At 37.8% G+C, this 114,010-nt stretch overlaps 5 protein-coding genes and 1 long non-coding RNA gene across 8 annotated transcripts; 4 read left to right on the plus strand and 2 right to left on the minus strand.

The window, feature by feature from the left end:
* Positions 1 to 24,220: 24,220 nt before the first annotated feature.
* LOC127634485 (uncharacterized) lies at positions 24,221 to 25,088 on the minus strand. The gene is made up of 4 exons (XR_007969349.1): positions 24,943 to 25,088; positions 24,573 to 24,755; positions 24,404 to 24,489; positions 24,221 to 24,328 (listed from the first exon to the last, which is right to left on the minus strand). It is a non-coding gene; the product is annotated as an uncharacterized LOC127634485 (long non-coding RNA).
* A 6,621-nt stretch (positions 25,089 to 31,709) lies between these two features.
* Positions 31,710 to 55,474, plus strand: mthfd2 (methylenetetrahydrofolate dehydrogenase (NADP+ dependent) 2, methenyltetrahydrofolate cyclohydrolase). The gene is made up of 8 exons (XM_052119130.1): positions 31,710 to 31,892; positions 38,160 to 38,344; positions 46,018 to 46,140; positions 46,550 to 46,702; positions 47,262 to 47,369; positions 47,605 to 47,697; positions 55,019 to 55,144; positions 55,290 to 55,474. The coding sequence occupies exons 1-8, from the start codon at positions 31,813 to 31,815 to the stop codon at positions 55,436 to 55,438; spliced, it is 1,017 nt and encodes a 338-aa protein (XP_051975090.1). The 5' UTR covers positions 31,710 to 31,812; the 3' UTR covers positions 55,439 to 55,474.
* A 4,437-nt stretch (positions 55,475 to 59,911) lies between these two features.
* Positions 59,912 to 85,344, plus strand: arl6ip4 (ADP-ribosylation factor-like 6 interacting protein 4). 2 transcript variants are annotated; one of them, XM_052119138.1, is made up of 6 exons: positions 59,912 to 60,033; positions 74,498 to 74,646; positions 79,624 to 79,914; positions 84,084 to 84,201; positions 84,329 to 84,419; positions 84,507 to 85,344. In XM_052119138.1, exons 2-6 carry the CDS (start codon positions 74,508 to 74,510, stop codon positions 84,561 to 84,563), a joined length of 696 nt encoding a protein of 231 aa, XP_051975098.1. In that variant the 5' UTR covers positions 59,912 to 60,033; positions 74,498 to 74,507; the 3' UTR covers positions 84,564 to 85,344. The 2 variants fall into 2 exon arrangements, with proteins under 2 accessions (XP_051975098.1, XP_051975102.1); XM_052119142.1 differs by having other exon boundaries at positions 84,329 to 84,398.
* Positions 85,345 to 92,776: 7,432 nt separating this feature from the next.
* On the plus strand, positions 92,777 to 97,354 carry mtrfr (mitochondrial translation release factor in rescue). Its single transcript, XM_052119152.1, has 2 exons — positions 92,777 to 93,292; positions 95,876 to 97,354. Exons 1-2 carry the CDS (start codon positions 93,002 to 93,004, stop codon positions 96,098 to 96,100), a joined length of 516 nt encoding a protein of 171 aa, XP_051975112.1. The 5' UTR covers positions 92,777 to 93,001; the 3' UTR covers positions 96,101 to 97,354.
* A 229-nt stretch (positions 97,355 to 97,583) lies between these two features.
* LOC127637912 (cyclin-dependent kinase 2-associated protein 1-like) lies at positions 97,584 to 101,420 on the minus strand. 2 transcript variants are annotated; one of them, XM_052119173.1, is made up of 5 exons: positions 101,234 to 101,420; positions 100,492 to 100,690; positions 99,013 to 99,107; positions 98,789 to 98,915; positions 97,584 to 98,493 (listed from the first exon to the last, which is right to left on the minus strand). In XM_052119173.1, exons 2-5 carry the CDS (start codon positions 100,556 to 100,558, stop codon positions 98,426 to 98,428), a joined length of 357 nt encoding a protein of 118 aa, XP_051975133.1. In that variant the 5' UTR covers positions 100,559 to 100,690; positions 101,234 to 101,420; the 3' UTR covers positions 97,584 to 98,425. The 2 variants fall into 2 exon arrangements, with proteins under 2 accessions (XP_051975133.1, XP_051975124.1); XM_052119164.1 differs by having other exon boundaries at positions 97,589 to 98,493; positions 98,789 to 98,918.
* Positions 101,421 to 101,536: 116 nt separating this feature from the next.
* kmt5ab (lysine methyltransferase 5Ab) lies at positions 101,537 to 105,047 on the plus strand. Its single transcript, XM_052119131.1, has 8 exons — positions 101,537 to 101,642; positions 101,894 to 101,997; positions 102,196 to 102,340; positions 102,699 to 102,873; positions 103,036 to 103,126; positions 103,351 to 103,410; positions 103,492 to 103,682; positions 103,988 to 105,047. Exons 1-8 carry the CDS (start codon positions 101,633 to 101,635, stop codon positions 104,196 to 104,198), a joined length of 987 nt encoding a protein of 328 aa, XP_051975091.1. The 5' UTR covers positions 101,537 to 101,632; the 3' UTR covers positions 104,199 to 105,047.
* The last annotated feature ends 8,963 nt before the right edge of the window (positions 105,048 to 114,010 follow it).

The raw sequence follows: 114,010 nt of genomic DNA on the forward strand, positions 1-114,010 counted from the left end.
TTAAATATTTTATGTTAAAAAAATATAATTAAGACAACTGTCTTGTGATAAATAAAATGTAGTAATTCATTATTAAAGACAATTTATCCCAACATCTGTATTACGAACAAACCATTGGTGTAATAGTGACTGTCACTGAACAGGTGGGCATACTGTGATTTTATCGAGGATCCCTCCCCAATTTATGGTTCGTTGTAATCATAGTCTCATTTGAACTTACAAAATGTAAGGTGTCAGGGTAAGACAGTTTCTTGCTGGCAAGGTGTACAGTATACAAAAGCTTGATATTAAATATATATTTAAATAAACTGTTTGATTAACTGTTCTTTTAAGTAACAGTAACACTGGCTTTATACTTACTCTAATTAATAATCTTATACATAGCCTTATACATAATGAACTTGAATACCGAGTGTAATGTTCAAGTTAACGCGTTATCTTATATTACGATATGCAGTACATAAGTGTTAATGATCAGGCTATTTGTTTTAAATATGTACAAAAACGTTAATTTCTGCATATAGTGAAATAGCTTTCCTATTAAGAAATATAAATTAAGATGATCTGATATCTCGAGGAAAAAAGGCACAACTGACAGCAGTAAAATACAGAACAAAGTAATGACATTTGATACAACTCTTCTTATGCGAAAAGCAATAAAAAACTAGCACGGGTGCATTGACACTCAGTATTTTCCCAAAGTTGAATAGCAGAACACTTTATTTAAATGCTTTCATATTTTCACTTTTAACCGCGAGGAAAATATATTCCGCTGCAGGCGCATCTCACTGGTGTAACCGCTAGAAATGTCCTGCCTCTCACTGAAACTGAAAATATGATTGGTTAGAAAATGTCCAATCGCATCTACTATTGTTTTGATTGGCAAATCTGCTCAATCTGCTGTATGTGCTGGTGTGCCTTTAGCTGCGGTCCCGCCTCCCGCTGCTCCGGGAAGAGAATCTCTGTACACTTATTAAATAATAATAATAATAATCACAATTCACTTAATTATCACCTCAGTATAATTTAAACTTTTATAATTAAAAAGTTATGGGTCAAAAGCCTCGCTGTTCTGGCGGCCATAAGTCATTTTAGGTGGGCATACGCAATCCTTTGAAAGAAAAAAAAAAGCGTACAGGTCCTTCTCAAAAAATTAGCATATTGTGATAAAGGTCATTATTTTCCATAATGTAATGATAAAAATTAAACTTTCATATATTTCAGATTCATTGCACACCAACTGAAATATTTCAGGTCTTTTATTGTTTTAATACTGATGATTTTGGCATACAGCTCATGAAAACCCAAAATTCCTATCTCAAAAAATTAGCATATTTCATCCGACCAATAAAAGAAGTGTTTTTAATATCCAAAAAAAGTCAACCTTCAAATAATTATGTTCAGTTATGCACTCAATACTTGGTCGGAATCCTTTTGCAAATGACTGCTTCAATGCGGCGTGGCATGGAGGCAATCAGCCTGTGGCACTGCTGAGGTGTTATGGAGGCCCAGGTTGCTTCGATAGCGGCCTTAAGCTCATCCAGAGTGTTGGGTCTTAGCGTCTCTCAACTTTCTCTTCACAATATCCCACAGATTCTCTATGGGGTTCAGGTCAGGAGAGTTGGCAGGCCAATTGAGCACAGTAATACCATGGTCAGTAAACCATTTACCAGTGGTTTTGGCACTGTGAGCAGGTGCCAGGTCGTGCTGAAAATGAAATCTTCATCTCCATAAAGCTTTTCAGCAGATGGAAGCATGAAGTGCTCCAAAATCTCCTGATAGCTAGCTGCATTGACCCTGCCCTTGATAAAACACAGTGGACCAACACCAGCAGCTGACATGGCACCCCAGACCATCACTGACTGTGGGTACTTGACACTGGACTTCAGGCATTTTGGCATTTCCTTCTCCCCAGTCTTCCTCCAGACTCTGGCACCTTGATTTCGAATGACATGCAAAATTTGCTTTCATCCGAAAAAAGTACTTTGGACCACTGAGCAACAGTCCAGTGCTGCTTCTCTGTAGCCCAGGTCAGGCGCTTCTGCCGCTGTTTCTGGTTCAAAAGTGGCTTGACCTGGGGAATGCGGGGATGTTTCTACTCCAGACTCAGTCTACTGCTTCCGCAGGTCCCCCAAGGTCTGGAATCGGTCTTTCTCCACAATCTTCCTCAGGGTCAGGTCACCTCTTCTCGTTGTGCAGCGTTTTTTGCCACATTTTTTCCTTCCCACAGACTTCGCACTGAGGTGCCTTGATACAGCACTCTGGGAACAGCCTATTTGTTAAGAAATTTCTTTCTGTGTCTTACCCTCTTGCTTGAGGGTGTCAATGATGGCCTTCTGGACAGCAGTCAGGTCGGCAGTCTTACCCATGATTGCGGTTTTGAGTAATGAAACAGGCTGGGAGTTTTTAAAAGCCTCAGGAATCTTTTGCAGGTGTTTAGAGTTAATTAGTTGATTCAGATGATTAGGTTAATAACTCGTTTAGAGACCCTTTTCATGATATGCTAATTTTTTGAGATAGGAATTTTGGGTTTTCATGAGCTGTATGCCAAAATCATCAGTATTAAAACAATAAAAGACCTGAAATATTTCAGTTGGTGTGCAATGAATCTAAAATATATGAAAGTTACATTTTTATCATTACATTATGGAAAATAATGACCTTTATCACAATATGCTAATTTTTTGAGAAGGACCTGTATGTCTGCGTATGCCCTAGTCTACACTACTGGAACAAATCCTACTTTTAAATAATTTACGTAAAGGACTGCTTGGTCATACAGCTTGTTTAGATTTTTTTATAATAATAATAATAAATATAGCTGCAAGCAGCGATGGCGGGCCCAAGCCTGTGGCACCGCCACCCCCGTGCATTTAGGGTTACTGTGCACGATGGGCAATAACGTAACCTCGCTTTGACCGTCGAGAAGATGTGTGCTGTAGAGCTTGCATCAGTGTGAGCTCTTCAAAAGTGCGCATCGAGGGCACATATCAACCACAAAGTATGCATAAGCACCCTTCTGATATCTAAAATGAAAAATGACACACCCTACGGTCTCATGGAGTTAATGGACACATGAAATATGTACACAAGACTGAAAATTCATATGAAGTGTGCCATTTGGGACAGGGCCTAGGACCGTGAACCACAATAGTCACATCTATGAGGTAATTCAAATGTAGAATAATTTTTAATGTCATAGGATGTCATAGGCCAATATCTTTTGCAGCACTTAAACGTGTTAATCCAGAAGGCCAGTATTTATACGGAGGTCTCTGTACAGGTTTATTAATGTAATTATAATTTACGCACTGCTGAAGTTTCATCGAGATCAGTTAATGTATGCAGAAGTTATAACACACTTCCTTGCTCTCATGCTACCTTTATGTGCTTTTTGGATCTTCAAAGTTCATTTGCTATGTGTTCCACATTCAAACCAAAATATCTGACTGTCTGGTGGTCGGAGCTAATGACTGTAAATTAGAAAGTTGTTCGGCTTGACGAGAACAATATACACGCAGAGTTTTGTAACTGTAGATAGAACTAAGTTATAACACACTTCATGTGTCCTTTTTTAGTCATAAATTAATTTCCTCGCCACGGCCAAAACGTTAGAGATATCAAAAATCCATCGGCAATGTAGCATCCTCAATGTCTTGACTTCATGCTGACCGAGTTTGGTGGCGATTGGATTAATTCTCTAGGAGGAATATATATAATTCCAGAGCATGTGTTTCCAAACAACCCATAATAGCCGACTTCCTGTTGGGCTGGCGTAAAACTTAGAGCACGAAAGTTGTTCGGCCCGATGAGGTATAGAAGTGTACCGAGTTTCATATTATTACATGCAAGCATGTTGATATATGGACAAGTGTTCAGACCCTGTTCAAGGGGGCGCTGTCGAGCCCCCCTGCCACGCCCGGGTACCAGATTCAGCCCGGCCCTTATGGCCGTGGGTTCTGACCTGTGTGCAAAGTTTCAAGAGTTTTTGAGTACGTTAAGGGCCCCAAAAGTCCCGGAAACCTTGAAAAACAATATCTTAATGCAAATCTCACCCAACAGAGAAATCCCCTCTCCCTCCCCCTCCCCTCCACTCCCCACACACAGAGAATTGGCAGGGGGCACGTTGTCAGAGAGAGACAGAGAGAGAGAAAAAAACATAGAATGGGAGCGGTCACTCTCTCAGTCAGAGAGAGAAAAATTCCAAGAAATCCACATTCAAACCACAATATCTGACTTTCTGTTGGTCGGAGCTAAAGACTGTAAATTAGAAAGTTGTTCGGCTCGACGAGAACAATATACATGCCGAGTTTTGTAACTGTAGATAGAACTAACTAAGTTATAACACACTTCATGTGTCCTTTTTTAGTACTAAATGAATTTCCTTGCCACGGCCAAACCGTTCGAGATATCAAAAATCCGTCCGGAATGTAGCATCCTCAATGTCTTGACTTCATGCCGACCGAGTTTGGTTGCGATTGGATTCATTCTCTAGGAGGAATATATATAATTCCAGAGCACGTGTTTCCAAACAACCCATAATAGCCGACTTCCTGTTGGGCTGGCGTAAAACTTAGAGCACGAAAGTTGTTCGGCCCGATGAGATCTACAAGTGTACCGAGTTTCATATTATTACATGCAAGCATGTTTGATATACAGACAAGTGTTCGAATCCCATTCCAGGGGGCGCTGTCGAGCCCCCCTGCCACGCCCTGGTACCATCTTCGGACCGGCCCTGATGGCCGCGGGTTCTGACCTGTGTGCAAAGTTTCAAGAGTTTTCAAGCACGTTAAGGGCCCCAAAACCTTGAAAAACTAAAATAAAAGCATTTTCACTCATCAGCAAAATCAGCACCCTCCCCACAGACACAGAGACACGTAGGGTCAGTGAGAGAGGGAGAGAAAATTCTCCAAAACATCCACATTAAAACCAAAATATTTGACTTTCTGTTGGTCTGAGCTAATGACTGTAAATTAGAAAGTTGTCCGGCTCGATGAGAACAATATAATTGCTGAGTTTTGTGACTGTGGGTCAAAGTGTAAAGCAACCCCCCCACTTTTGTCAAAAGGTGGCGCTACTGAGCCCCTGCACCACGCCCGTTTCTGAAACTTTGCACATGTCTACTGGCTAATAAATGTGATGTGTCTGTCGAGTTTCATGCAATTTCAAGTATGCTAAGAGTCTCAAAAGCATCAAAAAATAATATTCAAGTTTGAAGCGTTGCCGCGGCAACAGTATCGAAGATATCAATAATCCTTTCACATGTCAACATCTGCCGTGTGTTTACATTACACACCTAAAGTTTTAAGTAAATCGGGTAAAAATAAGAGGGTGATTTCAAAGCATTTTGAAAGTGACACACTTCATTCTGCCAGTTGGTGGCGCTATAACTTTGACTCACAATACTCACATCCATGCGATCGGCCTCTTACAGCGAACACACTGCTGAAGTTTCATCGAGCTCAATTAATGTATGCAGAAGTTATAACACACTTCCTGTTTCTCTTTTCGCGCCATCATTTCGTTTCCTCGCCACGGCCAAACCGTTCGAGATATCAAAAATCTGCTGTCAATTTTTCATCCTCAATGTCTTGACTTCATGCTGACCGAGTTTCGTGGCGATTGGTGGAATTCTCTAGCAGGAGTATTTCACATTCCATTGCATGCGTTTTCCAAAAAACCCTAAATAGACGATTTCCTGTTGGGCTGGGGTAAAAAGTAAAAGTATAAAAGATATATGAAACGATGAGATCTATATGTGTACCGAGTTTCATATTATTACATGCAAGCGTGTTTGATTTATGGACCAAGTTTTCGGACCCTGTTCCAGGGGGCGCTGTCGAGCCCCCCTGCCACGCCCGGGTACCATCTTCGGCCCGGCGCTGATGGCCGCGGGTTCCGACCCTTGTGCAAAGTTTCAAGAGTTTTCGAGCACGTTAAGAGCCCCAAAAGTGCCCCAATAGTCGTAAAAAAAATAATAATATTAATCCTAACGAAAACAATAGGACCTTGCCTTTTCAAGGCTTGGGCCCTAATAATTCTAACGAAAACAATAGGGCCTTGCCTTTTCAAGGCTTGGGCCCTAATAATAATAATAATAACTAAAAAATTTTTTAGTTATTATTAAATAACTAAAAAATTTTTTAGTTATTATTTTTTTAGTTATTATTAAAAAAAAAACAACAAAGCTCAACAATAACATTAATATAGGCTTAGCAGTCTGATTTTGAGCACTTTGTAATCTAATGCATCCTCAAAGAGTTTGTAACAAAACAAATACATCCAAAATCACCATGTCACTTTTTTTCCCTCATTAGGCCTATATTAATGTTCCATCTTCCAAACCATGTCTTTACCCAAATGCACTTTGATAAACCTATAATAATGATTTATATGTTAGAGCTGTAGGGATGGTTTTCTCAGGAAATTGCATAGGTCATTCGCCTGTGCGTGTTGATGTTAGGGTTAGGGTTAGGAGAAAATAAGCTCAGGTTACTGTAGCACGTAGCCTATATGGCGTGGGAGTTGCCAGGCTGAAAGTTTACATAAAAAATGCAATTCACACAAACCATTTGAATACGCCTTTTCTATGATGAGCATATTTTCAATTTCTGACTTTAAAATATATATATATATATATATAGATCAGTGATTATAATCGCTTTTATTTGATGGTTCAACACATGACATACCAAATTGGAAACAAAGTTACCATTTCTGAGAACAAGTGTTTTAAACGATTTTAAAAGATTTCTAATTTTAACACCTTGGACAACCGTATTTGTCAATGACTCATAAGTATAGTATTGTCACACCATGTCTCCTGAGATACCTTCATCTGATCAATTTTGAAGGTAGCACAAATGCATGCGTGAATCAATGATGGTTGAGCTGAAGAAAAAGGCAGGTATCCTAGCAACGATGTGACGTATTCACTGAAATATCTGGATTGCTCTTTTTCTTTTTCATGCCAAATGTCTTACATGAAATTGTGTCAACAAGTACAGAACAACAAGAATAGTAAAAAAAAAACATACATAATAAATATAATAATAATAAAAAAAAAACAGAGGAAAATAAAACATCTTTACAAGGTTAAACATTGAAAGTATTTTTTTTTTTTACTTTTCAAATATTTTTTTTTATACTGTATGCCCATCAAAGACAAAACATAGGAGTCTACAAGAAAAATATGAAAAATTACAATAGCGGATTCTTACCCAAAAATTTGCATTTGTATATAAAACATTTACCAAGTACAATAAAAAGATTAACAATGTACTGGACCCGATAATTTGAGTTATAAAGAAAAATAATATTAAAAGTATTTATACATATTTTGGCATTTGTTTTTATGAGAGATAGGTTCTCGTTTCAAAAAGATTTAACACAAAAACATTCACTAAAAAGATGAACAATCGTCTCGGCTATGTCTCTTTTGGAAGGCTGCGTCCTACGGAGGTCGCATTTCTCAGCTGCATAAGTTATCGTGGCTGTCTCGTTTCATAAAAGTGAGTAGGACACTTCGAATGCAGCCTTCGAATGCGACCTTCTTTCGCGGGAATTCGGAGGATGAGGTGTATCCTTCGTGGACACTCACAACCCACAATTCTTTGCTTCAATGGAAATTTAAAAAATTCATAAAAAATATGCCAATTTGTACGTAAATATGATGTTCAAATGCAAGTTGATAATTCCCAAGTTGAAGTACCTCAGTAGATGTTTGCTGAGTATATAATATATATTATTAGATTAATATATAATTAAAATAAAGTAATAGACTAAAGGTACACCTGTAAAATCTATTTTCTTTTCTCTTTAGCTTGGGATGAGTGCGGCTCGCCTTGTGGCCAGCCGGCATTCTCCCTTGAGCCCACGGAATTGGATGACGACATCGCCGCTGCATCAGAGAGTGTCACATCAGCATCTGATGCTGATGACTCGTCTGGGGTCTGGGCTGCCACCTTCGGGTCTGCTCGCCCAGTCTGAGGCTGACGTGCAGATGTCCACTATGCTTTCCCGGGCCGCTGTGAGAAACCTGTGTCCCCCCCTCACGGCTACTTGATCGGTTACTCGGCTAAACAATAGGTAGCTCCGCCTCAACCCGGGCCCAGCTCTCAGCCCTAGCGTCGAGCACCTCGCAGGCGGCATATGCCCCCCCGTCTCCGGGACCCCTTCCAGGACCAGGAAAGCTCAGAAGCGCTCCTGAGATGGGCGACCCAGGCAGTCAGAAGTTTACTCAGGAGCTGGTACCAAGACCACTCTGGGAGGAGAATCCTTGTTTCATTTTCCATACCACCTTCGGGTTATGGCACCCACATTCTCAATCAAGAGCCATTTCCTCACTCCCTGGGTCATCCAGCCAGTGCGCATCGTTCTCACGGCACCCCGGCCCCAAAACTCTACAGTCCCGGCTCCCCAGACGCAGTTCCCTCGCCTCCGGCCCCACGACTGCTCAGATCCGGCAGGCCAGCACTGACGAGTTCTGAAGACGCCGCTCTAGGACCTCTTCCTCAGTCTCTAACCCGCCCCCTGCTGGGTGCGCGGAGCAAGGTAAGTGCTTTGAGTCTTTTCCCAGCACCCAAGCCTCGGGACGCTCTTCTGCCTCCCGATGCACTATTACCTGCTCCCCACTGCCGCGAAGCCCTGCCCGGTACGTCAAAAGCGATCGTCCTGTTAGTGCCCCTTGCGCGGAGTTTGGATGCGTTGCTTTCACTTCCCAATCATTGCGCTCGGCTACGCGATTCAGTTCGCACGTCTCTTTTACAATTATTCAAACAAGGAATATAATATGGCATTTGGTATACGTGTGTTACGAAGGTAGACGAGGGCAGAAGAGGAGTGGGGATCTAGATGCGGTTTTATTGAAAATAATAAGACAAACAAGACTGGAACAAAAAAAACATCCACAAGGGGAAACAAAAGATATAAACAAGGGAAAACATCCACAATGGGCTCAGGCAGGAACTCAGACCAGAATATACAAGGACATTAACATTTACCTTTAAAAATTTACATTCAAACACTCAACGACCGACAAAGACTGACCAAACAACCAGGGTTTAAATACACAAGGATAATGATGATTAAATTAACCACAGGTGAGAACAATGAAGTGCAAAGGCAGTGATGAGGGCAGGGAATTATGGGAAGTGTAGTTTAAGACAGGTGACAAGTGAAAACACGGGGCAGACAACAGGGGATCGTGACAACGTGTTAAGATAATAGTTTACGACCAAGGTATAGTGTTATGTTTTTCATGATAATTTGGGTACGAATCCCCAACCACAACTCCACCTCATTTAAAATAGAAAGTGGTTTGAATTTTGGGTGTAGTGTCGCTGTCACAGCTGAGCAATTCACGCATGTGCGCAAGAAGACTGCTGTGTATTTAAGGCGTAACGTTACTCTTTTAAAATGGCGTTTATTTTCAAATGTTTGTATTGTATGCACGGTTGATTTATAAAATATTTGAAATTTACAAGAAAAAACATTTGGAAAGAGTCCTTGGAAAGAGGTGTTGTTTGTGTTTTAAGAATGTTTCGCTTATGAGTTATTGATCCGGGAAGTTCGAATCTGTGAATATATATGTCCAACTTTACCGAACTGAATTGCACACAATATTTTTTAAAAGCTTGTTAAACATCAAGATACAAACTGTAATTTTGAATTCACCTTCTTGAATTCATATGTGAAGGGAGATCTGCCAACAATTGTGTGGGCATTTGCTCTTTCTTCATAATCTTCTTCCTGAGCTAAGGGGCTGTCCTTAAATTTTTCTGTCTCTTCCATGTTGGGAATGTTTTATTAAGTCCTGCGTGGCCTTCAGATTAATCAGGACAGTATTGGTGTTGGGTTTGACAATTAAAACAGTGCACAGTGAGTGAAAGATTTTGAGTGCTGTGGTCATTGAGGTTGTGTTTTGCAACCTGGCAAATGCAAATGTTGCAAAATCCTTCAAACCTTTGTCTGCAGTTTTTCTCCCAATTGACTGAGCGACAGCTTTGAGCACATGTGCAGAACATATGTGTAGCACTGTTAATGTTATAATATCCTTCCATGTCTCCATGAACAAATAGCAAAAGCCCTGTCCATGTAGCTGACAATGTTCTCCCTATTGAATGACAGAAGAACACATTGGAGTAGTGACCAGCTGTAGTCTGTTTCTACCTGATGTACACTTAGTTTTGTGTACTGTGACAGTTTTTGGAGGAACTGCATTAGCCAGAATGTGATTGGTGGTATAGTGTGTTCATTTGTCAGCATTGCACAGACTGGGAGGGGAGGTGCATTCTGACCACATCCAGGAAGAATGAGAGAGTAGTAAAGGAGTCTTTTGTTCTGACCAGGAACTTTGGAGGCAACATTACCTGTAGCATCTAAGTATAAGGTCAGTGGAGTCTTCTTTCTTAGGTGTTGCACAACAATGCTTATTCCTGTTTCAGTATACATATGTACACCAAAGGGGTCAACTTGAAAGTGCTGTATGTACTCAGGCATTTTGTGAAATCTGAAGTCACATTCCTTCATAATATTTTGTGTGAGGTACATCTCCATGAAAACATCATCATGAATTATTTTACTTTTTCTAACCTCTGAACTAATCACTTTAAGAAAATGTTTATTCAGACTTCAGGTTATGTGACATCAGAGAAGGCTTTGCTGGCCCTGAGAATTTACTGCTGGTGTTATCATTTAAAAATATTTTCAGACATTATTTGAAAGGATTTTTTTTTTCAGGTTAATTGATTCAAGGCCATTTTTTGCTTTTCAAATTATTGAAATTGCTTGACGAGGTAATTAAATCCCTGTCTACAGGCAAGGCTCCGAGGCCAGATGGTTTTGCCACAGAATTTTTTAGATCTTATGCTACAGAACTGGCTTCACTTTTTTTAAGTTACATTTTACACAAAATCATTAAAAAATTGAAAGCTTCCACCAACCATGAAACAAGCTGGATCTGTCTGATTCTTAAAAAGGATAAAGATCCAAGCGAGTGTAAGAGTTAACGTCCAATTTTCCTGATCCAGCTAGACGTTCAAATTTTGTCAAACATTCTGGCTAATCGATTAAATAAAGTTATGATATCTCTTATAAATATCAGGGCTCTACACTAAGGATTTTTTCTACTGGCCCGGTTGGGCCAGTGCTTCAGATTTTTACTGGCCCTGCCAAAATTTTCAATGGGCCCAACACAAAAATTAGAAATAGCTGTTTTTACCATCATGGCTTTAAAAATGTGTCTGAAGATAATAATTTATTACATATATTATGGTTTTAAGACAATGTCCCCCCAAACTTAATCACACTTATAATTTGCAGGATATGATTTATGACTTATGTAATCCCATATAATCACTTAACGGATATAAATTCATAAATACATCATACTAACCTATTTACACATGTGTTTATAAAAGAGTTCTGTTGTGGTTCTCTGGGTTTTTTTGGTCACCCATTTAGTCATGCTGTCATGCTACTTTTGGCCAAGTGTAATGTATTCACACACAGAATCAAAGATTTAATCACTGACTTAAAGATGTGATTATTGGGTAAATGTAATAAACATATGAATCCCTGAGAAGAGACTTGCTACCAAATCGGTTGTGATGTGTAATATAAATTAGGGAGATTTTAGGCCTAATCTGTGAATTAAGAATGTGTATTTAATATGAAATCAGACAACTTAAAGACCAACACAGCTTGATGCACCAAAACAAAAATACCTGTATGGTCCAGAAATTATAAATATAACTGGTGTTTCATGAGGATGATATGAAGTAGACTATTTTAAATACTCATCTTCAATATGCAGCTGAACAGCTCTGATAATAATAGCCTAATAGCCATAGTGATCTTTCTTCTTTTCATATCAAATGCCATTAAGTAAGAGCGCACGTGTTCGCCTCAAAGGAGGGGAAAGGCACTATGCGCAAGCAGTACACCTGGTCAGCTGTTCCATATAACCAAGTTCTCGGACCTGACAAAACATGGGACAAGACTGACTCAACCCGGAGATTATAGAATCTTGCAAATGTATTGGGTGTTGCCCAGATGCTCTACAGATGTTGGCCAGTGCCCACGAGGATGCCATACTCCTCGTAGAGTGTGCTCGATCCTACAAGGGGGCGGGCACGGCCTTGGTCTGATAGGCCAATGCAATGGTGTTGATGATCCAGTGGGCAAGCCTCTGTTTAGAGACAGCGTTCCCTTTCCGCTGTCCGCCAAAGCAAACAAAGAGCATCTAAAGATATGTGTGCAGTCCAAATAGGTGTGTAAAGCACACACCAGACACAGCAATGATAAGGCTGGGTCTGCCTCCTCTCCACTACCTGATCCCTTAAGGGTGTCGTAGGAACCTTGGGCACGTAGCCCGGTCAGGGTCTTAGGATGACATGAGCATTTGCCGGACTGAACCCAAGGCAAGTGTCGCTGACAGAGAACGCTTGCAGGTCCCCAACCCTCTTGATGAGCACAATCAGGAGGGCTGTCTTCAGGGAGAGGGCTTTTAGCTCAACTGTCTCTAGCGGCTCGAAGGGGGCTCTCTGAAGGCTCGAAAGGACCATGGAGCGATCCCATGAGGGGAACAGGCATAGCCTGGGAGGATTCAATCTCTGGGCACCTCTAAGGAACCTGACGATTAGGTCATGCTTCCCAAGGACTTACCGTCCACTGCGTTGTGGTGAGCCGATATAGCGGCTACATAAACCTTCAAGGTGGAGGGGGACAGCCGCCCCTCCAGCCTCTCCTGCAGGAATGAGAGCACTGACCCGACAGCACACCTATGTGGGTCTTCAGATCGGGAAGAACACCAATTTGCAAACAAACGCCACTTTAGGGCATAAAGCTGCCTGGTAGAGGGAGCTCTGGCTTGGGTGATCATGTCAAGTCAAGTCAATTTTATTTGTATAGCGCCTTTCACAATACACATAATTTCAAAGCAGTTTTACAGAAGATCAGGCATTAACCAATGATAAAACTAATGTCTATAATGTCAATGATTAGACAATATTAGATAAAATACGATTGTTTATCGTGTTTCAAAAAATAAGTCAAAGGACAGTTTGGTTTCAAATATAACACCTAAGTTCTTTGCTGTTGAAGATGATGTAACAGTACATCAATCAAGAGTCAAATTATATTGTAGTGGCATTTCTGGCCAGCCAATCTTTTATTTCACTGATACACATTGCTAATTTCGAGAATTGTTAAATTTCATCAGGTTTTGAAGAAATATAAAGTTGTGTATCGTCGGCATAGCAGTGGAAACTTATTCCATGATTCCTGATAATATCTCCCAGGGGAAGCATATACATGGAGAAACGCAGAGGCCCTAAAACTGATCCCTGTGGCACTCCATATTTTACTTTTGTTTGGTTTGACAATTCTTCATTTACATAGACAAAATGGTAGCGGTCTGCTATATATGACCTAAACCATGCTAATGCAACTCCACAGTGCCAACATAATTCTCCAGCCTATTCAAGAGAATGTAGTGATCTATCGTGACGAATGCAGCACTAAGATCTAAAAGCACTAGAAGAGAAATGCAGCCGCGATCAGTTGATAAGAGCAAGTCATTTGTAACTCTGATAAGTGCAGTCTCTGTACTGTGATGAGGCTTAAATCCTGACTGAAATTCTTTGTATATACTATTTCTCTGTAGAAATGTACATATTTGGGAGGATACTACTTTTTCTAGTATTTTTTTTACATAAATGGGAGATTTGAAATCGGTCTATAATTAGCTAATTCTCCAGGATCAAGTTGTGGCTTCTTAATAAGTGGTTTGATAACTGCCATTTTAAAGTTTCTTGGGAAATGTCCTAAGCATAGCGAGGAGTTAATAATATTAAGAAGAGGTTCTGAGATTACAGGGGATACCTCTTTTAAGAGCTTAGTTGGTATAGGATCTAACAAACATGTTGTGGCATGTTGTTTCGATACATTTTGTTAGCTCTTCATGACCTATGTGTCATGTATTACCCTGTCGTGTTTCACCTTGCGCCTTAGTTTTCACTTTTGTCCATTATTTAACTCCATAGTCTCCTTGTTAGCGTTTGTGTTCACTGTCATTGTTCTCACCTGTGTCTTGTTTGTAATCATCCTGCCTTGTGTGTATATAACCCTGCCCGTTCCTCCATTACCTTGTCGTTTGTTGAATGTTGTTGATGTTTGCTTCCATGCCTGTGTTCCTAGTTCCAGTGTTTTTTGTGTTTTGCTTTCATTTTACCCATTGTGGTTGTTTTGTTTGCTCCTGTTTTGCCTGTTTATCAATAAACCTGCTTTTGGATCCTCAACCTTTGTCAGCCCCCGTCCTCAATCGTAACACTATGACAGAGAAGGATTGAAGTTGCACGTCAGGAAAATTATTAGACATTGTTTTCTGAGGTGCTATGACAGATGATTGCATAATTCCAATTTTATTTCTGATTATTTAAATTTCATCTGTAAAGAAATTCATGAAGTCATTACTCTTTGTGCTGCGACGGAATATCTGGTTCTGTTGAGGCTATATTCCTAACCAATTTAGCCACAGTACTGAATAAACATCTAGGATTGTTGTGGTTATTTTCTATGAGTTTACTAAAATATGCTGACCTGGCAGCTTTTAGTGCCTGTCTGTAGCTACATACACTATACCTCCATGCACCACGAAATACTTCTAATTTTGTATTTTTCCACATGCGCTCCATTTTCCGAGCTGCTCTCTTGAGAGCATGAGTGTGATCATTGTACCATGGTGCAGGGCTTATTTCTTTAATTTTCTTTAATCGAAGTGGGGCGACAATATCAAGAGTGCTAGAGAAGACTGCATTTATATTTTTTGTTATTTCATCAAGTTCTTCTGGGCTTTGGGGATTATTGAGTGTATGAGATAGATCTGGAAGATTATTAGTGAAGCTATCTTTAGTTTTCGAAAGAATAGTCCTACCTGAATAATAACGTGGCATAGATTGAGTAACATTAGCTGATTGCAGCATACAAGAGACGAGGTAATGATCCGAGATGTCATAGCTCTGCTGCAGAATTTCTATATTATCAACATCAACTCCATATGACAGAATTAAATCTAACGTATGATTATGGCGATGAGTTGGTACCATTACATTTTGTCTGACTCCATGAGAGTTGACAAGATCGATAAATGCTAATCCCAATGTATCATTTTCATTATCTATATGAATGTTGAAGTCACTAACAATTAAAGCTCTATCTACAGTAACTACAAGATCTGATAAAAAATTAGCAAATTCACCAAGGAAATCAGAATAAGGCCGGGTGATCTATACATTGTAGCAAGGACAAAAGATGACAGAGATTTTTTATTTATATCTGACGGTGTCACATTAAGCATTATTAGTTCAAAAGACTTAAACTTATATCCTGTCCTCTGAGTAACACCAAAAACTTCACTGTAAATTGTATCAACACCTCCTACTCGACCCTTCAGACGTGGCTCATGTTTATAACAATATCCTGGGGGAGTAGATTCATTTAAACTAATATATTCATCCAGTTTAAGCCAGGTTTCAGTCAAACGGAGTGCATCAAATCTATGATCTGTAATAATTTCATTAACAATTAGTGCTTTGGTAGAAAGAGATCTAATGTTATATCTTTAAATGCTGTTTATCTTTAATTTGTTTGTTTTGTTCAAGTTTGACCTTAATCAAATTTTTTCTAAATGATTTAGTGAGGGTATTGTTTGGTAGTTCGGGGAACAGACACAGAGATATCTAGGTGATACAGTCTCTATGTGTTGTAGTTTATGTGACCTGTGTGACGTCTCAAGGCAGCTAGCAGACGTTCAAATTAACCAGTTTGTCTCCTTCTTGACCTGGGCCCCAGTTAGTCAAATACTATCATTAAGACTATGAGCCAAATTACTAGAGAGGAGAGCGGCACCTTCCCTGGAGGGATGGAGTCCGTCTCTCCTTAGCAGGTCAGGTCTACCCCAAAAGCTCTTCCAATAGCCTATAAATCCTGTTTTATTCTTCAGACAGCCATTCAGTGACACTAATCTACTATAAACCTTGTCACCACAACGAGCAGGGAGGGGACCAGACCATATTACAGTGTCTGACATCGTTTTTGCAAATTCGCACACCTCTTTAACATTATCTTTAGTGCTCTCCGACTGGCGAAGCCGGACGTCGTTAGTGCTGACATGGATATTGAAAATCAATTTTTGAATTTTTGAAAATCTACGTTTAGCATTAGCCAGCACTTGTAAATTTGATTTGATGTCAGACGCTCTGGCCCCCGAAATGCAATTAACAATAGTGGCTGGAGTCTCTATTTTCACATTCCTTACAATAGAATCGGCGATAACAAGGGCTCTTTCAACATGATTCTCAGTGGGTGCGTCACTGAGTGGAGAGAATCGATTGCAAACCCTAACAGGAACGGGAGAGTGGTGTCTCTTTGCTGAGCGAGTATGCCGCCGAGACTTCTCCCAAATGCCCTGCTGCAGGGGCTCTACAGCCAGAACCAAAGTGTTTATGTTGCTCTCTGTACTACTACTCGCATCCGAAACAGTATCTACTGGCTTCTCTTTCTCACTGACCTCCACTAGCGTTTGGATGCGAGTTTCTAACTCATTAACCTTCTCCGTCAGCCTGACTAATTCCTTACATTTATCACATGTGTATCCCTCACTGCTGATGGAGGAGGCTATTGTAAACATGTGACATGCAATGCAGGAAGAACTAACATGAGCAGATGCCATGACTCACCGCAAATTGTTTGTTGTTACTTGTTCCTGAGCGGTGAGGGTTTGAGATTGATGCGAATCCCTCAAAAATTGTTTGTTGTTGGTGGTGGTTGTTCTTGGTAAGTGGTGCTTTGAGAACGATGCAATAATCTGTGTACCGCAGAGGAGAAAAAACGGGTGCGCGCTGAAAAAACGCACGCAGATTAATCGCGATAAGAGAATAATACGAGGGAAACCCGATGCACGTTTAAAAATGGAAGATGTTAAGGATTAAAGGCTGAAAACAGATATATAAGTGATGCTAAAAAAACTAGCAGGCTACAAACACAGACTCTAGCTAGATGCCAGCAGCAACAGGTAAAATACACGCAGATAAAACAGTAGAAAAGAGGAAAAACCTGAAACGTGGTAAAATGACAAAGCATATAACGATGAACGATGAATATAACGATGCACGTGTGAATAAGCAATGCTAAGCAGCCTACAAACAAACTCTAGTGCAGCGTGCCGTTGGCAACAGTAAGTCCAGTCATCATGTCTACAATACGGTAGACTACTTAGATCTTCCGCATCCCATCCAAAGGCCAGACATGGAGGTTCCAGAGGTCTGGGCGCGGATGCTAGAGGGTGCCCCATCCCTGAGGAAGAAGGTCCTTACTCAGGGGAATTCGCCAGGGAGGTGCTGCCGCGAGGAGCGTAAGATCCAAGGACCAAGTCTGAGTGGGCCAACAAAGGGCGGTTGTCAGGCCTGACTCGGGCGGTGAGGATATGTGAGGATGGGGGCGTGGTCATGTGTCTGTCTGCGGGAGAGCGTTAAGGCACCTCACCTGGGCTGTCATTAACATTAACGTGTCTCGTTATAGTGATGTCCAACAAGGGCATCAGTCGGCAGAAAGAGGAAGCAGAGGGAGTATGTGTGTGACTACAAATATTGATGTGAACTCTCATTTGACTTGCTTGGGTGTTTATTTGGCCACAAAGAGACCGTTTTATTAAAAAAAGTCTTCTCTACACTTTTTCACACTCTTAGACCCAACCATTTTTTTTTTTTTTTTGCATAAAATTTGCAAACACAAAATATGGCTTTCTAGTGTCTATACTAAAGCCATGTGGACACTGAGGACTGATTGACATAAAATGTCTTTATTTGCAATTAATAAAATACTTTTATCTATAATTTAGGAAATAGTGTTGAAATTTTACAAATACCTCCTATTTAAAGGTCACAATATCACTGAAAACATGTCAAGACATTTTTATTTGTATAGCACTTTTTACAATACACGTCATTTCAAAGCAGCTTTAAGGTAAATCATGTATTAACAGAAAATGAAATCTGTAAAGTTTTAGAGTCATCGTTGTGTAGTTTGATTAAATATGATTGTACATTTTTTATTTTAATTAAATCATAATTGTATTTAGAACAGCAGTGAGTAAGCCGAAAGAAACTGTGGCAAGGAACACAAAACGCGGTTGTTGGTTAATGGAGAAAAATAATCTTGGGAGAAACCTGGCTCACTGTGGAGGCCAGTTCCCTAAGGGAACTGAATTAGTGTTAGTAAGTGTAAACAAAGTAAGGGTCAGTGTTTATTTAAAGATTTTGTATGAACTGTAAGATTTATGACTAATGACTCTGAAGTTCATCCTGGATTAATGGCAGAAGTTTACATAGATGCATTGTCCTTTATTAGTTGGCCAATAAAGGCTTTTGTTGGCAAATAATTGAAAGTCTATGTATTCCATTTCAAGAGTGAAGTTCATAATTAGGACAAGGTGATGCAGGCAGAGATCAGTGAGGTGCATCTAAGTTCAACCAGCAGGTAATTTCGGTGAGGTCTATCCCACGTCCAATGTTCAGGCAGTGGCATATGAAATATCCCATGTCTTATGGTTGGAGTTGGCATCAATTCATCCACTGAAGTCCATCGTAATAGACTGAAGTGATGTTTATTCGTCATCACTCTGAGAAACATAGCAGTGGAGTCCGACACCAAGCATGAACGGAGGTGGATCTGGCTGGCTCTGGTAACCTCGGGCTATGAATCCCTAGGGCGAGACAGGAAACACAGAAAAAAGAATGAGAAAACATTTAATCTTCCCATGGTATTCAGGAAATTAAGATGATGTCACTTCCTGTTGAACGTGATTTGTGGAATATTTAGAATATTTAATGGGGTGAATGTGTTCAGGTGACAGGGTTGAGTCAATTTTATGCGACACCTAAAAAAAAAGGTTTCTCATTGCCAAGTGTGTTTTAAGCATAATACAGACAATGTTTGTACAATGCAAAATAATAATAATAATACTTTTTTAATGTACATTTAATTCTAATTTTTCAATTAAAGTGTAGTCCTGGAGCAGAGGGACATGAGAATTTTAGTTTTTTTCAGCTTTGAAAATGTTATGTTTAAACTTATTTTATTTTAAATTACATGTAAGTGATCATGAAGGTAATTTACCTTTTAAAGGAATAGTTCACCTAATGTCATCACAAAGAAGATTTTTTTTCTTCTGCTGAATGCAAATTAAGATTTGTAGAAGAATTTCTCAGCTCTGTAGGTCCTCACAATGCAAGTAAATGGGTACAAAATGTTCATCTTAAAAAAGCACACTGAGACAATACAAAGGTAATCCATAAGCCTCCAGTGGTTAAATCCATATCTTCAGAAACTATATGATAGATGTGGGTGAGAAGCAGATCAATATTATTGATCTATATTAATGTAATTTTTCCCTATATGTAACCCTTGTTCGGTCGATGTCTGAACCATTGGCCCCCTCTTCTTCACTAGTTTAGTTTCTGCGTTGTGTTAGGGTAAGCTACAGTCCCGCATTCTCAGACCCCTCGTTTTTCGAGACAGCGCCTCCTGCTGTTCGGAAGATCGTATAACACCCGCACACAGAGTCCCGCGTTCTCAGACCCCTTGTTTTTCGAGACAGCACCTCCTGCTAAATGCCATTGAAAACGAATCGGTTACTAACGTAACCTCGGTTCTCTCTAGATGAGGGAACGAGTATTGCGTAAGCTAGCTTACGCTACGGGAAAGATTCATCTTTTCTGAGATATTGAAAAAATTATCCTTAATTTTGTATCCATTGTCAACGCAGTGCGGCAGCTGCAGACCTTGAGCGGGCTAGCTAGCGAGCTCATTGGTTGCTCTGCGGCAACTGCTGCAGCCTATAGACGAGCTTGGGCGAACTCGCATCCAATGAGTGGCGTCCGCGCGCTCACTGCATCAAAGCCCGCCAAAAAGGGCGTGACTAGAGTGCATATAAGCGTAGTTCGTAGGCTGGAACCCTGGTTTTCATTGAATGAAGCGAAAAATCGCTGCGTGGCGCGAAGCACGGCCGGTTACGCAATACTCGTTCCCTCATCTAGAGAGAACCGAGGTTACGTTAGTAACCGATTCGTTCTCTTACGAGAGGTTCTCTCATACTGCGTAAGCTAGCTTACGCTACGGGAACCCTTTGTCAACGCCGTGCGTGCCAAGCATCCACTGCATGAGCCCCAGGGAATTAAGGGGGACCCGGGGGAGCCCTTGTGAGTGGGGAATTAATATTTGGCCGGCAAGAGTGCGGGCCAGTGTGTGTGTAGTACATAAGCACATAGACAGAGCGGCGGTGCCGGTCTGTGTGGACTGTGTCCCATTAATGAAGCTCACCAGGGGAGCTGTAGCGTATTAAACCGCTAGCAGTTTAGCCTGCAGAGCGGGTACTTCCAGATTGTAAAATCTGACAAAGGTGGAGGGGGAAGCCCAGCCCGCTGCCACACATATGTCGTGAATGGAAATCCCGCTGGACCATGCCCACGAGGAGGCCATGCCTCTAGTGGAGTGAGCCTTAATGCCTAGCGGGCATGGTAGGTCTTTTGACGCGTACGCGGCAGCAATAGCGTCCACTATCCATCTGGACAGTGTCTGTTTCGAGGCGGCGAGACTTTTGGTGCGCCCTCCGAACGAAACGAAAAGCTGCTTGGAGCTTCTGAAAGATGCGGAGCGCGCAGTATACAATCTCAGTGCTCTGACTGGGCAAAGGAGATTGGCGTCGCGTTCGCTATCAGATGCTGGTAGCGCTGACAAGGAAATGATCTGTGCTCTGAAAGGAGTACCGACCACCTTGGGGACGTAGCCGTGTCTAGGCTTTAAAATGACCTTGGAGTTACTTGGTCCAAACTCAAGACACGCAGCACTGACAGATAGCGCGTGAAGGTCTCCCACCCGTTTAACTGATGATAGGGCAGTTAGAAAAACGGTTTTATGTGAGAGGTGTTTCACATCCACGGATTGAAGCGGTTCGAAAGGGGGGGCTTTCATAGCTTCGAGAACTATAGAAAGTTCCAGATAGGAACCGATGGGGGGCGCGGAGGGTTCATCCTTCTAGCTCCCCTGAGGAAGCGGATGACCAGCTCGTTTTTACCCTGTGACTGTCCGTGCAGGGGTTCAGCGAACGCCGCGACGGCCGCCACGTACACTTTGAGCGTGGATGGGGATCTGCCCTTATCCAGCAGCTCTTGTAAAAACACGAGCAGCGGTGACACCCCACGTCCGTGGGTCCAGGTCTCTGTCGGTGCACCATTTTGAAAACACAGACCATTTTGACGCATAGAGTCTTCTCGTGGAGGGGGCTCTAGCGTGTATGATGGTGTTTATTACTCCTTCTGGCAAAGCGACGGGTAGTCGTTGATCACCCACGCGTGTAGCGCCCAGCGCTCTGGGTGGGGATGCCAGATCGTTCCGCGAGCTTGCGAGAGGAGATCTGCTCTCACTGGGATGGGCCACGGCGCTGTCAGTGACAGCTGCGTAAGCTCCGGGAACCATGTTTGATTCTCCCAGCACGGGGCTATGAGGAGCACCGAGTGGCGCGTTCCCTGATCCTCTGCATTACCTGTGGCAATAGCGAGGCGGGAGGGAAGGCGTAAAGCAGGCGGTTGGGCCAGTCCTGGGCCAGCGCGTCCTCGCTTCGAGAAAAATATTGGGCAGTGAGAGTTCTCTTCTGACGCAAAGAGGTCTAGCTCTGCTCTGCCGAATATGCGCCATAACGTCTGGACTGTTTGAGCGTGCAGGGACCATTCCCCTGGGGGAATATTGTCTCTGGACAGTCTGTCTGGGCCGTCGTTCAGGTGGCCTGGCACGTGCGTCGCCCTCAGCGAGCACAGGTGGCGCTGGGACCAACTCAGTATGCGTTTCGTCAGATGGAAGAGGTTCCTGGATCTGACACCGCCCTGACGGTTTAGATAGGATACCACAGACCCGTTGTCCGAGCGGACCAGGACGTGGTGACCCTGAATGATCGGGAGGAAGCGCACGAGCGCGTACTCGACCGCTATCATTTCCAGACAATTTATGTGAAGGAGCTTTTCCTGAACTGACCATAGGCCAAAAACCGGAGAGCCCTCGCAGACCGCGCCCCAACCCGTGTTGGACGCGTCTGTCGAGATGACTTTTGAGCTGAGCGAGATACAGCTCCCATCATCACTCCCCGCTGATACCACTCGGCCACTGTCCAGGGCTGCAGAGCTGAAATACAGGTCTGAGTCACTCTGATTGGCTGGCGGCCTGTGGCCCAAGCCCGGCGAGACGCGCGGGTGTTTAGCCAATGCTGAAGCGGGCGCATGCGCAGTAAACCCAGTTGAAGTACTGCTGCGGCTGAGGCCATGTAACCTAGCACTCTCTGAAACTTCTTCAGAGATGTGACGCTGTTCATCTGAAATGACGCGGCTAGTCGCTGCACACGGCGCGCGCGCTGTGTAGATAAGCGAGCCGTCATTGCCACTGAGTCTAGTTCTATTCCAAGGAAGGAAATTGTCTGACTGGGCTGTAGTGAGCTCTTGGTCCAATTGACTGCAAGGCCCAAACTGTTCAGATGACTGAGGAGAACTGTCCTGTGAGACAGAAGCTCTGTATGTGATTGTGCCAATCATCCAAATAGTTCAGAATTCGCAAACCCTGACTCCGCAGGGGTTAGTTCCCCTTCGACTCCGGCGCGGGTCCTGCTGGATTCCTGGGCCGAGGAGGCGGCGTGTGAGCCTGACCACTCCTCGCTGTCCGAAGCCATGATGGAACAGCCCTTATCCTCCGCTTCTTCGTCCGAGATGGCAGCAGAGCAGCCGCTCGGCGGCAACTGCACGTCCCGGGTGGGCGGGGAGGGTGAAGGCGATGCTCGAGGGATGGGCTCCGGCGAGGCAATCGCTTCTACCACTGTTTCCGGCAGCCTTTGAGAGCGGCTCTTTTTTCTGCGCGGCTGAACGGAAGGCGGCGCTGCGGCTTCGGTCCTGAGCGCTTCGAGTCGAGCCCGCAGGGTCGACATCGGCAGCTCCTCGCAGAGATCGCATCCGCCTTCGGCAAGGGCGAGCTCTGCATGCCCCAGTCTCAGGCAGAGAGCGCAGATGATGTGGCGGTCTCCGGTGCTGAGAGGAGCGCGGCATGAGGCGCAAGTGGAGCGAGGCATCTTAAAAAGACGCTCGTACTCTTTTGTGAAGTTCTTTAAGAACTAGCTTGCTTTTAAAAAGGATACGTCGCCGGATGGCGTAGCTCGCAGGTGGCGAAGACGGCCGGCTTCTTCGAGCGCTGTCCACACTTGCTTGATGCCCCTCGAACGGCGACGCGGCTTCCGGTTCAGTGATGCGAAGAGCTTCGCTGAAGAGATGAAAATCAGGGTTCCAGCCTACGAACTACGCTTATATGCACTCTAGTCACGCCCTTTTTTGGCGGGCTTTGGTGCAGTGAGCGCGCGGACGCCTCTCATTGGATGCGAGTTCCCCAAGCTCGTCTATAGGCTGCAGCAGTTGCCGCAGAGCAACCAATGAGCTCGCTAGCTAGCCCGCTCAAGGTCTGCAGCTGCCGCACTGCGTTGACAATGGATACAAAATTAAGGATAATTTTTTGGCTTCAATATCTCAGAAAAGATGAATCTTTCCCGTAGCGTAAGCTAGCTTACGCAATACGAGAGAACCTCTCGTATGAGAACAATAGGATGCAATAGGATGTTTTATTTAAAGTTATCCAAATAAATATTTGCATTCCCTGCGTAATGCATGTGCCAAAAAAACTCATTGTATTCTCTGACTAACAAATTTCCCAGTAGTTATTTTTTGAGCGTGGGTGTAATTGAAAGAAAATTACTGATGGAAGGGATACAATTACAGATTGAACTATCTTCTGAAAAATATTATGTGATATTATATTGCTGCAATGTTTTATTTATTAAAATTCCAATTTTTCTTTCAGTTAAACCTATAATGGTCTAATTAACATTATACCATGCTAACATTACAAAACCTGTTTTTTGATATTTTTAATGCGAAGCAAAACTCAAATAAGAATAGACAAAACACCAATAATAAACAATTCTGTACTTTATTTAACAATCACCTAAACATCATCTTGCTGTAAACAGGACAAAGCAAAGAAAAAAGGAAGAAAGAATTGTATTAGTGACTTTACTTTTCGTCTTCAATTGCATTAAAAAAAAACTTTTATAAGTCGCTTTGGATAAAAGCGTCATGTAAAATGTAAAGTAAATGCATAAGGTAAAATAATTATTTTCTGGTAGGCGAATGTTCCTTCTTTTTTCATTCTTTTTGCAATCGCTCTGTCAAATTCCTCGACTTCACTAAAATAAAAGATGAATGCCATTGTCAAAAATATTGTGTAATAATAATTTTGCAAATGCAAATTACAAGCATACCTAGGGTGATAAGTAGGGCCATGGAGGAAAACCTCAGCTTCCTGCCAGGATAATGCCTGCATCTCAAATAGGCCATGAATGATGGCCTGTCCATATAAATAAATATATAAAACATTGCATATATGGCAATAATAGAAACAATCCAATTGACAAACATGTTCGGACCTACCTCAGGAAAAAGAAAACTACAAATGAACTCCACTTCATCTGTGAAGTTCAGTTGAGTTTTAGAATTATCCAGCAGAGCTTTGAGGTGTTGAAAAAGAATGGCACACTGCTGCTCACTGTCCATGTAGACTGGCACACGTGGCTTTAGGGGGAACCACTTTGATGGTTTCCCATTGAGAACATCCTGCGGGGCAAACAAAAAGTGTTGTTTTATATATACACAAGCCATCAATGGATAATTGGCATAACCTTTAAAAATATAGCATATTGGATAATCAATTGACAATGTTGAAGTTGACATTGATCACAGCCCTGGGTGAGTCATTTAGGAATGCTAATCTTTAAATGGTGAAAAAGGACCATTTCAGTACCACTAAATGCTGCTCTGTTCCCTTTGAAGTCACAATGCAGTCCACCAGTGTTTCTTCGGTTCTTGTCCGATCTTGGACTGCTTGGACGTGCTGTGGGACATCATGTGTGGCGCTTCATTTTAGCCTATACAGAGGTTGTGTTTTTGCCTCTAATAAGCATTTTGCCTCATCTGTCCAGAAGGCAAACCTGCGCCCATAGCTTGCAAACAATAATAAAAAAAGTTATAGGAGCAATTAAAGGAACAAAAATGAAAAAAAATGAAATGGTCTCTTAAGAGAGTTATTAAGGGTGTTTTGTTACTCATGCTAAATAAAATGTTGTATTGACAAAATATTCAAGTAATATGACCCAGCAGTGGGTGGCATAGTGCTGGTTGGTACTGAGGTGGCAGCAGTGGGTGGCATAGTGCTGGTTGGCACAGAGGTGGCAGCAGTGGGTGGCACAGAGGTGGCAGCAGTGGGTGGCATAGTGCTGGTTGGTACTGAGGTGGCAGCAGTGGGTGGCATAGTGCTGGTTGGCACAGAGGTGGCAGCAGTGGGTGGCATAGTGCTGGTTGGCACAGAGGTGGCAGCAGTGGGTGGCATAGTGCTGGTTGGCACAGAGGTGGCAGCAGTGGGTGGCACAGAGGTGGCATAGTGCTGGTTGTCACAGAGGTGGCAGCAGTGGGTGGCATAGTGCTGGTTGGCACAGAGGTGGCAGCAGTGGGTGGCATAGTGCTGGTTGGCACAGAGGTGGCAGCAGTGGCTGTGGTAGAAGGCGCAGCAGTGGGCGGCACAGAGATGGCAGAAAAGGGCGGCATAACAGTCGGTGGCACAATGATAGATGGCACAGAGGTGGCAGCGATGGCTGTGGTAGCTGGAACAGCAATGGCAGTAGCTTGTGCAACAGCAGTTGCCACAGCAGTGGGTGTGATGTTACAGGCATCAGTGGCACTTGCTCTCTTAACGCTCTTACATTTGCAGGAACCTAAATGTGTAATGAAATCTGGCTTTCTTAAAATTGTTGACTGACAGAATAAGCAATGATAATGTTGCTGGGTTCGGCAGGGGCGACCACATCGATGTATGGTGTACCCTGGAAAACAACAGCAAAGGATTGCACTGTCACACACAGTCTTATGACCTTTCAAAAAGCAAACAAAAAAAAAGATGTTTACAAATGTTACCTTCATGTTGCACTGCTCTGTTGAAGTGTCCCTTGAGATGTTTTTGAACTCTGGACAACTTTGTGGGTTTCAAATATATGGGGTCACAGAATGGGCATTGAAAATCACTGCAGCATTTATGACATTTCTGGATTTCTGGAAGTGAATTCCCCCTTTGAATTGTAATAACCATCTTTAAAAAAAAAGAGAGAGTCAAACTCAAATTCAAATTTTAAGACCAGCCCACAGAGCCCATACAGTCAAATTTCAGTCAATACAAATTAAAACAAGGAACCCAAACAAAAGGCCAAATGACATATTCTAGCTCACATGTTAATACCATAGACTGGTTAATACATAGTGAAGGCATAGTAAATTTGATTTTTAGGCAATTGTATAAGTTGTAAATGGCTGGCAACAACTTCACAGTTAAATTAATATTGATTCATTTTAATACTTACGTTTTATAAGAACTAATCTAAGTAGTCTACATAAATTATATAAAGTAAAATAATTACTCAGGCATTAATTAATTCAATTTATAGTTTTAGGAGAAACGGTCTGGTAATTAAAAAAAGGTCAAACGGCAAATCTGATTAAATAATTAATGATGACATTCTTTGATATTAACACACTTAATGTATTTAATTGGTCTACTTTAAAGTCAACTAATTTTAATCAATAATAATTTTTACAATGGCTTGTCTACAAAAAGTCCAAGGTTAAAGGCTAACGTATTAGCTGTCAAAATATTTTCGGGGGAAAAAGGCAATAGTATCCAGCTGCAGACCCGCAGCACCACCAGTTTCAGAACCCCAGCGCCAGAACCTGAAGTGAGGGGCGGAGCTTACGTTCGAAACCGAGTCGCGCCACCTAACGTTTTGGAGAATACTTTGCTTTTATTACAAACGAAACATCATACTTTATACGTATGTTATAATGATACATTAAGGTACAGTACAATAAGCATTTTAAAACATTGATCTTGTGTAATATAATTGTATATAGTTATCCGTTTCATTGTATTATGAGAGTTTCTTCCCGATCATGATGGTGAAAAAAAAAGCTTGAAACTTATGGGCATTTTACCCAGGCAATAGTATCCAGCTGTAGACCCGCAGCACCACCAGTTTCAGAACCCCAGCGCCAGAACCTGAAGTGAGGGGCGGAGCTTACGTTCTAAAATGAGTAGCGCCACCTAACGTTTTGGAGAGTAGGCTACACCACACTGATCTATATATATAGATCAGTGCTACACCACCAGTTTCAGAACCCCAGCGCCAGAACCTGAAGTGAGGGGCGGAGCTTACGTTCGAAACAGAGTAGCGCCACCTAACGTTTTGGAGAGTACTTTGCTTTTATTACAAACGAAACATCATACTTTATACTTATGTTATAATGATACATTAAGGTACAGTACAATAAGCATTTTAAAACATTGATCTTGTGTAATATAATTGTATATAGTTATCCGTTTCGTTGTATTATGGGAATTTCTTCCTGATCATGATGGTGAAAAAAAATGCTTGAAACTTATGGGCATTTTATATAAAATATACTTTATTTCACAAGAACATGTGCAGCATGCATTTTTCTTTATGTAAAATAAAACATGTCAAAAAACTAAAAAAGAGAGAAAATTCAGCATAATTTTAAAAGAAACAATAAAAATATATACAACAAATGACCAATTCACCCCTAGGCCCATTTTATCATGACAATCCTGTATAAATTAAACTTAAAATGTATCAAATGAGGAATTCACTCTCAGGCCCATTTTGTCCTTACATTCTTGCTAAAATAACTCCATGTCATCCCTGAACACAAAATGAAATAGAAAGGGCTCTCTGGAAGCTTCTGACTGTTCCAGGAGATTGTTGCAGGCCTTTTCCTTGTGGTCTTCATTCATTCGAAATGTCTCTACAAGAGATGAAAGCACCACACAATAATCTCAACGTAAAAAAAAAAAACTCAACTATAAGGTAACATTAACTCACAAACAATGCATATAACAGAGGAACGTGGAACAAACACTTTAACACCTTCACAAGATGTCTTCAAAACGTCACCGCAAGGCTCATTTACAACACGCAAAAATGTATCGAACATTTTTTTTTTTAATACAATAAAGTATGACAACATATTCAAGCTTCATTAAGATGATAAAGTTATGCACAAATTAAATATTTAGCAGATAAACGCTGAACTTAATATATGCGATAATTTTTCACAACATGATGTCAAAAACGTTAGACAACGTTACACAACTCACCATGCTCTCCGCCATGCTTGTCTCATTGTCAATAACTCCGCCCCTCACTTCAGGTTCTGGCGCTGGGGTTCTGAAACTGGTGGTGCTGCGGGTCTGCAGCTGGATATGTCTCGAAAAAGGCGAAAAAACATACATTAACGGCTCAAATTTTGTTACAAACTATCTTTATAAATATTAAATGGACTATGTTGGTGTATCGATGAGCTATAAAGTAGTTTGATTAAAAAAGAAATCGAATGATTCGCTAAATAAAATTGACGATACTCACGTTTCAGCTTAAGTTCTTCACATGTTTATCCGATCCGATTTGATAGGAGGCGCTGTCTCGAAAAACGAGGGGTCTGAGAATGCGGGACTCTGGGTGCGGGACTGTAGATGCAGGCTCCGAGTCTGCAGCTTCATACTACTCGGGACACCAGGCATTGCTGTGTTTGAAGCAGGGCAGCTCTCTTTTATTATTTTCCCTCTCTCTACATCAGGCATAAGGGGAACAGCAGGCTTCCCAGAGGGAACACAAATCTGCTTAGTTAATTGTAACAGCAGAAATAAAAAAAAATCCCCCCATAAAACAATTTAAATAAAAGTGTAATTTGGATATGATATACAATTAAATATGGTTCACAAAACTATTAAAACACATAAAAGTAAACCAAACAAAGATAAATAGTCTGACATACAAAAATAAAGACAGATGTAATTGTTAAATGAGTCTCAGAAACAGGATTAGATATACTGAAATGCAATCAGCCACATGGAATTACTCAAAGTACAATTTTTTTTATTTTATTTGGACACCCATCTGCCACAAATAACAACATCTACCTTTCTACATAAATGTTAACCTGTGAACAATTGTACTGTAGAACATGGATGGGCAATATTGATAAAGAAATTAATTAGATTAGCACTCAGATAAAGAGCACACAAATATGTTGCATACCAACAGCTTCATCACTCTAATGAAAGGCTCAGTAACACAATTTGGAACAAAAGAAATTACAGCTCCACCTAGAGGGTGGAAGCCTTATAACATCCTCCCTACATATACATTCTCCTGCTTTCCCAGTCATAGACGTCATCATTCTGCCTACTGGCGCGGACGAGCCGCGGCGCCGCCATCTTAGACCGGTCACCCGCTCCACATTGTAATCTGTATGGCAGGTGCAATGAACTGTCAGCGCATTTAATTAATCATACCTCACTGAATACCGAACTGATTTTCACGCGGAGTTTTTTTGCTGCAAAGGTCATTCATGTAGCTATGATACAGGACACATGGTTCGGCGTATTTTAATATTCATAGTAGGCTTAACAGTAATATAATATTCTGATATAAGATACACTGCAAAAAATGATTTTCTAGACAAGTATTTTTGTCTTGTATTCCTGTCAAATTATCTAAACTTTCTTAAAACACGATTTATTTACTTGTCAAGCAAAATGGGATAAGATATTAAGTCTTGTTTTAAGATAACTCTAACTAAATTTAGTGAACTTTAGACTCAAAACAAGAAAAAAAATCTGCCAATGGGATAAGCAAAATAAACTTGTTTTCCTTTTAAATTAAGTTTATTTTGCTTACCACATTGGCAGATTTTTTTTCTTGTTTTGAGTCTAAAGTTCACTAAATTTAGTCAGATTTATCTTAAAACAAGACTTAATATCTTATCCCATTTTGCTTGACAAGTAAATAAATCGTGTTTTAAGAAAGTTTAGATAATTTGACAGGAATACAAGACAAAAATACTTGTCAAGAAAATCATTTTTTGCAGTGTATAAAGTGACCAGACGTCCAAAATCAAAATATGTGATGTAGGATATAAGGTATTTTATAAATCACACACTATAAATATCATAAAGAATCAGAAACAGATAGTTGCAGTAAAGTAAGATATTTTAATAAGTTGAAGAAACTATTTATAATGATTTGTGACACTCACTCTCTCTCTCTCTCTCTCTCTCTCTCTCTCACACACACACACACACACACTCACAAACAAACAAGCGCACACACACAAACACGAACAGTCACAAACACACTGTCTCTCTCTCACACACACAATCTCTCTCACACACACACACACACACTCTCACACATGTAGTGTTTCCATGTTTTATGGGGACTTTCCATAGACATAATGTTTTTTATACTGTACAAACTTTATATTCTATCCCCTAAACCTACCCCTACCCCTAAACCTAACCCTCACAGAAAACTTTCTGCATTTTTACATTTTCAAAAAACATAATTTAGTATGATTTATAAGCTGTTTTCCTCATTGGGACAAAAATGTCCCCACAAGGTCAAAAATTTCGGGTTTTACTATCCTTATGGGGACATTTGGTCCCCACAAAGTGATAAATACATGCTCACACACTCTCTCTCACACACACACACACACACACACACACACACTCACACACACTCTCACACGCACACACACTCTCTCTCACACACACACACTCACACACACTCTCACTCTCTCACACACACACCTAGCTAACGTTAGCTGGCTACGATTTCAGTATCAAAGATCCTTGCTCCTTCTCAATTATCTGGTAATATTCTATTCACAAAATACAACCAATAGTACGGTAATGTTAAAACTTACTTGTGAAAAGTAATCCCCCTGGCCCTATTTGTGATGGTCCGCCGATTAGAACAGAAAAATGTTCCACAGTGCTCTGGCATCTTAACTGTTGCCGCGCAACGAAACTAGGAGTACGACCGGTTTAAGATGGCGGCCGTATTTCTCAGTGGCATCTAGTCTCTATATAATATCTATGTTCCCAGTAGGTGGTGATTACACAACTAATGTGAATCGCCAGAAACACAAGAACAAGAATGTGAAACTAAAAGTAGACATTTATAGTAAAAAAGGTCTTCGATGTTGATATGTTTCTCAGCCACACCTATCAGATCGCTTCTCAAGATATGGATTTAACCAATGGAGTCGTATGGATAACTTTTTGGCTGCCTTTATGTGCTTTTGGAGCTTCAAAGTGTTGGTCACCATTCACTTGCATTGTATCAACCTATAGAGCTGAGATTTTCTTCTTCTTCTAAAAAAAAAAAAAGCCATACACATCTGGGATGGCATGTGGGTGGGTAAATGATGGGTTTTAAGATGCATCTTGACAAATGTTAAATTAGTGGGAGGCAAATGGCGCCGAAATCGTGAAATCGCCATTTTCTCTCTGCTTGTGCCTGTTTGCCAGTTAAACTTACGGAGCATGCGTGGCATGCGTGCACAATTTTCGAGTCAAGAGGCGGTAGTTTATCATCTGAGACCATCCCATGACGTGACGCAAGTGACGCATTGGGGCATGAGGTTATAAACTCTCCGCCAAATGTTGAAGCGAACACTTTTCAGTCTCGTTGCAGCTTGCCCAGTTTTAATTTAGCTGTATTTATCGTTTTTAAAATATTGGTTTTATTTATTCTACGCACAAATGGCTACACTCCGAGCATTGCAAAAACTATGTCGGCATTCTCACCATCAGGCATACAGCTTTCATTTGTCGTCTTCAAGGTATGTGTAATTTTCCTGTACTGACTTCTCTCGTTTGTAAGGATTAACCACGGGTAATTAATTCCGTTTATTAATGCACTGTATAATACTCTATTGAATGTCACTGCGTTACACCGCTTTCGTTAAACTGCTTGTCATTTGCTACGGAATAAGTCTGTGTAAAGCCTTTGTCAGGAATACCTCGATTGTTGTTGTGATCTCAGTATTACACTTTGTTTCGGTATAAAACCGTAGTAATTACCATGTCGACTGCAAGGTCCTCTCTATGTTTTAGTTATTATGTAACCTACAAACGCCGGTTTAAATACTCCATTCAGCTGTATGCCCGCACCGTGGCTTGCCGACTGTTGAAGCTGATGTAATCGCGCAGTCTGCTTGCACGGCATTAAGTTTCTACAAGAGATTTCGGACAATGCTGCTTCTAATTACTAGGTTCATGAGCTGGGCTTCTTCTAAGGAATTTGCCCAATTGATCAAATTCAGTACCGGTTTTGTTCATAGCATGTTACTAATGCTCCACGTCGCAATTGATTTAGTTAGTGTAATGTATTTAAGCTCTGGGCGAAATTGTCAACACATGACTTATGCATGACCGAGACATCTTAATTAAGCTACTTTTACATTAAAAATACAAATCTGAAAATAATAAAAGTACGCCGCATTAAATCAAGACCCACACTACACGATTAGGATTACTAGATGCTCTGGATAAGCTCTAAACGGTCAGAATAAGTCATCATGAGCTACTAATTGATGGATGAGTTTGGGAGAAAATGTAAATCAATAAAGGTAGTGTCAGGGAGCGAGATAAATGTTTTGTGCATAAGGCTTTAAAAATATTAATTACTTCATAAATGTAAGGGGTCCAAATGTAGGGTGGACTGAGTACAGGTTTAAGACTTTTAGCTTTTTGACCACAGAAATACTATCTAGAAAACCATTCCATTTCATTCATGTGATGCCTGTATCTGTCAACCATCAAAATAAATGTAAAAACCTACATGCTGTACCCAATTTCCACAATTAGTGTCACAAAGAGCACATGTTAAAAGTGTCCTCATGCCAGGTACTGTTGTAACAGTCATTTGTAATGTGCCAAAAAACTAAGACTAAGCCTTCCTCAGCCTTACACACAGAGCTGGCCCTAGGGTTTTGGGGGCCCTAAACAAAAATAGTGTTTGGGGCCCTACAGGTTTCTGAACCAGCCAAAAAGAAGAGAAATTAGATATATTCTAAATAAAAAAGCTCATTTCAGAGAGAGAATTTTACCAATAAGTTAGAACAGTTAGTAAGGGCCATTAAGTGTCATCGGTGGAGGTGGTTTGTGGTCCTGTCCCGAAATGTTTTAATAGTGCTCCTGAGGAGAAGGAAATTATACATACAAAAAATGGATGGAAGGAGCATTACAATTAACCCTCTGGGGTCTGAGGGTGTTTTGGGCCCTGGAGAAGTTTTGAGATGCCTTGATATTTGTGCTTTTTTTCAGTTGCTTAAAAACATATTAATGGCTAAAGTCTGATAACACTGTATTCAGCACAAACTGGGCTACAATTATATGTGAGCAACATGTATGAACATTTTTGTATTTTTGAGAAAATAAAGTTTATGCTTGGTTTTTGAAAAAACAAAAAATTTAAGTCATTGAAATAAGGTCATATAACACAACATTTGTCCACAAGACTTTTTAGGACTGGATCTTGTAGCCTAGAGTTGTTGCAACAAAATTATGTGAAAACCATCCTGATCACTCATTCATACAAAACAATATAGTCCTTTAACTTGTATAAGACCCATAGTGTTAGAAAGGCCATATGCGAGGAGGCGTGGATAATCATGAATATTAATATGATTTACAGCTGAGATGACGAAGACCCCTCCCCTGGGCCTATCAATGAGGAATGTGACAGAGAGAATGAATGTGAGGAGACTTAATGATCAAAATCAAGTTTTAAGTTAAAACAAGTAATCTGACTATACATTTTCTTTACATAAAGACTTTACTTAAAAACTTAAGACCTACACTACCGTTTAAAATGTTTAGATTAGTCCGATTGTTTTTTTTTTTTTTTAAATAAATCTCTTCTGCTCACCAAGGCAAAATATTTTTACAATTTAAAACAATTGTTTTCTATTTGAATATTGTAAAATACAATTTGTGATCAAAGCTGAATTTTCAGCATCATTACTGCAGTCTTCAGTGTCACATGATAATATGGGCATATTTACAGCACATTTTACACATTTACACCCGAACAAATATTTGCAAGCACAAGCTTTGTTGATGATAATGAACTTGCATAAACACAAGTTAAAATATAATCTAAAAATTCACATTATTTTTATATCATATTACATATTATATTTATATCACACAGCATACCATTTAAATACCTGCTTTAGCCAAAACAACATTTTAAATGTAACTATAACTTGTTTATTAGGACATATTTCAAATTTCAGTACTCTGAATCTTGGCTGGCAATTCTGGAAACAGTCCCAATAGTAAAATATGTACATGTTTATATAAAATAGCATGTCAACTAACATAACTTTGTTTCATACAGATTACATTGCAGGATAATATTTTAAATTACATATTTTAAATTGTTTTAAATTTGAATTGTTTTATTTAAAAGTAGACATTTTAAGCTTTATTTTGACATATGTTTCATGTTTGTGTTATAATTTGTGTGTATTTGACGTGTTTCAGAAATATTCTTGCGGAGACAGAGACTGATGTATTTTCTTTATTTTACAAAAGCACACATTTTGTTGTTCTTGTGAGTTTACACAAATAAAAGTAGACCCTTTATAGACTCCAATGATGTCTTACAGTTCTGTATGCCCAAGAGTATTTTAAGTTGTTTCCGCTTTAATGACGACAAAACACACAAAAAGTAGCAAACGATATTAAAAGAGCTTCTGAAATGCACTATCGTCTGATTCGGGAAAACAGCATTTCTCTGATCCAGGTGGGTACGTTCGCTTCATGATGGCTAGATGTCTGTTACCTAGCTAATGCTGCTGGCAGTTGACAAACGGAAACAGCAGAGTGCTGCGCGCATCATCCTCTCGGCACCCACACAATTTAAAATCCTCCATCCTAGTTCCAAAATTAGGTTTAAGATATCTCGAAAAATATACGAAACGAAACATTATATGTTTCATTGATACGGTTGTGTGTTTTGTTGATTAGAGTAATTGATTTTCAAAAAATAAAATAATTGGGGGTGGTGGGGGGCCCGAACCAATCCCTAAACAAATGTTTAGTTTGTTTATTGGGTCGGGCCGACCCTGCTTACACATGCTTAGATGATGTCTTGATTTATGTTATTAAAGGAAGTATTCAATATAGTGACAGTGAAATCACTTCATGGCATTTTGAACTCGGGACCTTAGAGGACAAAAATGTCCATGTCAAAAACTGACATAAAATATATATATGAATATTATTTTCCACTTTCACAGACTTAGATTTTTAACCAACACCATTCCTGATCATAATTACCAAATATTAATTCATTTTCAGGATTGGCCTGCAGTGCTCTATAATACAGCAAGCAGAAAATAGGCAAAAGCATGTATTTGCTGTATAGGCTAAACATGAGAAAAATGGCACCTTTGGTGGAAAATGTTTAAAAAAATATCTTTGAAGCCAGGGCTTCGGAATGAAATCATAATATTATAGAATGCATGATTTATTCTTTAATGGCACTGGGATCAAATATTGCAGTTTTAATGGGGACATTTTTGTCCTGAATGTCCTGAGTGTAACTATTTTGTTTACACAGAGCATTATAGATATATTATAGGAACTGAGGTTGAAATATCAAAATTCCCCCAAAGATACACACCTTTGGCAAAATGGTTAATGAAATTAATTTAACTTAAAACTTTTAATTGGATCTTACCTAGTTGATCTGACAAAATTAATTTAAGTTTGTACAAATTGAACTAGAATAAGTCAGTTCAAACCAGTTCTTTTTTGTTGGAAAATTGTAATTTTAATTGTGGAAAAGTTTTCCTCAATATAATTAAGTTCAGTGATTTATTTTTATTTTGAGTGAGGGATGCTCGTCTTGACTGAAGTGAAGTGTCCTCTAAAGTCATAGCCATTTGCTCTATTTTGCACCTATAAACCTAAAGGAAATTGGCACTGATGTTGGGAGTGAACAATGTACTCATGTACTGTATTAAGAGTAGTTAAAAGTAAAAAAATTAAAAATAAATTTAAAAAGTCAAGGTCACAGTGAGGCACTTACGATGGAAGTGAATGGGGCAATATTTAAACGTTACAATACTCACTTTTTCAAAAGTAGAGCCACAAGACATATGTGTGTAAACATGATTTTATTATGATAAAATCACTTACTAACCTTTTCTGTGTAAAGTCATAGAAATTTTACAGCTTAGTTGTCATGATGATGTAATGTCCATAAACCCTGAAACGACTGTAACAATTGTGACAATTCAAACTAATTTACAGCTCAAATAATTTAGATAAACAATAAACAATAGTTTATGTAAGTGCTTTTATAAAATTATGTGCTTTGCCTTTAAACCCTCAAAATTGGTCAGGTTGACTTCCATTTGTAAGTGTCTCTCTGTAACCTTGATTTTTGCTTAAATAAAAGGAGGGTCGAGTCTAAATTCATTTTTGTGCTAATCAACATTATGCCACAAATGCTGCTGTTTGCTTAACTCCTATTGAACCTGGAATACTCCTTTCAAATATCCTTTAAAATGTTTTGTCCAAAACAACATAAATGAGTAAAAACACAAGGATGCTCTTACATTGTTCAATGCACCATTTTATTATAGTTTAATTTACATGACAGTTCAAATCCAGTATCTGTAATCTTTAGTTACTCTTGGATACATTTATTTTCCAGATTTCTTCATAGGCTGTCCAATGGTGTGATAGAAAATAGTCTATCTTTAGATAAGGTTACCCATGAACTATCACTTGTCATTGTGGGTGTCAGTGGATTGTTGGAGGATGCTTGCACAGCACCTTTTAAAGGGGTCATATAATGGTACATGCACTTTTTCAAGTTGATTGTACTGAAATGTGTGTTGCTGTGCCTGTACACAACCATCCTATTATGATAAAAATCCATCCAGTGTTTTTGTTTTAATCTCCTTATATATTTTCCCCTGCCTCAAATCGAGCCGTTCGACCGTGTGACGTCACACGGTCGGACGCCTCCCAGGATTGTTGATTGACAGCAGTGTTTCAACACAGACCGCCCTCGCTCGTGAGCGAGCTGTCAATCATAGTCCGTCATCATTGTTGATACACTGGAGCAGAATGGCGCCTAAGCGATTGTGGTGTTCTGTTCTTCGATGTAATAACGAACACAGCAGTCATTTTGATGTTCCTAAATCTGAACCGCTGAAGACGCAGTGGCTGAGTTTTGTTTACTGATGGGAATATTCCCCACGAGCAACGCCAGTGCGTTCATGTTTGCTGTGAATCATTTTTCACCAGACTGCTTTATAAACGAGGGTCAGTATAAAGCTGGTTTTGCTAAGAAGATGCTGCTGAAAAAAGTTTCGGTACCAACTATTTATATTCCCTCTGCACCTCCAGAAGTAAGTGTAACGTTTTATTAACCTTTATATTAATCTTTGCAAATCGCTTGCACGCTTCACAATGAATGTGGCTAATGTTTACACTCAGGGTACATTACGGCATGTTTTCCATAACGTTACGACGTTCTCAATATAATTCTTAATCCCACGTTTATAATGAACAACGCGTTATGGTTATTGTGTTATTAAAAACTGTGTACGCAGGTGTTACAGTTAACATGGTAACACTAAGTTACACCTGGTTTACTTGTATGTTACTGATTAAGAAGTAATGTCAAAAAAACAGTTTTACGGAGAATAACTCCAGAACGGAGGGGCGGGGTGACCAAAGCTCATTATCATTTAAAGTCATATGCTCTGAAATGGCGTGCTGAAAACAGAGCTGTTTTTGAGCAGGTAAAATTAGTGTTTTCTTAAAATACTAATGAGAATTTTTAATAAAAGTATATTACAAAGTTTTCATTTAGACCCTAAAGATTCATATTAACTTGTACAAAAATGGCATTATATGACCCCTTTAATTATTATTAGAAATTATCGTAATGTTTTGTGGATTAATTCCAGGGACTTGTGTGAAGTGAACATACAGTATTTGTGTGATTGTGTTCTGAGCAGAACCAGCTGTTGTTTTGTGAGAAATTTTATCCCCAAACCTTGACATTTACTTTCCAGACAAGAGGCTGTTGTCATCTCAGGCAGGAGGCTAGCACGTCAGATTCGTGAGGAGGCACGTGCTGATGTGGAGGAGTGGGTTGCTGCTGGAAACCGACGGCCTCACTTAAGTGTAGTATTAGTTGGGGACAATCCAGCCAGTCACTCTTATGTTCTCAACAAGACCCGTGCAGCAGCTGATGTGGGTAAGAGCATGAATACATTCTCACCTAGTGCCAGATAGGAGTAATTCTCTATTGATTATTTAATCAGTGCAAACATTTCTTACCATTTTAAACTTTTTGATCTAAAATTGTTTATGCTTAAATGCTTGAAATCAGTTTTAAAGTGACTATGTGTTCATTTTTCTACATATTACAGCGCGATTCATTTACAAAATGTTTGAAATTTTGTCACTACATATTTACCATGCTTAATTGTTAATTTTTTTGTTTTAATGACTAATATTATTATAAAATGTGGAAATAAATGTACTAATAAATAATGAGTAGATGTGTCCAAACTTTTCACTTGTAGTGAAGTGATCCTTAAAATGAGTACACTACACTACCTAAAACTTGTAACTGTAGGTCTGGTTGACTTCAGTGTTGCTTTAGTTGACCATACGTCCTCTTTTTCCCTGACATGTGCTCTTCCCATGTCCTCTTTCCTATCCTATGCCGGAAGAAAGCATCCGGTTGGGATTACAAAACTGGCTAAAAATGTCCCAAGATTTGGTTTTGCCTTCATAATAATGTGCTCTCTACAGTTAGGACTATCATAATCTATCTATCATCGTTGTATTTGATACTGCTCATCTTTTTTTTTCCATTTCATTCTTTTTTTTTTTACGCTCTATCACTCACTCTACCGCTCACTCACTCTCTGCATGTGTGCTGTATGTGTGAGACCTTATTCTCACTAGCTCCATCTTTTATTTTTAATGGGAATGACAATAAGGCTGTCTTCAATGGCACAAATGGTATAAAGCTGTAAAAAGTTCCAAGATCACATCTGATTTTCCACAACTCATGTTGTCTGGAGTTCTTTGCATACTGAATATTCTTGGACCGATATTATATCAATGTTTTGTCAGTGGAAGGATCCAAAAACACTTTAAACTGTAGTACAGCCCATTGAAGAGACTGTACATCTATCCCACACAGCCTTGTTGTCATTCCTATTAAAAATCAAAGATGGTGCTAGCGTGAATAAGGTCTATTGCTGAGTGTTCTGCTGCTGTCAGCCAGAACATTAATAATGTAAGTACACTTATAAAAGTAATTTCCCCAACTCTGCAAAAAATTAACATCTGTTTCATTAGACTCATTTGCACACTACTTTGCATTGTCATTTGTAACTGAAAATGTTGACTAGACAACATCAAATATACTACGTATCAGGTAAACAAGCCCTGGATGGGGGTGGAGGTGTAGTATATCTATTCACATACTATCCATACTAAATATTATGTGACAAGCTTGAAATGTCAGCCAAAGGAGAATTTGTCATAAAACATTTTTTTGGGGGGAAGAAGGCTACACCTGGGCACATCAGGAGGACTGAAAAGCTTGAAGTGCAGAAGTACAAAAAATGGAATCAGATTTTCTGTATCTTAATTTTATGTGGTTGTAATTTATTTTATGGCCATTATTACATTTATTAATGTTGCTATTCATTTAACGTATTACATACATTTAATGGAAGATGTGGACTCCCCCCGGTCCACAGTGTCCTCTTTGGAGAACCACAATATGGTCACCCTACTCTTGTGTGTACTGTATGCAACCACAAGGATAAGTGAGTGTAGCTTTCCACTTCTTGGCTGTTTATGTAAATCTATTTTTACACAGGGCTCCTCTCACAGGTTCTCTCACTCAGACAAGCAAATTTGATCAGACAGAGCCTTACGGAGCGCTGTGAAGAAAACTGACTCGCTGTTTTGTTTTCTTTTTTATACAATTTGTCTAGAGCATTTGATAATGTTTCCGAAATAGCTGCTGCATATTCCTGCACATTTGTGCTGCTAATCTACCAGTAAAAAAACTGAAATGGCTGCAATAGACATGCTGATGAGTTTGCGAACCCCTGAAAAATGACATACTTTTTTGGGTGGGGTTCACCAATTTGGCATGCCCAATTACAAATGCGCTCTAGGTCCTCGTGGTGGCGTAGTGACTTGCCTCAATATGGGTGGTGGAGAATGAATCTCAGTTGTCTCCACGTCTGAGGCTGTCAATTCGTGCATCTTATCATGTGGCTTGTTGAGTGCGTTACCGCAGATACCTAGCACATGTGGAGGCTTCATGCTACTCAATTCGCCACATGCTCCACCTAGAACGAGAACCACATTATAACGACCACAAGGAGGTTTACCCAACGTGACTCTACCCACCCAAGGCAACCAATTAGTTGCTTAGGAAGCCTGACTGGAGTCACTCAGCATGCCCTGGATTCGAACTTGCGACTCCAGGTGTGGTAGTCAGTGTCTTGCTGAGCTTCTTTGACAGACATAAACCTGGTCTTATTTTGAAAGTCCGCTAATAATATGTGTGCGTGTATTATAAATGTGCATAAATATAAAGACACCTGTTTATTCCTGTGCTCTTTTATGCATATTAAGTTAATATGTAGTTTAACATTAAGTACATTAAGGAAGTACATTAGTTAAAATGATCTAACAATTATCAATACTTAATCATGGTAAATGTTAATTTCTCCACACAAAAATGCATTTTTAAAGTTGTTTATATTAAGTTAACATTAATGCAATATGAACTAAAAATGAACAATTGTATTTTTATAAATTAATATTAACCAAGATTAATAAATGTTGTAAAATGCATTTACTAATCTTAACAAATAGAAGGTTATTGTAAAGTGTTACCCTGTAATTAGCTGCTCTTTTTAAAGACGTCTATCTATGTAAGCAAATATCATTTGGGAATTACCCGTCTTTCGAATATCTGGGTAGTGTGTTAAAAGGTGCTCCACGCATTTTACTTATCGTTATTTACAGGCCTCCAAAATGCTCTCCAGCCTTTGCTGAGGACTTTACAGAACTGTTATCAACAATTACCTCAGAGTTTGACTGTTTTGCCATTGCTGGAGACTTTAACATTCACATAGATAATGCAGAAACCAATATGACAAAAGAAATCAAAACTGTTTTAAAAACTTTTGATCTGACTCCGCATGTACATGGACCCACACACAATCATGGACACACTCTAGATTTACTTATCAGTAAGGGTCTAAACATTTCATCGATTGTTATTAAGGATGTAGCACTGTCTGATCATTTCTGTGTTTTCTTTGATATATTGATCTCTCCTGCCATTGAAGCTAGATCTGTGTCTGTCAAGAAGAGATGCTTAAATGAGAACACTAGTGTACTATTTATGAAGGCTATTTCTTAAACACCAACTATATCTGCTGACTCTGTTGATTTTCTCCTTGATTCTTTTAACTCAAAAGTTAAAAGTGTTATTGATGATATTGCTCCTGTGAAAGTCAGGAAGAAGAGTGGCAGACAAAAAGCACCTTGGAGAAACTCAACAGCAGTGCAAAATATGAAAAGACAATGCAGAAAAGCAGAGTGCATGTGGCGGAAGACAAAACTTGTAGTCCATTATAACGTCTACAAAGACAGCATCCATGCTTTTAATATGGAACTAGGCAAAGCTAGACAGACTTTCTTCTCGAATATTATAAACAGCAACTTAAACAACACACGCACTCTTTTTGCGACTGTAGAGAGACTGACAAACCCCAGAAGCCAGATTCCCAGTGAAATGCTCTCAGACTGCAAGTGCAGTGAGTTTGCTTCTTTCTTCTCTGAAAAAATCAATAACATCAGAAAGGTGACTCAACCTTGAGTTGTGCTGGGGTCAGACAAATTAAACCACAACCTGAGAGAGTAGCTACTATGTCTGATTTCAAAGAAATTGATGGCAAAATTTTGGAAGAAACTGTACAGCACCTTAAAACATCAACCTGCGCCCTTGATGCACTTCCCACATCTTTTTTCAAAAGTGTGTTCAACTTCTCCTAGAAGTGATAAACTCCTCACTTATGTCTGGGAGTTTTCCAAACTCCCTGAAAACTGCAGTTGTCAAGCCCCTCTTGAAAAAGAGCAATCTGGATAAGACCATATTAAGCAACTATAGACCGATCTCAAATCTTCCTTTCATAGGCAAGATCATTGAAAAAGTTGTCTTCAATCAGCTGACAATTTTCAATCTGGTTTCCGATCGCATCACAGCACAGAGACAGCGCTCATAAAGATAATAAACGATATTCGCTTAAATACTGATACAGGCAAATTATCAGTACTGGTACTACTCGACCTCAGTGCTGCACTTGTCTTTGACACTGTCGATCACAACATACTTCTTGACAGGCTGGAAAACTGGGTGGGGCTTTATGGGATGGTCCTAAAATGGTTCAAGTCATACTTAGAAGGGAGAGGTTATTATGTGAGTATAGGAGACCATAAGTCTGAGTGGACGTCCATGACATGCGGAGTCCCTCAAGGCTCAATTCTTGCACCACTCTTGTTCAACCTGTATATGCTCCCAATGAGCCAAATAATGAAAAATAACCAAATTGCTTACCACAGCTATGCAGATGACACACAGATCTACTTAGCCCTATCACCTAACGATTACAGCCCCATTGACTCCCTGTGCCAATACATTGATGAAGTTAACAGTTGGATGTGGAGTGGTGGTGGGGTAGTGGTCTAAAGCACATAACTGGTAGTCTGGTAATCAGAAGGACCCTGGTTCAAGCCCCACAGTCACCACCATTGTGTCCTTGAGTAAGACACTTAACTCCAGGTTGCTCCGGGGGGATTGTCCCTGTAATAAGTGCTCTGTAAGTCGCTTTGGATAAAAGCGTCTGCCAAATGCATAAATGTAAATGTAAATAAATGGATGTGCCAAAACTTTCTTCAGTTAAACAAAGACAAAACTGAAGTCATTGTGTTTGTAAACAAAGATGAAGTTCTCAAGGTGAATGCATACCTTGACGCTAGGGGTCAAACAACTAAAAATCAAGTCAGGAATCTTCGTGTGTCTCTAGAGTCAGACCTTAGTTTCAGTAGTCATGTCAAAGCAATAACTAAATCAGCATACTATCATCTGAAAAATATTGCAAGAATTAGATACTTTGTTTCCAGTCAAGACCTGGAGAAACTTGTGCATGCTTTCATCACCAGCAGGGTGGATTATTGTAATGGACTCCTCACTGGCCTTCCCAAAAAGATCATAAGACTGTTGCAGCTCATACAGAACGCTGCTGCCAGGATTCTGAGCAGAACCAGAAAATATGAACATCACACCAGTCCTCAGGTCTTTACACTGGCTACCAGTTACATTTAGGATTGATTTTAAAGTATTATTACTGGTATATAAATCACTCAATGGGCTAGGACCTCAATATATTGCAGATTTGCTCACTGAATATAAACCCAACAGATCACTCAGATCATTAGGATCACATCAGCTAGAAATACCAAGGGTTCACTCTAAGCAAGGAGAGTCTGCTTTTAGCTATTTTTATGCCAGCCGCAGCTGGAACCAGCTTCCAGAAGAGATCAGATGTGCTCCTACAGTAGTCACATTCAAATCCAGACTCAAAAAACATCTGTTTAGCTGTGCATTTACTGAATGAGCACTGTGCCGCTGTGTGTCCGACTGTTTGTACTGTTATTTTATTTTATATTCTAAACTGTTTCGATTATTCTTATTTATTTTTTTTATTCTTATTTTAATCTCTTCTATGTAAAGCACTTTGAATTACCATTGTGTATGAAATGTGCTATATAAATAAACTTGCCTTGCCTTGCCTAATTATTACACTTACATTTTCCATGACCTCGTATTGAGAAAAACAGTTCAAGGTAATGAAGATAAATGATGATTTAAACAACTATACAGCTCAAATAATACATGTTTAATTAGAATAATTAAGGTGCTTTTATAAAATTATAAGCTTCACATTTCTGCCTGTAAACCGTCCAAAAAGTGGTCAGGATGGTTACTGAGATTAAGCAACTAGTGTTCGGTTAGTCATGTGATTCTACCATGAACACCCCCATGAGGGGACCCTCTCCACATAGAATAATACAGCTTTTATAAGGTTAATGATATGACTGGGGCCTTTATCTCATATGAGTGGTCATAATTATACATACGTTTCAAAATTGCAATTAATTTCTGCACTTTCAAAGCTAATATTACCAACATCCAACTAAATGAGAAGTCTGTGAATGTAGTTATAAATAAAATAATTTTATATACTGGAAGGAAAGCAGAATAACCGCAAGGCCATATTGTTCTTCCCCACCCATCTGTTAATTATAGGTGGGAGGATGATATCATCCAAATATCGACCACATTGAAGCATTTTAGTCTTTGTCTAGGGATGGAGAAATTAATAAACTAACCTGGAAAGCTCAGAAGCTTTTAATAATTTTAAATCAGTGCCTCTATAGCTGGGCAAGTTTTGAGGACTTTTGATAATTCTGTTTATTTTAAAGCAGATATTGAGTCCAGACAGCAGGATGCTCATGCATTGCAGGGCTCACAAGTTGATGCGGTCATGCTGCTGTTATTGTTTGGATAAGATGCAATTATTTTGTGTTAGATGACAGCATAGCAGGCTCATTCTAGCTTTATTAATTGTTAGGTTTACGTGCTTAATCTTTGTGTCTTAATGCTAAAACTCAAAATGCTTAATGCCTAAATCGAGGTGTTTTGTGTTGACAGAAAGACGGATCCTGTCGATAGACATTAGTTCTTGTGTAGGATATCGGGATGCATTAGTAGCCACACAATATACTGTGTAGTACAGACAGAACCACATGAAATGCAAATAAATAAATTTGGACGTGCAGTACTGCGCAAAATTTTAGGCTCTTGTGAAAAATGTTGCATTGTGAGGATTTCTTCAAAAATAGTTTCACAATCAGTTTTAATTTTTCAATTATCATCATCCAAAGTCTAGTAAACATTAAAAAAGCTAAATCAATATTTGGTGTGACCAATTTTGCTTTCAAAACAGCACCAATTCTCCTAGAGACACCTGGACACAGTTTTTCTTGGTTGATGGTAGATAGGATGTTCCAAGCTTCTTGGAGAATTCGCCACAGTTCTTCTATATTCTGTCTCAATTGCTTCTGTCTCAATTGCTTCTGTCTCTTCATGTAATCCCAAACTGACTTGATGTTCAGTAGGTGTCTCTGTGTGGCCATGCCATCTGTTGCAGGACTACATGTTCTTCTATTCTATTTGCTGAAGGAATGTTTGGGAGTCTAAAATGTATATTACCTATTGACACACTACAGCTAAATATATAATTAACAATCTTAAGATAAATGTTTTTGTTAAACATCTTATGTGCCTAAGACTTTTGCACATTACTGTACATCATAACAATTTTACACAAAAGTTATTTTGTGGATAGGACTATTTGTCGTAATAAAGATAATATTTGTGTAAGCCTACTTGTTTTTAAGGCCCATTTAAAAAAAAAAAAACTATGGAATATAATATTATATGAATATTTTTGTGTTTATTTGATTTTCTTTAACCTACCTACAGCATTTTTGTCAGCAAAAACAAGGCAATCTTAAATATAACTGGTTATGAAAAAGCTCCTGATAAATGCTTAAATGATTGGGACTGGTATTGGCTGATCAGATGACAAGAAAATCAATGATCGTATCGGTAAATATCTTGATCGGAACATCCCTAAAAACAGTATACAAAGTCAATACTATGGATTTTTTTTTATTTTGAATTATTGTGAGAAGATAGCACTTGTATAATATTTGCATTTTTACTGTCTATTGTACTTCTCTATTACTCTTTAGGTATTTGTAGCGAGTCCATCTTGAAACCTTCTAGTATTAGTGAAGAGGAGCTGCTTGATCTGATCAACAAACTTAACTTGGACCACAGAGTAGATGGCCTTTTGGTACAGTTACCCCTTCCTGGTATGTTGAAATGTATTGGGAACAGATCACACAAACTCAAAGCTACTTCTTGAGGGAATCAACATATCAGTGGCTCTGCACATTATAATGGAATAGAAAAAAGTATTTTAAATTGTAACATTTTTATTTTTGGGGGGAGATTTACATTGTCAGTGCTGTGAACTGGATTTTAGAAATAATTACATTTGGCTCAAATTTGAATGTGAAACTGATGATGATTTTTAACATAATTGAGAAATGTTGACCAGTTCAACAAGATTCAGTTTACTGCAGTCCAGGTTGAACAAGGAAAAAATGGATTGTGAAAGTTTATAGGTGCAGACCAAATTTAAGCTTTATCAGGACTCGAATACACCCAGTGAAACCCTGGAATTGCAGTCATATTCCCTTGGTTCTCTTGCATACACAGATCACATTGATGAGCGACGTGTCTGTAATGCTGTATGCCCAGGGAAAGATGTTGATGGTTTCCATGTGGTTAACGTTGGTCGCATGTGCCTGGACCAGTCAACCATGTTGCCTGCCACCCCTTGGGGGGTTTGGGAGATTATCAAACGTACAGGTAAGAAACATATGACTGAATTGTTAGCCTAACAATATTATTGTAGGTATATTTTTAATAAATAGATAGGTTTTACAATTTAACTACCACTACTACATCATTAGTCTCCCGTAGTGAGACCTTTGACTAAACGCCTGGCCTGTATTGCAATTTGTTCTGGCCAAGAACTGCCAATTGATGATCTGTCTAACTGACATGTAAACTGACTAACCACAGATTGAGTTTTTATTTGCTATTAAGGAATTTGGTTATTTGAGTTATATTACACCAAAATAATAGACTGGTGGGGAAAATAACTTAAAATAATTGGCAAAAGATTGTACAGAATTTTTGGTTTGTGGAAAATGTATAGATATTCTAAGACTATTTCACAGACATAACTAAGAAAACAATGTAGAATATACAGTTCTGCTTGTCTATATCTAGTTTGTTTCATTCTCAAAAGCACTCGTCATAACCTGGTACACAACTTTATTTCCAGACGGACTGATAGAAAAAGCCTATGTGCCATTTATATGCTTGTCATTTTTAGGCTTACTGAATCTTTCTTTTCTCATAGGCATACCGACATTGGGTAAGAATGTGGTGGTGGCTGGTCGCTCTAAGAATGTGGGCATGCCCATTGCAATGCTGCTACACACAGATGGAAGACATGAAAGGCCAGGAGGTGAGTCTACAGTTAATGGTTGAGTGAAAAAATAAACAGCAAAATGGGCTACTCACATTTATGGTATTAAGAAATGTTTCATGGACACCCATCCATTATAATGCTCAACGTGTGTGTGCAGTTAAGGTTATTATAGAGGGTAATTAAGCTGTGAAGAGGTTCTGGTATTCTAGAGGGCAATTAGAGTGATTTCTGAACCAGAATAATAATTCCTGCCCTGTCACTTTTGTTTCAGGTGATGCCACCGTAACCATCTCCCACCGTTACACTCCCAAAGAACAACTACGTCAGCACACAAAAATTGCTGACATTATTGTTGCTGCTGCAGGTACAAATTTCAAATTTCATTTTGCAAACTAGTTTTGAATTTCCGGATGGAAATACCAAAACAAAAGTTTTAAGTTTTTGGTTAGCTTAGGTTTTAGGCTTTGGTTCTGTGTTAATGAAATGCTGCATCAGAGCTGTGGCCTATACCATTAAGCCGATTTCGTTTGCTATACAGGTAAGATTCAGTTTAGTTTACGTCAACCCTGAGTTTTAGGTACCATGAAGTTTGGTCAGCTTTTAGCAGTGTTTATCACCATAGTAATTTATGCTACACTGTTAAACTGTTCCGTGGCAGGTTTTGTTTGGGGTAACAGATCGCTAACACTCAGATACTGAACCAATCAGCTTTGAGTAAAGTGACATCTCTGACACAATTAAGTCACTCCCTTTTTCTCTTAAAGTACACTTTACAGAAAAAAATCTTTGAAATCCACAAAATCGACTCTATATGATAAATTATTTCTAATGTACTATTTATTCTATAATCTAACTATTTCTATAGTCTAAATATAGATATACGACAGTCTTTTATTTTATTTAATAAAACTATTATTGTTTTTCATTTAACTACTCGCAATAAAAATAAAATATCTATAATAACGATATAGTAAGATAGATTAATAAAATGCCTGCCAATAATGATCGATTTTTAAATATAAAACTTTTAATCACTGTGCAAGAAGGCTGAACAATACTCCTTCCCAAACATCTTTGTTTCATGGACTAGAGATGAACATACAGTATTTCATGTGAAATTCATAAGCAGTAAACAAAATGTGTCTTAAAAAAAGAACAAATGCATCTTATTGCATACCAATTATTGCAAACAGGTTTCCAAGTTCTCACTTTTTAATTATTCAATAGCCTACAATAATTTGTAGTAGTATTAAATGATAATAAGCTTTACATTTATGTAAAAGCTTTAATATTTTAAATAAAGTTTTTTTTTTAAGATTTTAAAATGAATAATCCTGTCTGTTCTTGTTGTGGACATACATGAATTCAATTACGCATTAATGTAACAGCTGTTTTAAATGATCACATTCAGAATTGTTTTTCCAGCAGTCCTCTTGAGCTCTCACAGCAGCTGCAGTGTTTCTTCTTGCTGTGTAAATGTCTTTAATTTCTATATAATTAGGTCCCAAGCACTGAATGTGCAGAGCCCTATTTTTCTTCTAAGGATTATTATTAGGGCCCAAGCACTGTGGCGCAACTTAGAACATGGGCATGTTTGGGGGGCTATGTAGCACATCCCTTTGGAGGTACAGTCACATCTCATCAAGCCGGACAACTTTCGTACTGAGTCATAAGCTCTGATCAAAAGGAAGTTGGCCATTTTGGATTGTTTGAAAAATGCATACTCATGAATTTGATATACTCCTCCCAGGGATTTCATGTTACAGGTACCAAATGTGGGCGACATCATGCCAAGACATTGACGATGCTAAATTATGAACAATTTTGATGTATTGAATGATGTCGCCATGGCAACGTGATAAAATTACATAAAAAAATGGGAAAAAGGAAGTGTTTCATATCATCTGCAAGCATCCTGTGATTTACATCAAAATTATGCCAAATGTTTGGCCTTGTGGGATTATCACATTGATGTGGCACATTGAAGTTTTTTAGAATAATGTCAAGACAGTGTAGATTTATAATTCTGAAGGGATACTTTACATCTTAAATAGTGTTTAGGCAGTGCATTAAATGGCATTATTCCTTTTTATGTATATTCACATGTTTTTGAGGAACTTGGCTTGCTTGAATTTTCATCCTTTTTTGCACACACATCAGAGATGTCGGCCATTAGGCCTTGGAAAAAGTTAACATATGGGCATGGCTGGGAGCTCTGTAGCACCACCTTTTCACACATTCCACCTGACAGCAGGAAGTGTGGCTCTTACAACAGACTTTGTAAGTCTAAACTAAAATTGTCCTCATATATTTACTTAATATTTACTTAAATAAATGTAATGTTGTAATGTAAAATTCGCCTCTTCAAATCATCATGTTATAATCCTTGATTTAATGGAAATCTCTTATGCAGTTACATTTTTTTTCATTATTCATATTTTCATAATGATCGGCCTTCAGCATTGAGATAAATCCCACTGACCCTCATGAGAAGTGAATCTAAATCGCGTTCTTTTTCTCCATGTTTCACGTGATTGGCTGTTCGCTGCAATCATCACTTATTCATGTGCACAAGCATGTGAACTACTCTTAAACTCTGGATCAAAGCCTGAGTTGACAGAGTAAGTCAATGAGCAGCATTATGGTACCAATAAAGCCTGTTTTGATTATTTTGGTTTTATCAGCTGGAAACCAATCCTGGAACCCTGAGAACCCTGGAATGAGCTTCATGGTATAGGCCACAGCTTTGCGGTTGTCATGACACTGAGTGTGCATCTTGTTTTCAGTCAGCTGCAGACAAGAATCAACAGTTTAAAAGCTGCTAAAATGGTATGCAAAGTAGACAAAACTTATCACCATTTCACATTACCATCCTTTACTGTTGAAATGTTTCTAAAATAGGATATACCTTATTATTTAACTGTCAGTCAGTTTTTAAATTGGCCACAGCCTTTGACATAAAATCTAGTAGTGATTTCCATTTGGTGCAGGTAAGTGTGATCGGATCTCTATCCAGTCAGTAGTAAGTCTGTGATCTTAACGATCTAGGTATAGCTGCTATTGCCGCCTATATGCAAAGCAAAACATCTGCAGAATACAAGCGAGAAGAAATAAACTATAAAATCTCTTCATACAAAATTTAACTTGATTAATTGATCATGTGATGATCAATCTTTTAATTGCAACACACATGCATATGCTGTATATTCTCTGGAAGCAAAGCTTTCTGTCTTCTGCAAAACAAAGATTTTTAAAAGAATATTTATTGCACTGTAGGTGTCACGTTCAGTCTGCACCTTTTTCCAGGACTCTTATTTTGAAGTTATCTCCCTCACTACATTTCCCATAAGCCACTGCCCTGATCACTCCTTTATTGTCCCCACCTGTTTGTCATTCCCTCGTCTAATCCTTTGTGTATATATACCCTTCTGTTTCTCCTAGTTTCTGTCAGTCCTTAAAGTGTTATGTTTAGAGTGTTTGCACCTACTCCAGTGTTTGCGATTAAAGAACTTAAAATTCCTTCTCCTGCGTCTCCTCTTGACTCTCCAGTACACCAAGCGTTACAGTACAATGGACCAGAACTTTGAAGGTCTAAAAGGCAGTAAAAAGTGATCCGTAAGACTCCATTGGTTAAATCCATATCTTCTGAAGCAATATGATAGGTGTGGGTGATCAAAATTTAAAGGAATAGTTCACCCAAAAATTTAAATTAGTTTCTTTCTTCATCAAAAGAGAATTCAAGATTTTTAAGATTTCATTTCAGGCCTCCCCCTTTAAACAATGCAAGTGAATGTACTCCATTTTTGACCATCAAAATAATCCACACGACTCCAGTCGATAAATAAAGTTCTTCTGAACCCAAACGATTGATTCTATTTAAAAACAAAATAATACATATATACCATTTAACTACAAATCTTCTCTTTCGTACATCTCTGTGACACGCGCTCATGAGAGGGATGACGTAAGCTCATTGGTAAGGTCATGCATCTTGTGAAGGAGGTGGCAGGAAGCACGTCATTGTTGACAAGAGAATGAGCGCTGTACAAAAGTTTAATTGTCTTTGCTGTAGATTTGTATTTGTATAAGTGTATTGTTCAAAATAGTTGTTTGGCGTGTGTATCCTGGATGCTTCAACCTTCAAAAACCCCAAAGAAAATGCATGGCTGGAAAAATATTAACTTTCATTAATTGCCTATACATGATTATGAGCGATTAGAAGCTCTGCTTATTGCGCTGAACCTGGATATCTGTACACCCCTACATCTTCTCAAATATTGGAGGGTGTGCAGAGAACATTTTACCCCTGTGGATTTCAGACCATTGAAAGAAACAAAGGGTTATTATCTGAATTCGTCCGCTGTGCCGATGCTGTTTTTTCAGTGAACTCGATATGTGTGAAAACTTTGTCATTTTCACGCCTCCCTCGGGCTCTGCACCTCATCAACCGATTTCTAATTCACCACACCTGCACTCGATTCACTTGCTCATCACTGCCTGCATAAATAGCTCACCTTCACACCACTTCCCACAAAGGACTCGCAGTGTTTATTTACCTGTCTGTATTTGTGCTTGATCTTCATCGATATCTGTTTAGTGCTTAATCTGCTGTTTTGCCTGTTACCTCGTCTTCAGTTTGTGAAGCTTCTCTTCTGTGCGATATTATTTGTTGACTGGAGTCGTGTGGATTATTTGATGCACCCTAAATATTTATTTTGGACCGTCAAAAAGTACAGTCACATGCATTGTTTAAAGGAGGAGGCCTGAAATGAAATCCTAAAAATCTTAAATTCTGTTTTGATGAAGAAAGAAAATCAGATACATCTTGGATGGCCTGAGGGTAAGTAAATTATCAGCACATTTTCAGTTTTGGGTGAACTATTCCTTTAAGTCCCTTTTTTTTTTTTTTTTTTTTTACAATAATTCTACACTTTCATTTTCACATTCTAGTGTGGAATTGCCTTTTACTTTTGCATTCAGCCACCTGCTGGTTGGGGCTGGTCAAAGGTGGAGATTAATAGTAGAAAAGGACTTGAATATTGATCTGTTTCCTCACCCACACCTATCATATCACTTCAGAAGACATGGATTTAACTGTCAATGGATTACTTTTATGTCTCCTTTGTCATTTTTGGACATTCAGAGTTCTGGTCACCATTCACTTATACATTGCATGGACCAACAGAGCTTAAATATTCTTCTAAAAATCTTCAAATGTGTTCTGCAGAAGAAAGTCACACATCTGGGATGGCGTGAGGGTGAGCAAATGATGAGAGAATACAAATTTTTATGTGCACTATCCCTTTAATGGTTAATGCCTGGTATTATACATTCAGAGCAGTGATGCCAACTTGGCGACTTTGTCGCAAGATTTAGTGACTTTTCAGACCTCTTTATCGCCTTTTTATTAAAACAAAAGTGACTAGTGACAAATCTAGCAACTTTTTGGACTAACTTTAGCTACTTCCATAGAAGAAAGTCGCTAATACTGCCCCGCAAGTGCGTGGTCTTGCTTTCCTGCACGGACTCACAACTCTCCTCTCTCTGTGTCTACTCTGTTCAGTCAGTGAGCCTGACAGAGAGAGAGAGAGAGAGAGAGGTGAGCAGGCGGAGCAGCACAATCAGTTGACCGCACGGCAGCTGACATAGACGTGAATGAGCTGCGCATGTGCAAACAGTTTTGTCAATGACCAATCACGAATCTGTATTGTTTGCTCTCCTTTAGTTTTACATTTAAAGAGTTTAATTTGACAGTTTATTTTTATTTGTTTCATGCACTTAATCACAGGAGGTTTTTAGACGGTTGTTCATTCCTGTTTCTGAACTCTCTGAATTCAGACACTTACTTATTTTTTCTAAACATGCACACAGATTTTTGTAAATATGCACATAGTGGTTTGTTATGGCTGAACGCTGTGAGAGAAAAGATATGAAAGTTACCATTGCTTCTAACTTTCTCTCTGAGTGATTGATAGATTAATAGGGTATTACAGTATGTACGGGAAGCACAGAGATGCAAACACATGTAAAGGGCGGACTCTATGCCAAATGCAAATGAGACGCAGTGACATCACGAGTATGTTAATTAGTGTATGACGTCATTTAGCGACTTTGAGCAGGCTTTAGCTACTTTCCATTTAAACTAGTTGGCAACACTGATTCAGAGATTATTTTATTTAAAGAGATAACACTCCTATGATAGAGGTTGTTATCTCTAATAATAAAATCACCTCAGAATCTATCAGGAGAGAGTGTAATGTTCATCTAGCGTGTTACAAAAGATAATTCACCATTTGTGGATGCTTTACAAATGAATGGGTTGAGCTGTTAACTGACACCTACCTGTGACAAAATTGTCGGTGACTTATCTTATAAAATAGCTATTTTATTGAAGTAAACTCCACATAGCCCATTGCAAAACGATATAGTGTAAAACATGTTGACGATTAGCAGAAATGTGGTCAGTTCGTTAAGTAACGAGCTGTTTCCTCACAAAAGCAGTTTATTCAGCATCAGCACACTGAAGCATCTTCTCCATAGACATCCATTCAAAATTAACAGCCTCTTGTCTCCTGCAAAGAGGAATGTGACTTACACATGATTCCAGATTGTTTTTCACCTGACATAGTTTCAGTGCTTGAAGAACAGTGAGCCAATGTTTTTTTTTTTTTCCCCCTTTTGCTCTGAGCAGACCATAATTACACAAGTTAAATGCTGAATCATTTAAAAATCAAAGCATCCCGAAGAAATCCTATAATCCGTAGCATTCACTGCCTTATGGAAAGTGAACCTGCCCCTGGCAGAATTACACATTTTCTATTTATTAAGAATACTTTGTTGCAGGTAGTGACAGATTATTTTTTTATACACTTTAATGTGTTTTTATTTTTTTCTTCATTTGAAGGTTTGTATTGTGCTATTTAGGCTCATAGCTCACTTCACTTTATTCCCCGCTATCTGAGATTATGTTTGAAGCATCCATGTCATTCCCAACTCCTGACAAATAAAACACTAACCATTCGAGAACTCTCGCAGTTAACCAAATATTATAAAAAGTTACTGTGCACATATTTAGGGTATTAAGACACCTTTCTCTCTATTATTAAACATTAAATGCATGCAGGTGCATCCTCTGTACCTTTGCACAAATTCTGTACAAATTCTGTTGCTTATGAATTTAAACCATCAGCTTTGTACACAGTCAGGGTAAACTGCAGATAATCTTTGTGTTTGAAAGCATTTTGTAAATCGAACGCTGTTCTCTGTAGTCCTTCAAATAAATGTGCTGCACCTGTGAGATGCATGCACTCGAGTGTCTGTCTTCGCGCTGCTGTTGTCCAGCATGGATTCCGCCAAACAAATAATATTTCACTTAAGGCTGACATTTACGTGGATATATAATGGGTATCTCAAAATAAATAAATAACTGATTTAGAGTTCGGGCCTTTTGAGTTTAGAGGCCCCTGGGCAATGGCCTAATCAGCCCGGTGGTTAATCAATCCCTGCCCACAGTCACCCCTCAGATACCAAATACACACATGACTTCTAGTATTCATGATTAAAACCATAATCAAAATAAATGCATTTGATTAGGAAGACTGAGATTACCTTTTAATTATATAGTCACACAAACTCTATTGCTTGTTTGTCTGAATGATTCTTCTAATGTCTATATATTTCTTCAGGAATTCCTAATCTCATCACTGCTGATATGATAAAGGAGGGTGCAGCTGTTATAGATGTTGGTATCAATAGAATACTGGACCCCCTGACTGGCAAAAACAAACTTGTTGGTGATGTGGATTTTGAAGGTAAGGAGCTAGCACAAACTAGTTGTTATACTAGTGAAATTTGTATCGGAGTTCACAAAGACTGTTTCATTTTCCAAACAACAAAATATGGTTGTAAGGACATAGTGACTTTTAAAATTTGTTAAACCTTTGTTTGTTTCCACAGGTGTAAGAAAGAAGGCCAGTTATATAACTCCAGTTCCAGGTGGTGTTGGACCCATGACTGTAGCCATGCTAATGAAAAATACCATCAAGGCAGCAAAAAACATCATTCTAACCTCACCTCAGTCTGTGCGAATGGCAGCGTCCTCATAAAATCCTCATCTGCTCACTTCACAATCCACACTCCATTTCCCCTTTTTTTTAGGGACTCCAGGTGGAAAAGCAATAGCTTTAACTGCTGTTTTTGAGGTTCACTGTCTATTATTAACCTACCATGATCAGACCGTTATCCAGAAAGAGCTTTCAGGTGTTCTAAGGTTTGAGAATATCGATTTGCCTTTTTATTCAGATATCTTAAACTACATTATTATATTAAATAACATTATTTAGAGAATAAGTTATTTAGTTTTTAAATACATTGCCAATCATTAGATGCAGGTTTCTTAATTTTGTTTCTACACTGTTACAGCTTGTTTTTTTTTTTAGCTTTCTGTTTGTTTAAATCAAAAAAATTGATTTGTCAGATGTTTTGAAGCATATTTATTAATAAGAGAAGTTCTTGAACAACTGTTTAGACAATGTTGTTTAGAACATGCTTATTTGGGTTTGCTTGAAGAAACAGTTGTCCTTGCAATATTTAAATGTTGATCAGTAGTGAAATTTGAAAGTGTGGGGTGAACTACATGGTCAGTAATGGTCAATAGCTGAGTCAGCATGGGCAATAACTGATCAAATAAGCATTGCAAAGACACAGTGCATATTTATCTATTACATTATTAAAAGGGCTACTGTTACTGCCCATAAAGACTGACATGGAAATTAATATAGGGGTTTGTAACTGAACTGACTGCACCTCTTTTTTCTTAATTGTTTCCCCTCATCTGGCTTTTGATAGAAATTATTATAATGTTTAGTGGTTGGGCAGAAACTATGTATTCTATAATGAGGAGAGAAATTTGTATTTAAACAGATAAGAAGAGCTGGGCAGGTTGGTGCTGAAGAAATACATTATTTAAATTTGTATTTATTTTTTTAGCGTTATGTACAAAGTTTCAGTGACTTGCTATGTCTTATGAAATTTGCAATTGTGTTTCTCATAAAAGCATACAAACCGCCTACTCCCATCTATTTCAAGGTGAGGTGTTTAACATCTCAAACAAGCCTAATGTAGCAGTTGTGTCAAGTGTGGTCTAAGACAGTTGATGTGCTGCTACATTGCATGGCACTGTCTGAGAAAAATTCCAACTCTCCAATGATCTCTGGAAATCAACAGCTTGACATTACAAAACCTACTATAAGTGCTCAGAAATGGTCAAAAATATACACTACTATCTAAAGAAAATATAAGTTTACATTTTAAGGATTTTAAATTTCCTATCTCCCACGTGTTCCCTTTACACTCCCTTCCAGTAGGAGGTGGAAATGCACTTCTAGCTTGTTATTAAACCGCAATAACCAAAGTTAAATCCAATAGGAGGATCTTTGTTGAAGGAAGGAAGGGAAATGTGAGTGGGATGTATCATATGAAACATCAATCCGGAGTGATCATTATCCAGTGTTTTGTAGAATATTACTACAGGGAAATAAACAAGGAAAACAGTGAGGAATTTGATTTTTGACAGTGCGAAATGGGAAGAGTTTAGTTTTATTTGTGAGAGAGAAATGGACAAAATAGATTTAAATGAAGATATTGAGGAGATTGATAAAAAAAATTAAAACAGTATTGATTGAAGCTGCAAATGAGTCAATTCGTAAAAGTAAGGGGAAAATTGAGAGAAAGGTGGTCCCTTGGTGGACAGATGAATGTAGTACAGTAGATAAAGAAAGAAATATAGCTCTAAGAATATTAATACGAACTCATAATTTTCTAAACGTAATTAAATATAAGCAAATGCAAGCAAAGGTTAGAGAAAATTATACGTAATGCACGAAGACAAAGCTGGCAGATGTTTTGAAATAAAATTGGTAGATCAACACCTGTGGGAGAGGTATGGGACATGATTAAAAGTATGAGAGGAATCAGAAGAGAATGGAAATATCCTGTTCTGAAGGTAGGGGAAAAGGCAGAAATAATAGCAAAGGCACTCATTGAAATCCATCGCTCAAATAACCTAACTGAGGAGGGAAAAAGAGGAAAGGAATTAACAAAATCAGCTTATACTGGAAGGCTTGAGAGATGGAATGAAATGAACAGTTCAATGGATTCTCTGTTTACTATAGAAGAAATGAAGAGGGCAATAGCAAGAGCTGGAATAACATTTCCTGGGAAGGATGAAATCTACATAATGTTAAAACATTTGGGTGTTTTGGCATCTATAAAGCTGCTAGACTTTTATAATAAAATTTGGAAAAAAGGAAAGTTACCAACTGGATGGAAAGAAGCAGTGATTATTCCTATTAGGAAATCAGGAAAGGACCCATCAAAGCCAAAGAATTATAGACCAATAGCATTAACTTCACATATAGGAAGGATAATGAAAAGAATAGCATTTTATTTGGAAAGTAGAGGAATTCTATCTCCTCATCAGAGTGGTTTCCGGAGAGGGGGAGGTACTATGGAAGAAAGCTCAAGCTAAAAAAGATTCAATTATGGCAGTTTTCTTCGACGTCGAAAAAGAATATGATATGGTTTGGAAAGACGGATCAAACTTTATATGATAGGAATAGCAGGTAGAATTTATAATTGGATTAAAGACTTTTTATTTGATAGACTTATTCAAGTCAGAGTTTGGAAAGCCTTATCTGGAAGCTATATGGTGGAAAATGGTACCCCTCAGGGCAGCATCATTAGTCCAATACTCTTTTCCATTATGATAAATGATGTATTTTCTCAAGCCCAAGGAGACATTGGGCGATCATTGTTGAAAAGGGGAAGGAATATAAATCATATTACAGGAAAAATACAAGAGGCACTTGAGGTGGTAGAAAAATGGTCATTTGCTTGGGGATTCAGGTTTTCAGTAGAGAAAACCAAAACATTAATAGGAAAAGAGGCATTGATACACAGATAAAGATGTATGGACAAAATATTGAACGAGTTACATTTTTTACGTTTCTGGGTGTGTGGTTTGATGCAAAATTAACATGGAATGAACATATTCATAAGATTTTTAATGTGATGAGATGTCTAAGAGGATCAGAATGGGGAGCGAGTAGATCTGGAATGAAAAATATTTATATAGCACTGATTAGATCAGTGTTAGACTATGGAAGTATTGCTTATGAATCAGCAGCAAAAACTTTATTGAAAAATCTGGATGTGATACAAACTCAAGCTTTGAGACTTTGTTGTGGTGCTTTTAAAATGACTCCTGTATCTGCCCTTCAGGTTGGAGTGGGTGAAATGCTGCTACAAATCAGAAGCAAGCAGTTAATGATGAACTATTGGGTAAATATTCAAGGTCATTCAGAAGACCATCATCAAACAGTAAAGGTACTCCTTCCATGCTGGGAAAAGGAAAGGTCTAAACAGAAGTGCTTTGCATGGAATAGTGATGAAGAAGCTAGAGAAATTACTTTTAAGTCAGAAAAGATACATTCCTGCAGTATCGCTGTTAATAACTCCACCTTGGATGTTTCCTGCAGTATTCATGGATTTTTATATTCTAGAGTTAATGAAAGTGTATAAAGACTCTGGAAATATTGTAGATGTTGTTGAAGATAGGCTACAAACTGTATATCAAGCATTTATCCAAGTATGTACAGATGGATCTAAAGATGCTAATACTGGGAGAACAGGTTTTGCTTTCAGTATTCCATCCTTAAAAAATTATGTTAATAGGAGAACATCAGATCATTTGTCAGTATACACAGTAGAGATGATGGCAATTGCAACAGCATTACAGTGGATAGAAGAGACACAAATCAAAAAGGTTGTTCTTTGTACAGATTCTTGTTTGGCATTAAAGTCATTGCAATCATATATCTCACAGTAGACAGGATATAGTCAACGAGATATATGAAAATCTGTATAGATTAAAGAATATGAACATCATGACTATATGTATGTGGATACCAGCTCATAGGGGGATAAAGGGCATATGAAGTGGTTGATGGGTTAGCAAAACAGGCTTTGGAAAATGAGGAGATCGTGAATATCTCACTTAGTAAATATGAAGCAAAAGCAATAATTAAAGCATATACTTCTAAGGAATGGCAACAAAAATGGGATACAGGAAACACAGGACGTCAACTTTATGAAATACAAAGAGAAGGAGTATTGAGGATAGCTAAAAGAAGCACCAAAGAGGAAAATATTTTAACAAGATTAAGAGTTGGGCATACCATGCTGAATAAAACTTTAAAATTAATAAATAAACATCCAACAGGATTGTGTGAGCGCTGCGGAATAGAGGAGTCAGTAGAACATGTTATTTGTGTCTGCCAAAAGTATTCTAATGAATGAGAAACAATGGAAAGGGAACATAGAAAGGTGGGAGTGGAAGAAATAAAGCTTAAAAATATGCTTATTCATGGGTTAGAGAGTGTATTTCATTATCTTAAAAAACAGAGTTAATTAAGACAATTTTTTTTCTCACGAAATGGGTAAACTCTGGTCCACACTCTAACACAGTAGGTGGCGATAATGCACCTTAATGTTGGTGCCACCCGCCATAAAAACCGAAGAAGAAGAAGAAGAAGAAGAAGAAGAAGAAGAAGAGCTAAGAAAAGCGGTCCACAAAAGAAGTTCATGGCGGAACGAAGAGCGAAGTAAGGCAGTCCTAAATAGAAATTAAGCACGCAAGACGGTAAGAAGATCCTTCTCCTGATTAATTAAAAGAGAGCACCAGCAATAGTAAAGAGTAACTAGAGTAATTCGCGTGGCTAAAAGATTTTGGTTGGGATTTTGTAATATATCTGTGAAGAGATTGAAATAAGCGAAGTGTATCTTTAGGAAGATTTTAAGGGATTAAGAGAAACAGTAAATAAATTGTGGATACAGACTATAACAGACGTTGATAAAGCAGAGGTTTTTAGCTGAAGCCTATGTTAAAAAGTAGAGCAATACTAACATTTAAGAGGAAATGAGGAATGTTTAGGCTGGTTAATGTGTGCTTTGTGTTAATGTGAAAACATGAGTCTTGTTCCTTATATTAGAGTGGTTTACAAAAAGGACTCTTGGGCAAATATAAAAAGGCATCGGTGAAAAGAGTAATGATTTAAGAAAAAGTACTGCTACTGAAGAAATAATTTACTTGATTACAACTAGAAGTACTAAGAAATATTATGACTCAAGTAACAGTAAATAAGAAGCTTGACGAAAAACTACTCAAGTAATTACTTTATGAAAATTATATTAAATATAGTATATATGCTTCAATTTTTAGAACACAAAGACAGTTTTGTTCTTGAAAGAATGTTATGCTTCCTTTCACCAAAGATGCATTAAATTGATCAAAAATACTGTCAAAATAATTAATTGCCAATATTATTAGGTTTTGATATAATTGTTTTAAGTGATATTTATTAAATGTTTTTTTTCTTTACCTGTGATGGCAAACATACTGTCACCTATTCCTTACAGAAGCATTTTAAAGTGCTAATTTGGTACTCAAATTATATTATTTTCTAATATTTGAATATATTTTCGTAATTTGGACAATAAGATTTTCTTCTTATTAGAACAAATGAAAATGGTTGCACTACCATGCGGAATTCACAATACAGTGGGTTTTCACCAGCATTTGCTGAGATATTGAGTTCTTACACGTTGCTTTACACTTGCAAGTCAATTTTTGGTTTTAAAAATATGCAAAAAGAAACCCATTTCTCCTGAAATTCTAAGTTTTCCTGTTCCATTTGTAAGTCTGTTGTTTTAGAGAGATGAATGCTATTCCATGAATGACTGTTTTGAAAAAAGAATCTAACCAGGATAGAGAGGGTAGTGGATGGCCAGATGTACAACAAAAAGACAAGTAAATTTTAGGACTCCTCACAGGTCCTAAACTAGTAGCTTCTAAATGCCAAAGACCTGCATTGCTGCAAGAAGATTCTTGGACAAACAGAACATTTTAAGAATGCAACATTTATTTAAATAGAAATAACCATTTGTAACATTCTAAATGTCTCTAAATCATCTCTAAAGTACATAATGCGCATTGCGATTGAAACACATTCCTATTTCAGGTTTATTCTCATTCAAGTATGTCCACGTATTTTGGCTATTAAGTTAACATACTGTACACATTTAATATACAGTATCATAGAGAAAGAAATTTGTACTCTATGATATTGCAGCAATTATCCAGATATATAATGAGATTATTAAGCAAACATTCATCAACTCCTACATGTCAACTGAATAAAATAAGGCAAAAATAAACATTTCACACAGTGTTTAGTGACATATTTAGTAACATATTTAGATGATGATGATATTATTATTATTATTAAGTAAATGGTAGCATTTGGGTTACATTATGTTTTGTGATTTATCATACCTTTTTTAAATAACACTTTTGTCCTCTAGCAGTTGAGGCTTTTCAGACAGATAAACAGCAGAACAGGGTAGTTAAGTACTGTACAGCACCTTGAGCCTGAGTGTTACCCGCTAAGACAGTTTATTTTGAACAAGAGGGGTGAACGGTTACGGAATTTAACACAAGAGTACAATAACAAACTGATGCCGATTGATCAAAGAGGTCAAGTGGAGATACCGATGGTGCGAGGAACTGGACGGTCGGAAAAACATTATGTTCAGTGAGAAGATTGTAATATATGTAATTGTAATTATATCAGATATTATTAATAAAACATGGGAACTCATTGCTTGGGCATTTTTTGCCCCATATTTAGAATGTCTTGGATATTTTTGCTGAGAGTCCCCGATAATTTCCAACTCTATTGGCATTGTGTCTTTTAAGGTATTTAAAAAGTTTGTTTTAGACAAAGTAGCAAGTAAGCAAGATATCCCCACATATGTCAATCTACATTGTGTTGATGCTTAACTGCATTGTGTAAATTAAACATTGCCTACCTTAAAAAAAAGTGAAGTTTGATCAGTTGTTAAACGTGTTCAGGTGGTCCCCTCGTATCTGAAAGAACTGCACCTTTCCAGAAAAAAAATGAAATATGCAGAAAATTACTGTATTACAGTTCTTGTATAGTGACTGGATAGAAAGACTTGGAGAAGCTAGAGAAGAGAGGACACCTGCAACAGCTTATGAGAGCTGCTGTGCCCTGTGGGCTTCCGTCGTGCCATGCACAGCACGTTTTGGTTTTTAAACCAAATTTAGACTTTTTATTTTAAGACATATTTATAACTTCCCAAAATATATATATACACTCACCTAAGGGATTATTAGGAACACCTGTTCAATTTCTCATTAATGCAATTATCTAATCAACCAATCACATGGCAGTTGCTTCAATGCATTTAGGGGTGTGGTCCTGATCAAGACAATCTCCTGACCTCCAAACTGAATGTCAGAATGGGAAAGAAAGGTGTTTTAAGCAATTTTGAGCGTGGCATGGTTGTTGGTGCCAGACGGGCCGGTCTGAGTATTTCACAATCTGCTCAGTTACTGGGATTTTCACGCACAACCATTTCTAGGGTTTACAAAGAATGGTGTGAAAAGGGAAAATCATCCAGTATGTGGCAGTCCTGTGGGCGAAAATGCCTTGTTGATGCTAGAGGTCAGAGGAGAATGGGCCGACTGATTCAAGCTGATAGAAGAGCAACTTTGACTGAAATAACCATTCGTTACAACCGAGGTATGCAGCAAAGCATTTGTGAAGCCACAACACGCACAACCTTGAGGCGGATGGGCTACAACAGCAGAAGACCCCACCGTGTACCACTCATCTCCAATACAAATAGGAAAAAGAGGCTACAATTTGCAAGAGCTCACCAAAATTGGACAGTTGAAGACTGGAAAAATGTTGCCTGGTCTGATGAGTCTCGATTTCTGTTGAGACATTCAGATGGTAGAGTCAGAATTTGGCGTAAACAGAATGAGAACATGGATCCATCATGCCTTGTTACCACTGTGCAGGCTGGTGGTGGTGGTGTAATGGTGTGGGGGATGTTTTCTTGGCACACTTTAGGCCCCTTAGTGCCAATTGGGCATTGTTTAAATGCCCTGGATGTGTATCCCACAAATCTCCATCAACTGCAAGATGCTATCCTATCAATATGGGCCAACATTTCTAAAGAATGCTTTCAGCACCTTGTTGAATCAATGCCACGTAGAATTAAGGCAGTTCTGAAGGCGAAAGGGGGTCAAACACAGTATTAGTATGGTGTTCCTAATAATCCTTTAGGTGAGTGTGTATATATACACTAGCTAAGTTGAATATTTTATTTTTAATTAACTCCGGTAAATGTACAATTATTTATTTATTCCTAAAGTTGAAAAATGTACTCACTGTAACGAAAGGAGTCGTTACTTTCCACCTCTGGATGGGAATGTTTTGTGGAAAAAGCGTATAGAATGTTGGGTGTTAAACTTTTATTGTAATTAAAAAGGGACAATGTATAACTGGAACTTCATGTTTTAGTAAAAAATGCAAGTCAGAGTGGGATCTTTTAAATTACCATAGATATAATCAATAGAAAACGGTGGGTCATTTAAAAAAAAAAATTTGACATTAAAAAATATTGAAATATTCAGTTTCCACTAATAAAAGCTAAAGATAAAATGTATTTAACATCTTGATCTTTTTTAATCTTTAAGGACAGATTTACTTTTATTATTTAATTTTGTTTCACGAAATAAGCAAGAGTTGCAACACCAGTGAGATTCTCTTAAAAGAAGAATTTTGTAAGATGGTGTCAATAGCATCATAAAACACACCCCACTGATCAGATTAAACCAATAAATCATACCATTAAATATTTTTTAGTAAAAATCTTTAACATGATCAAACACCGTAACACCAATGACATATTAAAATTACTTTAATAAAACTACAGGTGAAACTCGAAAAATTAGAATATCGTGCAAAAGTTCATTAATTTCAGTAATTCAACTTAAAAGGTGAAACTAATATATTATATAGACTCATTACAAGCAAAGTAAGATATTTCAAGCCTTTATTTGATATAATTTTGATGATTATGGCTTGCAGCTTATGAAAACCCCAAATTCAGAATCTCAGAAAATTAGAATATTACATGAAATCAATTAAAAAAAAGGATTTTAAATACAGAAATGTCGGCCCTCTGAGAAGTATAATCATGCATATGTACTCAGTACTTGGTTTGGGCCCCTTTTGCATTAATTACTGCCTCAATGCGGCGTGGCATGGATGCTATCAGCCTGTGGCACTGCTGAGGTGTTATGGAAGACCAAGATGCTTCAATAGCGGTCTTCAGCTCTTCTGCATTGTTTGGTCTCATGTCTCTCATCTTTCTCTTGGCAATGCCCCATAGATTCTCTATGGGGTTCAGGTCAGGCGAGTTTGCTGGCCAATCAAGCACAGTAATACTATGGTCATTGAACCAGGTTTTGGTACTTTTGGCAGTGTGGGCAGGTGCCAAGTCCTGCTGGAAAATGAAGTCAGCATCTCCATAAAGCTTGTCTGCTGAAGGAAGCATGAAGTGCTCTAAAATGTCCCGGTAGGCGGCTGCGTTGACTCTGGACCTAATAAAGCACAGTGGACCAACACCAGCCGATGACATGGCTCCCCAAACCAACACAGACTGTGGAAACTTCACACTGGACTTCAAGCATCTTGGATTGTGTGCCTCTCCATTCTTCCCCCAGACTCTGGGACCTTGGTTTCCAAATGAGATGCAAAATTTGCTCTCATCAGAAAAGAGGACTTTGGACCACTGAGCAACAGACCAGTTCTTTTTTTCTTTAGCCCAGGTAAGGCGTTTGACATTTGAAGCCCATGTCCAGGACCCGTCTGTGTGTGGTGGCTCTTGATGCAGTAACTCCAGCCTCAGTCCACTCCTTGTGAAGCTCCCCCACACATTTGAATGGCCTTTTCCTGACAATCCTCTCCAGGCTACGGTCATCCCTGCTGCTTGTGCACCTTTTTCTTCCACTTAACTTTCTATTAATGTGCTTTGATACAGCACTTTGAGAACATCCAACTTCTTTTGCAATTACCTTTTGTGGCTTTCCCTCCTTGTGGAGGGTGTCAATGATGGTTTTCTGCACAACTGTCAGGTCAGCAGTCTTCCCCATGATTGTGAATTCAACTGAACCAGACTGAGAGACCATTTAAAGGCTCAGGAACCCTTTGCAGGTGTTTAGCTGATTAGAGTGTGACACTTTGAGCCTACAATACTGAACCTTTTCACAATATTCTAATTTTCTGAGATTCTGAATTTGGGGTTTTCATAAGCTGTAAGCCATAATCATCAAAATTATATCAAATAAAGGCTTGAAATATCTTACTTTGCTTGTAATGAGTCTATATAATATATTAGTTTCACCTTTTAAGTTGAATTACTGAAATTAATGAACTTTTGCACGATATTCTAATTTTTCGAGTTTCACCTGTATGGATTAAAAAAATACAGTAAAAATGTGTTAAACATGGTAGGAAAAATCACTGTGTGCAGGTGTACCTGGAGGTTAGGCCTTGCTATGCACCCTTAACTAGGGATGCATGATATATTGGCAGCCCATATATTATTGGCTGATAACTGGGAAAATCTAAATATTACTTTTGCATGTATATGCTATTATGCTTTTATATTATATTTATATTGCTTAATGTAGCATTTAGCAGAGCAGTACGGAGCTCTTTAGGGACAGGGAGGGTTGTTTTTTCTTGCAATAACTATCCATTCCTTTTGAAAATGAACCATGGTTTTATTACATTAAAATGGTCATGTGATTCTAACATGGCAGCCCCGTGGAGGGGGAACAACTCTGTGTAGAATAAGCTTTTATAAGGTTGATTACATTACTGGAGGCTTCATCTGATGCAAGTACTCATAGTTTTAGACAAACGTTTAAAATTGACTTCTAATTTCTTCAGAAGTAAAACTTTTAATTAGGAAAGAATTACTGAGTGCACCTTTAAAATTAAAACTGTTATCTGCCAATTTTTTAAAACATCTGTAAATGACAAAGAATATGGTTAACACCGCCTTTGCTAATTATATATTGGGCAACTCGAAAGGTTTTTGGCATTGGCAGCTTTTTTTTCTTTTTTAATTCTTTATTTTGGTGTAGCAGCATATACATTAGCACATTTTACAAAATAAATGTAGTTGTATTTTCCTTCTGCCATCCAGTTTTTCATTTAGAACAAAACAAAGAAAACAACAACAACAAAAAACACTTGGGGGAGGCAAAGTGTGCACAAAATAGTCCATACTGAAGATTGGTACTTGAGGATTCTTAGTCTGTGGTAGTGACTGCGGGAGAAAGTAAGTTAGTTCCTAATGCGTGGTAGGGAGAAGGTGTACATGGGTAAAGAAAAAAGGTATGTATGCTCTCTGGCTGTGTACATAGTATGTACTTAAGGGCTCATGCACAAACAAACAAGTAGGCAAACAGATATGGTTACCTTAAAGTCATTTGTTCGATACCTCTTCAAAATCTGGTCGCAATGGCCTTACATATTCAACCCACATGGTCCAGAATTTAATAAACACATTTTTCTGAAGACGAAGGGAGAAAGTAATCTTTTCCATAACATAAATGTAATTTACTATATAAATCCACTCTTGTATTGTTGGGGGGGGTTCAGGAAGCAACCAGCGCCTTTGAGTGCCTTTTTTACCCGCTGTCGTTAAAATAAAAAATAAATATTCATCAGGCCTTCTTGCCTGGAAATCAGCATATCCTAAAAATAATGTGGAAAACTGCAAAGGCAGGACAGTGTTAAATATGCTTTCCAATGCTTTATGAAGCTCTGCCCAGAATGGTTTTATCACTGGGCACTCCCAGAATATATGCCAGTGGTTGGCTTCTCTAGATCCGCACGGTCTCCAACATTTGGTATCTCCCCCCCTCAATATGTGCTTTCTGTTTTGGTGTTATAAAAAATCTGATAAGGCACTTCCACCCGAACTCCCGCCATATGCGAGAATTAGTACATTTCCATGGGCGTTTACATGCATCAAACCACTCATCATTTGATATGAGAAAATTACCTTCTTTTTCCCATTTTTCTTTAATGTATTCGGTAGAGTGGGATTTTTTTTTTATCCTAAGGGCTTTATCAAATGTAGATATAACACCTTTATTTGGATCTTCTTTATATGCACCTATAAATATCCTCAGTATTGGGTCATCAAGGTCTGTTTTATTTTTAATGTTATGTTCAAAATGATTACGTATTTGAAGATATCTATAAAAGTCAGATTTCTTAAGGCAATATTCTTTCTTCAAGCTTTCAAAATCTTTTAAGTGTCCCTTTTTTGTTAGGGAGTAGAATGTTGTTATTTCTTTTGTAACCCAGGATTTAAATCTATGATCCATGATATTAGGCTTGAATTCAGGATCATAGGCACACCATTGAATTATTTGTAGTTTATGAATCAGATTATATTCTTCTCTTATCATATTCCAGATTTTTAAATGTGCTTTTATCCATGATAAAAAGCACCTTATCTATAAATCTTCCCAAATTTTGATATGCTAATATTGCGTAAATTGGGGGATCATTCATTATTGAAAGTTCAATATCTTTCCACCTTGCATGATATGTTGGATTACATATATTAATTAATGGTTTAGTTTGAGCTGAATAAAAAGAATCCCTCAAATTAGGTAATGCCAATCCTCCTTCCTCCGTTGGGAGCTGTAGAGTTTTGAATTTGACCCTGGGTTTTTTTCCTTGCCAAATAAATCTGGAAATTATTTTGTTCAAATCAGACCATTGTTTTGAGGAAACTTCTACAGGGAGTTCAATTCAGACCATTGTTTTGAGGAAACTTCTACAGGGAGTGCTTGAAATAAGTAAAGATATCGTGGAAAGATATTCATCTTTACAGAGTCAATTCTATGATTGAGGCTAAGGAAAGAGATGGAATTCCATCTATGTATGTCATTTTTTATTTTTGTTAAGAGAGGGTCAAAATTTATCTCCGCCAATGTTGGAATTTCTTTTGGTAGATGTATTCCTAAATATTTCAGTGAATTCTGGTCCCAATTAAGGTGGAATTTCTCTCTAATGTGTTTTGATTGAGTATAATTAAGTGTCAAAATTTGTGTTTTTTGTATGTTTAGTTTGTATCCTGCATATCTACCGAATATTTCTAGGAGGTTCATTAATTCAGGAAATGAGCTATCGGGTTTACTTAAATCAATACATCATAAGCGTGCAAATGCCTTTGATGCTTTCAGACTGCCTTATCTACTGTGCGAGAGGTTCTATATAAAGCGCAAAGAGTATTAGTGAGATCGGACACCCCTGTCTTGATCCACGTTCTAAGACAATGGAGTCCGAGAGATACCCATTTATTTTAATCCGGGCTGATGGTTTATTATATAGTGTACTGATACCCCTAGCAAAATTTTCGTGCATGCCAAATCTTTAAAGAACTTTATATAAGAAAGGCCAACTCACAGTGTCAAAAGCCTTCTCCGCATACAAACTGATTACGAGGGCTTAAAGTTTGTACTGTTGAATGGATTTAATGTTCAATGACCGTCTAATATTATCATGAGCTTGTCTTTGAGAAATAAATCCTGTCTGATCATTCTGTATAAGCTGGGGGAGAATCCTTTCTAATCTCCTTGGCAAGGATGGCTGTGTATAATTTGTAATCGACGTTCAAAACCGAAATTGGTCTATATGAAATGCATTCTAATTTTTCCTCTTTTGGGATAACTGATATCACTGCCTCGCTCCATGACTGAGGCATTTTAGCCTCCATTAACAATGTATTGCAAGCCCGAAGGAGGCTTGGTATCAATTCGGGTCGAAAAGTCTTGTACCACTCTGATGGGAAGCCATCAGGGCCAGGAGACTTATTTGCCTTGAGCCTGGAGATGGCGCTGTTTAACTCTGTTATTGGAGCTGTTAATGATTGATTTTGTTCCCCTGATATAACTGGTAGGTTGAGAGAATCAAGGAGATTTCTGATTTGTTGCTCATCCTCCAAGCGTGGTTGTGTGTACAGTAATTTGTAGTACTTTTTAAAAGAGTTTTGTATTTCATCTTGTTTATATTGTATAGTTTTAGAATCTGGGTCCCTTATTTTATATATTGTATTATCCTCTTGTTGTTTTTGTAGCTTCCTTGCCAAATTTTTTGATTTTGAGCCCGATTCATAGTATTTTTGTTTTGTAAATATCATCTTTTTTCAATTTCCTGTGAATACAGTATAAAATGTTTTCTTTATTTTTGTCATCAGATTTGGTTTTTGTTCCCTTTTGTGTCTCAAGGTCTTTTAGTTCACTATTGAGACTCATTAGTCTTAATTACTTTTCTTTCTTTTCATAGGCACAAAAGGATATAACTCTCCCCCTAATGACTGCTTTTAAGTAGAGATGCACCGATCGACCAGCCAGGGACCGGAATTAGCCGATTTTCCGCATGCTCTGACCGGTAACCGGCCGGTCAGCCTCACGTCTTTCCGAATCCAAGCCGGTCCGTTTTTTTGCCAGTGGCGCAGGCAATAACGTCACAGCTGCATGTAAACATGTCTTTGGCGTGGAAGATCTTCACTGTGAGTGAAGAATACATAAAGTTCGAAATGTGTAATAATTTTAAGGCCAAAGTAAACCGTGGGGGAACCACCACAATAACTTTCGGATCAACTAACCTAATTAGACATTTATAACACCATCACCCAGCTGAAAAAAGAAGCTAAAAAGTGAAAGCGGCTAAAGCTAGCCAGAGCTCAGAGCCAGTCACAAGTCAGCAGCCTCTCCTATCATTCCTTGGAATGAGCAGCGAAAAGACCAAAGCAATTATGAAAATGATGGAATTCATGGCCCTGGATGACCAGCTGTTCTCCATAGTTGAGGACAGAGGCTTCAGAAATCTGATAAATTTCCTCGATACAGAGTAGGAGATACTTTCCGACGTCACGTTGCCCGAGTTGTTTAATCTCGTGTCATGTCACACACGCAGCCTGTTATCTGTCAACATTTGGGTACACAAATCCGGGAGAGGGGAAGTGGGGTGCTGGATGGCAGAGGCAGGCTAAATACAATACAAATTGTGCCGTTGTGATTTAACGTGCTGAGTAACGTAATTTTTCCCAACGTGTCCAATATTAAAATCAGTGCGACACACATTGCAAAAGGCGTGGGCATTGTTGATATGGCTTCGGGATATGAAATTCAATTCTTCCATCCAGCTGTTGTTAAATTTACATGTATATTTAGTTTTTTTCACCAGAGCACCAGCTGAGTCTTCCTCTCCCATCTATCAGTGATGCTTGATTTAACATCCCACGTCTACTACCTGCGCAGATATCAACAGCGCAAATGGGTTGTAGGTTGCCATATTGTGATCATAAATGATTTGTAATTTGTATGATGTGTCGATTGTGTGAGTAGGATGTAGTTTCAATCAAGATCTGGCAGCTTGACCACCTTGGAATAATATATTGATGTGATTATTCATATAACGTGGTTTGGGCCATACAAATTGCGGGAGTTTTTTTGGGAGAAATAACAAAACGGGAGACTCCTGTCAACACTCCCGTTTTTCCCGGATATGGTTACAAGCCGTTCCTGAAGCAGTGCTCCGTTTTACATCTGATATTTGTACATCTAAAGTAAGTTGAGCGTATTGGACACTTTGGTTTTTCAGATCTTTGGAATGGTTTTGTTAGACGAGTAATAAAGAGAAAAAAGTCCATTTATAAAAATAGTGGAAAATTACACGTTATATAAAGCAACTCATTTGCAGTTAATTGTTATTTCTACCTCTTTCTAGTCACAGAGCACTCTATTTTCAGAGTTGTTTAAATGAGAGAAGATCCTGTAATTTAGTGCAGTTTGGGGGAAATTGTAAAGTTTAATTTATTTTATTATGAAAATAAAATTTAGCATTGAAGAAAGGTAGATTTTGTTTGTATATGTGGTCAGTAATAGCTTTTTTAATAGATTAAAAATAATCGGAAATTGAAATCGGCCAAGAAAATTGCAATCGGTGCATTTCTACTTTTAAGGCATCCCATACTATAGCTGAGTTAACTTCCCCATTATCATTTTCTTCAAGAAACATTTATGTCTTCCCTTATTTGAGTTTGAAATTGTAGGTTATCTAGGATGCTTGTATTTAGCCTCCACAGTGTTCTTTCAGGGTTATCATTAATATGTAAAGTACAAGAGAGAGGTGCATGATCAGACAAGTCAATTGATCCAATGTCGCAGCTATGTATTCTATGGCAGTCTCTCTTTAGTACAAAAAAATTGTCTATCCTTGAATATACTTCGTGAGGGCGAGTAAAACGTGTAATCATGGCCTGATGGGTAGAGATCTCTCCAAAGATCTAATATGCCCAGTTCTGTCATTAGAACGTTATTTTTTCTATGTAATGATGTGGTGGTTGAATTTTTAGATGAATAAAATTTTGGGTTGAGATGAATGTTGCAGTCTCCACCACATATAACAATTCCTGTGGCTCCTATCATTAAATCAAATATTTTCCTGTAAAAAGCAAAATCACTTCCAGGGCGGACATAAATGTTAAATAGTGTTATAGTAGTGTCATCTATTTTCCCTGTGACTATTATATATCTTCCTTCCTTGTCTGAGACCTCTGAAAGATGTTCGTATTTTGTGATATTAAGATTGCTACACCTCTTCTATGGCCTGACTTATAAGATGAGTAATATACCCTTGCAAATCCCATTCTCCTTAGTTTTTCATGCTCTGATGCAGTGAGATGTGTCTCTTGTAGAAACTTAGCTTGGTTCAAAATCCCATTCACATTGAATGAAATAATTTTTAGAGCTTGCTTATTCATGGTCTTCTACATTGGTCAACACAATTGGAACTTCTCCCAGTGTCTCTACCAATATTAAATGTGTACATTAAGAATACCTCTCCCATATAACAAACATTTAACGTGAACCAAGCTGTAACAATTTTAAACCGAACGCCACCGTAACAAATAAGAACAGTCGTTTCCGGTGTTGAGGCTTGTTTCAAAAGAGACTTGTGGGGCTTTGTAATTTCAAAGCTCCCGTAAGGGGAAATCCGACATTGTAATGGAAGTGGGGCCCTACAATTTCTCATGCTAGTCTAAATAAAACTGTAGATCGTTTAGAAAAGAAAATAAATAAAAAAAATAAAGCAAGGAAAACTCAATTAACAAGTCCCGACTCGATTAAATGGATAATAGTACTGTAGGATTTACATAACTGTATACAGTTACTTGGCAATCCTCTGGCCAAATAGCCAAGATAGCGCGTAGCTGTGGGAATCAAATAAAACATATCTGCATTTCCGATTGGGGTGTTAAAAATGTCGGACTCCTTTCCTGAGGGATCATTTTCTGAGTTTTTCTTTATATTGAGAGTGGGGGGGTTTCCTGGATTGTGTGTAGCTGTCCGCTGTGTCAGATTCCTTCTCTCCACCTCTGTCGCGCCGTCTCCCCGCTACCTGCCAAGTAGATAGGAGCCCGATCTCCTCCTGATCCGCAGTAGTGGAGCACTTCACCACAGTGACTGAAAATCCTTGTGAAGCCATGTCTCTCGTTGCCTCTGTAGCATCCTGGTATAATCGTGTGCCGTCATCGTAGAAGACGCGCATCCTTGACGGATAAGGTGTCTGGAACTTTATTTGTTTTTCTTTTAACGCTTTCTTGGCTTCTGCATATTCTCTGCCTTAAGCACTTCTCGAGGGAAGTCACGGACAACGTAGAAGCGGACATCATTGCAAAACACTTCTTTTTTTCTGCCAGGCTCTCCTGAGCACCACCTCTTTTGATCGGTAACTCCCGAATTTGACAACTATAGAACGTGGCTTTACCTGCGGACTATTGGGCTTCGGTGCTAATGCCCGGTGTGCTCATTCAATTCCAAGCTCTCTGTCATGGGGAAAGTCCAGTGCGCTTTTCAACAAATTGTCCAGAAATCCAACCATATCGGTGCCTTTTTTATCTTCGGGTATTCCATAAATACTTAAATTGTCTCAGCGCGCACGGCCCTCCTGATCTATCAGCCTGGCTTCCAGATTAGCCTGACGCTGTATTAGCTGCTTGATTAGCGTTGATGCTGCATGAAGTATGGTCTCCGTTTCTTCAATTCTCACAACAGCCTCATCTAGTCTGTCATTTGTTCTCTTCAATTCTTGCTTAATGTCAGAGAGCTGTGTCTTATTGTCCCTTCTGAACTCTCTTAGTTCGTTGAGAATACATCGCAAGCTAACTTCGGAGCTATCCTCACCATGAGGAGATGAACTCTGAGAGATACTTTGGCTATCTTGCCTCACATCAGAGTCATTTTCTATCACATTCATCGTTGTCCTACTTCTGGTAGTAACCCCTTTCTCCATTATTTCATAAAACATTCACCGTGGTTCACAGATCTAAGGTTTTTGGGGTTATTTCACATAACCGTCGGAGAGCTCGAAAATTAGGCTGTCATCCTCTTGGTGGCGGGACCGGACCTGGCAGCTTTTTTTTTTAAGCTGTCTGTACCTGTATTGACACCCTCTAACAGCACAAATTCTTTCAGTCCACTTGGAGGCCATCTTTGGAATGCTCTGCAGCAGCTATTTTCTATGGATACAAGTGGTATAAAATTACAGCTCATATCTACTTGAATGTGGAACAGTTGGTCATTTTTATGATCCGAGAACATATTTCAAATCAGTAGTTAAATCTGACACCAATGGTATCATAAATTGTTGTTCTTTAGCTCCGATCATGCAAAAAATATATATTTTTCAGGCTGGTCCAGCCAATGCATGTTTTTAGAGTTGACTAACAGATGAAGTCTGTATCTGAATGGTGATTGATACTGGTGAATTGCAGAGCATCCTACAAGAAGTCGAGGCCTATTTGTTAATGGTGCTGTCTGCAGAGACGCAAGGAAAAAGGTGGAGGATATGTTGGTGTCATTCAACAATTAAAGTAGCATAACATGGCTTGCAGCAAGTAACCCATTAATGTGAGTTGAGTTGCAATCAATGCATTTCTCTTTTTAGCTTGTGACATTGGCAGTAGTTGTACTTGTAAACCGTCAGGATGTGGTATGATGCACTGTGTTATGTGTTGTGTAACCTGCTCTATGATTACAGTTGCGTTTTTGTTTCAGAAAGAAAGTTTGCATACTTTTGAAGTAAAACGGGAACAAAATAGGACTTGATGTTTTATGTTTGTTTTGCTTCTAGATTTTCACTAATGGGTCGGAGCGAGTCTGGTAGCAGCTGTCATAGGCCTAAGAGCCGACACAAAGAAGATAGAAAATCCAGATCCTTGTCATCTTCAAGCATTGGCAGACAAAGTCCAAATCCACAAAAGAAACCTGAACGGACCTCTGGTAAGAGAAAGTGTACCACTATCTGCCAGTACCCTCACTATATTTTATTGTGGCCAAAACACTGAAAGTGCGGATGCCCTATTGCTTTTCTAAGGATTATTAATTCGGCCAAAGCACTGAAAGTGTGGAGGCACAATTGTTGTTCTAAGGATTATTAGTAATATTCTTTTCAAGGTTTTCTGTCCATTTGAGGTACTTAACATGCGTGAAAACTCTTGAAATTTTGCACGCCGGTCATTAAGGCTGGGTAAAGTTGCAGAGGGTTGGGTGGGCCGTGCGGGGGGGGGCTCTGTAGCTCCCCCATTTTCATTAAACTTGATACATATTGTTCTCATCAAGCCTAACAACTTTCATACTTGGTCATTAGTTCTGCCCAACAGGAAGTTGGGATTTTGGATTTTATAATACTCCTCCTAGGGCAGGGGTTTTAAAATTGGGTTAAAGTGAGCCTCCCCCTAGAGAACATGAAGACAGCCATGCCCCCCAACACCTCCACAACCACTAATTAGGCTATTATTATTGGTACTTCTAGGATACTACTACACAATTACTACATTTTCTTTTTATTAAGCTATCAACATTCCATTTTAAATTCAGTTTCATTTTGAGATTGAAATGTTTTGAAAAAATATATCCTAACATGTTTGTCTTTTTAAAATATATTGTGATCACACACTTTGCAACACATTTTTACCACATTCAAGCAGTTGGGAAACTGTTAAAATTAGCCTTCTGAACAGAATTCTCCTCAGTCAAAAAACTAAACTAAGTTTTCTCAACAGCCCTATACAAAAAGAGCCAACAAAATCAGACATATAATGAAATCAGCACGATGGACAGCTCTATTCTCTGATCACTGAACAAATAACCCTTGATGGTCAAATAACTAAACTGGAAACATGTTCATTAACTACTAATGTTATAAACATCAACATCAGATATCAAACAACATCAGCAAGAAGGACAGCGCTGTTTTGTTACAGGATAAAATGCGTAAAAATCACTTCCATATAGGCCTACGTTAAGCAGAAAAAGAAAAAAATCCAATAGCTGATTTTGCCTCTTCATTTTCATCGTCTAAATAAACGTAAACATAAATCATCCTCCACCTGCAGCCTTGATCGGTAATTTGCTTTTAAGCAGGGTCAAAGTGGAAAAACCCGCACTCACATAAGTGGAGTTGAAAGGGATGAGGACTTTCATAGCCTTTCGAGAGAGGTGGGGAAACTCAGTCAATACAAAGTGAACCATTTTGCAACACACATATACATAACGCGCACTTTAACACGCAAGCTAGCAGGACAGATGTGTACAGACGTGAACCGTTATCAGGATAACATGGCAAGTTATTACATACAAACATTTAAAGCCTTAATATATTCAAACAATAATGTTGTACACGATCCATATGAACTTGAGCAATCTTTTCTGCCATTAATGAGGTGCCAAATGTGAAAGCACATGGTGCTACGCATATTCACAATCTACTCCGTTTACGCAGCAATGCATTTTGCATACCGCTGCTCCGCACGGGCTCTGAGTAGCGCTTATTCACGTTGCTCTGCGATCCTGCCAAACTTGAAGAATTATTAGCACACTTGTACTGCCGAAAATATTTTTGGGAAATTATATGACTTTTCAGAAACATTTACAGGATTTTCATGACCGTACAAACCCGCGCTGCCCCCAGGGAAGGCGTGCCTCACCAATTGAAAACCTCTGTTCTAGGGGATTCATGTTACTGGCACCAAATTTGTGCAATATCATGCCAAGACATTGTAGATTCTAAATTGCAAACTTGTGTTTTATATTTTGAACTCTGTCGCCATGACGAAGCAATACATTTATGGAGAAAAATGGGAAACAGGAAGTGCCTTATATCTTCTGTGTACATTGTGTGATTTTGATGAAAATTCAGCTCTATGCTTCGTAATGGGGGCTGATCACATGGATGTGGGTATTATGGGTCATGATCCTAGTGCCACCAACTGGCAGCAGAAATTATGGCACTTTTTAAAGACTTCGTAATAGCCCTCTTATGTTTGCATGATTTGCTTTAAAATGCTTTAGAATAATATCAAGACAGTGCTGATGTAAGTATTTTCAAGGGATATTTGACATCTTAAATAGTTTTGCCATGACAACACATTAATTTTTGTTATTCCTTCCTGTTCTTGTGGGTGTTTTTGAGGCACTTGGCATGCTTACATTTTCATGAATTTTTCACACACATCAGAGTCATTGGCCATTAGGGCTGGGCAAAAGTTCATGCATGGGCGTGTAGGGGGCCCTCTGTAGCACCCCCATTTACAATTTGAGTCAGAAGTTTACATATACTTAGGCTTAAGTCATTAAAACTAATTTTTTAACCACTCCACTGATTTCAAATGAGCACTATATAGATTTGGCAAGCCGTTTAGGACATCTACTTCGTGCATGACACAAGTAATTTTTCCAACAATTGTTTGCAGACAGATTTCACTTTGAATTGACTATATCACAATTCCAGTGGGTCAGAAGTTTACATACACTTCAAGCGTCTATCAATTTAGCTGTGCCTTTTAAACAGCTTGACATATTCCAGAAAATGATGTCAAGCATTTAGGCAATTAGTCAATTAGGTACCTACCTTCAAACTCATTTCTTAACATCATGGGAAAATCTAAAGAAATCAGCCAAGAACTCCAAAAAATGGTGGAACTCCACAAGTCTGGTTCATCCTTCAGGCAATTTACAAATGCCTGAAAGTACCACGTTCATCTGTACAATCATCTGTACAAACAAGCAAGTATAAACACCATGGGACCACGCAGCCATCATACCGCTCAGGAAAGAGATGCAGTCTCCTAGAGGTGAACATGGTTTGTGCGTAAAGTGTAAATCAATCCCAGAAGGACAGCAAAGGACCTTGAGAAGATGCTGGAGGACACAGTAAAATGAGACCTATATCGACATAACCTGAAAGGCTGCTCGGCAAGGAAGAAGCCACTGCTCCAAAACTGCCATAAAAAAGCCAGACTACAGTTTAAGTGCACATGGGGACAAAAATTAAACTGTTTGACCATAATGACCATTGTTATGTTTGGAGGACAAAGGGTGAGGCTTGCAAGCTGAAGAACACTATCCCAACCATGAAGTATGGGGGTGGCAGCATCATGTTGTGGGGGTGCTTTGCTGAAGGAGGGTTTGGTGCATTTCACTGAATAGATGGCATCATGAGGAAGGAAAATGAGGATATATTGAAGCACCATCTCAAGACATCAGCCAGGAAGTTAAAGCTTGGTCACAAATGGATCTTCCAAATGGACAATGACCCCAAGCATACCTCAAGTTGTGGCAAAATGGCTTAATGACAACAAAGTCAAGATACTGGAGTGGCTATCACAAAGCCCTGACCTCAATCAGATAGAAAATATGTGGGCAGAACTGAAAAAGCGTGTGTGAGCAAGGAAGCCTACAAACTTGACTCTGTTACACCAGTTCTGTCTGGAGAAATGGGCCAAAATTCCAGCAACTTGTGCTTGTGGAAGGCTACCCAAACCTTTTGACATAAGTTAAACAATGTAAAGGCAATGCTACCAAGTATTTAAACTTCTGACCCACTGGGAATATGATGAAAGAAATAAAAGCTCAAATAAATAATTCTCTCTACTATTATTCTGACCTAAGACTGGAAAGTTTTCTACAATTAAATTTTAGGTGTATTTGGCTAAGGTGCATGTAGACTACATCTGTAAGTAGCTTTCCTCAAGTTGGACAACTTTCATAATTATAGTTATTAGCTCCACCCAACAAGTTGGCCATTTTGTATTTTTAGAATATTGCAATCTCTTAATTTTTTTAAATACTTCTCCTAGGGGATTTATGAGACTCGCCACATTTAGACAATATTATGCCAAGACTTTGAAGATGTTAAATTGTGAACAGATTTTTTATATATTGAACGGTGTTGCCATTCAATTAATTGCAAAAAAAAAGGGAAACAGGAAGGGTCTCATATCTTCTGTTTGCACTGTATGATTTTGATCAAAATTGAGATGTTTAGTCTTGGGGGCTAATCACATGGATTTGACTGTTTTGGGTCATGGTAATAGCACCACCACATTTACATTTATGCATTTGGCAGATGCTTTTATCCAAAGCGACTTACAGTGCCCTTACTACAGAGACAATCCCCCAGAGCAACCTGGAGTTAAGTGCCTTGCTCAAGGACACAATGATGGTGGCTGTGGGGATCGAACCAACAACCTTCTGCTTAGCAGTGCAGTGCTTTATCCCACTACACCACCATCACATGGCAGCATGAAGTGTGGCTCATACAACAGACTTAAAATAGTCCTCTTATATTTACCAAATTGCTTAAATGGTTTAGAATAATGCCAAATGCATGTGTCCACCTTGCATTGTTTTCCAAATGCCACTGGGTGGAAATGGACCCATGGTGCTTGGGCCTTTCATCACGGCTTGCAGCTATATTTATTATTATTATTAATAGGGATGATAACAATAATAATTTGTTCAGATTTTTTTTATAACTTAGTTCAACCAAAATGGAAAGTCTGACATAATTTACAGTCTATATGACTTTCTTCTATGAAACACAAAATGAAATATCCTGCTGAATATGAGCTCTTATTTCCCATGCAGTGAAGGCATATAGTGACCAAGGGCTGTCAAGCTCCAAAAGGATCATTAAAGTGTTCCGTATGAGTTGCACACTATTTTCAACACTATAATTTTGTGTGAGGAACAGACCTCATTTGGAAAGGAGCAGCTTGTACAATTTCTAAAAAAAAATGTCCTTTTTGTGTTTCATAGAAGAAAATCACATGAAATTACATTAATGGATTCTTTGATTTTTCACGATTTTCTTTTTGTGGCCCATATTAAAGTATCCATGAATGATCATCTGTCTGTTTGTAATGACAGTAAGTTTAAATATAACATGTGTACATGTAATTTCTAATACAAAATCAGAGAAGAAGACAAAAAGGAGAAGGAGTCCTTCAACCTCTTCATCATCTTCAAGCTCCTCCATCTCATCCAATGAAAAAGAAGCCAAGAAGAAGAAGAAGAAACACAGAGAAGCCAAAAAGAAAATGAAGCATAAGAAGAAAAAGGAGAAAAGGGAAAAGAAGTTGCAAAAAAAGTTTGCAGAGAAAGCTGTAAGAGAGGAAGTGGCAGCTTCTGTTCAGACTCCTGTTTCAGTTGGTCCCCAAAAATTCTTGCAGACCTGGCAGAGTGAAGAGTCTAAAGAACACGGCCCTGGTATGTGCATACTTAGAGACCTCACAAATATGAATACCTCAATTACAGAGTTCTTTAAAATGGCTGAGGGATGTGAAAAGTACTGGTACTTCAGTGCCAAGTTGGTACTAAAATAAAAAAGATGTCAGTGTTTCTGCATTACAGGTAGTACCAAGTAATCGGACACAATTTTTCATGTGGGGGAAAAATGATTGAGTAATCACTCGAATTATAATCGTGATGTCATATTGTGATTTATATACTCGTATGATTATTAAACTGCAAAAGGATTCAATGCAATTAAATAAATATACTGTCCTGCATGAGCTGCATGCTTCAAAGTGAATGATTGAAGCCACTCATATGGTGAAAATGCCACATTATGAGCATCACAAGCACTGTACGTGTTGTAGTAGATGAAAGAGCAATCAGTCACTGTGAAGCATGCGGTACAAACAGGCTATATATTTGTAGAATAAAATCGCAGCATTATGCGCTTTAATCACATTGGACCGTACAACCAACTGCTTATCCGGAGGTGTGAGGCTACCTATGTTAAAAGCACACTGAAACTGAAAAGCCCTCACAACCAAATAAAAACTTGATTCAAATACACGTGTGAAATGGAAGAATTTGAACAAGAAATAAATAAAATGTAATATTCACTGTTATAATAATATTTAAGCAATATCTCTCAAGCAAGTGTGTGGTTGTACTGGATAAAAGTTTTCATATATTTTCATATCAATTTATACTGTGACGCTCTTGTCACAGTATTTGTCAATTTATTTGACAAAAAATAAGACCAATGTTGTGATCTTTATTTATACAAAATAAATGTTAAATTATTTGTTCCATTTTTTTTTTTTTTATTTAAAGTTTAATTTGATTAGGCCCAATTTTGATGATGAAATTTAATTAAACAATAACAGTATAAATCTTTTTTTTTTTTTTTTTTTTTTTTACTGGATTTGGCGGGGACACTCTTAATTGAGAAACTCTTGAAAGAAACATGCAATTATTTATTATTCGCATTGATATTTAACTTTTTAAATGGGATAAAGAAGTGTGTTCATTAGCATGTTAACCATTTTTTCTTTGTATTGAGAATCATAACATTTACTGGTATTGTTACATAGTACAGAAATCTGTGTTGTCAACCCTAGAATACCTAAAGGAAGAAAGTAAAATAAATATTTTAATGGATACAGCTCTGGAAAAAATTGTGTCCACTGCAAAATTATCAGTTTTACTGGATTTACTATTTAGGTATGTTTGAGTAAAATGTACCTTTTTTTTTATTTTTTTCTCGATTAAAACATTTTATTGATTTCAATGAATCAAGCCATGCCCACAGAGGATACTGAGGACCAGTTGGTCTCCATATAAGCATTTGATTTCAGCTTTTAACATTTGTTCGAATTCAGGATTTTGCAAAAGGGATACGTTAAAGTGGCAACGATATGATTTCCTTTTCTCTATATGTAGTGACACCTCTAAACTCTCCAGGGTGAGATCTGAGACTAAAATGTTTCCAATTGAGCAATCCACAACAGATGAAATGAGGGACTTGTGTATATAACAATTCTAGAATAAATGTTATGGACTGATGAAAAAATTTATAATCTCTACCAGATGGGTTCAAAAGATTCCAAATATCTGTAAGACCTAGATTTGTACACATCCTGTGAAGCATCAGTGTTGCTGTAGTGGGCTTGCACAATTTTGCTTTACTATGATCAAGGACTAAGTCCATCAACAGATTCAAGTCTCCTCCCATTATTCTATCATGATGGGTGCCAGTGGCTTGAAACATCCCTTCAAGATCTATAAAAAAGCCCTGATCATCAATGTTACGTGCATAAATATTAGCCAAAATAAGACTTTGCCCCTGAATTTCTGCTAAAACAATAATGACTATTCTTAATGTATCTTTAATCTGTTTGAGACATTTGAATTGTAGATGTTTGCGTATCAATGTAATGACTCCCCTGCTCTTACTTGAACTAGCACTAAAGAAAACATGTCCCCCCCATATCTTCACAAATTTTTCAGCTTCCTGCAGGGAAAGATGTTTTCCTTGAAGAAACACTATCATATTTATCATGCTTAAAAAGACAAATAACCTTCCTTCCTTTTATGGGGTGCCCCAACCCATTCACATTCCATATGGAGTGAGACAATCAACTCAAACATTTGACATATTAGGAAAAAAAAGATTGTGTGTCAAAAACAAAATTATAAAGGCCACATTCCAACATTAGTGCAACTATCAAACCCCAAAGTTCCCCAGATCCAAACAAACAAAGAAAGAAAAATGTGTACATAAACCCCACGCGCGACAGCTGGCATCTGTCCCTCTAAATTCAAACTGTACGCCTACGAAAGCCCCCGCGACAACTTTGTCGTCTTGTTGCTCAAGTCTCTATACAAATTTTGTGAGACAGAATTACACAACAAAATATAATCAATAAAACAAACTCTAGCTAATAGGCAGAAAAAACAGAGCATGTAGAATCATTAACAAAACTGTCCCGAAGGTGTGTTACTCCACAAAGCAAACTCCAGCCGCTAGGCGGAACCAGCACAAAAAGAAAAAAAGGTGCTCAGTTTCCTCGAACAGTCAAACGAATGTCCAGTGAGCCGGCCCACTCAAGACAATGCTCCATGCCACACAGCCAGGTCAATCAATGTGTGGATGGAGGACCACTGGATCAAGACCCTGTTATGGCCAGCCCAATCTCCAGACCTGAACCCCATTGAAAACCTCTGTAATGTGATCAAGAGGAAGATGGATGGCCACAAACCATCAAACAATTCTGAGCTGCTTGAATTTTTGCAGCAGGAATGGTATAAAGTCACCCAACATCAATGTGACCGGTAAAGAGCATGCCAAGACGCATGAATGTTTTGATTGCAAATAAGGGTTATTCGACCAAATATTGATTTCTGAACTCTTCCCGAGTTAAAATGTTTTTGTTTAAAAATGAATATGAACTTGTTTTCTTGGCATTATTCAAGGTCTGAAAACACTATCTTTTTTATATTTTGACCAGTTGTCATTTTCTTCAAATAAATGCTCTGACAATATTTTATTTGGAATTTGGGGAAAATGTTTTCCATACTTTATAGAATAAAACAAAAAAAAAATAATTTTACTCAAACACATACCTATAAAAAATAGTAAATCTAGAGAAACTGATAATTTTTGCATTGGTCTTTTGCAATTTTTTCCAGAGCTGTATTAGCCTTAAGACATGTACTATAAAGCACACTGTAACTTTCATAACTCAACTTCCTCCCCTATCCAAAAAGACCATTGTTGAAACAAAGCTTCTTAAGCAACTTATTCTGACTTTTGATATCAGACAGATGAATACATAATACATGAGGATCCACATTACAGGTGCCTAATGGGTGAAATAAAAATGCTCTTAAGTTATCTGAAGGAAATGGGTCTGTTGAATAGGAATTCAGTTTTGCTTCACAGTCCATCCCAGTTGGTGGCAGAAATGCACCATAAGTTGGTTTGCCAACTGCTATAGAAAAATCATCCAGGATGTTGCAGGTCAATGGGTCAGCCATTCAAATGTAGCTGTGATTTTGATGAAATACTTTTAAATGTTTCTTGAAAAAAAATTATAAAAATCACAATCATTTCATTACATTATAGTACATCTATTTCCTGAAACCGATTGTATTGAAGGGCTCTTAAAAGTGTGAAGTAGACATAAAATTTCCTCTTTGTTCCCATTGATTTAATCGTTCACGTGACTGCAGATCCTGGAAGCAAGATTTTAGTCTCCAGATCGTGTACTTCCAAGGAGCCCTGTGCTAGCTGAGCAGGTGCCATTAAAATGAATGAGAATGCTAATGGAAAGCTTTCTCCAGGTGATTTAGATCTCCTTTGTAGCAGCAAAGCAGACACTTATTTCATGCTGACTCTTTCCTGTTTCTATATTGTTACAAACTCCTTGTGGTGAAGAAAGTTTGTGAAACTAAATTATGAAAGTGAAAAAAAAGGTAAAATTATATATGGAAAACAAATACCCTCAGGGAAAACAAATTAAAACAATTATACATGGGGGAAACCAAATCCCCTCGGGGAAAATAAATGTAAAAATGATTTTTAAAAACATTATATAATGTGACATTTTTAAATGCTGGAGATATTTTCCCTTGTACTGTAGTCATGACTGATGAACAGATGGCCAGACTTCACACCAAGAGACCAATGACAAAGGAGGAATATGAGGCCAGGCAAAGTGTCATTCGTCGGGTCTACGACTCTGAGACAGGCCGTACCAGGTGTTCTTATTTAACATGACTTTCATTTCAGTTTCCTGACATTTAATCACTTTAAATATCAACTTCAATATCTGCTTCATCTGTACAACAAAGAAATGTTAACATTTTAATTAAAAAAATTATGCAGGCTTATTCGAGGAGATGGAGAAATTTTAGAAGAGATTGTCAGCCAGGAAAGACACAAAGAAATCAACAAGGTGCAGTGCATGACTTCAATTGTGAGCCATTCTTTTTCCTTTTATAAATGGTAGAATAACAATTAAATGAGAGATTTATCATCCTTGCCTTTTTTTTTCTTTACACAGCAAGCAACTAAAGGAGATGGTGATGCCTTCCAGAAGAGATTAGGGATCAGCAGGTAGCGAGACTGAAACCAATTTTAAAACCAATTTGAATGATCCTGTAGATCTTAAGACTGACTGTGAAAATCTTTTAAGTATCCACCTCCTGCATTTTACCAGAATTCAGCAATTTCCTATTCAGATACTCTTGTTTCTGTGTTGTTCTTCTGACGAAAGGTCATTCTTACAGTCGGTCTTTTCTTGGCCAGTTATAACTAAATGTAATAGAAATGTGATTCTATTGTGACATCAGTTCAAACTTCATGTAATGCATATTTAATGATATGCGTAGTAACACTTACGTTTTGATGTTACTTTTTCATTAAAATTGACATTTGGAAACATGGTTGTATATAAGATGGCATACAAAAAAGAAAATGACATATTTGTGTCTTTATTTCAAATGTCATTGTCTGCCAGTGCTGAAAATTCTTGTGTCTTTACATAATTAAAAGGATATGTTAGGCAATAGCTTCTAATACAGGTTAGTACGGGCTAAAAGGGGTTAACTATTAACGGTTGAAATAATACTTTATTAACAGAGGTAGATTGGATTTTATTTAGAAACAAAGTTATTTGCCATTATTGTAAGATGTAACTCATTGTCATTGAAGCTCAGCATGTCTGCAATATCACCTATGAGCTAAACACAAAGTTGATGGTGTTAAAATTGAGAAGACTACCGGTATCAAAGGACTGCTGTACCAATTAATGTTTTACACTTTTTGTTTCTTTCTTTAAAAAAATAAATAAAATGCATTAAAAATGGATACATCACATTTTGAAAGGAAAATATATTTAAAATAAAGATTTTACCTTAATAAAAATATCAATGGAATTTGTCATTACAAAAATCATATCACAATTAATATAATATATTTACAGTACAAATCTACGTAAGCATTCATTCATTATAGTAGCTGAAAATAAGCCCTGTTACTCTCCATAGTAACAATTAACATGATATATTTACAGACACACTATATCCTGTACATATCATTGACAAAGACATATTCTAAATGATCCATGCTCATCTGTGCCATTGGTACATGTCATTTAAAAATCAATTATCAACCATCTGGTTCAGCTGTATATACCTTTACCTAAAAAAAATACTTTTGTTTCTTTCTTTAAATACTTTATTATTATTATCTAAATAAACAATCAAAATATCTCAGTCTCTGCTGGGCATAGGTAATAAAAATCCAGGTTACAAGGTGGAGTATAATTCAAACATCTTTCTTAAATAACTCCTGAGCAAACTGCATTAAAGTGATAGTTCACCCCAAAATTTAAATTCCCTCATTTACTCACCCTCATGATACAGTATATCAAGTGTGTATGACTATCTTCACCTGAACACATTTGAAGAAAAATATCTTGATTAGACTTTTGAAGCTCCAAAAAGAACAAACAGTCAGCATAAACATAATCCATATGACTCCAGCTGTTAAATCAATGTCTTCTAAAGAGATACAACCGCTTTTGGTGCGAAAAGACCAATATTTAAATACTCTAAAACATCGTTTCTGGTCTGCAGTGGTATGCACGTGTGGCAATCGCGCTGGCACGTGAGACAAATGGAAGAGCAACCGAGTCGGAGGAATGCTGTACAGAAGCTTTGTTGGTTTTGATTTAGATTTGTATTTATCTGTTTCTTTACTCACAATGGTGCGTTTTTCTGCTTTTCTTGGATGTCTCTACTGAGAAGAGAACGTGAGACTAGGTCCGTAACATGGCAACGTGAATACGTCACATGAGAAACTGCATTAGCTCCACCCTCTCGTGAAGCTTATTGTTAAAAAATACTTTAAATACTCAAAATATTGATCCTTTTTCACACCAGAAGCGATCGTATCGCTTTAGAAGACATTAACCTCAGGAGTTGTATCGATGGTGTTTATGCTGACTCAAAAGTCGAATCACCAACCAGTTGTATTTTAAGAGATATTTTTCTTCAAATGTAATCAGGTAAAGAAAGTCATACACACCTGGGATACCATGAGGGTGAGTAAATGACGGGAGAATTACATTTTTTGGGTGAACTATCCCATTAACAGCAGCACCTGTTCAGTCTGCAAAAATGCATATTTGCACTCTCTTCTCACCTCCAGAGCCACTACACCATGAGAAGCATTCAAGGCATAATACATAACGTGATGGATCTGACATAGCCAGACATTTGACTAAAACAGCAAAGGTCTGTACTGTATTGCATCTTAAATTAGCCAAGATTCGCCCAGTGAGACAGAAAGCGCCATCTACTGTAATGTAAAGTGATCGATCACAGTCGGATTTGTTATAATAAATGCCGTTTAGAGGCAGGGTTATCCAATATACTATCAGTGTTGGGCAGAAACAGATGTTATCTGGTTTACATAATTAAATTAATGTACTTGTAATTGGATTACATTACATTTTTAAATGTGCATAATTAGATTAGTTACTTTTTATCGATTACATTAATAAATGTTTTGATAACATTACCAATCAGCCAACCGTGTGTAATTTACTGATTATGCTCCTAAATTTTAAAAGAGCAGATTGAGCCAAAGCTTTGCAAATACACTTTGGCCCATGTGCAGAAATTGCACCTGTCATAGGTTTAGGCCACACCTTTGATTTGGTACTTAATACATTTAAAACGAATGATTAGATTTATTAAAACATGCATTGAGTAATACAAAATTAATCAGATTAGCTCAAATAAAATCTAAAAGATTATGCTACTGATTACAAATTGTGTAATCAATACTAGATTACATTTCAGAAGTAATATACATGTTAACATTGTTAATTAATACTTAATGAAAGGAGTGTTAATACATTTATACATGATAAACAGATTAGTTATCTTATTAAGGGAGGTTTCTTTCATCTCAGGTCTATTGCAAAATAAATAAAAACAGTATCTCTTCCTAAAATTCAAGCAGCTCAGTATCATTACATCACGATTAGACTGTTGTAATTCTCTGTACATTGACCTGTCTCAATCTGCTTTATCATGTTTACAGATTGTTCAAAATGCTGCAGCCAGATTTTCAACAGGGTAAAAAAAGGGATTATTTCCCTCACCCTTGCATCTCTTTGCTAGCTTCCTGTTAAATTCAGAATTGATTTTAAAATTTGTATCTACAGTATGCGAGTCCCTCTTTGGTCTTGCACCACAGTACATTAGTGACCTTCTTCACCCTTACTATCTTACACTTACATATTTGGCAGACGCTTTTATCCAAAGCGACTTACAGTGCAATTATTACATTGACAGTCCCCCCGGAGCAACCTGGAGTTAAGTGCCTTGCTCAAGGGCCCAACAGTGGCATCTTGGTGGTGCTGGGGCTTGAACCCCCAACCTTCTGGTTAGTAACCCTGAGCCTCAACCACTGAGCCACCATCTTCCAAGAATGCTCAATTGTAGTCATTCTAGACAATTCTGCTGTTGTTGTAAGTCAAAGGGTGGACATACCTTTTCTGTTGTCACCTCCAAACTATGGAACAGTCACTCCTTTCACATGAGTTCTGCTCCACCTCTTGCTATTTTTTAAATCTTCCCTTAAATCTTATTTTTACTATTTAGCGTACAGTTTAATTGTGAGGTTTTGTTTGTTATTCTTCTATCTTGTTGATTTATTCTTTATTCTTGTTTTTAAATGTAAAATTTTAATTATCTTGTTTGATTGGATTGGACAGTAAAGATACTTACAATGTACTCTAAGGAGTATAATAAATGGCAAATGCTTTTATAGATGTCATATGATTTCAATTTTATATTTTACATTAGACTTTTTTTATACAACTTTTCCCACAATCTGCCAATCTGTTACCATAGAAATTAAAATTACTGCAGTATTACATGACATTGAGCCAGTCTCCCTACCTGATCCCTCGTGACTCTTTTTACAAGAAGTGCACTGGGATTTTTAATGACCACAGATTGTCAGGCCCTTGGTTAAACATCTCATCTGAAGGTTGGTGCCTTTTCACAGTATAGTGTACCATCACTATACTGAGGCATTAGGAGCCACAAAGACCACAGTGTGTGCACCCTCTGCTGGCCTCACTAACACCTCATGAAGCAGCAAACTTTAGGTCTCCCATCCCAGGGTTTCTGCAGGTATCATCAAATCTAATTGAATGCTTTTTAATGCCATTTTTAACATTTTTAATGCCATGCATGACCCATGACTTACTATATATATATATATATATATATATATATATATATATATATATATATATATATATATATACACACAAACACACACATATACATATATATATATATACACATACACTCACCTAAAGGATTATTAGGAACACCTGTTCAATTTCTCATTAATGCACTTATCTAATCAACCAATCACATGGCAGTTGCTTCAATGCATTTAGGGGTGTGGTCCTGGTCAAGACAATCTCCTGAACTCCAAACTGAATGTCAGAATGGGAAAGAAAGGTGATTTAAGCAATTTTGAGCGTGGCATGGTTGTTGGTGCCAGACGGGCCGGTCTGAGTATTTCACAATCTGCTCAGTTACTGGGATTTTCACGCACAACCATTTCTAGGGTTTACAAAGAATGGTGTGAAAAGGGAAAAACATCCAGTATGCGGCAGTCCTGTGGGCTGAAAATGCCTTGTTGATGCTAGAGGTCAGAGGAGAATGGGCGAATGATTCAAGCTGATAGAAGAGCAACTTTGCCTGAAATAACCACTCGTTACAACCGAGGTATGCAGCAAAGCATTTGTGAAGCCACAACACGCACAACCTTGAGGCGGATGGGCTACAACAGCAGAAGACCCCACCGGTACCACTCATCTCCACTACAAATAGGAAAAAGAGGCTACAATTTGCAAGAGCTCACCAAAATTGGACAGTTGAAGACTGGAAAAATGTTGCCTGGTCTGATGAGTCTCGATTTCTGTTGAGACATTCAGATGGTAGAGTCAGAATTTGGCATAAACAGAATGAGAACATGGATCCATCATGCCTTGTTACCACTGTGCAGGATGGTGGTGGTGGTGTAATGGTGTGGGGGATGTATTCTTGGCACACTTTAGGCCCCTTAGTGCCAATTGGGCATCGTTTAAATGCCACGGCCTACCTGAGCATTGTTTCTGACCATGTCCATCCCTTTATGGCCACCATGTAAACATCCTCTGATGGCTACTTCCAGCAGGATAATGCACCATGTCACAAAGCTTGAATCATTTCAAATTGGTTTCTTGAACATGACAATGAGTTCACTGTACTAAAATGGCCCCCACAGTCACCAGATCTCAACCCAATAGAGCATCTTTGGGATGTGGTGGAACGGGAGCTTCGTGCCCTGGATGTGCATCCCACAAATCTCCATCAACTGCAAGATGCTGTCCTATTAATATGGGCCAACATTTCTAAAGAATGCTTTCAGCACCTTGTTGAATCAATGACACGTAGAATTAAGGCAGTTCTGAAGGCGAAAGGGGGTCAAACACAGTATTAGTATGGTGTTCCTAATAATCCTTTAGGTGAGTGTACATATATATTTGTGTGTGTGTGTATGTGTATATATATATATATATATATATATATACACACACCAAGTATGTATACTATACATATACATATACATATACAAACGATACATTGTTAAAAAGCCCATGTCCCAATTGTAACCATTCAATTTGACAATGATGCAATAATGATAATCTTGGATATTTGAGACAATCTACATAATTTAAATAAACTGTATCACTCTGAACTGAATTAGAAATGGCTCAGGAGACAGCTTAAAATATAAAAATGTATTTGCAGATATGTCAAATTTAATTTAACATAGTACCAATCAACTAGATATTGAATGCTATAAGCATACTGAAAAATCAGGCCATGACTGGAAAAAAAAGCCATTATGTTTCTGTTTGTGTAAATTGTACCGCCATCGAATACGCGTAACCTCCTTCAACTATAACCACAAATTCTATTAGTCTGGACAGTGAAGGAAAAACTCTGAACTTTTTAAGGCTGGAACCTAATGTATGCAAAATTCAAGTGCTATAGAAATTACAGTTTTAACTTTGTGTAAATAAGAGAATGAATCCATGTGCCTTAGTTCGCTCACTTTTAGTTCCAACTCTGACTCAACATTTTTCAATTAATTTTATTTGTCCTTGTATCTCCTCATAGTATTCGATTTTGTAATCATTTGAGCCATAAGTGTGTTAGATTTGCACCGGCAGGAGGCAATTACCAAACTGGATCCACGTGTTTATCACACCAATGTACATATTTTGCGACAGCAAATCAAAGTTATTAATTGTGAAGGATATATTCAAAATAAATTGGTAATATAATTTTTTTCAAAACTATCTAAAAATTTTAATGGCTGTAGGAATAACATTTAATGATTTTTAATGCTATTTAAGGCCTTAATTTTCGCTAAATCCATTTAATGACTTTTAATGCTTTTTAATGCCCCGCGGAAACCCTGCCATCCAGGTGCTGACCAGGCTCAACCCTGGCTTCAGTGGGCAACCAGGTGAGAGGAGTGATATGGCTGCTGCCCTTGTGAAGTCTGTGGCTGTGAATCGTTCTGAATCATCCGAATTAACCAATACAACCCGATTTCATGAGAAGTCATACAAATAATTTTTAATCATATGAAATCATACAAGTTTGTTCTTATGAATTCATGCGAATTGTAGACGTGTAAATCCCCGGATGTTTAATGTGGAAGTACATTAAAGTTCAGCCTGTCAGAAGTTGTGTACATGCTTCTTTATTTTAAGTCATTATCCAAACCCCATATCTAAACCTAACCATAGAGTAAAGTCCCAAAGCATGATTTGAAGTGGAAAGAGTTACGTTATGAATAACGTATTAAAGTAATTGTCGTGTTTTAGAAGGAGACAAGAGAGAGTCACCGGATATTATAGTGAGTAAAGTGAGGTAAAAAAATATTTAATATAAATCTTTTATATTTTTTGACATAAATAGTCAAAATGATGTATAAGATCCTAAGTTAAAGCAATACATGAATGACTTTAGTCTAAGTTCATTGACACACCATGGCATTGAACTATATAATTCTCAATGTTCATCTGTCAAAATCCTTTCATTAGGATCATTAGGAGCATTGGTATAAACAATGTTTCACTTTTAACTTTCTCTAAAGTAAAGTGACTGATTCATTGTTACCAGTTTCCATGCCTGATTCTGGCACAGCTGCTGCTGCTGGCTCCTCAGTCTGTAGCTCATCTTTCCTACCCTCTACAAAACCATTTAATTAAATCAAAGTGTATATTTACTACAAACTAATATCTCAAAACAAGTCACACATACATGTTATGTTAATGCAGTGCAGTGGGATAAAACTAGTTAAAAACCATTTAAAAGTAGCCCGATTCTGCAGAAAACCGCGGACTTGGCAACACTGCAAAAGTTTGCACCAATCACTGTTAAGTTTTTGTGACAAGGTACCTGCATTCTTTACAGAATTTCTTGCTAGGTGGAAATATTTTCTATGACAAACAAATGAAAGCTATAAAAACATGTTTTTATTTATGTAGTTAACATATGATATACTATATCATACAACTGTTATATATAGTAGCTTTTTGTTTAGAAAATATTCTGGCTCGGCCCACATGTCCTGAAGAATATTTCCATTTGGCCCACTGATGATTTTATTGATGAAGCTGAAACTTTATTATTATTCTTGTTTTTTAATAAAAAAAAAACATACAAATTACAAACAAATAGCAATAAACAAAATATTCAAGAAGGATAACAAATTTTGTTAGCAATCAAACTTTTAGAGAATTTAAATATAGTTCAACATCTTTCCTGGAAATATTAAAAGCAGGAATTTTCTTTGAGAATTTACATTTATGAATATAATATTTAGTAAGAAATAGATTCACTATATATATATATATATATATATATATATATATATATATATATATATATATATATATATATATATATATATATATATATACATATATATAAAATGTTGTTGGCTAATACAGAAGTTTGAAGTGTATTCATTTACAAAATTGTTCATCCAAAACACTTTTCAGTATACACAATTCCTAAACTGATGGTCAACTGTTTGTTTCTTCAATGATGAAGTTGATTAGTCCTGTAAAATATAAGGGCAGTGACATAAGTATTGATGGCACAATAGCCCAGTAGGTGGCGGTATGCACTATGCACATAGTCTGAATTTCCATAAAATAAAGAAGAAGAAAGTCGTCCGTGAAGCTCATTCTGTGGTCTATGCCTTACATTGATGTTATATTTGTAGTATAATGTTTGGCTATTTTTAGGCAAATTGCTTGATGATTAACAATTAAGGCGCTTGTGTTGATTATACGCATTTCTCAATAATCGTTTGGATAAAAGCTTGTGACGTTCAAAGGGATTTTATTTGCAGAAAATATATGTCTCTGTGGACAACAAGGAGTAACTTTTGGGGATGTCTTCGATGCTTTTAGTTAACCACATAATTGCCACCGCTTGGAAACTGAAGTGGGGAGCACCGAACAGTGGCATATGCCACAGGCTTTCTCTACTGTGGCACAGGCGACAATTAGGATGGCCGTGTGTTTTATTAGCTGGTAAGAAAGACCTCATTGACCTTCCAGTATTAAACGAGGAAGACCTTGATGAACAGTTTGTTCGGGGATCTGGCCCTGGTGGACAAGCCACCAACAAAACCAGCAACTGCGTGGTACTCAAACATACCCCGACAGGTATCGTCGTAAAGGTGAGATCACTTGTGATCAATTCATTTTAAAATGCTTAAAAAGGGAAATTCGTCAATATTAACTTGGATTGATGGATAAATAAGATAGATAGATCATACAAGATGGGTAGATAAGATACAAATTTGTTTTATCCCCGCTGCAGGTGCTAAAGGCCTACATAAAGCATTGTTTTCCATCCTTTTGTGTGAGTAAATTATTAAAAATTTTCATTTTTGGGTGACCTAACCCTTCACCCTAAAATTAAACTTCTCTCATAATGACTCGTATTACTTTTTTCATCTGCAGAACACAAATGAAGATTTTAAGAAAAATATTTTGCCTCTGTTGGTCCATACAATGCAAGTGAATGGGTGCAAAAATGTTACTCCAAAATCCATATAATAGCAACATAAAAGTAATCCATATGATTCAGTGGTTAAATCCATATCTTCAGTAGTGATATTATAGGCGTGGGTGAGAAGATAAATATTTAAGTCCCTTTTTTTTTTTAACGATCAATTCTCCTACCAGCTCAGTCAGTCTCCTCTTCAGTTTCACTTTACCAATCTTCTGTTTTTGGTGATTCACAATTTTAATGTATATTACCCCCTACTTCTGATAAAAACTTACTTAAATATAGATGTTTCTCACTCACACCTATCATATAACATTGGAAAACATTGATTTAACCACTGGAGTCTTGTGGATTACTTTTATGCTCCCTCTTATGTGGATTGTGGAGATTCAAAATTGTGGCACATATTCACTTCCATTGTGAGGACCTACAGAGCTGAAATATTCTTTTAAAAATCTTAATTTCTGTTCTGCAGATGAAAGTTATGCACATCTGGGATGCCAGGAGGGTGAGTAAATCATTAGAGAATTTACATTTTTGGGTGAACTATCCCTTTATGGTATGCCTTTAGCCCTATTGTACCAGATAGACCGATACAGCTGATTTCAGAAGTTTACATACACCATGTTAACTGTGCCTTTAATCAGTTTTGAAAATTCCAGAGAATGATGTCAAGCCTTAAGATAACTAGCTTCTGATACCAAGTGTACTGAATTGGAGGTGTACCTATGGATGTATTTTAAGTCCTACCTTCAAACTCAGTGTCTCTGCTTGACATCAAAAGAAATCAGCCAAGACCTCAGAAAAAAACAATTATGGACCTCCACAAGTCTGGTTCATCATTGATAGCAATTTCCAAATGGCTGAAGGTACCACATTCATCTGTACAAACAATATTATGCAATTATAAATACCATGGGCCCACGCAGCCATAATACCGCTCAGAAAGGAGACGCATTCTGTGTCCTAAAGATGAATGTAATTTGGTGTGAAAACTGGAACTCAATCCCAGAACAACAGCAAAGGATCTTGTGAAGATGCTGGAGGAAACAGATAGACGAGTATCTATATCCACAGTAAAACGAGTCCTGTATTGACATTACCTGAAAGGCTGCTCAGCAAGGAAGAGGCCACAGCTCCAAAACTGCCATGAAAAAGCCAGACTGCAGTTTGCAAGTGCACATGTGGACAAAGATCTTACTTTTTGGAGAAATGTCCTCTGTTCTAAAAAAATTTTTTTTTAACTGTTTGTCCATAATGACCATCATTATGTTTGAAGGAAAAAGGGTGAGGTTGGCAAGCTGAAGAACACCATCCCAACCGTGAAGCATTGGGGTGGTAGCATCATTTTGTGGGGGTGCGGGTGCTTTGCTCCAGGAGGGACTAGTGCACTTCGCAAAATAGATGGCATCATGAGGAAGAAAAATGTTGTGGATATATTGAAGCAACATCTCAAGACATCAGCCAGGAAGTTAAAGCTCAATCCAAATGGACAATGACCCCAAGCATACCTCCAAAGTGGAGGCAAAATGGCTTAAGGGCAACAAAGTCAAGGTATTGGAGGCCATCATAAAGCCCTGACCTCAATCTGATAGAAAATTTGTGGGCAGAACTGAAAAAGCATGTGCGAGCAAGGAGGCCTAAACTTAACTTTGTTACACCAGTTCTGTATGGAGGAATGGGCCAAAATTCCATTAACATATTGTGAGAAGCTTGTGGAAGGCTACCTATTTGACTATTTAAAGTTAAACAATTTAAAGGCTATGCTACCAAATACTAACAAAGTGTATCTAAACCTCTGACCCACTGGGAATGTGATGAAAGTACTAAAAGCTGAAATAAATAATACTCTTCTATTCTTCTTACATTTCACATTCTTAAAATAGTTATCCTAACTGACCCAAGACAGGGAATGTTTTCTATGATTAAATGTCAGGAAGAGTTGAAGAGTTTAAATGTTTTTGGTTAAGGTGTATGTAAACTTCTGACTTCAACTGCACATAGTGTGTGCGAGCAAGGAGCACACGCTCATCTCTGAAATGTCTGTTTAAAAGTGTTTCATCTGGAAAGCATCTCATTCTAATGAACATAAACTACATTTTTACATCATAAACGTATCAAAGACATCTTTGGAATGTCTTAGATATATTGCAGATTAGCAAACAACCTAAAAATGTCTTCCAGATGAAAACTCTCATTGGATGGATGTAACATTTAAAACAAAAAAGTATGTCATATTCCCTTGCAGTGTCACCAGACCAGATCTGTGGATTTGAACAGAAAGCGGGCACGAGAGATTTTACGCCAGAAACTGGACATTGCATATAAGGGCGAGGAAAGTGAGCTGCTGAAACAGAAAAAGGAGACCATACATAGAAAACAGGACAAAAGGAGAAAAGTAAATCAAAACATTGAAAAAAAGAGACTATTCAAGGATATGCTTTACTCAGACCAAGGAGATAAGAAATGCTGAAGTGCAAACAAGTTATTTTTTTAAACAAAGTTAACAAGTATTGCAGATGATAGTTAAGAAGTTTACTGTTATAGCATAACTTTAGGCCTGTTTATCATGTATACAATGTGGTGTTCACAAAGGGGACTGTATTATGGTTTAGAAACCTAGATACAGTATTTGGCTCTGCAAAATGTTACAAAGTATCAACTAAATTAAACGTACTCATTGAGCAAAATTTTACCAATAGTTTTGCTAATCAGTTACTTTGCCAAATGCATAAATGTATTAATGGTATCTCATACATTACAGATACAGTTGCTCTTATCCAAAGCGACTTACAGTGCACTTATTATAGGGACAATCCCCCCCGGAGCAATCTGGAGTTAAGTGCCTTGCTCAAGGACAATGGCCGTAGGGATCGAACCAGCAACCTTCTGATTAACAGTTATGTGCTTTAGCCCACTACGCCACCGCCACTCCTTGTAATATGACACTATGTTAAAATGTGAAAATATTTTATCAAACTTGTTAATAAACAAATAAAAAAACATCAGCACCTTACTGTTCTCAATTTTACTCTTTATGATTTTTTTTCCTGAAATGTTTTCTTCTCAAATTGGTTGGTGCCAAAGAATTATTATATAATATAACTACATTTTCACTTATTCAGCCAAGTAGATGTACATTTTAAAAAATGTTACATGCTATTCTGGAGCCACCAGGGTTTTCTGAGTTGAGTGTTTTACTGACAGTTAAGTGTGTTTTAAATTAGTATTTCACAGCCACTGTTTCACAAGATTGTAAGGTGTGCTGTGGAAAATTATCAGATTCCACTAAATAAATCGGGGCTCTGGACTGAGACCAAATTGTCAACCATTTTTCCTAACAGTGCGATTAAACTTTGCAAGAGGTCGCATTAGTGCGACTACAAAATTGGCTGTCTCTCTGATTGTGCTCTGTCGTTTTTTGTTCCGTATGAGAATGATCAAACATTCCAAACACAAAAGGAAACTGCTTTACCCAGATCAGTCAGCGCTGCTCAATGGACTGATCAGTGCAGAGACGTGCATTTACACATGGACCGGTCTCGAGTGCACAGCCATGCAGATATTCATAAACTGAGCTGAGAGAAGCACGGGCTGGGTCATGAATTCGGCATTGATTATTTGTTTAAAACATCTATGAAAGCCTATAATGTGTCGATGATTAAACCAGCTTAGAATTGTATTAAACAGCCCCAACATTCTAAACCGCATTGAAAAGGAAAAGGAGAAATCTGCACAATAAAAAGACAGAAATTGTAATGTTTCAATCCACACATCACCGATATTGAAAAAAGTATTTACCATGAACTTAAATCAATACAGTAGTGAGAGAATACAATTTAATTTGTGGATGTGTTTTTCTTATGAAAAATGCCATGATTTGTTTTATGGTTACTGCTAATCATGGTTTTACTTTTGGTTAATCTTATTGCAAATGACAGTTAAAACGATGGATACAATGGAACTGATTGTAGAAAAAGGCTTTGTCTTCAGATGACTGAATTTTAATCATCAAGATCCTGATAAAAAGAAACTGTGAAAGAAAACTAGTTTTCTGTTTTGTAGAATTTAACACCTGTGTACCACTTTTAAATGTTAGTCTGGAGCCATGTAAATAAATAGATAAATAAAAAAATGATGTGCTGTGGCATTGCAAGAACAAATCTTAAAATAAGAAAAGATGCAAATTTGTTGTTTTATTCATTACCCAATTAGCACTCTCGCCACCTGTGATCTCATTATACACCGTACCTACCTGACTTGCGTTTTTTGCATAGCTGAATTTCAAACATTTACGAGTAAACATCATAAAATGGGCAGAAAACATGGAATTTCTTGAAAAGGGAAAACTATCAACAATGGTTATGTGGACAGTGGGATAGAGGTGTGCCATAGGATTTGTTCAATTTGTAAAAAGTGTGCTGTGGCAGAAAAAAGGTTGGGAAACACGGTTCCAATTGTTCCTTAGCCTGGAACCCCTGTTTGCGGTCCTACAGCATAAAATTAATTTTAGCCATAAAATGTAATAAACAAAAAGAGCATTTATAAGTAACATGCAAAGTTCTGAGCTTGCATTCCGGTAGCCTTAGAGAGCATAGTTTATTCCCAATTGGGAACATAAATTCAGGAAACTCCTCTGATGTACAGATCAGAAGCTATAGCGATATATCTATATTGGTATGTGTTATAATAACTTCAAATCAGTTCATTTGTTTTAGGTTTTTAAACAGGCAATAGAAAAAAGTTCATTTTCAAGCTGGTGAACCCTGGTTGGAATCTGCTGGATCTGTTCTGAGTGTTAGGACCTTGCATTTCTTTCAGTTTCTGCCAAGCACTCACGCACCAGGCTTCTGGCAATTATGATGCCTAGAAAGTAGAGCCACATACAAGATGTAGATCTTAGTTACTTTAAGCATAAAGTCAAAAGGAAAAACATAATGAACAGTATGGATATGATTTTTAAATCAATTAATTGTCAAGAACACATAAAATTGTGAATTCTTTCAAACAGAAAAATCTGCAGTCTTGTGTCTATATAAAGAGTCAGTGGTAATTATGAGTGAATTACATTGAACCAATGCAACCCTCAATTTTTGTTGTACATGTTCTAATTTTGATGCACATTTATGTGGAATTAATTTCATGAAAAATGAATAATAACCTCTTTTAAGCCTCTCCATGGCACTTTTACTTCCAGCATATGTTGGCCTTATTTCCTTACCCAGCTCCTCTATAATGGCTAGAAGTTCAGCATACTTGCTTTGAGGCATTGGGGTTGCAATACAACCCTGCTGAAAGAAAATCACAAGCATAATGTAAGATAAACAGAAATGTACAAAATGTTATCACTGTGAATACATTAAGGGTGATAAGTGATAAACACACCTGTGAAAAACTCAGTGATGGAGGTCCAAAATCATTAGGAATAGATTTGTAAGACTGTGTAGCTACACTCTGAGTCTGGGAGTGCACCACTGCAGCTTGTAATTGAAACACATGAATATCAAGTTAAGATTCATCAAAATTATCAAATTATGAAGATAATTTGAATATATGAACATTTTTTACTTAAATTATAAAAATTATACAAATAATTATATATTTTACTGAAATACATAGTAGGCAAAGTGAAATATTAAATATAAAGTGGACATAAATCATTAGATATGGCTAGAAATGTATTTAATAAAAAAATATATATATATATATATATATATATATATATATATATATATATATATATATATATATATATATATATATATATATATATATATGAAGTAGGCCTTAAAGGGATAGTTCATCCAAAAATACAAATTCTCATAATTTGCTCACCCTTATGCCACCCCAGATGTGTATGACTTCTCAAATAAGATTTTTAGAAGGATTTCTCAGCTCTTTTGGAGCATATAATGCAAGTGAATGGGTGCCATAATTTCGAAGCTCAAAAAAACAACAACGATATGACATGAAACGATCAACAAGCGATATGATAGGTAATTTATGTGCTTTTTGGAGCATCAAAATTTTGGCATCCATTGAATTGTGTGGGCCTACAGAGCTGAACTATTCTTCTAAAAATCATAATTTGTGTTCTGCATAAGAAAAAAATGTCATACACAGCTGGGATGGCATGAGTAAATCATGAGAATTTTAATTTTTTGGTTAACTATCCTTTTAAACAGTAATTTCTAATAAAACATAGCTGTGCTGAATGTTCTATTTTTATTAAAATTTCAATAAATGTTCAATGGTCCTATGCCTATTATGAAATACTGATCAAATTAAAGATGTTAGCTTGATCAAATTCACTGCCTGCTAACGGTTTTGTAACATTGATTGTATTAAAATTTAATTTCATAATATATGTAATTCATAAATTATGCTATATTTATTTTGATCCATTATATGACTCTATATGAAACTAGTGTTTCTAAAGAATGGGGTATTTTTGTCCCCATCTTCAGTTCATGCGCATCCACAACGCTGGGTGGCATCAAAGGTTCAAATAGCGTTTACGATCAGAGTCGGACATTTTTTACCGGGGGAGGGGGAAATAGTAGAATGGGACGAATGAATCACCCAAACTACACGCTTTTATTGCCATTTTGTCCTCATCATTACAAAAAATAGGGAATTGAAATTATGTTTACGACACATTAGACTCCTATTAAACTTTATTTCCAAAGAACGAGGGGATTACAATTAAATGGTAACAATGGCGTATACGAATCTGCTGTTGACCCTACAGTATATGAAAATGGACAAAACTACAGAATCCGGGTTCCCAATGTATTCATTCTATCATACAATTTTGTATCGTTTTAACCGAGAACAGATTAAACATTTAATATTTGGTCATACCTTGATACATGGAAGTTCCTGGAACATGCTGGTGGGCGTTAGGTTTGTAAGACATTCCCAAAGACATTGTAGTAAATCAAATCGCCCTGAAATCACTGCGTCCCTGTATCCCTCCGACAGTTTTTTTGTTTACAGCACAGCTGCACCGCAAATATGGCCGTCACTTATTGACACCCACCTTGCAGAATCTCCAAATTATCTAAGTGACAAGGAAAACAGCTACGTTAATGAAAAACGTGATTTACTGCTTCACATTGATTTCAGATTTTTATTCAATATACTGAAAATACAAAAAAAAATTCTGACCAAAAATTTCAAAGAAAGAGACGCAATTGTTTTATTCATTTATTTTTACATCATTTGTTTGTAGCTGGGAAAGAATCCAGCACCGCATTCACAGGATAAGCCGTTAAAAAATGGCTTTTTGTTTGGATTTGTTTGTTTGCCGCTTGGATTGAAATTAAAAATGTGCACTGGATGAATTCCATTCATAACTGGGAAGAACCAGATGCAGGAAATGATTCTAAATAAATAGATAGCCTAGCATATAATGCTTATTACAATCAGGTTAAGACTTATGCGTTCATGATATTGCAGGTTTTCAGTGATCAGTCTTTTAGATTGTTCAAAGATTACATATACTCCATTAAGAATGGCTTGGCAACGTATTGTTTTACTGTGAAAACACAATTCAGCATTCATATATTTCCATAGGTTAAAGTAATAATGTAGGAAACAATACCTCCCGTGTTACTATTTTAATTAGGCATCTGTGTCCTCGTAGCGTATCACTCGTTTTGCACGGGTGAGCCCGGTGTTGTGTCGAAGTGTATTCCCTCTATGTTTCCCCTTAAGTTAATTGTTTGTTCCCCCTATGTTTAATGATTAACGGCACGACGGGGAACAGGGGAAACATAATGGGAACAGACTTCGACACAACACCGGAATTCACTTTACTGCTTCCGCGTTGGTTAAACCAATCACAATCCTGCTCTTGGAGAGTTTGACCAATAAACGATAAGGTGGATTTTTAAAAACACAGAAAGCCTGATATAAAGCTGTTCACCATTGCAGGCTGTAATGTTCCTTTTGTGAAATAGCGACCCTTTTAATCGGACCTTTTTTTTTTTGGAAAACTAAGATGGGAAAAGGTAAAACAATGCGTAACGTTTACGAACGAGCGTGTAACTATATACATTTATTGACCATGCTTCTGTTGTGTAAAGCAGTAAGAAAAAATAAAACTACTATTAATTACTTGTTAAATAGATATCACATATATTGTGGAATTGTATTTTGAGCAAGTCAATAATACAGTCTGCAAATTGACCCTTGAGTTGTGCTGTTTCAAGCTGTATCTAATATTTTGAGAGATAACCTTTGCTCATGTGCCCGTTATTAGGTAAACTGGAAACTTCAACTTCTGCCAAACGAAGACCGGAGGACACAAGCAGAAACGAAAACAATGTGAAAGAAGCTAAAGAAAACAAACATGAAAAGTCCATGGTAGGAGATGTGCTATTTAGTAAACCTGTGGGAATTGTTGTTATTAAGCTACACTTTAAAAATGTTTTTTTTTTTTTTTTTATTATTATTATTATTATTATTATTGTCTGTTTTTGTTTTGCTCGTCACCACAGACACAACTGTGTGTTTTGTTTGAAATGTAAAATCTTATTATGAGCATCTCCCTTTGTCTCCCAGACGTGCCTAGGGCAATCAACAATACACAGTTGTCTAAATCCAAGCAAGCTACGCTCCCCAATCCGGAACAGCCCTCTTGCCCCAATTCATGAGGACAATTCTGTAACAAGCAATTCCCCTAATAACACAAGCAAATCAAGTAAAGGTATTTGTTTAAAATAGTATTAACATTATACAAATGTTTCACACACACACACAAAGTTTTTGTCAATTTCAGAGTTAGGCAAGACTAGCCAAATAATTGTTGTGTGTGAAAAAGCAGTGTATGCTAAATAGCTACCCAAGTATCTTATGACCCATGCAGAGCTCTTTGTTTTCGGGTGGTTGGTCCTGCCTTGCTGATGCCCTTTAAAATTTGCATCTGCATTCTAGGCCCTTGGCTTTTTAAGTTGCAGAGGTTGATCACTGAAGACGAAAACTCATTAAATAACTACCACTTCTGTAGAAACAAATAACCGTTCCAGTTCAGGTACTCTACACTGCACTTCTCTTTCTCTCACTAGGAAAAGGTACAAGTGTGTTGACTGCACCTAAACAAAAGAACACTGGCAAGCAGATCCAATGGGATCCAATTTGTGGATCAAATGAGCAGACTGTTGTGCTCCATGAAGATTCTGAAATAACAAAACAAAATAAATCTGGGCTGGGGTCTAACAGCAAAAAGTCAACAAGCAGGAAGTATGTCTGCCTGGAAATATCTAAAGAACCACTGGATGCTTTCTCCAGATTGCTGCTGGATCATTTTGAGTATTCTTTTTCTATACACAGAGATCTCATTTATCTTTTTGGCAGGATCATCTGACCTGTTTTGTTTCTTTTACTTGTTTTTTTGGTTTTCAGATTGAAAGGCAAAGATTCCAAACACAATCGAAAGGTCACCGATTATTATCCAATTAGACGGAGTTGCAGGAAGAGCAAAGCGGAATTAAAGGTTTGTAAATCCTTACAGGATTTTTGGTGCTACCGAAAGACAATTTAAAAAAAAAACATTTATTTTGTTTGTTTTCTTAACAGTATGTGTTTTTAATTACACTAGCCGGTCCATTTACATTTGATAAACCAATTTACATGATGTTTTTTTGGCTTTGATTTGTCCCTGTAACCATTATTCTATCAAATTAAGACCTAAACATAAAGTATGTTGTGTTAAAACAGTGCGAAAAGCAGCAACACATTGATGACCTTATCACAAACAATGTAGAAGTGGGGCTGAAGGTAAGCATTTAAAACAGATCTCTGCCATTTGGTGCAAACCTTTTTATTTTTGGGTTTAAGCAACTTGTATTTGTCAAACAGGTAAAAAATATTGAAGGAAAAGGAAGAGGTGTTTTTGCAGACAGAGAGTTCCAGACAGGCCAGTTTGTAGTGGAGTATCATGGGGATTTGCTAGAGATTGCTGATGCTAAGGAAAGAGAATCTCAATATGCTCAAGACCCAACCACAGGCTGCTATATGTACTACTTCCGCTACCTTGACAAAACATACTGGTGAGTAGTGATCATATGTGTATTTTATTGTAACATTTGGTGTAAAGGCTTATTCACCTAGCAAATTGCATACACAGATATCATCCATCTGCCTCAAAATATTTAACCTGAGCATGAAGAGTTTGCATAGATTATTCCAGCAATTACAAGCTTTAATACAAGGTACAACTCATCCCATAACAATTTCCAGTAATAATTTCCTTTAGTGCCAAGTCAAATATACTGTATATACGTTTGAGGGAAATTCTGTTGGCTACACAGTGATATAAAAGGGTAATTGTTTGTGTACTTGAACTTTTTATTAGTGTGGATGCTACCAAAGAATCCAACCGTCTGGGACGACTGATTAACCACAGTAAAAATGGCAACCTTCAGACCAAAATACATGAGATAAACGGCATGCCTCACCTCATCCTTCTGGCATCCAGAGACATCAATATAGATGAGGAGCTGCTTTATGATTATGGTGACCGGAGTAAAGAAGCCATTGCTGCTCATCCTTGGCTCAAACACTAACTCTCTTTTATATAAGTTTTTGTTGGCGTTCGTATAGACACATGTTATGTTTTCATGTAGTAAACTTGTACTGTAAAGATACAAGTAATGTGTTGCCAAAAAAGTCAATTTACCATAAAATGAATTGTACCCTGTATTGTGATTGACCCACAGTGCCTATAACTTATTTCTTAAAGGATTGTTATATTGTGGGTTTATGCTGAATGAAGAAGCCCTCTTATTTTTTTTAGCCATTTGCTAACCTCTGTCTTCATGATAAAGGAATGGTGGATGATTCCATTCAGTTGAGCATTATTTTTTTTTTATATACATATATAGATTTGTGCAAAATGAAGCATTTTAACGTGCACTGGAGTTTATTTTAAAATGCGTTTGGCCCATTTTTTTTTTTTTTTTTTTTTTGTATTGAATTATTTGTATATTTTAAGCTCATTTAAAATGTACATTGTTCACAAGAACAAAATATATAACACAGCTTAAAAACATGTTTTTATAAACAATTTAAAGTAATAGTGTAGAAATTGTTTGGATCTCTTTCAGTAAACAAAGTTCAGTGATTAAACTTTATAATTTTCTTCCTGCATTTGGACACAAATGGAATTATAACTTGTGATTAAAGCCACATTCCATGTAATACCCTTGTAGCTTTATATAATTTAAGAGATTCATTGAATTACAAATCATCTGTACAGCAATCCCTTAACTAAAATACATCAAAATACTATTGTATATGTTTATGTAGTATCTTCTTAAAAATGCCTAGTGAAATCTCATGCTAATTAACATTATGAATGTGGTGATATAACAAAAAAAAGTGATTTCCTTTCCAAAAGCTTGTCAATAGCTGTCTAACCCCAATACATCTAGCTTAAAACTAATAAGCCTATTGTAATGTCACTATATATTATGGCCAAAGACATCTAGGTAATGAAAGGATGGTAATGAAATGGATGTTTTAAACTATTGCCCTCAAACTGTGTGCATGATTAGCTAAGGTGTTTTGGAGGGTAATTCTATCATTAACATAAATTCATTAATGTTCCTCCTCACACTCCGAACATCAAATTAATCAACAAAGATGAGTTGAAAAATAGCATTGTACTTGAAAGTATTCTGAAGTAGTTTGAGATGGGCACAGAATATAACAAGCCTTCGTGAAGTATTATTGTAAAATAGCCTCTTTTTAGGGGCTTATCTGGTTTCACATGTATTTGTCTGTGCCATAAAGACAATCACTGAAGTTCAGTAGGTTATCAGTTTGTTGGTTTTGCTGGTTTAATAGTTATTTTTGTCATAATGAGAACCTGAAAATGAGCAAATAAAAAAAGGAGAGTCTGACATTAATATCATAATGCCTTACATTGCTTCAGAAGACATGGATTAAACCACTGGAGTCTTATGGATTTCTTTCAGCTTCAAAGTTCTGGCACGATTCACTTGCATTGTAAGAACCAACAGAGCGGAGATATTTTTAAAAAATTCTTTGTGTTCTGCAGAAGAAATTCATAAACATCTGGAATGTCACGAGGGTGAGTAAATGATGACACCAGACCTGCCAACCTGTACGCATTTTGCGTAGCGGTTACGCATTTTGAACTCAAATTACGCTGATACGATTTGTCACTCTAAAACTACGCATAACCTGGTGACCCGCCTCTTTTCAAGCGCAGTCCTCAAATCAAGCAACAGCAAATGAATAAGAGTTTGACCAATCATAGCGCTGGGTTCATTTCTCAAACTAGCAAGCGGGGATGATTGACAGATACGTAAGGCAATAAAGAATCCCGCTCAATCCCGCTTCCACTCCCGCGGCCTGCCGCCTGACTGATTTGAGCGAGGACAGTAGGCTACAGTCACGGTACTTTTGACTCCTAAAGGTAAACCGGCTGGGGTGGATGTGGAAAGTTGAAATATTGTATTGAGTTGATCTGGATTCGATTATCACACGGGTGTGATCGCATGGATTATATATCTCACTCAAAATACTCCGGTATTCATGGTCACTCAGAAAAGAGGAAAACATAATTTAGCCATGCAAATTATAAAATACTTAAGTAAAGCTGAAGAATAAATCTTAATAAAATGAATCATTATGGTTTATTGATTATGAAAGTTCTGTGATTTGTGGATGACTGATAAGCGTGAGTCTGGAGAAACAGGCGTACATTTACTCATTCTCATGATTGAAATACGTAGCTTGCACGTGTTACATTATTGTGTTAATAGTAGCTAAAGTACCTAATTATGTTACATATTTATTTTGTATGAAAATTAGCGCGTTCGTTACTTGCGGATTTAAAAGTACCGTTATATCATTGCAGCGCGAGCTCTCTCACAAACACTGACGCGCCCGCAGAGAGAAGATAACTTACATAGTCAACGCATCGGTACGCGTACGCGTCTGAAAGGCTACGCGTCGCTACGCTTCGGCCGCCATTATGCGTCGATGCGTAGCCAAATGTGTCGTCCTAGTTTTTGATACGCGACGCACCGATGCACGCAATACTATGCGTTGTCGGTGGGGGCGACATTGCAAGTATTGTAAATTAATTCAAGTATATTATGTTTACAGAAGATTTGAATACAATGGCGGGCGAAGAGGAAAAATTATGCGAGCTTATACGCATACATCCGCATTTATATGACAGTTCGTCGCAATTACACTCCAATAAAATAGCGTTGGAAAATGCCTGGAGGAAGGTTGCAACCGCGATGGGAAAGACCGTAGATAAGGTGAAAACGTACTGGAAAAGTGCCCGTGACAGGTTTACTAGGGCGCACAAAAAGTGAATATTACGTGACCCGACTCTACTAATATCACCAGACTCTACTACCCCCTGTTGCGGGAGCGGTGTATTGCATTTCACGCATCGCCCGTGACGCGTGCGTCTGCTTGCGTCCACTGTTTAGACTATGAAAGGGAGCGCGTCGCTCGCGTCACTCGCGTTACTTGCTCGCGTTGCTCGCGTTGACTATGTAACGGCCCTAAAATGAAAATTGACGGGCTAAGTTTAAATTTGTATTATCCACCCGTGTTTTTAGAATTCGTTAAATGACGTACGTTTTACTGTTAACAGACCTTCCTATATCGGATTCGTCTAACTTGATATTCTTTTTAGAATAAGTGATTCGTTTTGCTATTATTGGACTCCTGTCTATTCATTGTCAACTATTTTCTATAAATATGTTTGTATTGGCTAACGTTTATTAAGTAATGCGTGTCTTGTTTAAAATGTGTAATGTTCAAATGCAAAGACAGCTCGTCACAAATAAAAGCATTTTCTTTGAGATTTAGTATCATATTTGGAAATTGGAATAATAAATTACAATTTATCTTAAATGTACACACAATGTTCCTGTTTTTTTTTTTTTTTTTAAACTGTTTTTTTTTTAGGGGTTTATTAATTTTACACTAGTTGACCAGCACACATTACAATGCAATATTAATCATGAATAAAAATGGTTTTGAGCAGTACTATTGAAACTGGACTCTCACTGTAAATTGCAGTGCAAGAGAAATTTTCTGATTTGGGTCGAATTTAAAAAACCTTAGAAGTCAAAACTAGAATTATGAAGATAGGCATACATGCGTATGCGTATACTTGCAAAGACATGTGTTTGTGTGTCTCTTGCATTCTCAAAAAATATATGCCAATATATTGTTCTATATATGTAGTATATGTTATAGTAATCTTATAGAAATAGGCTATAGGCCTATTATTTTGGGACATACTATAGAAGTATTACAGTATTTTGGGACAGACTATAGAAGTATTATAAGACTGTAGGCTACTGTAGGAGGGTAAGGTCATTATAGAGATCATAAGTGACCTGGGCTACACATCACTAAAAATCTTATAGTATTACTTGTATATAGGAACAGATTATGGCAGACAGACGGCCTACATGATGTTAAGAGGATATATTGTGTGTGTGTGTGTGTGTGTGTGTGCGCGCTCGCACCTTGCAGTTAATCAAAATGGCTTCAGATGAGGACACTGACAGGGAGAGAGAAGGCAGCAAACCTAAAAAGAAGCGGGTCTTTGCCCCTCAGAAATTCCTGAAAAAATATCAAGAGCAGTGGCCATGCCTCCGCCCCTCTAAACTGCCCAATCATGCCTTTTGCACTTTGTGTAATTATGATTTTGACATTGGCCACCAAGGAGCTACAGGTAATAATGTAGCTATCATATATATGGCTAATTAAACAATTTAATGCAATTCATTTATGGATATCAGTTAATATAAGCACACATACAATTAAATATTGATCATGAAAAAAATATTTTTAAGCAGGTGTACTGAAAAAAAGTATAGCGTAGTAGTGCAGAGCAAGTGATATTTTTAGAATCCGGTGAAATCATAGTTTTGCCTAATCACTTTTACAGTCTACCCTATAATTACGAAGAGAGGCTTTAGAGTGTGTGTACGTATGTTTTTTGCAGACTGTCGATGGCATGTGGAGGGCAAAAAACATTTAAAAAATGTGGCTGCTACAGACTCAGTGCCTAGAATTAACTCATTCTTCGTACAACCACAGGATTTGAGACCAATCCGCGCCGAAACCCTTTACACTACATTCATTGTAGAACACAACTTGCCATTAGCTGCTGCAGACCATGCCGGACCTCTGTTTAAGAAGATGTTTCCTGATAGTGAGATAGCCAAACAGTATGGCTGTGGCAGAACTAAGACTGCTGCCATAATAAAAACACTGGCCTGGCATGATGATGAGTGCATTACAGAAGCAATGAAGCACTCTCCATACAGCCTTGCTACAGATGGGAGCACAGATTTGGAGGACATAAAAATGTACCCCATTGTAGTGAAGATTTTTAATGCCAATCTAGGTAGGGTAGTTGTGATGTTGCTTAAGATTTGTGAATCAAGAGAATCTACTGGGAGAGCAATATTTGAATTGCTTGATGGTGAACTGACAAAGAGAGGCATACCATGGGCAAATTGTGTCAGTCTTGCAGCTGACAATGCTGCAGTTATGCAAGGTTTGGGGAAAGATGTAGCGGCTTTTTTCAAGGCACAACATCCGCATATCTACCTAGTTGGTTGTCCCTGCCACCTGATACACCTAGCTGCAGAGAGGGCATCCAGGCAGCTTAGTGTGAACATCGAAGACTTCCTCATTACCATCTATTACTATCTAGACAAAAGCAGCAAGAGAAAGTCGAACCTACGTGATATTCAAATCATGTGTGACACAGAGGTGAGGAAGATCCTCAAGCTGGCCTCCACAAGATGGCTGTCTCTGGGGCAGTGTGTGAACCGTTTACTGCAACAGTGGGATGCTCTTACTGTTTTCTTTGGTAATGAGGTAGATGCAGGGAAGAAAAAGAGGACAAAGTTATCAGGTTCCTCCAATCTGGCAAAGCTTCCACCTGGTCCTACACAGAAGCCTAAAGCCACACCCTCCAGCAGCATGCCAGCTAAAGTGCAGCCCAAGCTCTCCTCTATCCTACCAAAGCTGTCTGCACCTCCACCTGGTCCTACTCAGAAGCCTAAAGCTCCTGCACATTTTGCTGCAGAGTTTGACCTAACATATTTCCTCTTCAAGCAAAACGAATTTGGAAAAAGAGCTGCAAAAGAAAAAGAAAAAACAAAGGCAGAAAGAACCGAGAAAGAAGAGAAAAAGGATCTGACAAAACCTGAGAAGGTACTTCAGTTCCTCACCAACCCTATGTCAAAAGTGTATTCACTCTTTCTGAAGAGGGTCATACCAGTTTTTGACATCAGCAACCAAATACTTCAAAAAGAGGAGCCATGCATTCATATCCTGCTTCCAACTTTGGAGCTGCAACTGCAAAAGATATTGCTTTCATTCTGCAAGCCTGAGCATGTGATCACTATGTTGAATGAAATTGGTAGAGGTATCAGGCCAACCATCACAAGTGAAAAGCAGCTGCCTGATGAGGAACTCTCAATTGGAAATGAGACCCAAGTTTTTATCCAAAGCCAGGGTAACCTAGAGCTGAAGCCTTTCTATAGGGATGTGAGGAAGTTCTTTTCATCTGCAGCTGACTACATGCTTTCCAAATTTCCATTTGGAGATGAGCCGCTTATGCATGCTGTTGTGGCCAACATAGAGAAGAGGCTATCTGTGAAATTCTGTTCTGTTGACTTCTTCATCAGTCGCTTTCCTTCTATTTTGCCAGATAGTGTAACAGTGGATCAGGTAGAGGATGAGTTCAGGATGTATCAAACCACCAGCTTTGATTCCAGCATCCTCAGGAAACGTATTGATGAGGCATGGAGAGACATCAGCCTTTTGAAGAGGGGAGGCCAGGAGGTCTTCGCCAACCTCTCAGCAGTCATGCTTGGAATACTAGTAATATTCCATAGCAATGCTGACTGTGAGAGGGTTTTCAGTCTTGTTACCAAGAACAAGACCCAATACAGAGCCAGCCTGAGCACTGATATGATCAGTGCTTTGGTTATGAAAAAGGTGAGCATGGCTGCTAAGGGGACTGTCTGCCACATGGAGGGCTTCAGCGACAGACTTCTCAGGAAGGCCAAGTCCGCTACCTATGAGGCAAAACAGTCTAGAGCAGCTGTCACTGCCACAAGTGATAAATCTCAACAGTAAAATGTTTATTTAGAAAGGACATGGCATGGCGTCAGTAATTTTATCTTTCTTTCAATAGTTTGCCAGTTGTCAATTTTCAAAAGGACATATTTTCTTTTGTGATTTTGAGTTATTTATATGATGTTGAAGGTCTATGATAAGGGTCATAAACCTTTTTGAATTTTCACTTCCCTTTTGTCAAATGTCCAAGTTGAAGTGAATGTGAGTGAGTGATGTAAATGCATGTCTTTTCATTAAAAATGTTCTTGCTTCCTTCATAGTGGATTTATATGTTGAATAACTAAATATGGTGGTGAGTGGGGAAATGACTATGTCCTATGACCAGGTGAAGTGATTGGTAAGCATTTGAACAAAACGATACACTATACTGATGCCCAACCAGCCAAAATGACATCAAAGACAGTGGTAATGGCACATTTTTTCCGCGTGCGTGCCGCCATGTTCATGAACCAGAACTTCGACAATAAATCAGTAAGTTGCTACTCAAAAAAGTTTTTGAAGGTTGGCAGGTCTGTGACACAATATGATAGTCTTGGGTAAATTGTTACAGTGCTGTGAAAAAGGCTTTCTTCTGCTGAAGACAATTGAAGAGTTTTAGAAAAGTGTCTCAGCTTTGTTGGTCCATTCAAGTGAATGGTAGCTAGAGCTTTGAAGCTCATAAAAGAACAAAAAGGCAGATTAAAAGTAATAAAAAAAGACCAGTGGTAAAATCCATGTCTTGAAAAGCAATATAACAGGTGTCTATAGTAAAGAAAGGAATTCAATATTGATCTGTGTCTCACCCACACCTATATTATCGCTTCTGAAGACATGGATTAAACAACTGGAGTCATATAGATAACTTTAATGCTATTATATGCTTTTTGGAGATTTAAGTAGGTAGGTAGAGAGTAGAATTCATGTTTCCAAAGCATCCCCACACCATCACACTACCACCATGCTTGACCATTTATGATGTTTTTTGTGTAATTCTGTATTTGATTTATGCCAGATGTAACGGGACAAGTGTCTTCCAAACAGTTCCACTTTTGACTCCAGTCCACAGAACATTCTCCCAAAAGTCTTGATGTTCTTCTGGTTTAGCAGTGGTTTTCGCCTCGCCACTCCTCCATGGATGGCATTTTTGGCCAGTGTCTTTCTGATGAACAGTGACATTTATTGATGCGAGATTGCCCTACAGTTCCTAGGATGTTGTCCACTGCTTTTTTGTTACTTCCTGCATGAGTTATTGCTGAGCTCTTGGTGGAATTTTGGAAGGTCGAACACCTCTGGGAAGGTTCCCTACTGTGCCAAGTTTTCTCCATTTGGAGATAATGGCTCTCACTGTGGTTCTTTGGAGTCCCAGAACCTTTGAAATAGCTTTGTAACCCTTCCCAGAATGATATATTTCAATCACCTTTTTCTTCATCTTTTCTGGAATTTCTTTCAACCTTGGCCTAGTGTGCTACTGAGTGAGACCATTTAGCAAACTTCATGCTGCTGAAAAAGTTATATTTAGGTGTTGATTTGATTGAACAGGGCTGGCAGTAATCAGGCCTGGGTGTGTCTAGTCCAGCTGAACCCCATTATGAATGCAGTTTCATAGATTTGGAGATTTAGTAACACAGGCCCAGTTGGTATTGGTTAACTTTCTTGCTTCATTATCATTTAAAAACTGTATTTTGTTTTTACTCAGATTGTCTTTGAATTTTATAAACAATTTAGTATGAGATATACACAAAAACAGAAGAAATCATATTTTTTCACAGCACTGTATTAGGAAACAAACCGGCCATGTTTGCCTTCAGATGTGAATAAATTTATTATAGACTTAAATCATTGTTTATTTCCATTGGATATTTTTTTTACTTGTATATTGTTTTCTTTGTTGTATTGCTTTGAGAATAAATCAAGTTCCTTGTGGAAAGTTTATAATATAATAATATTGATAATATTGAACAACAGATCAGACTGAAATGTGGCATCATGTGAAATTGAGTATTAAGGTAGTGATTTAAAACCAAGTTGAGTTTAAAAATATATATATGTTTTAGTTTGACTATGTTGATCAAGTTACAAATAAAGAGAAGACTATAAAAGTGGAAATAGTTTTCATAAATATATAATTCACTGACTGGATTATCCAAAAATAGACATTAAAGTATGGTAATTTAATATATAAACCCATTTTGTTGAATTTCCAGAAAACAAATTACTATATCGTGACATAAAATTGTTCATATCGTGGTATAAGATTTCAGTCATATCACCCATATATATATATATTTTTAATTATATAACAATACACTGGGTGTTATTTTTTTTTATGGGAAACTTCAAAGTAATAAATTAAATCTGAATAATCATACATTATTTTATGTGATATGTAGAATGCAATCCTTTTTTTAATCCTCTTTTCTCGCCAATTTGGAATGCCCTATCTTGGGGGGGTGGGGGTATTTCCTTGTAATTTAATAACACAAAAGAAGGGGAGATGTCATATATGGTAGCTTAATGGTCCTGCTGGAATACTGTGTCATATACAGTGACACAGGAGTTCATGGGGAGTTACTTATATGTGTGGTTGTGAGACCTGTGTGTTCATTAAAAGAAGCTCAAAGCTAAACATAAGCCTCCATTGCAACTATTTACACTATTCAATCCTCAACTGTTAGATTTAGGTATAATGAGCTAAATGAGTGGCTTCTCAATATCTCACAATAACTCTATTGTACACATGTGATGCAACCTTGTTTTTCAGCACATAGTGCAGAAATTATGAGAACTGACTTACTGAGTCCAGTACAAACTCCCTGGATGATGGAGCCAGACAAAATGTCTCTGATATTTTGTGGATCTTTATTAAATGGGATTCACACAAATATAATGAATATTCTGTCATCATTTACACACCAACAGGTTTCTCAAAACCGGTATTTTTTCCATGAAACACAAAGGATTTTTTTTAGCAGAAACTCCAGGCTGCCCTTTAACATATTAATAAAAGAAAATTGGGACCAGTGGTTTTCAAGCTCCAAAAAGGGAAAAAATACAACTGGCTTCTTTTTGTTGTATGGAAATAAGAAGCTTGGAAAGTCTGAAAAATGTCTCCTTTTGTTCCATGAATATCAAAAGTGAGTAGATATATTTTAGGCTTTTTTATTTTTGGGTGTAGCAGTAAAATGCATAGTTCAGCCAAAAAGTATAATTCTCTTAATATTTACTCATCCCTCTC

Source organism: Xyrauchen texanus, chromosome 4, assembly GCF_025860055.1.
Source record: "Xyrauchen texanus isolate HMW12.3.18 chromosome 4, RBS_HiC_50CHRs, whole genome shotgun sequence".
NCBI classification, from domain to species: Eukaryota; Metazoa; Chordata; class Actinopteri; order Cypriniformes; family Catostomidae; genus Xyrauchen; species Xyrauchen texanus.

Coding starts and splice junctions, on each gene's coding strand:
- mthfd2 (XM_052119130.1), top strand. CDS start 31,813: ATGGCTACACTCCGAGCATTGCAAAAACTATGTCGGCATTCTCACCAT. Junction 38,345..46,017: donor CCGTGCAGCAGCTGATGTGG/GTAAGAGCATGA, acceptor ATTACTCTTTAG/GTATTTGTAGCGAGTCCATC. Junction 46,703..47,261: donor GGAGATTATCAAACGTACAG/GTAAGAAACATA, acceptor CTTTTCTCATAG/GCATACCGACATTGGGTAAG.
- arl6ip4 (XM_052119138.1), top strand. CDS start 74,508: ATGGGTCGGAGCGAGTCTGGTAGCAGCTGTCATAGGCCTAAGAGCCGA. Junction 74,647..79,623: donor GAAACCTGAACGGACCTCTG/GTAAGAGAAAGT, acceptor ATACAAAATCAG/AGAAGAAGACAAAAAGGAGA. Junction 84,202..84,328: donor TCTGAGACAGGCCGTACCAG/GTGTTCTTATTT, acceptor AAAATTATGCAG/GCTTATTCGAGGAGATGGAG.
- mtrfr (XM_052119152.1), top strand. CDS start 93,002: ATGTCTTCGATGCTTTTAGTTAACCACATAATTGCCACCGCTTGGAAA. Junction 93,293..95,875: donor CGACAGGTATCGTCGTAAAG/GTGAGATCACTT, acceptor ATTCCCTTGCAG/TGTCACCAGACCAGATCTGT.
- LOC127637912 (XM_052119164.1), bottom strand. CDS start 100,558: ATGTCTTTGGGAATGTCTTACAAACCTAACGCCCACCAGCATGTTCCA. Junction 98,919..99,012: donor CATCACTGAGTTTTTCACAG/GTGTGTTTATCA, acceptor ATTTTCTTTCAG/CAGGGTTGTATTGCAACCCC. Junction 98,494..98,788: donor CATGGAGAGGCTTAAAAGAG/GTTATTATTCAT, acceptor TCTACTTTCTAG/GCATCATAATTGCCAGAAGC.
- kmt5ab (XM_052119131.1), top strand. Junction 102,874..103,035: donor AAAAAGTCAACAAGCAGGAA/GTATGTCTGCCT, acceptor TTTGGTTTTCAG/ATTGAAAGGCAAAGATTCCA. Junction 103,411..103,491: donor ATGTAGAAGTGGGGCTGAAG/GTAAGCATTTAA, acceptor TTTGTCAAACAG/GTAAAAAATATTGAAGGAAA.